The following is a 118,159-nucleotide window of genomic DNA, read 5'->3' on the forward strand; positions in this document are numbered from 1 at the left end:
CCCTACTTCCAGGCAGTGCCTGATCCTATGATGTTGCTGCTCAATGAAGAATAATGGGGTTTGTTTTACTTCGCTTGGATCTACAAGGGACGTGTTTAACTTTATTAGAATGATATTAGATATATCATTCTAAAACGTTACAGGGCAGACTTGTAGTTTAAAAGCGTTTCTTACCTTGTTTTGTCCTGACGTAATTTCCCTACTGCTGGTTCCTGGTTGCTCTGCAGCGCCCTCTGGTGTCTCATTTTAATAATGCATTATGAATGTTGAAAGCGGAACACAATGTGTCCATCTACATTGTGAAAACCATTTCTTAACCCTTCCTGAACATTATAAACCATGAGTGTAGATCCACCCTTCTTCTTTCTCAGGTGTGGCCATCCACTGTACCTGAGCTTGCTCTTTTTGTTCTTGTGTTTTCCCTTTAGGTTCCAAAATACTTCTCAGGGTGGAAAAAAAGAAAAAATACTGCCCAGGTTCCACTTTAGATTCTGGTGTAACAGCTGGGATGGCATCAGCCACATTCAGCCTTTCTGAATAGGGAATATCCTCAGTGACTGGAAACAGGGCCTAGTGTTGAAACGAGGATAGATAACTGTTCACCACCCACCCTCTTTTGCCTCCGTTTCAACTGGCTTTAAAGCTACTGTTCACTGCTAGCTTAATCTTTTGCAAAGAGCTTTATGGCCTCTCTGGATATTCTGGAACTCTGCTTAACTGCATGGAGAGGTCATATGTAGATTTAATCATCATTACTTTTGGAGAACTTGGATGGTTTTAACAAAAACATGTTTACTTCCTTTTGGTTTCACCTATCTTACTTATCCGAGAGCTTACAAGGAAGGTTACTCTGAACAAACTCATCAGAAGGTTCAAAAATGGTTATAGATTGACAGCCCAACCTTTCTGATAGTGCTGCAAAAAGTATAAAGCGTTTTAGATTTCTGAATCTCTATAATTCATAATATAACAGATTTCTGTATCACAATTCTATAAGATGTCTGTAGATCTATTTGCTGGAAGAAGCACTTCCAGTGATTATATGAAAGGGCAAGTTCTAGAATTTGTCCCTGTTTTCCAGTAAATTGACTGCGGGGAAAAGGTTATGCGGAAACGCTGCATGAAGTCGTGCCAGTAAGTGCTGGTGTGTAAAGTACAATTTTGCAATCCACAGAGATAAAATAAAGCATACTTATCTATGGGATTTTTCTACAGATTTCCCCACCACCACCACCATTCCAAGCGGAACAGAAATCCTCCCCTTTCTTGGCTAGCCTTCATCTCTCTTCAAATCAGCTGAGCTGTTTCACTTGATCAAGGAAACATATGAGGATCTGGTAAGTAATGCTGCTTCAGATTAATGCTGGATGAAAACTTTGCTTGTTAAACTCCTCCCGTTCCACAAAATAGTTTAATCCATCTGCTGTTTCCCCATTCTCAGAATAAGCCTGAATGTAATCCTAACCCCATTTACCTGGGAGTGAGCAAGTTTGAACTCAATAGGACTTAACTTGGAATAGAAAGAGCTAGGAGTGTGCTGTTAGTTGATTTAGCCTTCCACTTTAAATTGCTCTAAATTTGGGGGGACTGAATTAGAGGCATGCTTTTTATCAAACTGTTTTAGTTCGGATGTTTGCCTGTGACAGGGAATGCTAACCAAAATTTTAAATGTCTTCCTTACAATATGCAACAGGCTTTATTTTGTTGGCGATGAAGAGTTGGTAATACGGGCATTTATTTAAATTTATATGATTAAGCAATGGATTGGTTCAAAGGCAGACAATTAATCAGATCAACTTCCCTTATTGACACATCTGTTTTAGTATGACAGCTGAAATACTATTTATAGTAGTGGGGGTAGGAGAGATGGGGGGAAATCACATCTGGCAACCAAAGTGCCCCTTTGTTCAGATAGTACATAGGTAAAGGTAAAGGGACCCCTGACCATTAGGTCCAGTCGTGACCGACTCTGGGGTTGCGGCGCTCATCTCGCATTATTGGCCAAGGGAGACGGCGTACAGCTTCCAGGTCATGTGGCCAGCATGACTAAGCCGCTTCTGGCGAACCAGAGCAGCACATGGAAACACCGTTTACCTTCCCGCTGTAGCGGTCCCTATTTATCTACTTGCACTTTGACGTGAAGCCCGGGGCACAAATTTTCACAGTCCTCTAGCGGCTACGGTGGCTCATTTACCAGAAGTAATGTATTTAGCGTCAGTTCTGAAAGTGTATACTCAGTTCTAGACAAACTAAGCCTCCAATCGCAAAAATATAAACCAGAGCATGCCTATACCTATGCTGAAATACAGCTCCACTCGTGCATTGTTAAATGTTCTGCAACAAAGTGGATGAAGATTTGCATTCAGATGCACATGCAGCTGAAACAATGCAGTTGGACAGATGGGATCTGCATTCAGATGTACACACCTGAGGCTGTGTACATACCTCCATTTACTCTACATCCAATGCATTCCCACTACTGGGAACTACATGTGTACTACTGGGTACATGTGTACTACTGGGTACACTTGGTATGCCCATGGTATGCCCACTACTTGGTACACATGGTGTTAGCCACAGTCTAAATCTATCTTGTATCTAGTTTCTTATTAAATATTGCATTTTGATGCATTTCTCCGCAAACCAATGAGAATAACCAATGACCTAGCTGCGCTTTAAGCCAGTAATGTGTACACAGCCTGAGTTGCTCCCACAATCCAGCAGGTAATCCGCACATGGAAGCCTGTACATTTAAACTAATATTCAAACCGGTTTTCAAGGGATTCTGGGAACTATAGCTCTGTGCAGAAGCTAGAATTCTCCAACAGCATTTGCAGTTGTCTCACACAGCTATAACACCAAGATCATTTGGGTAAAGTAACAATTGTTCAGAATTCAAATTGATTGACCAATGTCCTTCCAATGGCACAAAACACACTGACAGGCGGGCTGATGGCTTTCTGAGAGTCTCATCTTAAGAGGCCAAAGCAGAATCCTCTCTCGCTGGCAAAGGAAGAACAGCAGAGTGGCCATAGGCAACTTCTAAAAGATCTCAAAATAATTTCCTCTTAACTGGTTATCTGTCTAAGGTATGTATCTTCAAATTTTCATCACCTTGATGCTGGGGACATCGCCGGCATTGACCACTGCTTCTGAAACAAACACTTGCACAGTAATGGCATGTGGCAACCCAGGAATACCCGGTTTACCAGGAAGAGATGGAAAAGATGGTGCCAAAGGAGAGAAGGGAGACCAAGGTATCTCCATATAGTTATATGGCAATCTTTGGCACCTTATGATAGCTTATCTATATCTCAGCTGGGTTTCTCATGTATGTGTGTGACTTGGCAGGGTGGTTACACGTTGCTATGTATTTAACCCTTCTCTCCCTCTCCCCCCATTCCTCTATTTGCACTACATTGTCGTCATACTGTTTTCCAAGGTCCCAAAAGGCATGGGGACAGGGTACGTACTGTCTGCAAGGTTCTGAAAAGCAAACCCTGGATGATTTTGCTTTGAGTGGTGGCTAGGTGCTTCATAGCACTTTTCCAGGCTCTTTTCTTTGAGCATTGGAGGTGGAAGAGAGAAGTGACGGAATAGCTTCCCTTGTCCCTGTTGGTGGCAAGGGAAAAATAGGTCTAAAAAAGGGAGAATTCCGAGATCCCAGTTTGGGGCTGATACTCTTTGTTGAGTGAACCCTAGCAGATATTTTAAATCACAACATATGCAGGAAAGTAAAACATGTAAATATAGGCTGTTAGACCTTTGAAATATGCCCTCTTCCCTTAGCATAGAAAAGACCACATGCTTGGTAAGTTAAAAGTGGCTTACCTGCAAACTCTCCAAAGGTCCGGTTCATGTGCTTTTCCATACATGAATCGGAACACACAGGCAATAAAACTTGGATTAGCTACACTAGTGAAAGTTCCTACATTATTAGTATAGGAACACAGGAAAGGCTTGTTAGAGCCATGCAGTCTGAGCTTAGAGCAACCAGTTCTAAACCTATTTACACACTGAGCTTCTCAGACAGTTTGAAGGCGGATTTGTAGTGCGGAGTTCCTCTTGGGAAGAGAGAGGATGATCTATGTGATGGGGGAGTTAGAGAGAGAGAGCATTGTCTGGGGAAGGGAGAGAGGCAGAAGGTATAATTGTATGTGAAGCTGTGTATATGTGAAATGTGCGAGAGAGACAGAGGAGGTAGGAGAGGGAGATATGCCTGGTCTGTATGTATGCGCTAAGTGCATGTATGCACTGTGTAGTGAAAGAGAGATTGTGGAGCAAAGCAAATCTACGCAGAATTGGTGGGGAGTCAGGGTAAATATATAGGAACCAGGAGGAGAATAAACAATCACGATGATTTGCAGTGGCATCAACACAGAATCACAATTATCAGCTGAGTACAAGGTGAGCTCTAGGAACATCTTGTCACTTGAAGGCTGCCATCAGGAGTGTGAATGTGTATTATTTAAAGCACCCTTTTTTCCTTGTTGGCTGTTTGTTATGGGGAAATAGTATCCAAAAGCTGTTTCTTTTTCTCAAACACAAGGCGTCCAAGTGAGGGGCCAACAGGGTTTTCCTGGGAAGGCAGGGCCTCCTGGATTGCCTGGAATTGCAGGGCCCCCGGGCCAGAAAGGACAAAATGGAGAAACGGCAGGTAAGAAATCAAATCTCTGGTGCTTATTTTTGCTTTCAGGAAGACATGAATGGGCACTTCAAGAGCAACATAACCTTTTCTTTGTGAATGCCAGTGAATGGTTTGCATGATAATTATTCTTCTGTGAAAGCTTAGCTTAAAAAATCATAGGGCCAAAATGCATCCTGGGGTCCCCAAGCCATTGCATCTGGGAATACATCAGTGGGTTCATGTAGAAGCACCATTTATGTCAACCAGTGTCACAATGGGGTTAGGGCATTCAGAGCCATCCTGTTCCCCATTATTCAAGTGGCACCTTTTAAAGATGCCATCATCATTTAAACAGGGGCAGCTTGTGGAGAGGGAAATTTATACAATGATGTCTTCTTATCATCACTGCATGAACCCACAGAGAGCAACATGCTCTATGTGGGTCTGCTACAGCAGACCCACATAGAGCAACCACATTGAGCCTGCTGGATGTATAAACTGAACCACAGAAATCTGAAAGTACTCCATGGATAATCTACTGTAAATCAGGATTAATTAATGATAATGTTATTATTTATACCCCGCCCCAGCCAGCGTCCAGCACATATGGAAACATAATAAAACATCAAACATTAAAAACTTGCCGATACAGGGCTGCCTTCAGATGTCTTCTAAAAGTTGTAAAGTTATTTATCTCCTTGATATCTGCTGGGAAGGCGTCCCACAGGTAGGGCACCACTGCCAAGAAGGCCCTCTGCCTGGTTCCCTGTAACTTCGCTTCTTGCACTGAGGGAACCAGCAGAAGAACCTTGGAGGAGGACCTCAGCGTCTGGGCAGAACGATGGGGGTGGAGACGCTCCTTCAGGTATACTGGGCCAAGGCCGTTTAGGGCTTTAAAGCTCAGCACCAACACTTTGAATTCTGCTTGGAAATACACCATAAACCAGTGTAGATCCTTTAGGACCACAACAGGAGCCCAAGAGAAATGATTCCAAGAAAGTCACAGACCTCCCTACGCAGCTTAATCTGCTGCTGAACTGGTCCTATAATTGGATTAAACATTAGTAAAAAAAAATACAAAAATCTCCTTTCCTGTAGTTCAGCCTTCACCTACCTGGCACCTTCCAGATGTTTTGGACTACAATTCCTATCAGCCACAACCAGCACTGATAGTTGTAGTCCAAAACACCAGGAGAAGACCAGTTTGGCAAGGGCAGCTACAGTTCATGCCTGATGCTTCTTGCTTCTGCCCACAGTGAACAAGCTGTCCCTATCTCCCTTCTTCACTACATTTTGTATCTCTCTTTTAGGCGGAAGGGCTACATTACCTGTGTCTGTGAATGTGAGCATTCATGCCCCAAGAAATGGGCTGAAGGCACATAATGCAGGAACATTGGCTGAAGCTAAGTAGGACTGGATCTAGTCAGTCTTTGACCAGGGCACCTGGGACCCCCAATGCCTTCAGCTATATTATGGAAGAAAGGCAGGATGTAAATGTCATATAAAAATAATTGATACACAGGTGACAAAGGACAGCAGGTAGTACAGAGTCAGGAATTGGCAATGGTCTGGTTGGCAACTTTCCAATATAAATTATCTGTGCTTAACCATATGAACCATATCTTCATTTTCTCACCTTAGACATTACTTCCACTCAGCAACAAGTAACTGCTTTGGAAAAGCAAGTGCAGACTCTTCAAGCTGACCTTAGCAAGTACAAAAAGAGTAAGATGGAATATGCATTTTCAATGCATGTTTTTATATTTATGTTTAAATGGTTGCTTGTGTTGTGTGTGTGTGTGTGTGTGTGTGTGTGTGTGTGTGTGTGTGTATGAGTGTGAGTGCAAAAACAACAAGCTAATAGTGAGGTACGCAGGGACTCTTTGGGAGAAGCCATAACTGTTTAAATGGTGTAATACAATTTTCAATGTATAGTGCTGATGGGCCTAACTAAGATTTGCCCATATAAAGGAGTCAGTCTGTGTTGTCAATAGCTCATATGTTGCAAACTTTCTACTATCCTCTCATCTGTTTTTGTTACTTGGAGCCAGGTTATGCCCTCCACACAAAAAGTGAGGTGATCATGACATCCCATGCAGATTCTACAACCAACAAAATTGATCCATTATTAATCAGCTTGTTCAACATTTTGTATGTGTGAAAAAACAAATTTTGTGCTGAGTGGGTGCTAATCTGTTTTGCTTTTGAGGTGGGACAATGGGACTCAAAGCACTGATTATTGTGGGTGGGGTGTGAAGGAAAATGAGAGATTCTCAGCGTGTTGGATATTGATGAACATAAAGAGCAGCCTCCTACAGCCTGGAACCTTCCAGATGTTGTTGGACTACAACTCCCATCATCCTTAGCAACTGGCCCTGCTACCTGGGGCGATGGGAGTTGTGGCTGTAGTCCAAAACATCTGGAGGGCAGCAAGTTGGGGGAGGTTTATAAAAGGCATGGCTTCTCCATAATTAATTGCCTTTAAATCCCATTTATTTCATTGGGAGAGGGAAGCATATAGTCAATTGTCTACCATTCAAATTGATAGTAGTCTAAAGTGCTTGACTCTGGATGGATCGTGCTCATGTGGGTAAGTGTGGAACAGCTACTATTCAGGCTGCCAGCAATTATTTCTCATGTGCTTCTCACTGTGTTGTGCTTTTCTTTCTGTGTCTAGTTGTGATGTTGCAGCAGGTGAAAGTCGGAGAGAAATTTTTTGTTTCAATTGGAGAAGCAACTTTCTCCAATGGAAAAAGACTGTGTGAAAATGGAGGGGCAGCCCTTGCCAGCCCGAAGAACACAGCAGAAAATGCAGCCTTGGCAGAAATAGTAAAGAGGAATTCGAAGGCTGTTTTTCTCGATATCAACGATATCCAGACTGAAGGGAGATTCGTGTATCTGAATGGAGCACCCCTACGTTACACAAATTGGAAACAAGGAGAGCCCAATAACTATGGTAATAAAGAGGACTGTGTTGCAGTACTTGACGATGGACTGTGGAACGATTTGGATTGTGAACGGAAAACACTGATTGTTTGTGAACTGTAACTTCTCCCCCCAAAAGATGCCTAACCCTGTGGGTGCCTGTGCTCACAGTTATTAACATAATAGCACAACAAATCTGCAGTTTTTAAGTTTGGGGCGGAGAGAGAGGTGGTTTCTAAGATAGTTAAAAGTAGCATGACAGAAGGATTATTTTCTGCTGCTCTGCACACACAGCTTTTGTGCCACAATAATCTTTGGCCAAAAGGCTTTTTCAGCTTCTTGAAATGTTACAAAAAGCTGCAAAACATATTTAGCAGAATGATAGAGAGGGCAACAATGCTTCTATTGCACCACTTTCAGCCTGAGGGAGGGGGCTCCTGTCAGTCTGCCAACCTCAATGACGGATGTGCCATTTTAGGCTAGAGTGCCATATGCAAAACCACCACCCACGAACCTTATTAGTCTAATTTGCAGAATATTCAAATATGTTATTAATTGTGGAAAACCATTTAACTTCATCAACATGCCTCATCTATGCCTAGAGATGTGCACCTGGAAAGGCTGGAGACCTGCCCTTCTGTTGTCGTTTTCACAAATTTAAAGCTGTATTTTCATGAATCTCTTTCATGTGCTAGATTCTGTTCTGGTGTAATTGCAGCCATGTGATGAATAAATAGAACTGTTTATATGTTTTAGGAGTAGCAAGAGTATACTTGTATACTACAGTGTCTAGACTCTAGTCTAGAGTGCCACATGCAGTGTGTGAAATGTATATTAATTGATTTCTAAGTACAGGTACACTGAGAATATATGCTGCAGAGGACTATGATTGGTTCTGGATTCTTGAGTTAGGTATTAAAAGAGATGAGCCAGTGTGGTGCAGTGGTTACAGTGTTGGACTAGGGCCTGGGAGACCAGGGTTCAATTCCCCACTTGGGCATGAAGCTCACTGGGTGACCCTGAGCCAGTTACTGCCTTCTCAGCCCTAGCCTACATCACAAGGTTGTTGTGGGGATTAAATGAGGGAGGGGAGGTCTGTGTATGTCAACACAACACTAAAATCAATAGAACAAAGCAACCCAAAATCAGAACCAAGAGTAAATGAAATGATACTCGCTATCACCTGCATTAATCATACTGAGAACTAGAACAAATCTCATAGGGCAAAACACAACCACCATAAAAGCAGAGACTGATGTATTTCAAGTGATGGTTTTTTAAGGCTCAGATCACAAGGAAATTAGCATACCTAGCTGGCAAGCCTCCCTAGGCAACAACCCCCTCATTACCTTTTGGCCATCTCCTGTGGTTCAGACAGAAAGGTCACATAGAGGTGGGCCTCCATAGATGGTCTAGGGGCTTACCGTAGGTATATATGAAAGAGGTCTCAAGCTATGTACTGTAGGTCTTTATAGGTCAATTTGATTTTAGCAAAACCAAGTCTGAAACTAGTGGGTCCTAGAATAGAAAATCCCTACAGGCATTCTCTACAGAATTCCTTTAAGACTGGCACATTTTCTCAATTGGGGGGAAGGATTATATCTCTCTAGCATGCATGATGCCCAGGTTTGGCACCAAAGTGGTTGGTTTTTCACAGGAATGGGGAACCCTAGACACATGCGGCATTTAGAGTTTATTACCAAAATACGAGTAGAGCATATTTGTAGAGCAATTTGTAGAGCAAATTTACGTTGTAAGCCTTTAGCAAATCCACTGCCTCACATCAAACTGAGGGGGGTGGAATACCTATAAACCAAAGAGGTCTTTCAGCCTGCAGCTCCTGGCTCCTCTCTTTCTGCTCCTGTCTGCGTCTCTCACTCTCTGTTTTTTTTTTAAACATACTTTTTATTAATTTTACAAACTGCAAAAAAGAAAACGGTACATACATAAACACCTTTTCCACCTCCTTCCCACCCACCCACATGGATCCTCCCCTGCCACAGAAGTATCCCATGTAGGTGAACAGTCAGAGATGGTCCATTTTATGCTTGGATTTCTGTCCTCCTCCCCCTCCCCTGACCCCAAAGCCACCCCCCTGCCACCAGGGAGCTCCAGCAAACCAGGGCAGTACGCAGGAGGACATCCATCCAACCATCTATTGTCATACCAAAAAAAGAAAAAAATTGAAATAGAAAAAAAGAGAAAAAAGAAAGAGAAAAAAAGAGAGAAAAAGAACAGTACAAAACAGAAAAAAAATTTCTTACATTCATAATTGTAAAACCATATTTTGTGGGCTTCCCCTCCCCCCCCCTTCCCCGGTTTTCATCCCTTTTTTATCATCTTTAACAGTTTCTTACTTTATAAAAATACACCTTTATATCTTATACAACTTATAAATCAATTATTATCATTTTCACCTAATGTTCAAATCACTGAAAAATCAAACTCCCATTTTATCTTCCCGTGCCTAATTTTTACTCCCTCTATAAGCCTCCATATTTTCACAGACCGCTGGAACTCAGGGGAACACTTTTTTGTTGACATAGTTCAATCCTGCCAAGGTCAAAACTTGTCACGTGGGGTGGAATATGATCACAGTTTATTTTCTCGACTCCATTTTAACAAGCTGGCTGCATTCTTCAAGTCTTATTGACAATAAAGTTCGAACTCACATTTCACAAACATTTAAACCAAAAAAGAATTTCCACAAAGTTCAGAAATACAGTGAAATAAAAATTGACTTATAAATCCTGATCAACTCACTGGGTTGTCTGGGCTGCCGGCTCCCGAGGAAAAGAAAGGTTTTTCTTAGTCTTTACCTCTTGCTGCAGGGCACTCACAACCACAGTCTCTCTCCCCTTTCACCCTGCATTTAGGGGAGATTCTCTTTGATGCCTTTGAGGGATCCTTTTAAGTTAAGATCTTCTGTTTACGGCTTCGGGTTTCTGTTTACTGTCTCTTATGTTACCGTGGGGGGGGTGGCTTCCTCTTTCCCCCCTCTCTCCCAAATCCAAATTGCCTTAATTTAAATTCCAAACAATCCAAATTACTCACAGTCTATTCATTTGCTAATTATTCTTGGAAGAATTGGCCGCCTCCACTTCCCAGACTCGCAGCTTCGCGCTCTCAGAGCAGCAGTGTCAGCCTGTCCGCCGCGGTTCACCTCCTTGCTCTCGGGGGCTTAAACAAAGCCGATCCGGGGAGGAGAGAGCCCGCTTTTGGCGCCGCCAGGCAAAATCCGTCCCCAAAAAGCTCGATTTGGGGCTTTTAAGGAGGTTTTGCTTCGCTGGAGCAATTCCCTCCACCTCTGAAGCGCCGAGGTCCGCTCCGCTGATCGGACCCCCGTCTGAGCAAAGATGGCGCGGTCAACCGGAAGCCGCGTCTCTCACTCTCTGCTTCCAAAACATTCCTATAGTTCTCTTCATAAGCAAATCTAATTTGGTCCCTGGAGGAGCAGATGAGTCTTTCCCCAACTCCGTTCTGGAATTGTCCAGAATGGGAATTGCCTAGATCGAATGTAAATGAGTTTCACAATTTGGACAGCCTTGCAACAATTAGTTTCCATAAAGAGATGTTCACTGCACATCTAAACAATTCACCTGACGAAAGGTATAGCCTGCATAACTCTCACTACTTGTCCAGCATTCATAATAATATGAAGAAGGAACTTGTACAGAACTTAAAAGAACAGATTAACTCAAGAGCTGTTAACAAGGAGAAAATTCAAAGAAGGGTAATTTGTAGCCTATCACCGTTTGACTTAAATGTGTAAATGTGTGAACTCAAACCCTATTCATTTTGGTGGATTGCTCTAGAAACATTGGAAGTCCTATCTTCAGTTTATTTCAATACTTATAATCATAGCTATCCACAATCCCTGTAGGCCAATCCTCATCAGCCTGTTTGATTACTACATTAGCATGAGAAGATATTTCTGCTCAGATTAAGCCAATTTCTTCTTAACACTCAATGCCCCTTGAACATACTCCCAGCCCTGTGTGAAAGCCTTTAGATGTGGGCAGCTCCTGCATGCCTGGGAGGATATTTAAATGGCACAACCAAATGGTCCAGGGCTGGTTGATTTCCAAAAAAATGTCACTGTGCTGGGAGCAGTGGTGTTGATTGCATAGGAAAAAACTCATGCGTTCAGGCACTGTCCACACGGCTGGGTTGTTTTCAGCATTCTCCCAGGCAGCCATCTACAAGGCTGTCTAAAGACAAGCTGTGCTAAATAAATACGTTTGAACAACATTATGCTGAACTACCATTTTTTTATTTTTAAAGGACACATTGCATGCATATGCAGACCATCTTTGTGTCTATGTCCATGTTCTTTCTGTGGGGATAGTCTGAACATTCTCTGATCCAGTACAGTAGAGTGTTTTGCAGGGCAGCCATAGCTATGTAAGCATAGTCCCTGAAAAGAAGAAGTCGTTCGATGGGGAAGCTGGGGAGGGAGGTTAATCCTGCACCCTGTGTCACTTCCAGAAGCACTGATTGGCTGAATTTCACCATTGTTAAAATAGATATACTGTACATGCTGGGCAGGGAAGGGTGAAGTTCACAGAGTCAAGTTCACACTCTTCATTTATGTCTCTATTTAGCAATCCTCTATTTAGCAAGGGATAGAAGCCTAATTTCCAGATGATCAGATGACCTGGGGAAGTTGTGATCAACTTCACAAGCCTCCCCCCGCCCATGACCCTGCTTTTGTTGTTCCTTGTTAAATCAGTTTTGTTTTTGTTTGTTTCCTTTTGCTTTTGGTTTTTGAATGGCAAGCTCCATTTATGTAAAGAATGTCGCAGTGATTTAACTTTATAATGCATTATATCATTTCATAGAGGTTGTTTCCCCAGTGAAGAGCTGTGTTTTACCCAAAGGGGAACATGTGAGTGTAATTTTGTCTTTGCTTGTGAATTTTGCAATCCAGCGCATAATTTTTTTATTAAAGTTTTCACAATACTGTACAATGAAATTATAGCTAAAACAAATGAAATAAAAAAGAAAGAACGAAGGAGAAATAACAAAAGAAAAGAGAGGAAGGCAAAGGAAGGAAGAAAAGAGAGGAGAAGGACAACAGAAACAATAAAACACACACACACACACACACACACACCCCTCTATTCTAATTATACCATAATCTTCGATCCACATACAAATAAGTGAATCTCCCCAGCTCCCGTATGGGAAGTTTTCCCCCTTTCCTCTGCCTCACACCCTGAGATAAACCCACTCTTGCCTGCCTCCCACACAGCCCCCCTCCCTTCTAAACATCACCTTTCTGAATTTTGCAATCCAGAAGGCGAGCGACATAATGAGCATGGACCATGTGCTGCAAAGGCGTCTGGTGAGGGGGGGTGCACATCACACTTCAGGTGCCTTACAGCAACTTCCTGTAAGTTGTCTGGTTGCTTTATAAAGAGAAATATAATCAAAAGTGGTGAAACTGCTAATTGCTCATTGTTGGCAAGCTGTTCTTTTCAGAAGGCGCCAAAGTATCTCGGAGAGGGGATAATAGAGGGCACCTGAGTCGCTTCATGATGTGCTACTTCTCGGAAAATGCTATCAGCATGACTCAGATGTGTACTGAACACTTTGCTGCCTGAACGAACGGCTCTTGTTCTTTTCTTTTCTTTAAATGCAACTTAAATGACACAAAGGCTGGATGTTGCTTGCTCTTCCAAGCTGTTAGGCTTTCGGGAAAGTCCCTGCTGGTCATTTAATTTCACATTTAATTATACATTTGTTGTATTAGCACTAATCTGAGCCTGTTCATATGGTGCTAATGGAACTCTTGCAGGAGTTCCGATTAGTTAGTTTTTCAAACGAGGTTGTGTGTGTGTGTGCGTGTGCGTGTGTGCGTGTAAGGAGCTTCAGTGTGTGTCTCAGATAAAGGTGAGCGAAGAGCCACAGGCAAGCTTGAAGAGCTGTCATTTCTTGAGTGATTATGAAAATTCAAAAAGCCATTTTTTCTCTATATTGCTAGTTACAACCAGGAAATGGGAAATTGCCATAATCCTCACAGTATGGTTTAAGGATTTGCCCAAATAATCCATCAAATCTGTATTATGCTCTTTGTTAAAGGGATCCAGGAAAAGGTGCTTCTGCTTAGACACCCAGGTGGGGCTAGAGCCATAGCGCTCCTCGAGTTGGCAATCCTGGAGAGGTGGCGCCTGTTTGATGTATGTCATAGGCCTCTTATGTGCTGACAGGCAGTTGCTTGCCTAAACACCAGTCAGCAAAACTCACTGCTTAAGAGATGAGATTTGATGTTTGGTAAGCACCATAGTACCCTAACTCTATATGCGTTGGGAAGATTTGTTCTTCCAGGCTTATGGCCATCTAAAACTTACAAAGTGCACAACAAAAACCACCACTGACTTACAGCAAATGTATCAGTCCTGAGAAGCATATGGGACATAGAGACAGGACATGGGGCGGAGGAAGGAGGGTGGTGGGAGCGGGCCGTCCCAGGTGTCACCACTGAGGGGAACTGGCTTGGGCGCCCGCAGGCTCTGCGCTGCCACAAACGGTCCGCCCACAGCCTCCCCCTCAACTATAGGGTGGTTGAGTAGGAGGAGGAGGCAGGCAGACTCCTCAGAGGCCCCATGTAGCATCCTGCCCCGGCTGGCCCCACCCCTGGGCACAGGGCACGCACACTGCCCCAGGTGCCCGATCGGCTTGCTCCACCACTGGACGGAACAAGGAGGACCTGCAACATAATGTTGCAGGGTGGAGTGCTCCTTTTCGCTGTCCATGTGTTTGAGTCATTCAGCCCATGCCCTCTTTCACAATACAGGCATCTCTCCTCTTACACTCATTTGACTCACACACGACTGTGTACTCATGGTGCCAAGAAATAATTAAATCAATATGGAGTGCAAAAAGGGGCAAAGAGTGCAAAAAAGACCCAAAAAGAGCAGGAAAACTGCACAAATGGCACAGAAACCCAAATGGCTAGCAATCCCAGGAGCCTTTGCAACTGCAATCCCATGAGTCTTTGCATCATCCCCTTGTCGTTTCCACACTGTCCTCCAGCGATGAGGAAGACTGAGAGCCACCATTGCCGCCATTCATACCAATCTGGTAAGTGGTGCTGGTTTGTTGTTGTTTTTTTAAGGTTTTTTTTTTTCAAGGGTTTCCAGAGGTTTAGAGGGTGTTTACAGACTTTTTAGATGCTCTTCTTCACTATACACTATTTCACATATACACATGGTACCTGGGAATGTAACCCCCACATAAGTGAGGAGGCGCCTGTACAACATCCATCCTCTCCAAAGTCTTCCATTTCCCCAATAGCAATCAGTTGGCATGCTCAGTTCTCTCATTGGGCTGTTTTGAGAGTTGCTCCCCCACAGCCCTTTACGGGTTTCCCCCCTAAATATTTTCTGCACTTCAATGACCATTGAGTACTCTCAGCCTGCTGATATCTCCCTCAGGCAGCGTGTATGGTGCCCTCTGGGTACATAAGGACCACCCTCTGAACTTGGCAAATAGAGGGGACGACTCTGTCTAAAGCACCCACATTATCAAAGTTCCTTCAAAATTCTCATCCAGGAAAAAAAAACAAGCCTAAAAAGAAAGCTGGTTAGCACCAATGGACTAATATCCTTCTTCTGTGAAAGATTTTCTTTCAATTAGCAGGTTATATTAAACCCTGGAAGGCAGAATTATGAATTACGCAGACTGCAAGAATATATCCATCATTGGGACCTGCAGGCGTAAGAAGAAGGCAACTAATAATAGCCAAGGAGATGGATTATTCAAAAGTCAAGGAGATGGATTATTCAAAAATGACCTGATAATGGAAGAAAAGGCACAGGGATGAAACTGAGCATCATTGTTCAATGGAAAAGGATATCTTATTTAACATATTGATATCATATGTATCTTTTAGATTTTTTTGTTACATGAACAGATGGAGCAGAAGGATATTTATTTTAACATGGATATCTCATCTACAGAGTATTCCCTACTCACCTCATGGAGTGGGTCAGCTGTGCTGCAGAAAACAAAAGGCCGACAGAGCTTGCCCTCAACCCTTGCTGAAGTAAACAACAGTACATCTGAAAAATGCTCAAACTTCACCTTGGGTAGTTCTCCAGTGGGTAGGCTATGCTGTCCCTTCTCTCAGAAAGATGCTAGCCTTTTGCCTGGCTCAAACTGGGCTTTGGCGCTGCTTTCTCCTTCTCCGTTCCTCTCCCGCAGCCGCCGACAGGAAGCAGACATCCCAGGGTTCGGAGAAGCGCTTCTCCGAACCCTGGGACCCGTCCTTGCTGTCGGCGGCAGGGGGACAGGAACGGAGGAGGAGAAAGCGGCGCTTTCTCCTCCTTCCTTCCTCTCCCCCAGCCGCCGACAGGAAGGACGCGCGCACTCTCCCCCCCCCCGCCTCCTCCAACCGCCGCTCCTCACGGCCAGGGAGGGTTGTGAGGAGGCCTTCGCCGGCTTCCACCCCGGCGGGAGCGGCGGTTGGAGGAGGCAGAGTGGGGGGAGAGTGCGCGCGCGCAGTCTCTGCTGTCCAATCCCTGTATCCCTGGGGCACATGCGCAGTGACCCAGGGACACACGGGACATCTGGACGCAGGGACAACATGGACATTATTATATAGGATGGGAAAACCAGTTGGAGGGAAGCCACATGCTAGGCGGAGCAAAAGTATTTGATATGTATTTGAAAGGTTGTTATATTTCGTGTTTTTGAAAAAAGAAAAACAATAAAAGTGTGTGTGTGTGTGTGTGTGTGTGTGTGTGTGTGTGTTTTCCCGGTTTTGGGAAGGAGACAAGAGGACTCTAGGAGCCTGTCAGAGCTCTCATGCCTCCTTCCTGTAGCCGGGCAAGCCAAGCACTTACAGGGCTTTGAGAAAGTGCCCTCCTCGGCTGCACGCCAAATGTGGCTGTATCGCTCACACTGCCCTACATCTGCTTCTGCGACAGCTGGTGAGAATGCCCAGCACGTTCAGAGGTTCACATTCCAGGGATTCAGAGGCAAATGGAGATATCATAGTATCACAGGGCCCAGCCAGTTAGCGCTATCCATGAAACAGCATTGCAGAAGAGGAACGGGTAGCTTGAACTGAACTGCAGTGTGGCTGCTTCCAGAGCAGCTCCATCTCTCCAGAAAGCTCATTCTGCTTTCACTGTTTGTTGAGAGAAATAAGAATGGGATGTAGCTGCATCTCAAGATCTTTCCCATGTTGCATGTAAAGCAGGTTTTTATTTGTTTCTAACAGTTTGGCTCGTTTATGGTCTTGGACCACTTGAGTACTTCTAACAAGGACACCTGAGTTTAATCTACTGCTCTCTTTCCTTTTATAAATGTGTTCCCATTTTGCAACTCACAAAGCACTTATTTGATCAGCAGTTTTAGAAAAACACGGCAGGGGAGGATTCTGAGATATAAATGCATTTTCTGCGTTCCATTCAACCTTCTCTGCTAGGAGAACGTGAGCTTCAACAGCTGAAGGTGAGCAGGCAGTGTTCTCTTTCTGCTTGAATGACGGTATCAAGAGCAGTACGCAGTGAACAGTGTGTCCTTTTTGTTCACAGTCACATTGAGAGTATTGTTTCCCAGAAAACTGATGGCACACTTGAACTTTATGTCTTCTCCCTGTGTGAGACATTTTTAAATGTTAATTGCTCTTTGTGGTACATGGTTACACTAATTACCACAGGGAAAGACATGTAGATACAGAAGTCATAGAATCATAGAGTTGGAAGAGACCACAAGGGCCATCCAGTCCAACCCCCTGCCAAGCAGGTAACACCAGCAAAGCATTCCTGACAGATGGCTGTCAAGCCTCCGCTTAAAGACCTCCAAAATAGGAGACTCCACCACACTCCTTGGCAGCAAATTCCACTGTCGAACAGCTCTTACTGTCAGGAAGTTCTTCCTAATGTTTAGGTGGAATCTTCTTTCTTGTAGCTTGAATCCATTGCTCCGTGTCCGCTTCTCTGGAGCAGCAGAAAACAACCTGTTACTCTCTTCTATATGACATCCTTTTATATATTTGAACATGGCTATCATATCACCCCCTAACCTTCTCTTCTCCAGGCTAAACATACCCAGCTCCCTAAGCTGTTCCTCATAAGGCATTGTTTCCAGGCCTTTGGCCATTTTGGTTGCCCTCCTCTGGACACGTCCCAGCTTGTCAGTATCCTTCTTGAACTGTGGTGCCCAGAACTGGACACAGTACTCCAGGTGAGGTCTGACCAGAGCGGAATACAGTGGTACTATTACTTCCCTTGATCTAGATCTTAGACTCCTAATCATGCAGCCCAGAATTGCATTGGCTTTTTTAGCTGCTGCATCACACTGGTGACTCATGTCAAGTTTGTGGTCTACCAAGACTCCTAGATCCTTTTCATGTGTACGGCTCTCAAGCCAGGTGTCTCCCATCCTGTATTTGTGCCTTTCAATTTTCTTTTGCCCAAGTGTAGTACTTTACATTTCTCCCTTTGGCCCAGTTGTCTAACTGGGTAATTTCGTTGTTCCCGCAAGGGGACAATGACAATAAAGATATCTTATCTAACCTGTTAAGGTCATTTTGAAGTGTGATCCTGTCCTCTGGGGTATTAGCCACCCCTCCCAATTTGGTGTCATCTGCAAACCTGCTCAGGATGCCCTCAAGCCCACCATCCAAGTCATTGATAAAGATGTTGAATAAGACTGGGCCCAAGACAGAACCCTGTGGCACCCCACTAGTCACTACTCTCCAGGATGAAGAGGAGCCATTGAGGAGCACCCTTTGGGTTCAGTCAGTCAGCCAGTTACAAATCCACTGAAGTCAGTACAAAACTGATTCCTTTGGATTCCCATAACCATCATGTTAACCCACTTGTCCTGAGGACCACAAATGGCCCGATTTATTTCTGACTGGAGCATTATGGGAGCTGCTAAAGTATATCAGAAGATCCCTACCGAATCAGACCAAAGGCCACCTTGAGATTGCTTACACGAAATCTTTCAAATAAATAACTAGTAGGCAAGAGGATGTCAGAATTAAAGAGTATTGCTTTGGGGCAATTCAGATTTTGCCCAAGGTGGTGCAAGATTTCTCCAAAGTCACCCAAAGTGAATTAGGCGACCACCAAAGCCTAATTCCCAAGGTAGTCAGTAAATGCCAACAGACAGGCAGTCTCCAGATATCTGTTAAAATTGGTTGCATTTTACTACCAAGCTTTCCATACAAGGTAAATGGCATGTGGGGAGAGGGGCAATTCTGGCCACCTCATTGCTCACCCCAACTCCAGGTCATTTATGAACAGTCAAAAAGCATTAATCCCAGTAAAGAACGTTGAATGAGCTAGGCCGTTGTGACATCTGTCCATTTATTTTCAACCATTTCTCAGCAATAAGGGGACCCTTTATTTTATCCCATAGCTACCACATTTACTTGATAGCTTTTGGTGAAGAACCACGTTAAAAGCTTTCTGAAAATTGAAATGCATCATGACATTTGGATCATTGCTATCTGTACGCTTGCTGACAATCTCAACCTTTAGCAAAGCAAGTGGAACCTTTGCAGAAGCCATGCTGATTTCTTATCAGCAGCGGGACTTGTCCTTCTATATGACTGATAATTTTATCTCTAATACAGTGGTGCCTCGCTAGACGAAATTAATTCATTCCACGGGTCAATTCGTGTAACGAATTTTTCATCTAGCGAGTCCCAGTTTCCCATAGGAATGCATTGAAACTTAATCAATGTGTTCCTATAGGCTCTGGGGAACTGGCAGCGGCATGCAACGGGGCTTCGGAGAAGGCCTCCGAAGCCCCGTCTGATGCCAGCTGTGTGCAAGGCGGCGGGGGGAGAAGCTCTCTTCTCCCAGCCACCGCCTTGCCTGCCTCCCCCGACACTGAACGCAACTTCGGAGGTCTGGGGTGCGGGGCGAGAGGCACTGACAGCTGATCTTCCTTTGCCGCTTTCTATGGCCGCGCTTCGTAAGATGAAGCAGCGGTCATAGAAAATTTTGTCGTCTTACGAATGCCTCGTGCAACGCAAAACTCTTTCGTCTAGCGAGTTTTTCGTTGTGCGAGGCATTCGTAAAGCGAGGCACCACTGTAATATTTTCCAGCAATTTACCCGGAACTGATATTAAGCTAACTGTCCTGATATTTCCTGGCTCTCCCCTCCCTCACTTTTAAATCAGTACATTGGCCACTTTCAAGTCCTCAGGTACAAAGGCCAACATGAGGGATATGTTCCATATTTTTGTTAGATGATTGGAAATTTCGCATTAGAGTTCCATAAGATGTTTTGGTGGACTCCACCTAGACCCAGTGAATTGTTATTTTCTAATTTGTCAATAAAACTTAGGTTTTCTTCTTTTGTCTCTTTTAAGCCACTTTTATCCTTTGAACAAGGAGCTGGTTCTTTGGAATCTCTTCTATATGTTTGACAAACCCTTATGTTAAGGTTACCTCCCCTGTAGAACGTCAAGTCAGGACAAGGTCCTTCACTCCATGTCCCTGCAGTGTGTTGCAGGAAACCAGTTCCAAAGGATGAAAAGCATGATGTGTTAACTGTAAAGGGACTGAGTTTCATGTAAGTTCTTCAATCTTTTGAATGGCATTCCCTCTCCCTCTATGTGTAAATCTTTATATCTTTTTATTGAGATTTCAGTTGTTTGGAATCATTCTCTTTATTCCTGCAGATTTTCCTCCACGTTTAGCTAAACAAATCTTTAGGTGTTTCCCACTCCTGTTTTCAAGGGAAATGTCATCACTGGGTCCTTCATAATATCTGAAGTATTTGCCAAGCAAATGGAGTGCATTAATAAAACAAGGACTCCTTCAAACCCACCCTTACCAAACTTCCATCTACGTCCACAAGTGTATATCAAATTTCTATTTGAGTATGAAGCCAACTAGGCAGCTGCACTGTATAAATTGCATGGTTTGGAACTTTCTTTCCTATCCAGGTGGAACGCAAGGGTAGGTTGACTTCAGTTAGCATTTAGCGATCAAGATTACTGGCTGAAACATCATCATCATCATCATCATCATCATCATCATGGAAATATTTCATCGCAACATCTTGTATCGTCATTTTTTCCTTTTGTAATATTGACCTTCGTCTGTCTTTGTTCGAGATGAGCAGTATGGGGGGGGGCGACTTTGAATGACCGAAACAAAAATTATTTAACATTTGATGTTTCACAGTTTAGAACTAATGGCCTTCACTCATTTTTAATGAATAATATGACTGAGCTCATTCTGAGAGAAATGCTGTGCTATTTTAAATGTATGCTCTTTTTTTTTTACAGCCGGTCAGAAATGAAAGTCGTGTCCCAGTTCCTTCATGCGGCAGTAGTAGTCGCTGTCTTTACTCTTCCATGTCTTGGACAGGCAGGAGACAAATGTGCAGGAGTTCCAGGCATCCCGGGGACTCCGGGGTCAAGTGGGGTGCCTGGGAGAGATGGGCGTGATGGGATGAAAGGCGATCCAGGACCACCAGGTATCAACTTGTTATTATAATAATACAAAGCCAAGTATTAAAAATTGCTGGTATTGCACCTTACAGACACCTGATTGTAGACCAATTCATATCAGTGTTCAAATAACAGAGTGTCAAAAAAGGCCCAGCTCCTTTACCTTTTGTGATATCCCCCTTAATTACAGTTTTCAGAGAGCTATGGGGAGGGAACATGATTTGGGTAAAATTGGGGTGGGGATCAGGGACCATTTTCCACATAAAGTGGGCCTAAAAAGATTGATGAGGGCATTCTCAGGATCCTGCCATAGAGAACAGATGGCTGTGAATTACAAGAAAACTAAAGTCATAGTATTTTCAAGAAACTGTGGTCCCACTCGTCTCTAGTAATGTTCAGATTAGGTCTGCATAACTTGTGACCCACCAAAATGAATTGAAAAATGTGACTCACCAGAGATTTGTAGGACACAACTACAACATCTCTGACCGACGGCTGTCCAGCACTCTCTGCTCAAATACTGTACATTCAGTGAAGGAGACCCACCACCTCCCAAGGCAGATTGTTGCACTGCCGTTTGGAAGTGTCTCCTAGTATTTCATTTCTCCTAATGTTTTAGGACAGAGAATAAGCCTACCCCATCTTCTGTGTGGTAGCCCTTCCAATATTTGAAGACTGTCTTCATGTCTCTCCTTATGCTTGGTCATAAACAAAATTGAATTGTGTAATTCAATGTATCGAGCAAATAAAAAATGTTAACTGTGTGAATTATCAGGCAATGCATTCAAGAAAGGAGACTTCTTAGTTTGGTTCCACTTTTGTACTGGAACAATGATTTCCTGAATCTTTCAAAAAAATACTTTAGGAAAGAAAGAATAACTAAATTGTTCCCTTTTTATGTGATCAACATATTCACTGAGCAACTAAGAGGTATTCATTGATTTGTGTGCACACACTAAAAAGGTTAGCTGATGTGTCATCATATTTTATTGCCCATGAAATAAGGTTTTTATATCTTCAGGGACAAGAGATACTATAGTAAGATTTTGGTTTCTGAGTCATCATTCCAAGGAGATTGGACTAGAGTATTGAGTTACGCAGACTGTAATGCAATCTGCTTCCTTGAAGGGCACCTGCAGCCTTGAAATTATTCTTTATTCTCCACTTCTTCTATAGTGTACCATTAAGGAATGCCTTGTATATCTTTCTTCTTGTGTTTCCTACTAGGTCCAATGGGCCCTCCTAATGGTCTGCCAGGTGCTACTGGAAGAGATGGACTTCCTGGTCCACCAGGGCCAAGAGGTGAACAAGGAGAAAAGGGAGAGAGAGGACCAGAAGGTAAAAAGGAATTGCATAACCTTTGTTATAATAAAAAGAGAGCCAGGAAAACTGCTGTGACAAGTTTCCCTGTACACTTAAGTGATACAATTATTATTTTTAGGGATCAGGAAGAAATTTTTATCTATTTCACATTACAACATGTGAACTGAAACACAGTCATCTTTTGACATTCACTCTTCCCCGAATTTTGTGATATAAGTCAAGTCAATTTTGTGATATGTCAATTTTGTGATATAAGCCAAGTAATGTACTGTGTACAAAATGCATATACTAGGGTAATGTATGTATAAAGATGCCTATATTCATGAATATGCTTGCAAATATGCATTATATTAGAAATTGCTTCACAAAGATGTGTATATTACGCAATCCATATCCATACAAAATATGTATCTTAGGAGAAATTTGCACCAAAATCCTGGTGAATTTTCATGAGGATTTTTTTTAAAAAAAAAAGATAAATAAATTACAAACTGATGTAAAAAAAAAATGCAGAACTGAAATTGAGTTTGGAAAAATCAGAAACTGAGAGGAACCAAAATGGAAACCATCCCTAATTGCCTCAAAGCTAATGTTGAATCGACTCAGATAAATGAATATCCCAAGCATAATAAAACACAATTCATGCTACAGTGGTACCTCTACTTACGAATTTAATGCGTTCCGAACACACATTTGTAAGTCGAAAAAAATTGTAAGTCAAATCCCATAGGAATGCATTGGGAGAAAAAATTCGTAAGTTGAAGCAACCCTATCTAAAAATTCGTAAGTAGAAAAAATCCTATCTAAACCGCATCCAAGATGGCAGACAGAGCTCCATTTGTAAGTAGAAAAAAAGTAGAGTTATTTGTAAGTAGAGGTACCACTGTATTATAAAGGTAAAGGACTAAGCTTTTTCATTCCTGTATGGTCTTGGACAAGAAGTGATCTGTGCCTAGGACAGCCACAAGATCAAATAAACAAACACAGTGCAGACAAGGGCTTTCAATCTGTAAAGTGAAATATCTAGCTCACTACAGAGACAGAGACAGATTAATTTGTCAATTACACTTGGGTACAATGTCTGTTGAGGTTAAGCAAATGCCTTATGGGTATACCCAGAACAAACTTAGTTGGTCTATAAGGTGCTACTGGACAACTTTTTAATTTTTAATTTTTATTTTTTTGACTGCGTCAGACCAACACAGCTACCTACCTGACTTTTGATTGAGTTAGCTCCACCCTCATGTTTATATTATGAATAGGCAGCTAATTTTGGACTTTAAAAAAATTAGTAGTGCATAGGACTATAAAAGGGACCCACTGAGCCTAGGGCTTGCTGATCAGAAGGTCGGCGGTTCGAATCCCTGTGACGGGGTGAGCTCCCGTGGCTTTGTTCCAGCTCCTGCCAACCTAGCAGTTTGAAAGCACGTCAAAATGCAAGTAGATAAATAGGAACCGCTACAGCGGGAAGGTAAATGGCGTTTCCATGCGCTGCTCTGGTTTGCCAGAAGCGGCTTTGTCATGCTGGCCACATGACCTGGAAGCTATACGCCGGCTCCCTCGGCCAATAATGCGAGATGAGCGCGCAACCCCAGAGTCGGTCACGACTGGACCTAATGGTCAGGGGTCCCTTTACCTTTACCTAGGACTATAAAAAGTAACCTGCTAATTTCATCACAATTAGATTAGGCTTGTTTGGAATCAATGAGTTTGAAAGTGGGTTAGAATTCATGCAGGATACCTGCTACAGATGTTACACTCCCATTTGTGTTCAACTCATTGGCTCACCTAACACTGTACAAAAGAAAATGCATTAACAGTTTTATAGGTTTTTATTCTGTAGCTTAAAACTAGATGGCGAAAGGGAGATTTCTGTCTTTGATATGCTAGCAATAAATCTTACTCCAGAAGGGATTTTTCAGTGGTCGTTGATAAATTCAAGATCAACAAATGTGTAAATGGGCTGAATTATTCCCTACTGAAAATGAAACACATCTCCACGTTGGGGTGATCAGAAGTCATAATGGAATCTGTTATGTATGAATCTAATTTTTTTCTTTTCTTTTTGTAGTATGTATCAATCTTGGATTGTTTTTGTTGATTGTTGTTGGTTGTTTGTTGTTTTGCAAAATTAATAAAGCATTTTTAAAAAAGAAAGTAAGAAAATGAAACACATGTCCTCCAGAAATGATTTACAGAAAGGACACTGGATTTGCTATAGCAAATGAAGCACAGCTCAACTCAGTTGTTTTTTTTTCTTATTATTTTAATTGACAGGCCATCCTGCTTCTCTTGATCCAGAGGTACAGGAAGTCCTCAGAAGTCTGAATCAAAAAATCTTAAGGCTTGAAGGAGGTAATCTCTTCGTTTTTACCCTTCCTAATACTGCTGAAATCCAACATAACGAATAACACGTGAAATACTAACTTATCTTCTTTTGTGTAACTTCAAGCAATAGCTTCAAGAGAGTTAAAAGTGGTTTGAGAGAAGTTCACTCCCCTGTTGTGTTCACTTGAAGCTACAAAATCTAGCGTTGGCTTGCATGCATCAGTTCTCCCTTTTTTAAAGGGAAATTCAATTATGCTGAATAGGCTTCCTCACGAGAAAAGGGAAAACTTGGCAGCTATGATTTTTGTTGCAATATAGTACAAAATTGATAACCATGATTTTTCTTCTGTGTTGCAGTGCTTCTTCTCAAAGGAATGATAAACAAAGCAGGACATAAAATATTTGCCACCAATGCACAGGTAGTGGATTTTGAAACCATACTTCAAACATGCCAGAATTCTGGGGGTTCTGTTGCAACACCCATGAATAAAAAGGAGAATGATGTTATTTTGGAGATTGTGAAAGAGAAAAACCAATATGCCTACCTGGGAATTAAGGAGAGACCTATTCCGGCCGAATTTGAATATTTAGATGGAATGGCTGTCAATTATACAAACTGGCGTCGATATGAACCAAATGGCAAGGGAGCTGAAAACTGTGTTGAGATGCAAACGGATGGCTCCTGGAATGACAAAAAATGCAACCAGTATCGTCTCACTGTCTGTGAATTCTAGTCAGATTCCTCCATCTACATTACAAGCCTAAACCAACAAAGACTGCCTTGGCTTCTGGGAATTGTGGTTCTGCAGATAAAAATCAGATCCCCCCCCCCAACATCTGCCACAAAGAATCAAGAAAATTAGGATTTCCATGCTTAGGAACATTTACAAATAATTTTTAAAAAAGATTTATCTGTTAGATCTAAAGCAAAGCACAATCATTGATGTTCAAATGCATATTCAAATATATTGAAAATGAGTGTGAAGTTATGTGTTGTCTTTCGTGAGTTTTGCATGGATTTGGGGCTTTCAAGGCACAGGTGTAGCTGACCATCAGTCACAAAGAAATAGATCTCAGCATAAATTCCTAGTATTTCATAAAACATCTAATTGGTATTTAGTAAATATAAGACGTGGTATATTTATCCCAACTTGACAAGTGAATAATGGAACATGAACCACAATTTTCCTCATGTGCGATTCTGATGTTTCTCAGTTAGCTGAGCCCCAACAAACCAATATCCTAGTGGTGCAGGGATAAAACTGCTATCCCATTTGCAAAGCTAAGCAGGGTCTGGTATGGTTTCAAATTGAATGGGGAACCACTTGTTGAGCTTCCTGCATTGCAGGGGTTGGACTAGATGATGCTCGGTGTCCTTTCCAACTCTACAATTTTCTGATTCTACTATGAGAGTGATGACAGGGATTCCTGATTCCAGTCACAATAGCCCTCAGTCAGGAAATAGTACCTTACACCATTGTGAGGAAGGACAAGGGCAGCAGTCATGTGACTCCCCACCCCCAATATTCTGAAATGGTGCAGTCCAGGAAAAGCTTGTTTTCCTGTAATTCTGCTATTTGGATTAATGATGCCCTGAGCCTATTGGGTCCAAACACACTTCTCTAGTGCTTGTGATAACAGCAGATGTGTGACCCAATATGGTATTTCATTATGTTTACAATGGCCAGTTAATGGACAGCTTAGCCTGAAGGAAGGGTGTACTTTGAGGACTTGCCTGTCAATCATTAATAAAGTGTATTGAAGTAGCAAGGATGAGACTACTATTCTACACTGCACAACCTTTAAAGAGCCTGCAAATGTTGATGGGCTCACTCCTTCAGAATGTTGAATGTTGCATCCTGATATATCAAATATTGCTGTGCTTTTGATTATTATTATTATTATTATTATTATTATTATTATTATTATTAGTCTCCCTTTTGTTCTATTTACACTATTTAAACTCAACATATCTGAAGAAGTGTGCATGCACACGAAAGCTCGTACCAATGACAAACTTAGTTGGTCTCTAAGGTGCTACTGGAAGAAGAAAAAAAATAAGTTTATAAAAATAAAAAACAGACCGAAGCAAGAACACCCCCCAAAAGCTGATGTGAATTCTTGCCTGGCAAATTCAAAGTAGCAGCTTATGCTACCAGGATATTTCTTGCATAGCCAGCAATCTGAGTTCAGTATTTCTTCAGGGACACTTGTTTTAGTATCAGCCTAAAAGAGCAATAGCTTTTGATTTCCCATAACCTTGGGAAGATACAGTATGCTGCTTTCTTTTTTACTTTCTTTTTAAGGAGCCTTTTATAGGCCAGAAAGTTTCCATTGCATCTTTAGGAGAAAGAGAAGGACAGGAGGAAGGAAGACAAAACTGACAGGAAAATTTGGATTAAAAAAATGAAGTGTTCTGACAGGAAATAGTTTGCCCTTCTATACATCTGTCTCAGCCATTATAAATAGCCATGCTGAAGATATATTATTGATGTACCTGCAGTGCTATTTTTCTAGAATAAGAGGTGCCAGAACTCAGCATGAACGCCTCCCTTGTTCTCTTAGAATGGCAATGGTGCCCACCTGAGAGGTGCCGGAAGAGAGTTCCAGAGTGTTCCGGAGAATTCCAGCTGAGAAAAAGCCCTGTGTACCTGGAACTCTGTTGCAGCAGCTATGGAAATGTGGTGACCACAACACTCTAGGTGGTGTGTAAACAGGCCTTTTGGCTGTTCAGGAACAACAGAGACATATGTGGACAGCCAGAGGTTTTAAAGGGCATCACAATTTCTGCATGCATGACTCCCATGACCCTGCTCAGTAAACATATGAATAGTGAACATATGGCGGAGGAGAGAGAGCACGCCTGCTGTTTCCACCCACGAAACTGAGCCAAACTACTGGCCCTCCTCCAAAGTCTGTGCATTAGAAAAAGCTAATTAAATATTACATGTATAATCAGTAAACAGTATTTGCCGAGAGGAATAATTTCCAATGGAATGTTTGAGAAACAGGATGTTCGCTGCATTGAAGAGTGCTTGGGAACTTGTCCAAGTACTGTTGCTTTTAATGAGAGGAATTCTATTATGAGACATTATTTGTAAAAGGCTTAATTCCACACTGCAGAGAGAGCAGAGCTTTGTTTACAAGGCGCCTCAATACAGAGAGCTCTGTACTTGGAGAGCTTATTCGTGAGGGCTTTCTGCCTAGCCGCATATGACTCAATTGAGCAATCTAAAATTGTTTCTGAAACCAGATCCCAACAGATACGGGCTGAGAAGTGGAGGCTGCAATCCTATACACGGTTTACCTGGGAGTAGGGATGGGGTTCATTGATTTCCTCAGTCTGCGTTTGCAGTTTTTGTCGTGGTTGCTTGGTCCATGACAACACAATTGCTCATCCAGTGTTGGCTTATTCCGCAGCCGGATTGCTGACTTTGAACTCTGTTCTAATGTTGATCTTTACCATTTTGGCCGAAAAATTGCTAGTAAAAATCATCTGCCCCCAGGGCACACAAAGATGGCTCTTGTCCTTTGAGCCACTTCATAGCAGAGTCCTGTCTTTGTCTCACAGTGGGATCCTGTCTTTGGACACAACTCAGTGAAACTTACCCCTGCGTAAACATGCAAAGATTGTGCTTTGACTCTTTGATCCTTTGAGGCAGTTGCTGTTTTGCTTTCTCTGGGGGTTCCCAGTGTTTCTTAAAGCAATAGTAGGTTCTTATAACCTGGAGTTTCTCCACACTTTGGAATCTGCCCCCCCCCCACCCTTTCTAAATCTAAATGAATGTTTCTGGTACTCCTCCACTCAGCACCACTCTTCCGCAAACATGCACAAAATTAAAATGCTTGGGTCATAAAATACTATATCAAGCAGTATTTCAGAAGAGAGGCACAGCCCCTTGTATCCCACTGTTCTTTATATGGTGGGAGCCTGTGGTGGCACTGTCTATAAGCAGCAGCTCACTTCAGTATTTAAAATACTATATAGGTACATTGTCTCAACAAAGCAATTTAAAAGACGCTAGAGATTGTCTCGGACCCAGGTGGCGCTGTGGGTTAAACCACAGAGTCTAGGGCTTGTTGATCAGAAGGTCGGCGGTTCGAATCCCTGCACTGGGGTGAGCTCCCGTTGCTCGGTCCCAGCTCCTGCCCACCTAGCAGTTGGAAAGCACATCAAAGTGCAAGTAGATAAATAGGGACCGCTCTGGCGGGAAGGTAAACAGCGTTTCCGTGCGCTGCTCTGGTTCGCCAGAAGCAGCTTTGTCATGCTGGCCACATGACCCGGAAGCTGTCTGCGGACAAACGCTGGCTCCCTCGGCCTATAGAGCGAGGTGAGCGCCACAACCCCAGAGTCGGACACGACTGGACCTTTACCTAGAGATTGTCTCAGTCGTTTAAAACCACTAAAATCTATAGGATCAACATCTACCAATTCAAAGCAGGTAAACTCAAAGCTTGCTTTAAATGCAAAGTTCTTACCAAGATGACAGAAGACAGGGTCCATTGGGCATCCATTGGAAGAAAATCCCATAGTTTCTGTACGTAGCCACAGAGCTGGCTCTTTCTCTCATGCATCCGGTCTTACCCCAGCCGAAGTCAGGAAACAGGGAAGAACCTTCCTCTCAGATAATGGAAACATACGATAAAGGGTCTTTATATAAATGTTTCTGTAATCTTACCCCTATACACACTCACACACACACACACACACACACACACACACACACCTTTTTGTTTTTGACCTGGAAGATTGGCATAAATCAGGCATTCTCACAAATCTCCCAGGTCAGGTTTTTTTGTTGTTATGGCTTGTGTGTGTGTCTAGGGGCGGGGTCTGTGCCATGTCTGAACTAAAACCCTGTTGGACATTGTATAATACCCCTTAATTCCAGAGAAGAACATAGCGGTGGTAGGTTATTGGTTGACATTGTCCCAAAGTCAAGGTGAAAAACAGAGCGTTTGACCTAGAGGAGCTGGTATGTCTCCCTGTGTTGAATGTTCTAGGTCAGGTGTGTCAGATTACTAAAAATCTTTTCATGGGTGTAGATTCTACACCATGTGGGGAAATAATATATACAAAGGTTGTGTGTTTTATAGAGATCAACAGAGAACAGCTTGGAAAATGGCACTGGATATATCATTATTTATTAATTAGATTAAGTTGTATAGAAACCCTATATTTTGCAAACAGTCCTCAGCAGAAATATTTTTCAAAGGTTCATTGTCCTGCCCATTATGTTAGATCTTATTTCAAAAAGTTAGGGAATCAATATGGGCTGTTGACCATTCCGTCTTTTATGTAGTGAAGCAACTATGCAAATAAAATGGAGGGGGATAAATCCAGTTAAGCCAACCGCTATCTAACATGAACATATATATCAAATAACACATACTATAAATGGACCCATTTAGCGCTTCTGTAGTATTCGGTGTTGGAAGAAGAAGGTAAGTCAAACTGCTCTGTGTTAGGCTAAAATCCCATATAAGCCCCATTTAACCATGAAATTTCTTATATATATGGATTGTGTTGTTAGTGCAGCATTAACATTTCTCAGGTTGCATGCTTACTTTGGAGTAAGGTCATTGGACTCAGTTAAATTTACCTCTGGGTAAAGATGAATAAAATTAGGGTGCTCATTTAGATTTTCCCTCTTCTTTCAATTCATTCCAGTCATATTTTATTGAGAATATCTATTTGTTTTTTGAAAGCATTTATATATAATGTTTTAAAAATCTCTAAGAGCATCGTAACAACAATCAGTAGAGAAATCCTATATAAAGAAGACAGATGCAGGCGAGAAGGGCATCAAGTCATCTTTAAGAAAAATGCCATAATAAATGGATCCTTACGGGCACTTACTTCTGAGTTGTGCCGCCATGTTCTCACGAGGAAGTTAGTTTATCAATGTAAACTTTACAAGGATGAGCGGAACCAAGAGCATATAACAAGTGCATGCTCCATTGGGGGCAGTTGCTAGGCTTGCTTTTTACGAACTCCATGTCACCTACGTAGCAGCCAATAACACTCAACAGAATGAGTCGGGGATGGAGGGTGGGAGCAAGCAAAGCAGGGCCGGCTTCTCAAGACCCTGAAGTAATACAATACAAAGTTGTCACTAGCATCATCATTGTTTAGCTTCCCTGGCCTTTGATAATAGATAGATGATAGATGATAGATAGATGATAGATTAGATAGATAGATAGATAGATAGATAGATAGATAGATAGATAGATAGATAAGATAGATGAAAGATAGATATGGCTCCATGTTAATCTTTGGATTGTAATTCTTCCTCATTGATTTTTATATTGTCATTTTATATTGCTGTAACTAGGGATGGAGGGGATACAAATCAGTTTAAAGGCAAAACTACCCAATTCACACTTCCCAAAAATAAAATGGTGAACAAGGAAATTACAGAATAAAATTATTGTGATGCACCTACATCTGATCTCTCTCTCTCTCTCTCTCTCTCTCTCTCCCCCCCCCCCTCGGCTCTTCATTTATCTGATTGAAAAGGATGCCTTCATCCCAGTTGGTTCATATCCTCGTGGCAGCAGCTGCTCTGCTTTTACCCGGTGATGCTCAGCAAACATGTCCACAACTTATAGGTAAGCTTGGAAATAATCAAGGGCCTGGGAGAGGTGAGCAGGAGGATGTGAAGTGTCTGAGTTTCACAACTGAATTTAACAGGAATATGTTCAAGAGAAAATGATTTCCACGTTCTTAAAATCCAAATACAGTCATACCTCGGTTTGAGTATGCTTCGGTTTGAGTACTTTCAGTTTAAGTACTCCGCGGACCGTATGGAACGGATTAATCCACTTTCCATTACTTTCAATGGGAAAGTTCGCTTCAGGTTAAGTACGCTTCAGGTTAAGTACAGACTTCCGGAACCAATTGTGTACTTAAACCAAGGTACCACTGTAAATGCTTTCCATGGAGTAAGACTGGAAGGCCATATCAAAAGACACATGAATCTGGACCATGTGGAAAGCTCATGGTCTGTACCATTTGGACCTGTGCTTTTCTGCACTCCTGGCTTTTTTTGGATTCCCTCCCTGCTCCCCTGGTAACAGCTTCTCTAGATTGCTTCTGTATCCTATTCTTGTTGTTAGTGTTTGCCTACAGGACAACCTGATCCACATCAGTTTTGGATGTGGGGCCAAACCAAATACTACAGACAAGTAACTTATCCTTTCCCAGCATTTCTCCAAAATGTACAAACTTTCTTTTTAACTAAAAGGCAATTGTAGGGGCGTCACTCTGGGACCCAGGTGGCACTGTGGGTTAAACCACAGAGCCTAGGGCTTGCCGATCAGAAGGTCGGCAGTTCGAATCCCTGTGACGGGGTGAGCTCCCGTTGCTCGGTCCCAGCTCCTGCCCACCTAGCAGTTCGAAAGCACGTCAAAGTGCAAGTAGATAAATAGGGACCACTCCGGCGGGAAGGTAAATGGTGTTTCCGTGTGCTGCTCTGGTTCATCAGAAGCAGCTTTGTCATGCTGGCCACATGACCCGGAAGCTGTCTGCGGACAAACGCCGGCTCCCTCAGCCTATAGACCAAGATGAGCGCTGCAACCCCAGAGTCGGACACAACTGGACCTGATGGTCAGGGGCCCCTTTACCTTTACCTTTTTAGGGGCGTCACTAGCCTTCGGGCTGCCCGGGGCAGCAAACCCAAAGGCACCCCACCGGGGGCAGGGCGTCCGTCGCACGCATGCGTCGCGCGTCATGATGCACGCTGTAGCGGGTTGCCACCGCGGCCGCTCCATCACCCGGATCCCGATCCTAGAGTGGCGGCACTGCGGTGGCAAACCGCTCCTTAGCACTTTTGCTCCTCGCTGCTCTGCCTGAGCAGGAGGAAGCAAAAGCACTATGGAGCGGTTTGCCCCCGCTGCTGCTGCTCTAGCATCATGATTTGGGAACTGGAGCGGCGGCAGTGGAAAACCGCTCCATAGTGCTTTTGCTTCTTCCTGCTCAGGCGGAGCGGCAAGGGGCGGGCCAGAGAGCCCCTCCCTGGCCCGCCCCTTGCCGCTCCGCCTGAGCAGAAAGAACCAAAGGGCTCCGGCTGATGCAGCCACTCTGTTGAGTGGCATGTGAATCAACCAACGGAGCCTTGCCTCACCCCTGGGAGGGGCGGGGGCGTGGCCCAGAGCAACACCCCCTCCAGGGCAGTGCCCGGGGCGGACCGCCCCCCCCCTGCCCCCCACTTGCTCTGCCCCTGGGCAATTGACATTATACAGAGGGATAAGATTCTAGTGTGATACTGCAGACCCCCTTTAAGGTGTTGTGCTTGTAATGCAAATGTTTGAAACCCCTCAAAAGAGAATTCTTTCTTTGTTGCATTTTGGTCAGTTCTAATTTACCTAGTCCTAAAGATAAATGTGAAATAAATGCAGATGGTCTTTAAAGTGTGTGCCAGGTTTTCATCCTTCTATTTTTCACTTCAACAGGTCCTCCAGGTCCTCCTGGACACCCTGGTCTGCAAGGGTTAAAGGGCAGACAAGGCGAGAAGGGAGATCATGGGATACCAGGTGATTATGAGTATCATCTTTAAAATAGCATTTTAGTTCAGGTGTTTGCCTTCAGGTAGATTTTACATGTGTGGAGGTTGAACAAGGAACTGTGTGCCTCTTGGCCCTGTCTCTGGCATCATATGTCCTGCCAGCTCTTTCCACAACATATGCACATTTAGTGCAACGTCTAAAAAGATCAAACTACAAACTGTACGCACCTGGTCTCTCGTATGACTGGAAATCCTAGTCACACAAGTTTATGAATGACGTGGCAGTTTATGTGTGTAGGCTCCCCTTTTCAGAGGTCACACTAAATGCTTGGATGTTGGAGTGGAAGTGACAAGCTGTATGGAATCAGGGTGGAGCCAACAGACATAGTCCTACTCTCCCTAGCATGTGCTTCTTCCAGTCCTGGGATTAGGCTTGGAGATATTTGGAGCTGCCACCTTGCTGAAGCTAAGCGGGCCAAGGTCTGCTCACTGCTTGGATGGGTGACCACTTGGCAACCTCATGGATGCCACAATGGTTTCAGTGATGGTGGAATAAAGGCAGGATATAACTGAAAGAAAATAAAAAAATAAATTTGCTATGTGCTTGGAGGCAAAAGTCTGATTCGGACCTTTGTGCTTGTCTAAGGTTGAGATTAGATGTTGGAAAATTTCACAGTAATTGAAGTCAGGTTTCATGCAAGTGCTAGCAATATTTTATGGTACTAGATTTTTTAAAAAATAAATAAATCATGAATTTAACGAAAATGTTTTTGAAACCTGGCTATTGTGCTAATGGTGCTCTGTTTGGTGTTTGGAGTTACTATCCGAGCTGATGTGATGAAATGCATTGAACTCTGTTTTATTGAGGTTTGATGGTAGCCATTAATATTCATTGTTATTCTGTCTCTCTGCAAATATTATATGATCGGGGCGAGAGGATAAGGTAGTAAAGCTTAATAGAACTAGTCTGTGCTTTTTTTTCTAGAAAAACCATGACGTTGTTACAATAAGTGCCACACTTAACAATAACAAAAAGAGGTATCAGAACTGCATACCTTTGAGTACCCTCTGGAGAGAAAAAAGCACTGGCACTAGTACATAGGGGAATATTTTTTAAAAAGAAATAATGGTTCTCTGGTCATCTCCCAGAAGTAGCTGAGGTAATCCCATCAATGAAATGGTTTGCTAATCTGCAAAATCATAATTGCTTAGACCAGGAGTCAGCAAACTTTTTTTAGCAGGTGGCCGGTCCACTGTCCCTCAGACCTTGTGGGGGGCCGGACTATATTTTGGAAAAAAATATAAATGAACAAATTCCTATGCCCCACAAATAACCCAGAGATGCATTTTAAATAAAAGATCACATTCTACGCTGGTTCCCAGACCGTCCGCGGGCTGGATTTAGAAGGTGATTGGGCTGGATCAGGCCCCTCAGCCTTAGTTTGCCTACCCATGGCTTAGACATTTATGCCCTGAGGAACAAAAGTATCATGACCAGACTGAGGAGCCTGGAGGAGAGATGGCAGTGGATGGAAGCAAAAGTAATTCTCCAGCTCTGTTCATTAGTTCTGTGCAAATGTATATTCTCAGCATCAAATTCCCACTGGACTCGATAATATATAGCTATGCCACCAGAGGGAAGCATAAGCTTTAAAACTACCCTCTTGCAAAAGTCATTCTGCAAAAATCGTTCCACAAGAATATTCAGGGTTCAAAGCTGACGGTAATTGAACAAAATGAATTTTTCTGCCCGAATCAGGTCAACACTCCAGACACAACACTTCTTTGGTTTTAGAATCTCAGTCCATCAGCCAGTTGCTATCCCCTCCAGGCTTCCCCTTTGATCAGTGAAATGATAGAGGAAAAAGAAGAGTTTTCAAACGATCTACCTCTTTTTCCAGATTGATTTGTCTTCTCAGGAACTCCTGAGGATTTGCAGAGAACGAGTTATTTATATTATCATCAATATCATCAATGATGATGGTGCAGTGTTGAGTGCTCCTCAGTCGCTAAAGAATGAGACTTTAAATCTCAGGGCCGTGGGTTTGAGCCCCACGTTGGACAAAAGATTCCTGCATTGCAGGGTTGGACTAGATGACCCTCGTGGTCCCTTCCAACTCTACAATTCTATGTTCAGTATGCAATGTCAGCCATGCCTTATTTCAGGATATTCCCTCCCACCCCACACACCCCAGTTCCACGAGGCATTCTGTGCCCACTGAGCATGCTCAGTCCACATCAGGCTATGGGGCTGGGTTACCTCTTAGGCATCCCCCCATAAAAGATATTTTTTCTACATCTGCAAACTTTGGGATACCCCAAAATAAACTGATGATTCCCTCTTGGTTCTCTGTAACCGTGTTTTGGCTGCCATAGCTGCCCTAACCCAGCCCTTGAATACAAAATTAGTATATATTGTGGGAGGCACGCAAAGAGTTAAGAAACTCCATAGTGTACCTGTAGCAGCAAAAATGGACGCCTTCATTTGCCCCACCAACAATAAAACATATCTCTCCCCTATCAGTCTCTACAGCCACAGCAGGCGCTGTAACTCTCCAATTGTTAGACTTTGCCCCTGAAGATACACTCTTCCATTGTCTCCCGAGACAGACGGGTGCCAACAACAACAAAGATTGTGCTTACATAATGGTTCTGGAGAACATCCTAGGACAGAAATCTTACATAGAGTGTGCAAGGCATGCAGCGGACATCTAAGATCTCCATGTTGCCCCACATTAACTGAATGAGTGCAGCAGTCCATACTAGAACCCTCTTCAATACCCATCACATTTATGTTGGGCAACCTGTCTTTTAAAGAAGCTCCTCTGTCATCATTGTTGTTAAAAAGATCTGATAAAGATACTAGGTGTGCAGTCTGAAAACTCCTGGGTTTTATTAGCAAGTGCAAACTAGGCATGTTTACTCAGAGCTGTAAATGCCAGTATATTCATTAGGGCTTACTCCTAGGTAAGCATGCATAGGAATGCAGCCTGGATAGATAGTCAGACAAAACCAGCATTTTCTTTCCGATGTATAAGAAACATTTCTCAACAGTTCATAATCTGGATAACAAATATATCACAAGTCCATTTACTGCAGCAAAAAGTGTTTATTTCAGATGAAAAACAAAACCAATATGCTTGGTGCACTCCTCTTTTTTTAATGATTTAACACCACTTTTATATAATCCATTCCTATTCAAGACGGCTGTTAAGAAAAACTGTTCTCTCGTCTTGTGAATTTCAAAGTGCCATGGAAACAAACGGATAAAACAAAATAAATTAATAATTGTCACTTTTGTTCACAGGTCTGTCTGCATCAGAGGATCCTAAACTGCAAGGTGACCTTAAGGAAATCAAATACAGAATCACCATCATAGAAAGAGGTACATTTTTATATATATATAATTGCTTCCTTCCATAAGGTGAGGGGGAACAGGGCTTAGTGAGCTGGGAGTCTGTGGCAGAGGGGAGTCCAGAATGAGAGGCAGAAACTGAAGCAGGAGAATGGGAGGAGGAAGGCCAAGAGGCAGAGATGAGTCAGGCTGGTGAACAGTCATGGGCATCGTCCCCTCTTGCTGCAACCAACTCCTCTCTCCCTGGTCTCCCAGAACCAGAAGAGGCGTGAAGCAGGAGGAGCAAAGACAAGCATGCAGATGCAGTCTCTGATTGCTGAGGGGAGGGGGTGGACTCTTGAGAGGAAGACGGCTTTGGGGAGGTGGGAATCTTTAGTCTTAGTAACTGATACATGGGGCAAGACCTACTGAGAATGAGTTCCTGTGCTCGTTAAACCAGACTCTCTGCCAAGCCTGTGCAGACCTGTTCTTGGTAATAAAGAATTAACTTCAACATGCACAGTGTGATTTACTGCTGGCTCACTTCTGTCGTCTAATAGGACTAACCGGGTCTTCCATTTTGTTTTTCAGCCTTGGCTTTGAGTGGAAAGATTGTAACAGTTGGCAGTAAAGTGTTTGCCAGCACTGAAAAAACGGCTGATTTTAACAATTCAGTAAGAATCTGCAAAGCAGCCCATGGCACCATTGCTTCTCCGACAAACAAGAAGGAAAATGATGCTATTATGAGCTTTGTTAAATCCTTTAACACATATGCTTACCTGGGCATTACTGAGGGGCATGTTCCTGGGGAATTTCAGTACCTGAATGGGAAGCCCCTGAATTATACGAACTGGTATGAAAATGAGCCCACAGGGAAAGGGGCAGAAAAATGTGTTGAAATGTACACTGATGGCACCTGGAATGATAAACGGTGCGATGTGTACCGCCTCACTGTCTGCGAGTTTTAAACTGAGCTGTCATAGATCTGAATAAAGGGTGTTGGGTGTGGGGCTTTTTAAGATTCTATGTAATTGTGGGCTATAGCAACTAATCAGATATGTAACTTGATAAGTCTGTGATTTTTTTTTTCTGCGTTCAAGAAGGGAAATCAATAAAAGCACAATGCATTGCTTTCCTTTATGTTTTCTGAGTGCAAAGGGTGAGCTAAACCAACTGGGTCAATGTCAGCCTTGTTTAGATGCAGAATTGGAATGTCTGGGACAGGACTGAAAACGTGATAATAAATAGGATGGTCAGTTAAGAATTAGAATTTGTTGCTAATGTTGTTACGGGGGAGGGATCTGACTAGGACGTAAGTGTGTGCCCATGGGGTATGGAGGGGAGATATGAGCTGATCTGAGCAGATGCTAATGCTGTGGTGAGGTTCCTTTTTTGGTCAATTTGCAAACCTACTTCAAAATGAACATTATAAAAATGGTGACAATGCTTTGCAGGGTAGAAGCCCGCTTCTATAGTAATACATCCGCTGACTGGTTCATGAAGTTCATGCCTGCTAAAAGCACAGGTGCAGGCCTGACTATATATATACAGTGGTGCCTCGCTAGACAAATTTAATTCGTTCCATGGGTCTTTTCTTATATCGAAAAATTCGCCTAGCAAATCCCATAGGAATGCATTGAATTTTTTTAAAAAAACGAATTCATCTAGCGAGGCAACCTCCGCTAGAAAAAACTTTTCGTTAAGCGGAAATTTCGTTAAGCAGGGCATTCGTTAAGCGAGGCACCACTGTATTTTGTTCAGCTGGCAAACCTACTTCAAAACAAACATTTTTTTAAAAGTGAAACAGCTTTGCAGAGTTGAAGGGCACTTCAAAGGTAATACATCAGAGCTACAGGTGAGTCAAGGTGAGGGGAAATTGGAAAACATTATCTTAATATCATTTGTTTCTCTACAAGCCAAATAGCATGTGCTTTCCACCTGTTCAGCCTGTGCCAGGGCAAAGCATTTCTGTTATGGGTGATTTAATACTGCTTTTATTTCGTGGCACATAAATCATCCTCCCCCTTCTATTTTGTTGATGCCTGAATTGTTTATTCAGCCTGGGATTTACAACTGTTTGTTCAAGGTAGTTGCTATGTTATTGAATAGCACGCTTCCCCGACTGGACACGCTGGCACCTGTGTTGGTATTTGCACAGATATTCAGATTATTAATTTTGGCAATGCTGTGCATATATCCCCCCTTTTCTTGCCTCTACAAAATTGTTTTACATTCTATGTAACAAATAACGGGCACCAAGGACACTGATTCCTGCAGAGGCCAAGAGGACAACCAGACTCTTACAGACCTTCCAGGGCTGGATCTACACTGACCTGTTTAACATTATTAGAACAATATTAGATATGTCATTCTAAAATGTCACAGGGCATACTCATTAATTAAAACTTGTTTACCTTAGACTTTTTTCCATCAAAATGCTGTTTCCCTGCTGCTGGTTGCTCTGCTGCACCCTCTGGTGTAACATTTTAATAACACATTATGAATGTTAAAAGTAGGATGTCATGTGTCCATATATGTTATCAAAACCCTTCTTTAACCCTTCCTTAATATTAAAAAGCCATGAGTGTAGTTCTGCCCCAAGTGTCCCTATTTTCCAAGGGTCAGTCCCGTGTTTACAGAAGCCACCCCAGTTTCTGATTCAATCCCAGAATGTCTCGCTTTTCCATAGGACGTCCCCTATTTTCATCAGAGAAATGTTGGAGGGTATGGAGTTATGCAACCTCTGAACCAAGGAAATAAGTAACTATACAACCTTTAGAGGACATCTGAAAGCAGCCCTGTATTGTTGTATTGTGGTTTTATATATGATGGAAGCCACCCAGGGGGCAACCACTACATTGCACTAAATTAGGACATGTGGTAGGGTGTTTTGCTTCATAGACATAATCAATACCATAACCATCCTGTAAGGGCGACAGATGGGAGGATAATTTAGGCAGGTTGACTATTAATGATGCTATTTAAAAACATCTATTATTGTTTATTATAATACGGCAGGGGTTGGTGCAGTGCATCTCTGTAACAGAACTAGAATCTTAAATACATAGGCACCTCCTCTGAGTCAGACCATAACAACCCTACAAAGGAGGTTTTCCTTTCTTCCCTGCCTCATTCTGGGAATTCCACCTGAAGCAGGCTTATCAGGAAGTTAAGTTAACTATGTGGAAAACTACTTTCACACAGCCATCTCTAAATATAAAAGCATCCCATCAAATCCTAGGATTACCAAAGAACCCATTAAGTATGACAGCAGCAGGGTGGGGAGTGCTTTTGTGTGGGCTCCTCCAACGACACAGCGTTACTGGGGGTGAAGCCAAACTGCTGGGGAATCACAGCACCTGCTGTGGCTGCAGAGACTGGTAACTCACAACTGCTGCCTCCTGCATTGTTTTTGCTGCGTTAGCTGCACTGAAGTGACTTCCCTGGGGCACAAGCCTGGGCTGCCCAGACGAGAAGACCCCCTTCTTGGTCTCGCTGATGTGGTCCAAAGGAAAGCAGAGCAATACGTTTTGCACCAGCTTGGCAGCAGGAGTTGCCAGAAGGAGGCATGCAAAGCACCATCCAACCGTCTTAGGGACTCCAGTCCGAATTTGTATAGGGTTTGCTCTTTAGCCTTTTCTTCTCCTGAAGATGTTCCGCAAAGCAGCGAATAGATTGAATTTCTACATCAGCCAAATTAATATGCAGATTAACTGAACAACTAGTGCTTGCTCTCGTACCCTTAGGAGCAGTATGGTGTACAGAAATCAGCAGGCAACACTTTCTCCCAACACAATAATAAACATGATCACCACATTTCAAGATGCAGTTAAAGACTGGACTTTGGCAAGCTTAAATACTGTAGACTGATCCGTCCCAGAGGGAGGAGGGGAGTAAGTTGGGATTTTGTTTTTGTTATCTCCCTCCTTTGGTAATATTGGAAATCAATAAAACAGTAATCAGTTGAAAAGTTGGCAACGCTAAAGATGCATGCAATTTTCAGTTAGAAATCTGAAACCGAATCACAGGCAAATCCAGAGTCCAGTAAATTCAGCAGTTGTCTTTACAGCTCCTGAAAAGTAATTGTTTTGGGCGCACAGCACGACATCAATCATAGCAGCATCCCTGCCACCTCCAATGTAAATGGCTTTAACGAGAATGTACCAATGACTCATTTGCCCTTCTCGTAAAACCTCCAAGGGGTGCAAAGCCACCTTGTCCAGTTTGTATTTTGCCCAAGCTGTGGGAAGCAACCAGAGCAGGACCAGATGGAAAGCTGCATGGAAATTTCCCTAAAGGGACAGTGTTGCTTTAAGAGCAAGCAGGTGGGAGGTGATACAGGCACTCTACTCCAAATAGTTGTCTATTTCTACAGTAATACCAGCTATTGCCTGATCCCTGGTGTCCTAGAGATTGCTAGTCTCCCTTGCTTTTTTGACAGCTTCATTAAACAGTTGGAAGCTTTTGCGGGAAGAAAATGTGCTTTACTTCAGTTTGGCAACCCTGAATAAAAAAACCTACAACAAAGAGCAACTTGAGTCGAGATCAACCGCACGTGGAGGCAAAAATATTTTATAAAAGCAGGTAAGACCAGAAAGACCAGACTTCTAAATTATACTGTGTGTGTGTTGTGTGTGCTAAGCTGTCTCTCTCGACTACAACAAATACAGCCTAGTGTGGTACTACTGTGATGGAAGCCTTGCTTTTCCTAAAAGGTTAGGTTTAAAATAAATGTTTGGTGACCTATTCTGATAGAATCCTCCCCACGTTTGCCTGAAAATATTATTCCCCTGTGAAAACAGGGGCTGATATTTCTGGGGCTTTTTCTTGAAGAAGAGAATCATCTGAAATTTGGAGGAGGGAATTGTTGCCTAACCTTAGTGGGCTTCTGACCAAAATATGCCTAGTGGGAAGCTGTGGAAAGACCCTCGTGAAAAGACCCTGCTTCTTTTGGCCACACTTCCCAGAATGCCTTGGGAGAGATGCAACATGATGCGGTGTTGCTCTTAAGGCAATTTCAGAGATGCTTCTCCCCCCCCCCCCAAAAAAAAAATACTCTTCAGGAGAGCTTGGTTTTTAATTCTACACAACAAATGGCCCCAAAGAAAAATGATCAGGACACCTCGAGGTAGGATTCCAATGTTTTTAACAGTGGTGCAGAAGATGCAATCTTCTGGGTAGGTTCAACTTTGCATGCAAAGCAGACCAGCAATGTTCTGTCTGCACAGCTATTAAAAGAACCGGATCTGTCTTCTCCTTTGCATTTGGTCATCCTAATGGGGCATGAACAATTCACGGTTATAAATAGTATCATTAATAGTCAACCTGCCAAAATTATCCTCCCATCTGTCATTCTTGCAGGATGGTTATGGTATCGATTATGTCTATGAAGCAACACACACACACACACACACACACACACACACACACACAGTGCATTTCCTAATGCAGCATCATAAAATGATGAATTTAGCGCAATGGAGTGGCTAACAGAGTGAGAAATGAACCAGGAAGATGATCATCTCTGGTGTGCATTTTGCTTTCCCATCCACGCAACAGAATTTCCTCAGGAGACCTAGCGTTTTCTCAGCCTTTGTCTGCAAGAATGTGTGTACCTACCTCATAGGGCTGTTCTAAGGATAGGGTGAAGTGCTTTGTTGCAGAGGAATAGTGAGTGTGATGTGGTTTTGAATACTTGAAATTCGCCATTGCTTAAAATGCTCTGTAGCACCCCTACGCTCCACACGCTACCCTAAATCTGCTTCTGCCCCCCCTTCACTAAAATAATTGTCCGACACCTGCTTCCTGAAATTTGGTAGGTCGCAACCAATGAGAGAACCTTTCTGTGTTGGCCTTTCCCCACCAGAATGCCCTCCTCTGAGATGCTTCTCAGGCATCTACATTGATGTAGATATTTGACTGACAGCACTATATTTCAGTCTGTGGATTCCTTTACCAACACTCTTCCTTACTTCCTGTCACAGTGGTTTGGGGAGGGATGTAGAAAGACTGTGACTTTGGAGCAAAATGAGTGGTGTCTGTTTGTTTTTAAATATTGAATCCTGTTTTATTTATTTATTTGGTCTATGGTGTCTTAACCCTTGCACCTACCCTCCTTCCTGAAAGCGTAGGGACACCTCAGTGTTGTTGGTCATGTTGTCTACAAAACCACAGGGAAGGTCCTCAAACCTTTTTATTAAAATAAAAAAAAGCCTTTAACTGTGTGTAGCCAAGGACCCCCTGAGCCTATTTGCACTGAAACGCAACATTTTTAACCTCTCAGAAGAGGCTCCTTTGACAGCAAACATCACCCACTTATGCAAAAAAATAAAAATAAAAGTCTATAGGCAGGGCTTTTTTTCAGCTGGAATTTGTTGGAATTCAGTTCCAGCACTTCTCAGGTAAGTGGCATTGCCATTGTAAGAGAGCAAGGGAGGTGTTCGCGGCGAGTTCCAGCACCTCTTTTTCTAGAAAATCGGCACAGGTTATGGGCATCTATATATAGTTCCATTGTAGTCAATTTCAGACTTTGGAAAACAAGGCAATTAATCTTGCGCCATGGATATGAGGTGAAATGTGAAGTCGACCTGAGTAGCTAAGCTGAGGCAATGTCCTATCTGAGACAACGAGGTAGATTCTCAGGCTGATATTTTTCCGTGCACAGCTATAATAATTGTTAGTGAATATGTTAAACCCATGAGTATTCTTGAGTACTCAATCTGTATTTCTGCTTCTTTGTACCATTTTTATCTTATCACATTCGCAAAGGAAATATAGACGAGGCATTGTTTCTCCTTGCCGAGATGAATAGCTGTTAAAACGAAAAGAGGAAAAGAAAGCGTCGCACACAAAATGATTTCTAATTGAAATAGATAACAGTGTTCTGCAAGGCCCCCTCAAAAGAGCAATGAACGAAGACATTCTGGAAATCAGCCTGCCATATTGATGACAACGGGCACAATGATTCTGGGCAGAAGCCAGTGCTTCTGCACTTCAGTCCTATCTGCCTAGGTGGAAGTTGCTCTCATTTCAGTGGGGTTCACTCCCAAGGAAGGGTCTAGCTCAGGGAAAGCAAATGGTGTAGCTGGACACCAGCTCCCATCATCCCCAGTCAGAATGTTCAATGACTGGGGGAATGATGGAAGTTGTAGTCCAACAACGTCTGACTGGAGGGCACCATCTTACGGTAGCTACATCTGGTCTAACTTAAGTGCTGCAGGGAATTGTTCAACAGAAATGTGTGGGGCCAAGCTTTACATGGTTTGTGCAATCTGTCCGGAATGTACCCTTCCCTGTTGCCACGAAATTAATAAAAGGGGCTACTTAAATCAGCAAAACAACTGACTTAACTCCACCGCCCCACATCTGGTACAATGGCATACCCTCCAACATTCCTCAGATGAAAGTTGGAACATTCTATTCTACATCAGTATCACTGCTGAGGGGAGCTTTTAATTTTAATTTTCTGATTTATTCATTTTTTGCATGTTAATATCTTCATTAAAGTTTTTCATGACACAAACCACCACCACCTGAAGCCCAGCTAGCTCCTGCCCCCACTCTCGGCCCCGATAACCTCCTTGCCTCCCCACACCCCTCAAATTCCAGCCCCCCTCGAGGCTTGCCTGCACCCCACCCTTCCCCATCACCCCACACCCCCCAGGGCCTGCCCCTGCCCAGGGTCTCCTCCAGCCACCACCTTCTCTTCAGGCCTGATCTGGCTCTCTTCCTCCTTCTTTTTATTTGGCCAGCTGTATGGGTGGCTGTGGGGCCTGCCAGGCTGGAGAGTTGTAGCCTCCCACGTTGGGGATGGTGACGGCATCCTCATTGCCTCATGCTCCCTTCCTCCTCCTCTTCCCGCTGCTGCTACTGCTGCTATTCCACAGGCCATCCTGGCTCCCTCTCTCAGATCCAGCAAAGGTCTCTCCCCACCTTGCCTTCTCTGACTTCCAGGAACGGTGGCAAAGGAGGTGATAGTGGTGGAGGGGGAGGCCTCAGTCAGCAATCCTCCTTTCCTACTGCCTCCCCCAATGCAAAGCCATTTCTGGTTAGCATACCTCAACAAAGATGGGAATTTGTGACTCCGCATGACATAGGGAGAAGCCGTGGTGGCTTAATGGTTTTCGTGACGGTCCCGGCATTTTCAGGGCAGTTGGAGATTATGCAATGGCCATGAACCAAATCAGCCCACTACTCCAACAACTGTTTTTCGTGAAATACAAAGAGATTGGGAGATCCATTCAGGGCTCTTGCTCGCTGTCATAGTCTTTGGCCCTTAGCTGACAAGCCACTTCGGAAATCGGGGAAATTCTGAGCAAAGAAGTAGCAGACAGAAGGGAGATGCTTAGTTCTTTCTCTCCCCCCATCACTTGTCACCTAAAAATATTTCCATTGGAGTCTGGAATCCTTCAAGAGTAAAGCAATTGTGCTCCAGCAAAAAAAAAAACAACAGAAAACAGAAAACTTAAACAAGGAACTGAAACTCTTTGTTTGCCCTGAAAGTAAGAAAGAACTGTGTTGTGTTTTACAGACGGTTGACTCTTAAGCTCAGCTTTTCAGCTATCATTAAACACTACATATTTAGTTTGCTAATAAGGATGTCCAAGAGAGTGATCCTACAAATCCTGTTTTTTTTCTAAAACAGATTCTGTAAGTCACACATATTTATGATTATAATATAATATGATCATGAAAATCATCTGCTCATCAAACACATTTTACAAGAGGATCCATGAGAGCCTTCTGCCTTGTGCCCAGCTCAAGGCTATCATAGCCAATAGCAAAATGAACCTAGTGACCTTTTAGACAATTCCAAAAATAGTCCTTTGAAGTTTAACAATGGATTATGAAACAAGTTGCATAAATATGATTGGGCAAAAGCGTATGTTTCTAGAATATTACAGCCTCTTTTAGAAAACCATATATTTTTTTCATTGCCAGAAAGTGAAGGGCAAAAGCCTCAATTTTCTCAGAGTCCACAAAATGTTGCATGGTGTCTGCTCCCTTTGCAACCAAATTTCATCTGCGCCCAACATTTCTACAGCAATCTGATTCTCTGAATGGTACTTCCAAGCACCAGAAGGAGGTTTTAGATATATCTGTATCTAATCTATATCTATATCTGTATCCCTAAAGGGGAGGAAACCCAAAACAGCTCAGTGAGGCCTAAGCATGGGGGAGAGAATGCTGATTGACTTTTAGGGAGTATGAAATAGAATGGCATATTTTGGAAAAGAGCATGGCTTGCCGGAACACAGAAAAGAAGCACCACCTTGCAACATTGTGTGGCAGTTCCCGCGTGTGTGTGTGTGTGTGTGTGTGTGTGTGTGTGTGTGTGTTCTCTGAAGGCGGCTTTGTTTATAGAATCACAGAACTGTATAATTGCAGATCTGGAAGGGATCCCGAGAGTCATCTAGCCCAGCCCCCTGCAATGCAGGAATCTCAACTAAAGCATTCAAGACAGATGGCCATCCAACCTCTGCTTACAAACCTCCCAGGAAGGAGAGCCCACCACCTTCTGAGGGAGTCTGTTCCACTGTCAAACAGCTCTGTCAGAAAGTTCTTCCTGATTTAGTCGGAATCTCCTTTCTTGTAACTTGGGTCCATTGGTTTGAGTTCTAGCCTCCAGGGCACGAGAAAACAAGCTTGCTCCATCTTCCACGTGACAGCTCTTAAGATATTTGAAGATTGCTAGCATTTCTCCCCTCAGTCTCCTCTTTCCAGGCTAAACACACCCAACTCCCTCAACAGTTCTTCATAGGGCTTGGTTTGCATAGGGCTTGGTTGCCCTCCTCTGCACACGTTCCAGCTTGTCAATATCCTTCTTAAATTTTGGTGCCCAGAACTGGACACAGTACTCCAGGTGTGGTCTGACCGAGGCAGAGTAGAGCGGTACTATGACTTCTCTTGATCAGAACAGGATACTTCTTTGATGCAGCCTAGAATAGCATTACTATATTTTGCTGCTGCATCACACTGTTGAGTTTGTGGTCCACTAAGACCCCTAGATCTTTTTCATGTGTACTACTGACAAGGCAGGTGTCCCCGTCTTATATTTGTACAGCTGCTTCTTCCTATCTAAGTGCAGAACCTGACATTTCCTTGTCCACAGTTACACCAGCACATAACCCGTTCTAATTGGCTGTGTACTGTTGTGGCATCATCTCAATCATGACACGCTCACCAGTTGACTGCCATCATTCATGTGACTACACTCTTAAAGATTAAGGCCCCGGGAAGAAAAATGCTGCCACCATGGTAGCAGGGCGTACAAATTAGGCCAGCAGTCTCAACCACTGAGCTACACAATTAAAATATTTCATGTGATTTAAAAGTTATATAATGATGGTGTGGTGCAGAAAAAGAAGACCCACATTGACTAGCAGCATTCCAAAGCCATAGAATTATGCCTGCATACTTAGCAATGTATCATTTGCATGTATGTCCCAAGTGCAAATTGATCTCCAGGAAGGACTTTTTCCCTTCTCTTGCACAATTTGCCAGTGGGGATACTCAGCAGGTAAAACAATAAGGAAAGCGAGATTTCCAAGGACAATGTGCACAAAGATCTTCAAGTGGAAAGCAAACAGGATCTGTTTTTTATGGACCACAGAAACATGATGGTATCAGAATTCTCAACACAAAAGTCATTAATGAGAAGGAATGGATCATTCTAAGTATTTACACATTGAGCAAGATTCATTGTTTGTCCATTTTGAAAACAATTCTTTTGCTTCTTGTTTTCTGGCTGAAAGCTCTGAGAGTGCATCTAAGTTGCCCTGCTCCCCAAATCCTGTCAATGTTTCTTAGGTAACCAAGAAAGTTGCACTTTTTTTAAAAAAAAAAAAGCTCACACAGCAACCTTTCCTGACAAGAGACTGTTTTCTTAATGTTCTGGTGTTCTCTTTCCTTCACATATCGCCCCAACTTTTTGTGTTGAGCCGCCATTTTAGTTGACAGAAGAATGAACTTGTTTTCTTCCACTATATAGTTCTCTCTGGCTTTGGTTGTCATGCCTCAGTGTTTTAAAAAATCTCCATCCAAGGACACTTCCTCGTGCTTATTCCAGGGTAGGGAGTCCTTAAAGCACTAGTTGCCATTTTTAATTGATGGGGTTGAGAGTTAAGGGCATTCTTGTGTGTGTAGCTATTTTGGTTTGCATGTAATCCAATGTAACAGAGAATGAGGGGAAATATTTAAAATTGCCTTTCCCTTCAAGAGAACATGGTAATCTTAATTTTAACTACCCTGTATGATGACCTCTGTTGGGAGAGAAACAGGGAAATGCATCCCTGTTTATTTTCCTCAACCTCTTGGCAGCTATTGATACCACTGACCATAGAATCCTTCTGGAGAGGCTGTCCAAGTTAGGGGTGGGTGGTACCGCTTTGTGATGGTTCTGATCCTACTGGGATGGACCTTTCCAGCGAGTAATGCTTGGGGAGTGCTTATAAGCCCCATGGAGCCTTCAACGTAGGATTCATCGGGGTTTAGTTTTATCCCCCATGCTGTTCAACATCTACATGAAACCACTGAGCGGGGTCATCTGGAAGTTTGGAGTGCGTTGTCAGCAATCTGCTGATGGCACACAGCTCTGCTTCTACTTTACATCTGCAGGTGTGCAGGGGGTGAGCTGGATTGTTGTCTTGCCTCAGTAATGGACTGGATGAGAGCCAAGAAACTGAAGCTCAATCGAGGTAAAATTAAGGCACCCTTAGTGAGTGGTTCCCTAGACCAGATGGATGGGGTTACACTCCATTTGAAGGAGCGGATATGCAGTTTGGGGAAACTTTGGTTCCTTTGCTGTCGCTGGAGGCAGTATACGAATTAGGAGGAGGAGGAGGAGGAGGAGGAGGAGGAGGAGGAGGAGGAGGAGGAGGAGAAGAAGAAGAAGAAGAAGAAGAAGAAGAAGAAGAAGAAGAAGAAGAAGAAGAAGAAGAAGAAGAAGAAGAAGAAGAACAACAACAACAACAACAACAACAACAACAACAACTCTTCGAGCAACACCAAAACTGAGGCCTTGGCAATGCATGTTTTATCTGAATATAATCAACTGGTTCATTGGTTACAACATGAAAAAATCATTATCCACACACACAAAAAAACATGGGAGAGATACAGCTTTCAACAGAGTCCTCTTCTTTCTTCCTTTCTCCTGGCTAGCAGACCATTAGGCAGGAGTGAGAAACCTCACACGCAGAGACCAAAGGCCTCTCAGTCTGATCCAGGGCCAGCCTGTCACATTTTGCTGCTTGAAGTGAAACACAAAGTGCCGCCCCCACCTCCACGGCACCCATGGAGAAGCGGCTCAGGCATCAGCACCCATTTCTGGAAGATCTTGTGGGGTGGGCAGGGAGCCCACAAGGGTGCCGACTGGGCTGCTTCACCCTGCCTCATGGGTGGGCTGGTCCTGGTCTGACCCATGTGACTCTCCCCAAGCTAGACTGCTTCCCTAGCCACACACCTCCCCAGGTGACAGCCCTCACCGGCCTTGCTTAAACAACACCCTCCTTGAATAATTTTGCCTGGCTGGAATGTTGCCATCGGATTCTGATCATGCCTTTCGCTTGACTCGACGGAGGATAAGAGGAGGGTGTGTGATTGTGTGAGAAAGGCAAAATGTACATACTTTCTGCTCCACCCACATTTGGTTGCGGCCCTCGGGTTGCACAAGGCTCCTCATCCCTGTCTTCAGGCAAGCACAGGTCACAGAAACTACTTACTATTCACAACGTGAGGCTGGTGCATAGATAGTGATCCACTGCTCCCCAGATCTGAAAATTCCTCCTGTTCTGGGCTGGCTAGGAAGGGCTTCCTTTATAGATCAACAGGCAACCTTTTGAAAACGCTCAATTCAGACATTCCTTTTTTCACGTCATTTTTTGAGGTATTAGCCGGTATTGCTGCTGGAGCTGTCTTGAAAACTCATGTGAGGTGTGTGGTGGTTGTTTTTTTCCCCCTCTCCCTTAGGTACGTGTTTGAGCCAAGACGGCCGGGTAGAAAGCCATGGTAGATACCATCTTGGCACCGTGGACAATTGCCTTGGTCATCTTTGCCACGGTGTTCGTGATGAGCTTTCTGATGTTCCTCCCTCCGGCTGTTGTGCTGATCTGCAGGAAGAAGACCTTGTCGCAGATCTCTTTGGAGGGAGCTGTTTAGCCGGCCTCGTTGAAGATGACTGCATGAGCACGGGGACTTGACAATGCTTGAGAAGCTCCATCGTAAATGTGGAGCAGGCTTTGCCTCCTCTGATATATGCAAAACGACGGATGCCGATATTCAGGACCCTGGATATAAAACATCTGAGACTTTCAATGCCCAATTAACTATCCTCTCTGCTTTGTTCCATTTTCTCTTTGGGAACATCAGTGGATGAAAAGATACCGAGGGAAAGAAAAGGCATATGGTCCCTGTTAACTCTGCACATATAACACCTTTATTGCTCATGGCACTTTGCTTGCAAACAGTATTGAAAAAGAGAATTGTTACATTTAACTTATTAATGGCGGTGAGGCACTATACTGAAATCAGATATTCATAGTTCTTGTATTCATGACGTAAAAATGTGCATTTGGAACATGAGTCAATGTTTGACAGTTTAATGAAGCCAATGGCCAATCTTATTTTCTTAATTATTTATTCAATATTTGCCAGTTTCTAGTTTTGTCATGTTTTCTAACTTTGAATGTCAGTCTTCTGTGATACCCTTACAAAATGCGGCATGGATTTCCACTTCCTGGAAAATGAAACCAGGTGTGATCCCGCAGTTAATCTCCATTCTTTTTTTCTTTTTTTAAAATGTATTTTTATTAAAGATTTTCTTGGTTAATGTGCAATGTCTCTCTCTCTCTTTTTCCCCCCAAGCAACATTTTTTTTACAGCTCCATTCTGACACCACATAGGATTCAAAGAGACACAGGACATCGTGTTGGGAGAGGCAGAAATTCATTTCCCAACTTGCGACTTCTAGCCCTCTTTCACATCGCCACCTACTGGTCCTTGCGCTTATGCAGCTAACATCACGCTGTTAACTTCAATTTGGAAAACAGGTGAATGGAAAGCACCGGCTTTGCAGATTGGGTTAGCTGGCTTTAGCTTATATCTTGAGAATGTACATTGATATTGATTTTGCAGGGGTTGCTTTCACAAGAAGGCTCTAGTCAGCTGCCTGTCACCTCTTGCTACTGCAGAGTGTTAGCTCACATTTGACAGGAAATTACTGTACATATAAAAATGGAGAGAGAAAATGTGTATTGAGGGAAATTGAATTTAAAAAATGTGCCTGGGGAAAATGCATTCTGAAACGCTGACTAATTTTTGTGAGGACTTTTTTTAAAATGCAAACTATGAAAGATTGTGAACAGAACTTAAATAGGTAAACTGAGAAATGAAAAGCGACAGGGCACCAAACAACTGAGTGGCAGGTTCTGTGGCTGTATTGGCTCAGCCGCCACTATTTCAGTGCTGAGAAAGAAACATAACGGCACAATTGATTTTATCAGCCTCTGCTTGATGTAAGTTAACGGAAGCGTAAAGCACACAGCCGGTCTTTCACCCGACGTGTGGTCTGGCAAACACAGTGTATTTAACTAGGGATACGCTCCAGAAAGGAAAGACTGGTGATGCAAACAAATAGGGTATAGAATTGGTTTTTTAACAAAAGGTTTGGCCACATTGCTGCTGGCGCAATGTGTCGGTTTGACAGTCGAACATCCCACCCAAAATGCCTTCATTTACTCTGGGAGCTGCAAGGCTGGGAAGGGCAGATCTCAGCTGCAAAACTTGATTGACAGTTGCAACACCTTATCCAGTGCTCGTATCCTGCCTTACTCGGCAGGTTTGTGTTCCCCCGCTTCACATGGGCATCTGGTCAAGCCCCGTGAGAATCTGATGCTGGACTAAATGGGCCTCTGGTTTCATCCAGCAGGTCTCTCCTTATGTTCATTTTGACATAGCATGAGTTCCATGCCGCAATGGCATGGGGTGACTGGTGGGAAAAGGAGAGGTCCTCCTCAACAGAGAAGAAAATTGAAAGGGAAATGAAGCAGCCTGCATGAATCTAAGGAAGATTAGTGAACAGAAACAGGGCTGGTGGATAACTTTTGTATTTGGAGAAGGCAAAACAGGGGCAAATAAGGATTGATTTTTGGAAAGAGAAATCCTTTGGAAGGGTACAGATAGAAAATGCGGGTTGAAAATATAGATTTCTAATGGATGTGATTGTTACAGTGCAGTAACAAATATTAGGGGGAATGGGGTGGTCTGGGTTTGGGGCCTCAAGCCCCACCTATCCTTTGTATTTACCTTTGGACAAGTCACTGGTCTCTCAGAGACATTTGGTTTCCAATTGTGCTCAACCAAGTGCATCTGCAAAGCTTAAAAGTAGGGCATGAGATTAACAGATTCCTTGTTTGTCCCCATCAACCAGCATTCAAAGATATACTGCCTTTGACCATAGGTGTTCTATTTAGCTCTCATAGCTGAAAGCAGGGACTTCTATGAATGGAGTATGAGCAGAGCAGGTAGAAGGAGGGGGGGGACAAAAAAAATATACAGTATGTAGAGGAGTTTGTTAAGAGGACTTTTAGTTTTCTTCCCCCTTTATGAAAGGCACAAGCTCCCTCTGCAGTTTGCAAAGGAAAGTGAATACACTTTCTTAGAACAAGGTGATAATTTCTTAAACCAGGCAGTGATATTAGCAAGATTCTGCCTAAACGTTTGCAGTGTTTATCGGTTTTTGGAGTTGCTGAACTTTGGCAGAATCAAGAGTTCTGGAAAGCGGCTACAGTGGTACCTCTATTTACGAATAACTCTACTTGCGAATGTTTCTACTTACGAACGGAGCTCCATCCGCCATCTTGGATGCAGTTTAGATAGGATTTTTCCTACTTACGAATTTTTAGATAGGGTTGCTTCAACTTACGATTTTTTTCTCCCAATGCATTCCTATGGGATTTGACTTACAATTCTTTTTGACTTATGAATGTGTGTTCGGAACGCATTAAATTCGTAAGTAGAGGTACCACTGTTTTTGATATTTCCTCTCGAGTTCTTTCTCTTACCACCACCACCCCTTGATCCCCTTGCCTTCAGCACATTGCATAAAACACACAAGAGGCATAAGTACAAACACTTCTGCAAATTCAACATTTGTTTTGCTTTCCCCTGAGGACAATCCTCGTGGGTATAGGGAAGATCAGCAAAGAGATATGCAGAAATGAAAGAAAAACGAGTCTTAAATGTGTTGGCCTGCATGCAAGCACTAGCCTTCTAGAATGAATCTTGAGGCCCGTGTCCACACTGCAGGTTTGCAACGCAATACAAGGCATATCTGCTAAGAAGCAAACCCCGCTGAAAACAATGGTGTATACTGGGAGCAGGGTCGTAGTCCCATGAATGTTTACTCAAAAGTCCCGCCGTGTTAGGGGAGGTTGCTCCCAGGTATGTGGGCTGAGGATAGCAGTCTTAAGACTGTCTTAGGGAACCAGGAAATTGGCTTGTGGATGGGAAGAAAGGACTAGGGATCTGCAATGGAGTATTCCCAGTACTGAGCTAAGTGAACCAAACACCTGACTTTAATATATAAGGGCGGCTTCCTAGGTTTAACTAAATTACAGTGGTACCTCAGGTTGAGAACTTAATTCGTTCTAGAGGTCCGTTCTTAACCTGAAACTGCTCTTAACCTGAGGTACCACTTTAGCTAATGGGGCCTCCCGCTGCCGCCGCGCGATTTCTGTTCTCATCCTGAAGCAAAGTTCTTAACCCGAGGTACTATTTCTGGGTTAGCAGATTCTGCAACCTGAAGCGTCTGTAACCCGAGGTACCACTGTACAGTTCTTCATGGAGACATGCAACGATGGCTAAAGGAGCACAGAACCAAGGTGTGGAGAGTTGGTTGGCCCTGCAGGTACAAAACTGCTTTTGTTTATATAATTGGCATGGCTGCTCCCTCAACTCCCACCTCCAAGAAGCCTTGCTGAGGGTGCCGACAGTTTTGCTTAAGAGATTGCTTGCTCCTTTGTGGTCTGAAGTAGATTTCCCCCAGGAGAAGAGGTCACAATGAAACCAATTTCAAGCTGTAGCCTAAAGGTGGGCTTTCCTCTTTCTCTGTTGACAAGAGGGTTGCCCTGTAGGGCCTGAATAATAAGCTTTCCAAAATCTTGTTGCCAGATCTGAAAACTAAAGCTTTTCCTTCTTCATCTAGGAATAGCGATTTCTGCCAGTTAAGGTGTGTGGAAAATAGTGAGGCGCATGGTGATAAATTTACCTCAGCTGGAAAACATCTATCTTTTCTTTAAAAGCAATGTTCTACTTAAGGCTCATTCTTCTATTGCTGACAGACTAAAGAATCCCGCTTTTGCTAAACCTGCTGCCTTGTTGTCATATTAAGCTGCTGGCATTTCTTAACATTGCCAATAATGAAGAGGAAACAATCCACCATTGAACTGGGTTGTTCTGCAGAACGTGATGCATCTAATATGGGTTACAATGCCATCTAGTGGGTGTCTCAGCCGCCGACTTCACACTGGGGTTGCAGTTTCTCCTCAGAACTTCTCAAAACACTTTGAAAAAGTCAGGATTAAGTCCGTCTGCCTGTTTCGCATCCAAACTATGACGATCCAGTGCCTGTTATTGCGCTCAAATGTTCTTCAAGCCTACGGCGGCAAGGGGCAGAATGCTTTAATGCCTTTCGCTTTGACATACAAATTGTTGCGACTATCGCTTGGGAAAGTGTATATATGGGGTGGGGGGAGAACAACTCAAATCGGATGCAAAGAGAGAGGCCTGTACAAAGGCACTGATAGGATATCAAGTTTTTCCAGTGTTGAAGAAACAGCATTTCTAGCAAACTGTGCACATGAGGATGCTGAGATCAGGTTAAGTGCCAGCCATTCATTATTATTAAATTACAGTTATAATTAATTTTATATAGCACCATCAGTGTACATGATGCTTTTACACAGTAAAATACAGAGATTAAGATCCTGAACTGCTGATGCGTGAGAAGTGCCAGATCCCATTCCAGAGAGGGCTGCTGTTCCATCAAGAATCCAGACAGAAGGCTCTTCTGGTACAATTGGGTAACACTGAGATGCAGGGGGGAAACTGAACTTTCTGAACCCCCTTCTTTCAATGGCACCATGAAAGGCAAAAGCTATGGGCATCCAGCCTGGATGATTGGTTCGTATCAATGCTAAATTCAGGCCTTCCACTTGCCCACCCACCTCACTCGTTACGTAGCTTTCTAAAACACAAAGCGCTCTTGCTTATCTGTTGCACTTCCTCCACTGAGCTCCCACACCATCTTCCATTCAGTGCTAGACATTTTCCTGCCTGAAGAGGATCCCGAATCTATTCCCCTATGGGCCACACTGCCTGGCCAATGACTTTTGCCTTCATTTACACCTCTCCACACAGTGAAGGATGACACTTCCCCATCGCACCAAGGGGCCGGCACGGTTTCCCTTCCTTCTCGAGAAAGAACAAGGTTGGGCGGCAACTCATGATTTCCTTCTATCGGCCCACGACAGAAAGTGTTCTCTCATACTGCATTACGGTGTGGCACGCTGGTTTGACAGCCATGGACAGAGAGGCCCTACGGAGGGTGGTGAAGACATGAAGACAGCACAGGATATCGTGGGCTGTCCCCTAGGTCTGCTAGACCAAGCGAGGAACATTCTCAGGGATGACTCACATCCTGGCCAGCACCTTTTTAATCTCCTGCCCTCGGGCAGGAGATATAGAAACATGATAAGCCGCACCAACAGGTTAAATAATAGTTTCTACCCATGGGCCATGAGGCTGCTGAATGGAAGACAGCAACATTGCAGCTGACGTTAGGGGTTGGTGGTAGTACGACAGCACCCAGAGTGACAAGGACTAAGAGATTGTGGGGGGGAGGGGGGCTTGTTTAATCTCACTGTAAACAAGTGGTACAGTGACAAAGTATTTCTATTTCTATTTTTGGTCTAGGGTACGGTCCACTCTCTTGCTGCTAAAGGCTTGCTTTCATCCTCATAACATCCTTCTAGCAGTTGGAGGGTTTTTGAAAAAGGCTTGCTGGCCTAGTATTCCTTATCTTGCTCAGCTATCTCCCATCTGGACCTCCTTCCCGCTTGGCTCATGCATCCCATCTTAGCCGAATGTTCCTCCCCTGACCTGCTAAAGCATTCCCTGAAATCACAGCAGCTCAGCCAATGGGGTGAGGCGTGGGGCTTGTAAGCAATAGTCTAACATTTTGTATATAAAACAGCCCTGCCTAGAATGGGCTGCGGCAACTTTACCAATATGTAAGCTCATAGATAAACAGCATTGGCCATGTACCCATCTAAAATGTTTTGCCACGGTGCTGTTATAAAAGAGAAAAGAGTTTCCTTTTTAAAAAAGAAGAAGAAGAAAGAGAATAGCAGGCAGGTGAAAGAAAAGCTGACAGAACCCTTTGGGGTAATATGTGTTGAATGTAGGCCCCAAAATCCTCTTCCATACCAAGAGTCCAGGGAATATTTGCAGTACCAAATATTTGCAGAAAGGAAATTAGACCCCATAATTTCTAATTGTCCAGTTGTAGTAAGGTAGCTTATGGAAATCAGAGGGAATCTTTTCTTCCCATTTGAACAGAAGAACGGAGAGAAGTCGGGGTGAAGGCTGGTATTCCATCGTTTTGATTGTGGGTCCAAGGCCTATGTTGCGCCTTTTCTAAGTGGAACGAAACAAAAATAGCAGCAATAGGAAACATCTTTTGTATGTGCGTGTGGTGAGATGTCGAGAGTACAAACAGCGTCGATTTCCATGAAAACAACTTTTCTCTATTTTCCAGGATGGTCAGTGGAAGCACCTTTCATAACAGAGTCCTCTCCCCTTAAGCTCAGGGGATGGGACCGTGATTGTTAAAAGGCCAGTTTCTTAGGTACTTCCCAAGAGAATTCGCTTCTCCCAAAGTGGCCGTAACAGGCGGTCCTCTGATAGATGGGCTTCTTCAAATCCAGATCCCTGGTTTATTCAAAGAGAGAAAGAAGAAGTCATTAAGTACAGCTGGATAATGAGCACGCTAATTTTCCCCGCATGGAACGGAGGCTGCCCAAAATACCACAGACACATAATAGCAGCTGCAAAGAACAGCTGTTTTAAAAGCCCAGGATGCCTACTCAGTGAGCTACTGGCCACATATTTGTTGGGCAGAGCAGCTGCCATGGATATGGTGTGAATGTGTGTGTGCCTGTTCACACACACACACACAGAGAGAGAGAGAGAGAGAGATCCCCCTTTCTCTCTGGTTACATTAGCATCTGTTTATTTTGTGTGATGTATCCTAGAAACACCTACCATCATTCACTTCATGGCCCATTCTGGCTTTGTTGAAGGAACCGGGCCTCTGTAAAGAGGAGCCGTGGCTGACAGACGCGGGCCAGCAGCAAATCACACAAAGTAAGTGGTGTTAAGTCTAGAAAAACCAGGATCCGCACAGGAGTGTCCAGGCCTAATGAGCACAGCAACTCATCTCTGGTAAGCCTCGCCCCTGTGAAGCAGCTGCTGAGACTGAAGGTCCCTGCCTTCCCACACCTGCCTAAATTCTTTTCCCAAGCAATCTGAGACTGCGCTGGCATGCCTGCCTTTGCTCCTCCCTCTTCACACCCCTCCTGGTACTGGGAGAGAGCTTGTCACAGCAGGAGGGGGAGACATCCATGCCTCTTTGCCAGCTGGACTCAGCGCAGCCCCTTGGCCTCTCTTCCTGCTTCTGCTTTTGGACTTCTCTCTGCCACAGACTCTCCCAGCTCACTAAGCCCTGATACCTCTTCAGCTTCTGACACCTCCTCCTCCCAGTCTTCTCCCTCTGACCACCCATCACCAATCCCTGGACTCTAAAGCCTTCTTCCCTTGAGGGCTCCACAGATTGTGTCTCCCATCACTCTGCTACATCCAGCCGGTCTATGGCAGTAGCTGAGTGGTAGACAACATACCTCATGTTCAATCCCCTGCATCTCCATGTAGGGATGAGAAGGACTCCTGCCCAAAACACCTGAAAGCCCTGCCAGTCTGTGATGACAATACTGTACTGGGATTCTCTAACATCTGAAACCAGGTCTCCTTTTCCCTAGCTGGAAGAACTGAACAGCCCACAGCAGACCTTTCAGAGAAGGAAGAACCTAGAGCAGTGCTTCCCAAACTTGGGTCTCCAGCTGTTTTTGGACTGCAACTCCCATCATCCCTAGCTAGTAGCAGGACGAGTGGTCAGGGGGTGATGGGAATTATAGTCCCAAAGCAGCTGGAGACCCAAGCTTGGAAAACACAGAGCTAGAGCCTTCCCAGGCAGCAAACCTAAGGCCCCTTTTGCATAATACATTTAAAGCAGGTATCATACCACTTTAAACAGTCGCGGCTTCCCCAAGGAATCTTGGGAACTGTAGTTTGTTAAGGGTTCTCTGAGTTGTAAGGAGACCCCTGTTCTCCTCCCAGAACTACAGTTCGTCCTGTGAACTGCCCTGAGATCTTGTGATGATGGCCATATACAAATAAAATAAAAAATTCTCAGTGTGGTTTGACAGTCCAGGGAACTCTGGGAATTGCAGCGCTGGAAGTAACAACTCTCAGCATCCTTAGTGAACTACAGTTACCAAGGTGCTTTGCAGAAGCCATGACTGCTTAAAATGTTATGATACTGCCTTGGACTGCATAACTCATGTGTTGTCTTGCTGCTGTTCTTTGGGTGTGCAACTCTGAGCCCATTAAGAGCAGGAGCTGAACTCTCATAAATAAGGAGAACTAGATCTCCACTGTAATGTTGCACCATCCTGGAACAGGATTTAGTTGGAAGCAACCAGAGAGGAGAAAGCTGATACACTTGAGAAAGTGCATTTGCTATTTTGCCTTCTCAGTGTTTGAAATTCAGTAGTCTAATACAGTGGTACCTCGACTTATGAACGACTCGACAACCGAATTTTTCGACTTACAAATGGGGCAAATGGCCGCACGCTTACGAATTTCTCAACATCCGAATGGAAACCGTGGCGGTTGTAGATAAGAGGTTTTTTTCGACTTATGAATTTTTAGATGGGGTTGCTTCGACTTGCGAATTTTCCCGTTTCCAATGCATTCCTATGGGAAATCACGTTTCCAAAGGCGCTTTTCGACTTACGAATTTTTTACCTATGAAGGTGCCTTCGGAACGGATTAAATTCGTAAGTCGAGGCACCATTGTACTTCTGGTTGCTTTGTATCTTCAGTATGGCGGGGGCGCTGCAGTAATTTTTTTCCCTTTGACAGAGAAAGCCCCTTGTAAAAGTGCTTACTTCACAATAGCGCCTGGCCGGAGGTCAAAATTCTGGTGTACGATGTTTAGCAGCTCCTGTTCGGGCTTTGTGGAGGTACCATACGTGAACAGCGAGATGGAGAGTGGCTCAGCCACGCCAATGGCATAGGCAACCTATGGATGAGAAGAAACAACAATTAGATCTCTCTGTGTGTATGTGGCAATTGATAACTGAAGCAATGGGCGAAGACTTGCTTGGAGAAATCCATTCTTGCGAAGGCACAGTGACATGTGGTGGTGACAGGCTTATGCATATAAAACATAAAACTGCATCAGTTGTGTGCTGAACTTCCTTATGGAATTGTTTCAAAGACTGCTAAGATAACTGTTACATTCTCTATGCTTAAAAGAATATAGGTAAGAAAAGGAATTCAGGTAAGTAGAGGGCCAGAGGGGCTACCGACCTGCCTGTGTATACAGCCGCTTCTTATATACTGAAGCTATCAGATACAATGGCCTCAATGATATCCTTAATATAGCAGTTCCCCACAGGAAGCCATGTCTCTCAAGCAGGAAGTAGGTGTTGCAGGGCTATAACTACCCCCAGAAAAAAAGCAGCCCCACACTTTGCTTCCGCTCTCTGCCTGGTAACGTTTAGCCGTGATACAGTGCAGTTTGTACTTCAGACCCTGCAGCAGGAGGAATGGGAGAGGAGGAGGAGGAGGAGGAGGAGGAGGAGGAGGAGGAGGAGGAGGAGGAGGAGGAGGAGGAGGAGGAGGAGGAGGAGGAGGAAACATGGGCTTGATGGCTTCAGCAGCAGGCGGCCACAAATCTGCCACGCCGCTTCATTTCTGTTGACGGCTGCTAGGTGAGCAAAGGGCGGAAGAGGACAAAACCAGGACTTACCTGGACCAGGACACGGCGGCAAAGCCCGGCTTTCACCAAGGATTTGGCAACCCACCGGGCTGCATATGCTGCTGACCGATCCACTTTTGTGTAGTCTTTGCCCGAAAAAGCCCCACCCCCATGGGCTCCCCATCCGCCGTAAGTATCCACAATGATCTTCCGTCCAGTAACTCCAGCGTCCCCCTGCAATATTGCAATGGCAAGCGTCACTTCTAAATCTTAATGAGATGGTAAGGTGGCAAATGCTACAAAATGGATAACAACAACAACCTATCAAGAGGCCTCAGAAGAAGATGCCCCAGAAAACTGCCACATATTTCCTCTCTTTAGCCCTGTGTTTCTCAAACTCAGGTCCCCAGCTGTTGTTGGACAACAATTCCCATCATCCCTGACCACTGGTCCTGCTAGCTAGGGATGATGGGAGCTGTAGTTCAACAACAGCAGGGGAATCCAAGTTTAAGAAGCACTTCATCTTAGGACTTAAGATCCTGCCTTTATGGTGAACTATGTGTAGCCCTAAGTAAATATACGTGAAAATAAATGATATAAAATCATTGCAAGTTTACACTGTATAAAGGTAAAGGTAAAGGGACCCCTGACCATTAGGTCCAGTCGTGACCGACTCTGGGGTTGTGTGCTCATCTCGTATTATTGGCCGAGGGAGCCGGCGTATAGCTTCCAGGTCATGTGGCCAGCATGACAGAGCCACTTCTGGTGAACCAAAGCAGCACACGGAAACGCTGTTTACCTTCCGGCTTGGAGTGGTACCTATTTATCTACTTGCACTTTGATGTGCTTTCAAACTGCTAGGTTGGCAGGAGCTGGGACCAAGCAACGGGAGCTCACCCCGTCATAGGGATTCGAACCGCCGACCTTCTGATCAGCAAGCCCTAGGCTCAGTGGTTTAACCCACAGCGCCACCTGGGTCCCCTTACACTGTATAAAAGGTAAAGGGGCCCCTGACCATCAGGTCCAGTCGTGTCCATCAGGTCCAGATGTGTCCTGTATATGTATCCTTAAAAGCACCCTCAGAATTCTCTGCAACGCACAAGGGTCCCATGGCAAACATGCAAGGTTTTCTCAGCGGCTAAGACAATGGGAAACGGTACCCTGAAATTAGAAAGCTTGAAAACCACTGTGACTGAGGGAAATTTTTGTTTCTTTTCTTTTGGGTATGCCTGCAGGTTTGATTTGGGGGTGAAGTACCAGTCATAACATAAATATGTGTTTCAAGAGAGCCTAAGAGGAGCAATAATAGATTTCCTCACGTCCACCCTGACAACACTTTATGAGGGAATACATACTTACCTGTGGTCCTCCAATAACAAACCGGCCACTGGGCTGAAGATGGTAGACTGTATTGTCATCTAAGTATCTGGGTGGAACCACAGCTTTGATGACGTGCTCCTGGAGGGCCTTGCGCATGGCATCCAGAGAGATGGTCTCGTCGTGCTGCACTGAGATGACAATGGTGTGGACACGCACTGGGACGACGACACCATCTTTCTGGACGTACTGAACTGTGATCTGGGAGTGAAGGAAGCAATTGTGAACTGTAGGGTGGTGGCGGGAGAAAAAGCACACCCCAAAACTCGCAAACCAACCCCAAAACGACAACTGCGCCCCCATTTGGGGCTCGGCCCGACTTTGAATGGCTTCCCTACCAAAAGAAATGGACAACTCTGCTTGCAGCAAGGGGTCTCTGCCCATTGGGGAGCAACATCCTCTTCCCACGGCAGCCCCCCCCCCAAGGCCCAGCCCATACCATTCAAGAGGGTCCCCAAGTCCTCCAGAGAGGCTTTTAGAGAAGTCTGCTGGGTAAAGGAGGGAACTTCATTCCATTTACAGATCTTGTGTTTGTCCAACCCATGGTTCTCACAGAACAGCAAGAATCACTTCCAAAAACGTAACATGCATAGGCCTCCCGACGCCAAAGAATGGTCAAATGGACAGGCCCTAGTTATGAGCAGAAGAGAAATAATCTGGGCTAAACCCACGAAAGTACCTGGGTTTTGGAGTCCGGCCTAAGCCAAGGGAGGACCCCGTTGCGCCTCAGCTCGGCCATTTTGGCATTCAGTTTGTGAGCAAGCATGATGGTCAGGGGCATACATTCTTCTGTCTCGTCGGTGGCATAGCCAAACATCAGGCCCTGCAGTGGGAAAGGGGCCATTGTTTTCCATCAGCAAAAAGAAGACGACAACAGCAACAAGGACTACTTTTCATGTATTAGCATCTTTAGAATTCGCTTCACAAGATTCTTTCTCCTTTTTCATTCTAGAATCAGCTTCCTCTTTCCTCCTTGATACAGTTCCTCCCTTTAGTGTTTCGTTTTTATAAATGCTATTTTGTATTCCCTCGAGTGCTAGGGAGCCCTGAGGAAGTGTTTTACATGTTCTCTTTCCTTGTGAGGAGAGAGAGAGTGAATACTGGAGACTTACAGTGGTCCTAATCACAAACTACTAATTTTTACGTACATACAGGCTGAAAAGATAGGACACACACACACAGCATTCCCAAGCAACATTCCCGAGAAGCTCCTTCGGCCAACAAGAAACCTCCTTTTCAGAAAACACCGTCCACTCCAGGGATATGATGCTTCAACCAAACACTCAAAAGCATGTGCTTAATGAGTGCACAATCTTAGGGCTGAACCAGACATTGCTCACCGCAGAGGATCAGAGCCAGAGTTGCTACAAAGCAGCATGGAAAGGTGCTGTTTGCATGGGAAATTAGTGTGTGGTTTGGGAGCTGCAAACCTTCCCAGCCCCTTGCTTTCCCCATTCAACTGACTCCCCTCAGCTGCTTTTCCCACTAGTTGAGCTTCCAGTTGTATGCTTGCTGTGTTGCAAGGAAAAGCAACTGGGGGGAGGAAGGCTTGCAGGCCAAAAGCAGTGGGTGGGGAGAGGGTTAAGCAACCCCCCTCCTTTCTAGTTTCCCCACCACAGATCACGTCTTTTCCTCCCTTGCCCCATGTTTTGCAGGTGTTCAGCAACAACCCAGGTTCCCAGCACCAGATTTGCAACCAAGCGTCCAGTTCAGCCATCAGATGCAAATGCAGTGAAGAGGACAGATTGCTTCTTCACTCTGGTCTTGCTCTGGATTTCTCACATCTATCCAAACCACTGCTGCCAAAATCATTTGTTTTCTTATTGTTCAAACCGTGCAACACCCCTCTCCTCAGATCCTTTGCACTGGCTTAGCATCCCATACTTTTTAAAGCTCTAAGACCTTGTTCCATCCTGTCCTTTTGCTCGAATCCCCCTTACATTCGTGCTTGGGTGAGGCCACTTGTGACATGTATATTGATGATGATCATATGCCATGAAATATCAAAATGCCACGGTCGGGAACAAATTACAGAGGAGAGCCACTCTCAGGAGGCTACCCCCCAACCCACACCTAGCCAGTTTTACTTTCACAATATTCCTGTGAAGTCAGGTTTGGCTGAGAGATAGTGGCTGGCACAAGGTCACCCTGTGAGGTGTTTGTTTTTATTGTTGTTATTTACTGAAATTTATGTACCGCCCTTCGTCTGAAGATCACAGGGCAGTTTACAGTATAAAAACACAAAATAGGTGACAAATTAGTACAGTGGTAGCTCAGTTTTCAAACGAAATCCGGTTCCAAAATGTTTGAAAACTGGGGCGTAGCTTCTCCTTGGTTGCAAGAGCTTCTTGCACTCAGCAGAAGCCACGTTGCACGTTTGGGTTCCGAAAAATATTCGAAAACAGAAGCATTTACTTCCGGGTTTTCGGCATTCAAGAACCGAAACATACAACAACGGAGGCGATCGGGAACCAAGGTTCCACTGTAATTAGAAATTATTAGTTATAATTAGTAATTAACCAGTATTAGCCAAGGTTTGTTGCTCGGGGTGTGGCTAAGTGAGGACCTGACCTCCATCTTCCCAGCTCTAGCTCAATACTTTCATCACCAGTTCTGTGCTCCTAATTCTTGCATCAGAGTTGAGAGGTGGTAGCATTAAGTGGCCTTGGGTCCTGTACATGCTGATGCCTGCAATAATTGCTTTCATAATCCTGGTGACTGAATCCTGAAATGCAAGGTGCAAATCAACCCCCAGGTGCTTACTGGCACTTTTCACCAAGATGAATACTTCTGGTGAATATAAAGATGGAATATTTTTTTAATGTTCTCGCAATGATTACCTGGTCCCCAGCACCAACTTCTTCCTCCGACCTGTGCAGATGCACACCCTGGGCAATATCGGGCGACTGTTGCTCCAATGCAACAAGAACGTTACAAGTCTTGTAGTCAAAGCCTGCGGAGGAGAATTGGAAGCCGTGAATTGCTTTTCTTTTCCGTCCTTCGAAGCCATGTGCCACAAGACCGCTAGGAACGTTTTTACTAGATTGCAAACATATTTCCCCAGCAGGGCTGACAGGTTCTAGTTCTAAGGAGGGTGTGACCTTCCAGGAAGGGAAGAATTCTCAAAAGGAGCAGTGATTAAAATGGTGGTATTTCATTCCATATTTTTTTTAAAAAAAATTATTGGTTTTACAAATAAAAGTACAAATAAACAAAGAATAAGAGAAAATATCTCCAAATCTCAGGACTTCCCCCCATCCCCTTCATGGGGTCTCGTTTTAAATATCTACTACTGCATTTTCATCCATAATCCAATTTTTATATCGAACCATATTATCCATGGTAATTTTTACACTACAAGTGGAATCAAAACCCTGCTTTTGTCTCCATCTGCTTACAGTGGTCTCCTAAGTAACTTATACATTTCCCCCATTCTTTTGTAAAGTTTTTATCCTCTTGGTTTCTGAATTTTCCAGTCAGTTTTGCCATCTCGGCATAGTCCATCAGCTAGGTTTGCCAAACGCAGAGAGGTTGTTTAATAGGTTCGCTAATTGGGGGATGTCCCATGCCTTGAGATCTCTAAGACTGAGCTGGATCAAAAACATCAGAGTCATTTTGTGTAGTACTGCAGACGGCATATACTGGGGACTAGGATCTGAGGAGAGAGGTGAGGGAAGACAGCAGAGAGAGTTCTGGTCCTCTCACTGGCACAGCCAATTTGCTGTAAAAGATTTAGGCCCCCAAGGTCCACTTTACTTCTGGGTCGGGCAGAAATGCCCCTATCACATCTCATTTAGCTCTTGCAGAGTACATTGAGGCCAAATTTCTGCTACAAATTTCATGGGACCTCCACGATCGATCTCCTGACTTTAAACAAAAAGCAAAACAACCATACCCCGAAATTCAGCCTCGGGGAACCGCCAACTCATTAAGAGCAATAGAAGTTGCAGCGGTAGCGCATAACACCGACCAATGTAGGATGCTGTCTTATACCAAGTCACACCATTGGTCCTGTCTAGATCAGTACTGTCTGCACTGATTGGCAGCAACATCGCAGGGTGGCTTCTTCTCCCCATCCTATCTGCTCAAAACTAAACATCAGCCTTCTTTGGGCATCAGTTTTTTAAAACAACAACAACAACTTGGGAATCAATCACAAATCCCCTGGATAAGAGATAATTTGATTCTTAAGGAGCAAGTTCTACTACATGAGAGCATCCATGCAGATTGCAGAAACCTCCTCGTATATTAAAACGTTGGATATTTTTATCATTAAAGTGACCTGCAGTGCTGTTAAAAACTCTGAAGCTTGCTTTCCCTTCATTAGTGGGACCAAAGAGGGCAGCATTTCAAAAATGATACCAACGGGTGCAGCAAGGATATTTTACGAAGTACAAAAGGGTAGCCCCCTCCCCAATTTGTTCTGAAACTCCAGCCGGGGAACAAACGGTCAAGTCTCCCTTTTCCTTACTGGAAAAAGAGCTGCTTTCTCATCAACCGTCCCTTTCCAAGGTATAATTTTTCCTCTTAGAATAAATCTTCTTTTATTAAGCACAGGGCTACTAAGGTTTAATGTGTGTCCATGCGTTCTTTTCCAGGAATGAGAATCTGACCGTCTTCATTCCTGGCATGTAGAACGGCAGCAGAGCCGTCCATGAGTAAGCAACCCACCATGCCAGATGAGCTGACAGGTCTGGGTTCTTCAGTCAAGAAAAGATCTGGCTGCAACACGTCCCCTTTGGACACTTGAAACTAAGCTGTGTCCCCAGACACACTACTGCACCCCTTGGTGGGGCAGAGAGATGCACCAGCCAGGTGCTTGGGGAATGGAGCCTTTCCAAGGCAGCTGATTGGCTGCATCTGCGGGGAATGCTCACAAGTAGATCTTCTGCCTGTAAGGGATACTGCTGCCAATTTGTACATTGCAGCCAACATCCCAGGAAAGCAAGCTCTTCATTAATCACAGAATTGAAGAGTTATAAGGGACCATGAGGGTCATTTAGTCCAACCCCTGCAATGCAGGGAATCTTTTGTCCAATGTAGGATTCAAACCCACGACCCTGAGATTAAGAGTCTCATCCTCTACCAACTGAGCTATCCCAGCCAGTGTGGTTCAGTGGTTAGTTGTTGGACTGATATCTGGGAGACCGGGGTTCACATTCCCACTTGACTCCAAATCTTGCTGGGTGACCTTGGGCCAGTCACTGCCTCTCGGCCTAATCTACTCCACAAGGTTGCTGTGGGGATTAAAGGAGGAGAGGGAGAACCTTGTATGCCACCTTGAGCTCCTTGGAGAAAAAGGTGGGAAATAACTGCAATAAATAAATGAATGCCTTACTCGTGAGTATTTCATCCTTCCCACTTCAATTTCAGCGGGGGTCTGATTTACTTCCTTAAGAAGCTACTCTCTTGCCCGTGACCAAAACCTGAAGCAAAGCACCAAACTGACTCTACCATATAAAACAGAGGTGCTTGTGGTTTAAATGAATTACTATAATAATGTCTGGGTGTGAACCCTACCAAGTAATGACTAGTTCAAACATACCCCCATGCTCAAAACAAACCAACATAGAGGTCTACATTTTTTGGCTTAAGGAAGTCTACTTTCCTGTAGGTGTCTGTGTATTCTGGACTTTGCTGCTCTATTGGTGTCCCGTTCATTTCAGATTTACATTGTTTCGTCTTTGCTTTGTTTGCATGCATTAATTGACTGCAATGCATTCTGATACACTGGGAACGAGCCATGGGCAAAATGACATGCAATGTTAAATGTGTGGTTGGCACCAAAAATGCCAACTGTGCATTTATTTCAACCCCCCCCCCAAAAAAAAATAATTAACTTTTAAGTGTCCACACTTCACATATGGAACTCACTCCCAAGTGAACTATGGCAATCCTCCACATCCGCTATATTTAGGCAACAGGTAAAAATTGAGAATAATATTACCAGCTGCCACCAGCTAGCCGACCTCCTGATGAATTGCACCGCATGAGTTGATGTAAAAATATAACCTTGGCCTCAGTAAAAAAAGTCTTAAAGCCTGTTTAAGGCCTGGCAACTTTGTGGGCTCAAGAAGTCAAGTATGTCATGAATAGCAGGAATGCTACAAAGTGGCCCAGTGCAAAGGACATCCACGACGCCAACCCCGAGATAACCTTTAACCTCCCAGTAAATAGCTTTTCCTGTTCCTTATTAAAGGAGCTGGGAACTTGTCTCCTGGTGGCAGCTAAGCAATCCACAGCACCAATTGCATCAGGCTTCTTCCTTGTCCAGGGTAAGCAGGCAAGCAGAGAAGGACTAGTTCTACAGCTTTTTGGCCAAGCAGAGTGACCCGGCATCATTCCATTGTTTTATCACCAACCTTTAGCTGAATCATCATAGCCTATGTTCATAATTGTGTCTCGGACGATCTGCTGGTAATCCACCACCGCTCTGGATGTGATCTCCCCGCAGAGCAGCACCATTCCTGTTTTGCACACACTCTCTACGGGGGAAGGAAAAACAAGTGGGAAACTCCGTTAGGTTGGCTCGAGTATTCATCTACAGTAAGCATGTTATTTGCTCTTGGGTACCTATGACTATCTAGCGTGTATACAGTTGTACCACGGTTCTCGAACGTCTTGCGACTCGAACGTTTTGGCACCCAAACACTGCAAACCTGTTCCAGTTTGCAAATGGTTTTTTGAAGCCGAACATCCGACACGGCCCCCGCAGCTTCTGATTGGCTGCAGGAAGGTCCCACAGCTAATCGGAAACCACGCCTTGGTTTTCGAATGTTTTAAGAAGTCAAATGGACTTCTGGAACGGATTCCGTTTGAGAACCAAGGTACGACTGTATACACACTGAGAATAACTCGCTTCCCATTTTGTGCCTGCTCATCATACTGCAGTGACCTGCCCCTCTCATGAGATTGTTCCAGGGACCGAAGGCAGATAGGAATACAGTGGTACCTCAGTTTTTGAGCATCTCGGAAGCCAAACATTTCAGTTTTTGAACGCCGAAAACACGGAAGTAAATGCTTCCATTTTCGAACGCGCCTTGGAAGTTGAAAAGCTTCCACTGTGTGTTTTTCAATTTTTCAATTTTCTCCAATGACTTTGCCAACCGCCCTTTGCACCTCGGTTGTCGAACGTTTTGGAAGTTGAACGGTCTTCCGCAGGCATAGGCAAACTCGGCCCTCCAGATGTTTTGGGACTACAACTCCCATCATCCCTGACCACTTGTCCTGTTAGCTAGGGATGATGGGTGTTGTAGTCCCAAAACATCTGGAGGGCCGTTTGCCTATGCCTGATCTTCTGGAATGGATTGCGTTTGACAACTGAGGTACCACTGTACAATTCAATCAATGGTAATTAGACAACTGTCACCCAGCAAAAAACAAAGCAACAGATATGCTCCTCAAACTTTCTATCTACCCAAGGGGGGCTCCCTTGCTTTCTTTAAGCTTTGCAAAGCCTCTCAAGTGAGAACCTCGTCATTCATCATTCAGCCTTTATTGGCATAATTTAAACAACAACAAAAAACCAAAGTGAGAACTTAAAGTCTTAGGGGTAGAAATGAAAGCAAAATTGGGTGTGAGGAACCTCATTCTCTGGTCCCACCCCAAAATGATTTCTTTGTAGAGATCTACTTTTATACGCATGGTTGCCAGTTCCTGGGTTCCATCTTTGTCACGCTCTGGCGTGACCAAGGAATGGAATGCAGATTATGGATTTTGCAGGCTCCCCTTGAGTTCTGTTGGGACAAGAGGGAGACAGATACAATCTGGGAAACAGTTTGGAGGGGCTACACAAAACTCCCCCCCCCCTGCTTTTGACACTTCTGCTAGTGGTCCTTGCAATATATAGGTTCCCCACGCCACCTATCGCAATTACGTTTGGCTGGTAAGCGCAGAACAGCCATCATTTCAGACACAGTCTCTTACCACAAGCAACCTTGGCGTTTGGATCTTGCCTCAGGTGGGCATCGAGCACGGCATCGCTGATCTGATCGCATATCTTATCTGAAAGAGATCAGTTGGGCAACTGAGAGAAGAAACCAGAAACATTCCTGCTTTCGACACATGGGCTTGACAAGCGGAAAGTTTTGTTTAGATACTCTGCAGTTTATAGCTCTGTCATATGCATGCTGCCTGCCCCCACCCAAGAAAAATTCAACCAATTGAATCCATTAAAAAGCCAAGTCGTGTGCTACAATTTGCCCAGCAAAAGCTACTTACTAATCATATGTCTGTTATACAGAGATGCTGAACGACCCAATTCTCATTTTGCGTCTTTTCATAATATTGTGACGAGCTACCCTGGCCATGAGATTCTCCCAGCTCTAAGGCTTTGAAGGAGCAAAGGCAAATTGGAGTAAAATTCAATTCCACCGGTGACCAGACCAGTGTGGCCGAGACAAAAATGAAACAAGATACAGAGGGAATATGCCTGCAAAGATCAGATACTGCTAAGGCCACAGCTGCCGGCAGAGCAAGTCTCAAATGAATTCCACCACCACCATCCCAGACTGAGATCCTTTAGTCCTCCCAATTCACAGTGGGAAGCCACCTGAAGTATGCAGAGGAAGAGTAAAGTGAGCCGGGATGGGGAACCTCTGGCCTTCCAGGTGTTGCTGGACTCAAACTCCCTGACCGTTGGGTCATGTTCCTTGGGGCTGGTGGCAGTTGGAGTCCAAGAACATCTGGAGGGCCAGATTCCCCATTCTTGGTGCAGGGCTCACTTACCCTGAAGGACCTGTTTGTGAGGTTGCACCAAGACGTCTCGGGAACCTCAGCCCAGCAAAGCAGAAGGAAATGTGGCTTGAGGAAGCCGGCCCCTTGCCTCTCAGAAACAGAGGGGCCAACCAGTCTTCTGCTCCATTTCCCCGGACCCTAAGTGGGAAGACATCCACTGTGGTGGTGGACAGCCAAGCTTGGCGAGTGGAGCATTTGTCTTGCAGTTGGGCTACGTGCAGCTTTTAAGGCTTAAACTGGAGGGCACCAGTTTAAGGCCTATCGACTCTGGGAAGGGCCCATAGATCAGTGGTGGAGCGCATACGAACGGTCCCATGCTCAATCTCCAGGGAGGTCTAGGAAGGACCTCTGCCTGACTCTCTGGAGAGCCTCTGCCAGTGGTCTGGCTTGGTCTAAAGCAAGTCCCTCACACATATACGACTTTTAAATTTCTTAAAACAACTGCTAGTCACAAAGGCTCAAGAAGTGCCCCATGTTTCCCAGTAATGCTATATAATGAATTGAAATGGATGTTTAAACTAACATTTGTAAAAAAAAAAAAAAACCCAGAAGCTTTTTTGGGGGGGATTATAGGGATAGAACTACCTAAACTCATCCTCCCTGTATGCTGCAGGGCAAGGGGAGGCTTTAAAAAGCAAATAAAACCTGCAAAAATTGAAGATTTAAGTGTGAAATACCCTTCTGCAAGCTGGGAGCCAGCTCCGGGAGGCTTGGATTAGTTTCGATTGTAACGACATACAGTGGTGCCTCGCTAGACGAATTTAATTCGTTCCACGGGTCTTTTCTTATAACGAAAAATTCGTCTAGCGAATCCCATAGGAATGCATTGAAATTTTTTTGAATTTTTTTTCGCCCATAGGAACGCATTAATTGAATTTCAATGCATTCCTATGGGAAACCGCGATTCGCTAGACGAATTTTTCATAAAACGAATTCATCTAGCGAGGCAACCTCCACTCGAAAAATCCTTTCGTTAAGCGGAAATTTCGTTAAGCAGGGCATTCGTTAAGCGAGGCACCACTGTACAGTAAAGGGAAAGAAAGGAAGCTTGTTACTGTTGCAAATTGTTGAACGCTAGTGTTAGAATTATCAAGATAAAAGGACTGGGAGCTTTTTCTCTTCAGGAATTGGACTTAACAGAGTAGAATAGAGCCAGTCCAGATAAAAACGAATTTGGGATGTAAGAACTAGCACCATCTTGGATCCTGCAGCTCATGTCTTATCTTGTGAAATTTGAGATTTAACATGGAAGAAGACACGCCATCTGGTTGGGAATACAATGGCATGCAGTATGTTCTGGAACAACTATACGAGACACTGGATGAACTACGGGAGGCCAGAAAGGAAAGAGTTGAATTTTTTGAACTCTTGAAAAAAACATCTGCCACAGGAAGAAGAAAAGGATTTTGAAGGACTTAATCAATCCAACAAAGTTGAAATTCAACAGGAAGCGAAGGATTTGAACCGTGTGCAGCCAGTGAGAGGGGCTGCACAGGAACTATGGGGGAAATTAGGGGCTCCTGACAAGAAGATCTGGAAGGATGCTCCCCCAGTGAGAGAGGGGAAGCAAAATCCAGGAAATAAACCAACCATCTGGGGAGATAAACAGGGGAAATATCTGTATGGGAAATTAAAGAAAGGATGGCGGTGGGTATGGATTAAAGAATCAGTCAGACAGCAGTACATGGTGAGGGAGGCGGGTGGGCTGAACTGGATCAAAGCTGGTGTGGGGTGAGAATATGGGTGAATGTATTAAGTGGATGGATTGAGACGGTCTGGAACTGGAAAGGTATTAATGGAACTTGTCCAGGCATCTGGGGACTTGGCAACCAGGGGAAGGAGGAATGAAAAAGCTTTTATTTGATGTTAAAAGGGATAGTGAAAATAGTAAAGGAAGGAATGGAGTACTTGTGGGGGGAAATTATAGGCTAAAGGGATTAAAAATATGAAGTTAGTTATGATATTAATGGTAAAAATAGAATGTTATTAAGAATGACATTGAAATATTCTTTTTATTTTTATTTTTTGTTTAAGTATGAATAGCTGTATTTGTGGGATTTAAATTAGACTCTGAGAGGGAGGGTCGGGGAAGTCGAAGTTATTGGCAGGGGGTTGGACTGGATGGCCCTCGTGGTCTCTTCCAACTCTATGATTCTATGATTCTATGATTAATAAGTCGTAAGTATAAGATTTGTTTTTTATATTTTTTTGTTTTTGCTTTTTTGCTTTTTTGTTTCTTTTTAATGCTTTTTCTTTTTCAATTTTTTCTCATTTGTATGGTATTTTCTTGTGAATGTTAACTGTGGTCCTTATATATATCAGAAAATCTTAATAAATATATTTTTTTTAAAAAAAGAACTACCTAAACTGTGTAGAAACTTATTCATGCATGCTACAGCGGCAAGAATATTACTTGCCTCAAAGTGGAAAGAAGCAAAAGTCCAAGTAAAGGAAGAATGGATACAAAAAGCTTATGGAATATGCAGAAATGGTGAAAGTTATGGGAATAATAAGAAATCAAGAAAACAAACTTTTTATAAAAGAATGGAAATGGTTTATGGAATATTTGCAGATAAATTGTAAACAGATAAGAACATTGGCAGGATTATTGTAATAACCTGCAGTTTTATAAGAGTATATCATTAAAGTAGATGAATAAATTAGCAATTCAGTTAATTTGGAAATGCAGAAGATATTAAAAATAAATTTAAGGAACCACGTAAAGATGGGGAAAGGAAGTCAAGGTTTGAATTGATATAATGATTGTAAAATTGGTGAAATGTACGAACCTGAAAAGCATAGATAAAATAAAAAAAAATTTAAAAGAGAAGTGCCTCCTCTTTCTGCCTTGTTGCCAACCTGGGACACCAGATATTCATCAACATATTGCAGATGGTGTTACATAAGAGGGTTGGCAAATATTAATTGACTAGCAACTTCTCAGAATCCTGACTTCATAGCTGGAAAGAGGGAACACTTACTGCATGATACCCTACCTAGCTTGGATCACAGTACCATTATGCTGCTTGCTACTGGACTGAGTAATTCCAAATATGACAATATCTTATTTAACTTGGGCTAACACAATGCTTCTTTAATATTTTTATTATTGTTGTTAATTTAATCTCTATACTGCCCTTCATCTGAGGATCACAGCGTGGTTTACAATATAAAAACACAAGAATACAGTGGTACCTCGGTTTACGAACTTAATCCGTTTCTGAAGTCCGTTCTTATACCAAATCCGTTCTTAAACTGAGGCGCGCTTTCCTTAATGAGGCCTCCCGCCGCCATTGCCCTTCCACTGTTCGGTTTCTGTTTGTAGACCAAGGTAAAGTTTGCAAACCGGGACACTACGTCTGGTTTTGCAGAGTTCGTAAAATGAATAGTTCGTAAACAGGGCTGTTCGTAAACCGAGGTACCACTGTACATACTATCGTACCAAAAACCATTCTCCTTGCACACACAGTTTAAAAGGTAAAGGGACCCCTGACTGTTAAGTCCAGTTGCGAACAACTCTGGGGTTGTGTGCTCATCTCGCTCTATAGGCCGAGGGAGCCGGCCTTTGTCTGCAGACAGTTTCCAGGTCATGTGGCCAGCCTGACTAAGCCACTTCTGGCAAAACCAGAGCAGCACATGGAAACGCCATTTACCTTCCCGCTGTAGCGGTACCTATTTATCTACTTGCACTTTGACGTGCTTTCGAACTGCTAGGTGGGCAGGAGCTGGGACCGAACAACGGGAGCTCACCCCGTCGCGGGGATTCGAACCACTGACCTTCTGATCAGCAAGCCCTAGGCTCAATGGTTTAGACCACAGCGCCACCCGCGATCCTTCCTTAAAAGGCCATAGATTGTTCAATTAGGCAAATGCCTAGGAAAAGAGGAACGTTTTTGCCTGGCACTGAAATTTATATAATGAAGGTGTCAGGTGAGCCTCTCAGGGGATCGCATTTCAGAAGTGAGGAGCCATTGCAGAAAAGGCCCGTTCTCATGTTGGTGCCCTCCAGACCTCTCATAGAGAAGGCACATGAAGAAGGGCCTCAGGAGATGATAGCAGGGTCCGGGTTGGACATGATCTACAACAGGCACATCCAACTCCTAAGAGATTGTGATCTACTCACAGTTTTTAAAAACTGGCAGTGATCTACCCATTGTCATTGGATGGACCAGAGTTGTTGAGCTTTTTTTAGGGAGCCAGAGTTGTTGGGGGTTTTTTTTGGGGGGGGGAAATAGAGATCGCTCAGGGTCCAAGGATCGACCAGCATCAACCAGGAACACCCCACGATCAACCAGTAGATTGCAATTGACCTGTTGGACATGCCTGATCTACAAAATCAACAGACCCACTAAGGAGACCGGAAATGAAGATGGCTAGAAGCAAGGGTGTAAACTTCCACTGGAGAAGAAGCTCTAGTCTTGCCAGGGGGGGAAACAGACAGAAGCGGAATTTGACATTTTGATAACAGCAAATCCATGTGGATCAGAAGGGGGGAAAAGCCAGATTGGATCATGTTGAAAAGAGACACTCTGTAGTGTGTGGGCAAGCAGGCTGGCAGGCCAGCTGGCAGAGGGGTAGGTACAAGGATTCTCTGCCCCGTCAGTGGCATCAAAGTCCTTGGTGGTGCAGCTAAAACTCTTTGCATGTGTTTCTCGGATCAGTTCTGTACACAAGGACAAAGGCTGCGATCTTAACCCTGCTTATCTGGGAGTAAACCCCAGTGAATTAAACAGGAGTTGTTTCTGAGCAGACGTGGTTTAGGACTGCACTTTACACAGCCTTTCAGTCATTTTGTGCCCAAGTCTGGTCATCATCAGTGCGGCGAGGAAGCTCAGCTATGGCAACAATATCCGTTCCATTCAGCGCATGAGGATAAACAAACACTGTTTATTGTTTTGGGATTATATACTGTGCTTATTATGATTGTGCTTATTTTGTAGTTTTATTGCTGAAGTTTTTACTTTGTATTATTATCAATTGTTGAGGGACGTTAAATAATAATAATAATAAATAATAATAATAATAATGTGAAGTGTTCAAAGCAAGCACTGCTTAAAAGCTTGCACCCTTAGATGTTTCCCCTTTCCTCCTTTCCCCTTTTTGTGCCAGTATCCTGACTGTCCTCACCCCAGAATAGTGGGGGACCACCCTATTTTCACCATAGCTGCCAAGTTATCCCTTTTTTAAAGGGATTTTCCCTTATGCTGAATAGGCTTCCTCGCGAGAAAAGAGAAAACTTGGCAGCTATGATTTTCACCTAAAAGCCCTACAAGTAGATTAGGGAGAAAGTGACTTATGTAGCAGAGGCTTGTGGCAAAGCGCTTGTGATCCAGGAGAACTGTGATTAGACCTTCAGCCCTCTTCCCCCCTTTTTAAAAAAATATGTACCGGTCCTTCTTGAATTCAGCAGTGGATGGCTGACTAGGATAGGGGATATGGGGAGAGGAGTAAATTCCTTCCCCAGTTAAAAATCACTCCCCTTACAAGATGCTAGACTATATCCACAACCTCCTTCAATTCACCAGCAGCTGCTTTTAATGTGAATTTTGAAAAGCCCAATTTGGCTCTGAACTCTGCTTTCCTCGGCCCGAGTTCAACTAGGGTAGTCATCTTACAATCTGGCCCTGTCAACTTTGCCTTTAGCAGCAACGAGATCTGCATCAGTTAAAAAGGTGGTCGTGTTCCATTTCATGCCATGAAGAAGTCCATGTGCGGGTTTGCCTGCCTAACCTCTGTTAAAGACACAGGAACAAACCAAGTTGGCTTTGCTGCTGTTGTTCCTGGTCAGTTGGCAACCTTCCATCACACTGGCCCATTTAATCTAGAAGCGAACTGAGTGATAATTGCATCAGGCTTTATATGGGTGGATGTGAACACTCGGCCTTTCAACTTCTAAACGGGTCCCAAAGCCGTGTACCACTTCCTCGCAGGATTAATGATTAACCAGTGTACGGTAGACAGGGATTCTGGAATGGCTGCTGAGTGGGGTGGGGGAAGAGGAGGAGGAGTTAGAGACCAACCTCTGATTGGCTGGGAGGGCAAGCCACCCCATCTCCAGGGATGGCCAAAAGAAACAAAACAAAACACAAAAAACCCAGCTGATATAACCAAGGCTAATTGATAATAGACTGGGAGGGGTTCAATTTCAGGACCCTGCAGTGCCGTACTAGCTGTATCTTGGGAACAGAGTTTAAGTGTGGAGAGAGAAGGTGAGCAGCAGCATGGAGAGGGGAAACCAAGTTGAGGTTGAGAGAACTTTTAGTTTCTCTGCTATTCTGTAAATCTTAGGAACTGTGCCTTTTCAAAAGATCCATCTTTAATACTGGACCCCCTTGACTCTCCCCCCTTAAAAGCAATTCTGAGATCCCCGACAGTAGACAGAATCATTGTGTGGAACTGTTCCATCCTTAAATCATGAGAAAGGGTCTTGTTCTTTGTTCTTCTCCTTACCCCACTCCTTCAGGACATGGGGCGCCACCTTCTCGGTGGTGGCCCCAGAGAATGGAAGTCCATCCCTATAGAAACCCACCTGGCATCTCTCTCCCTTTCTTACCGTGGGGGAGGTAATCAAAGACATTCTTATTCTAAGTGTGTGTTTGCAGCAACTGTTTTCCGATTCTGCCGCTGCATTTCACGCTGATCAGTTTGGGGTTCATAACATTTGTCATGGCAACTACTCTACAGTTTTGGTTAAATGAACTGAAATGCATGGCATCGTATTTTTGTTCTAGATTAGGAAAAGAAACTTGGAATATTTCGGATGAAATTCAAACAGAAGTTAAACTCTGGAAGGAGGGGCGGTGTGTTTACATTGAAACAGTGACAGCGCCCGATTTTATTTTTTTATGTGAGAACCTGATACTGTCAGAGCCAGGTGAGATGACACAGAGCCGAGTGAGATGTCCTAGCTGCCATGTTTGTCCAAACTTGCTGTGTGCTTTTCTCTGATGTTGCGTCACTGGGACACATGCGCTACACTGCTACAAAAAGACCCTTCCAAGGTTGACACTGCACTTCTCGGAAATCTGTTGCAATAACTAAAACCCAAACCTGGGTGATTATTGACCTCACTTGACAGCTGTGAAACTTTGTGCAACGAAGCTGTAGCCTGGTCCCAAATGTGGGTGAAACACACTTACTTGCCTGGGGAATGTGATATGTAAAGACTAGGCCACAATTTAGCAAGTAATTAATCAAGAAGATTTAACAGCACATTCCAAAGCATGTCTTCTCAGAAGTCCCAGAGTTCAGTTGGACATAATCCCAGACATGCATTTAAGAACTGCAGTCTTAATTGTGGCTCCTCTATGCTGGGTTGCAGTTTGTTTCATCCAGTTTGGTTTTTTCACTATATAATATTGTTCCCCGATTGCACAGACAACCTAAATGTATTCCCCCACCCCCAACAAAGGCATGTCTTCACTTCTAAGTACTATTTGCTTGCAGAATGGGTCAGTTTATATATCTGGAAGAGGCAAGTGGTAGACATTTTTCAGTCTTACCCAGGAGAAACTGGACTATCCAGTGGGATGCCTGTCTTTGGTTTGCATCATCAACCTGGTCGCTCACCATCAACCCTCCCCTCCCTTAAGGAAGGCGGAAAACCACTAGAAGAAAAGTATACAATTTGCACATTCCTTCTGTTGACTGTCATTTGCTCATTTCTCGTCAAGGAAACTATTGTAGGTTTTGCACTACTCTACTTGACTCACGGGACGCGGGTGGCACTGTGGGTTAAACCACAGAGCCTAAGGCTTGCTGATCAGAAGGTCGGCGGTTCGAATCCCCGCGACAGGGTGAGCTCCCGTTGCTCGGTCCCAGCTCCTGCCAACCTAGCAGTTCGAAATCACGTCAAAGTGCAAGTAGATAAATAGGTAGCAGTTCGAAAGCACGTCAAAATGCAAGTAGATAAATAGGAACCGCTACAGCGGGAAGGTAAATGGCGTTTCCGTGTGCTACTCTGGCTTGCCAGAAGCAGCTTTGTCATGCTGGCCACATGACCTGGAAGCTGTACGCCGGCTCCCTTGGCCAATAACGCGAGATGAGCGCCACAACCCCAGTGTCGGTCACGACTGGACCTTATGGTCAGGGGCCCCTTTACCTTTACTTGACTCACACACACACCACAGATCAGTGACCGGAGGCCCCAGGGTCAAATCCTGCCCTCTGAGGTGTACAAGCTGGCCCAGATACAGGAGACATGTGTGGCAGGTCAAAGGAGGGTAATCATGGACCTTGCAAAACTGTGCCTATCCAGCCACATAGACTGTACAGGGGAATTACAGTAGTGTATGTGGGGAACACCAGACAGATAACAAACTATACTGTGTTATTTTATTTGATTATATTGATGGAACTGTGGTTTGCTTCTTTTTATGCTTCGTTATTGTTGTGAGTCACACTGAGCTCAGCTTTGTTGTTGGGAAAAGCAGCATACAAATATCAAATAAACTTGTAGCTCTTGCATATCCCAAACCAGTGTTACCCAGCTGCTGTTGGGCTACAATTCCCATCATCCCCAACCACTGGTCCTTCTATCTAGGGATATTGGGAGTTGTAGTAGAGCAACAGCTGGAGACCCAAGTTTAGGAAACCCTGTCCTAAACCTACTCTTGCAGCCAAATTATACCTTCTTTGGCTTTCTGGAGCATCAATGTTCTCCCTAGAGCATTACAGTGGTACCTCGGGTTACAAACACTTCGGGTTACAGACTCCGCTAACCCAGAAATAGTACCTCTTCAGGATGAGAACAGAAATCGTGCTCCGGCGGCGCAGTGGCAGCAGGAGGCCCCACTAGCTAAAGTGGTACCTCAGGTTAAGAACAGTTTCAGGTTAAAAACGGACCTCCGGAACGAATTAAGTTCTTAACCAGAGGTACCACTGCACACATCACTCGGAATCTGAAATGGGGGTGTGACCAGAAGGCCAAATAATCCCATTGATCTCCAGTTATCAGAATATTTACTGACAAGCCTCCAAGAATCTAGACAAAGCTTTTTCTTTAAAAAAAAACCCAACTCAGGCTAAGCTGTAAACTTTAAATAATCCTGTTTATTTCAGTGGGAGAGAACTGGGCATATGTTTAACTTCCCTAGTTAAACATGCTTTAATTTGAGAGTTCAAGGGTTGGGGGCGTACCATTAAGCAGAGAAAGACAGCTTGGGGATTCTAGAGAGGGAACTGGATCTCAAAACAGACCGGTGCTCTGGGCAAAAGGGAACAAAAACCTGGCCTTTTCAAACAGAAGAATCAAGGTTGGTTCATACATTTCATAGTTATCACTTATTGACATATGTGTGAACGGACCTTCAGAAATCTAAGACCACTGATACCACAGAAAGCTTTGCCAAGTTTTCTAGTCAGTATGGCCAGCAGTCAGGGGTGATGGGGAACTATAGTCTACCAAGAACTGAAGGGCTACAGGTTCCCCTCCCTTAATGCAAAAGTTCAAATGTCATTCTTAGTGTCTATAAATATAATGTAAGAAACAGGATCAGCCAACGTCTTGGCAAACGGATGGAAGCCTAAGGTGCCGGCAGCCCCATTAACTGGACAAAAAAATGGCTCCTCGGTGTTGTGGAGTGCCAGAATTCTCCCGCAGTCGCCAGAGGTTGTTAAGTGCCAGATAAGAAGTTGGCACAAGATATCCGGTTAATGCATCGAGAGGGGGAGCAAACTCTGGTGCGACCTCTCCCCCATGCAACTGAATGCTAATAACTAAACGAGTCCTTCTGTTTTGATTTAATTCCGCTGACAGTTACATAATCAGAAGGAAAGGCCTGAATCACGCTGAAAGATCTGCGGTGCCAAAAACACATCTGAGCACCTCAAAAAGCTCTAATACATGTGGTGGACGTGTGACAAAGTCAAAAGCTTTTGGGAACAAGTCTACAATGAGCTTAAAAAATTATTTAAATACACATTCCCAAAAAGACCGGAGGCCTTTTTGCTAGGGCTGATGGGAAACGAAATTCGGAAAATAGATCAAAGACTGTTCATGTACGCCACAGCGGCAGCGAGAATCCTTCTAGCCCAGAGATGGAAAACGACTGAAATGCCCACAATCGAGGACTGGCGAGTGAAAATGCTGGAATATTTAGAATTGGCGAACCTGACATGCAGAATACGGGACCAGGAGGACACGAAATTCAGTGAAGAATGGAACAAATTTCGGGAGTATGTCAAGGAGAACTATAAAAGTTTAAAGACTCTGGCGGGTATATGTTAGAACCTACAACGTTGATGTTTTCAAGTTATTCTTTTTGGTTAACCATATAAGATGTTAAAGTGGGGTTATGCCTTTCTAAAATGCGCAAACTAAAGAGAACTATACCTACTACCAAAGGGAGGAGGGAAGTCTGAACTTGTAAGAATCTGATTAAGATACAATGTGGAGATATTAAGCTGTTGTAAAGAATTTAATGGAAAAAATCAATAAAAATTTATTGAAAAAACAACAACAAAAAGCTCTAATACGCATGCATGCATGCACATACACACACACCCCGGCCTTGTCCGAAAGATCATTTGTCTGTTTGCATCTGCTGCAAGCACATCCCAAGCCTCAGATAAAACAAACTTCAGCTGAAATGTTGGCACAGATAACAACCCCACTGCCTGTTTGTTCCCTTTTCTAAAAAAAAAAAAAGTTTCAATTAGCCTTGCTTTTTACAAAAATTAAGAAAGAGGTGTGATGAACCTTAGTGTATAGGGAGGAGGAGGCCGGATAATATGTCCTAGCTTCATGCCCAGCTGCTATGGGGAATGATTTACAGTTTAATGATATAGCAAGCATGTGGGAGAATTCCACAAGGTCCGCTGAAATATCGGATTAATGCAGCCCCCAGCTAAAGAGACCAAAGGCGGCCAGTGTTCTTGTTGTGCCCAGTTCTACCGGTGTAGGAACATACAGATCTATTTATTTTTAATAGCTGCACAGAAGTTTTAACTGGGAGGTGGAATCACTTTGGCTTACGAGCTCTTCTGCATAACTCCAAAATATGTACACACGAACCAAGAGGAATAGGCCTAATAAAATACACCGTCTTAACAATTTTTTAAAAGTGTGTGCACACTCAACTCTTGTTGTCTGGGAGCATCACTGCGACAGACGCAGACGTTCAGTATTTTAAATCCCATTGATTTCAAACTGGCTGCAATCCTATGTACCTATGTCCCTTTACTTGGAAGTAGGCTTGGCAGAACTCACCAGGATTTGTATCCTAGCAAACTGTAACTTTGGCTGGATCGTGTCCATCAGTGCCAGATCTGGAGCTATCCAAGCTGGGGCATGGGCATTCCTGACGGGACTATTCTGAAAGGTGCACATGGTCAAATCGCAAAACAGAAAGAACTGCAGTGGCTAGCAGTGGTTTTCGAAGCTATGCCCCCCGGGGAATGAATCAGGGTCTGCAATGGCATCCCCGGAGAGGCTGCTTTTAGCTCTCACATGAATCAATACCGTAGCAGAGGAAAAGAAGCCCAAAACTTCGACTGCGTGCACGCCATACATTTAAAGCACGTTGAAAGCACTTCCTCCGCCCCACAGAACCATGGGAACAGTAGTTAGTTAAGGGTGCTAAGAACTGTAGCTCGGAGAGGAGTAAACTACAATTCCCAGATTTGGGGGGGTGAGGGGGACATACTTTAAATGTGCTTTATAGACACACGCACGCGGTATGCCCCCCTGCTAAAAAAAATTAATACTACAGGATCTCCTTGCAACCTTTCAAAACGAGCTGCAATCCCCTGCGGCAAGTCCTTACCTGGGTGTCCTTCCCCTACCGATTCCGATGTAAACATGAACGTCCCTTCGTCTTCATTCAGTGTGTGGTCGCACAGGCTATCCAGCGTCTGCGTCCCATTCATCATTTTTGCTCTCTTTTCTCCCCCCTTCCTGTTAACGCTTTCCTCTGCGTAGGGAAGAAGAAACCTCCTCGGAAAAGAGCAGCGCAAGAGATCTGACGTTGGCAACCTCTCCCTTGTAAAAAGGCAGCAAGGCTGCGCTTTATTTAAACCGGCGGCTTCGGATTACACCTCCCCGTGCGTAAAGCGCAGGCTCCCCGAGTGCGCGCCGGAGACGCACACGCGACGGAAACGGCGGGTCTCCCTCTGGCTGGAGCTGTCAATCCGCCCGCCTCCAATATATGGAAAAGCGAAAGTGCCTCGGCGATCATGTGAGGAGATCGGGAGAGCCCATTTCCTCGCAGGAGAGAGGGGGAAAGCACGCTCCCCCCCCAAAAAAAAGGGCGCGCGCGCGCAGGGAAGATCTCTCGCGCGGATCAGGAGGATGCCTTTGTCTGCGCCCCCCTGCGGATCTCAGCTGCTGCTGAAAGGGTTGCGCTCTCTCTCTCTCGTTTTCTTTCGCGGGGAGGAATCCAGGGGAAAGTTTCCCGAAGTTTGCGCGCTTCGCGGTTGCGTAACAGAAATGGCAACGGTCGGGGAAGCTGGCTTGGCTCTTTGCAGGAAGCGAAGGGAGATGGATTGCTCTGGGATGATGCAATATTCGGAGCGGTTGTGCCCAGTTATGTAACTTTCCTTTCTCCCTCTGACGATTCCCCTTCTTTCTCCTGAAACTATAATCTTCCGTCTCAGGGGCATTTTTACCCCAGTGGAGGGGATGGGAAAGGGGTTTTTTGTGTGTTTTTTAAGACACCCTGAAATTTTGGGCAACTTCGGACTATAGTCGAAACAAAATTTAAAAAATTCCTTCCAGTAGCACCTTAGAGACCAACTAAGTTTGTCATTGGTATGAGCTTTCATGTGAAGAAGTGTGCATGCACACGAAACATGTGAAGAAGTGTGCATGCACACAACTAAGTGCATGCACACTAACAATGTGTGCATGCACACTAACAATGACTAAGTTTGTCATTGGTATGAGCTTTCATGTGAAGAAGTGTGCATGCACACAAAACGTGAAGAAGTGTGCATGCACACGAAAGCTCATACTAATTACAAACTTAGTTGGTCTCTAAGGTGCTACGGGAATGAATTTTTTTTATTTTGTTTCGACTACAGCAGACCAACACAGCTACCTACCTGTAATTCGGAGTATAGTGCCACTATGGTGGGGTGTTAGGGCCCCAAACCCAGGCTGCAGCTGGCACTGGACTGCGAAACTGGCATCAGGTCGTGTAATACGCATGGATGAAAAAGAACCAAAACATTGCTCTGGAGCTGGTTCAAAAGGACTGTCCTGTTCTCACTGTGTTGAGCCACATAACTTAGGAGCAGGATATGAGCACAACAGCAATTTCTCAGTCATCTCATTTTCTCCAGCATCTAATATCCAGAGTCACAAGGAGGTCAACTTGAATAAAAAGGGGGGGCAGATAAGCCCCACTCCACAAAATTGATCACAAGATACGGCAACCACGCACCATTTGAATGGCAATACCCTTCAACTTGTGGGGTGAGGCAGCCCCCTCAAAAAAATTTGGGGGGGGGGCGAAGGGACTTCAGCCCCCAGGAGTTGGCTGCTATGCAGAAGCATATTGCTTCTGATACTGGAGGTGACATAGCTGCCACTGATAGCTTTATCCTCCATGAATTTGTCTAATCCTTTATCAAGTTGGTGGCCATCAACAAATTCCATAGTTTAACTATGCGCTTGTGAATAAGTACTTCCTTTTGTCTGTCACAAACCTTTCGTCATTCGTTGGGTGGCTTTGTGCTTTTGAATTAAAGCGAAAATACTTTCCACTATAGAAAAGTCACCTGCTATGCTTGTTCTCTGAATTTCAGTGGCGTAACCATGTTAGTGTGTTGCAACAAGGATAACGAGTGTTGCGGCACCTTGGAAGCTAACAAACATTATGGCATGGCACAATTCGCGGCCCTAGCCAGGAGAAAATGTTGGGGTGAAAACGGGCCACATAAAAAAATAAATGCCCTTCGTCATATATCTCACACATGAATATGTTTTCAGACATTTTAGTACCTGGAGATATATGATGGAATTTGACTTGGGGTAGGAAAATGTCCCCCAACTGTATGTGAGTTAAGAGATTTGTTTTGTTTTTCAGTTTAGGAAGGCCACTGTTCTGCACCGAATACAATTTCTGAACATTTCCCCAAGCCAGCTCTATACAGGGTGCATCTCTGTACTCCAATGTGGAGGTGACTGAAAGTGGCCAAAATCTATGTCTGAGATGAGGATGTAGTTGATAAACCAGCTGTGTGGCTGAAATGCTTATGCTCCTGGGCACTTTCCCATGACCTGCTTATTGAGTATTCCTTCTGACACGTCTGTGGGGAGGTTAGGTGAAGTTGCATCAAAGCAAGCTTTCAAGTTCATTTCCCCATTACTCTCCTTATCCCTAAAAGCCTAGTCTTTGGGGGAAGCAGGCTTGTTACGCAGGTCCTGATCAACTATAATTGTGTGATGTACATTTGCTAGTCTGTGATTGAATTCCACTCAAAAATAGCAACCATCTGGAAGCACCTGCTACCCTTCTCCCCCCAGGTTGTTCCTTCACATCTTCATGACCGGAGCAGCACTGAGAGAAACCACAGAGTGAAAAATGCTCCTCTCCTACTGCCAGTGAATGCGACTCAGCCCTTAGGCCTGCACTGAAAGGAACGCACATGAATGCAGCCAGAATTAATTAAATGTGTGCATAATTGCCATTCTACTTTTTCAGGTTCTCCAGGTTTCCCCTCTGTCTTTGATAATTAAAGCAGATCTCACAGTTTCTGTGCCTTCTGCACTGTTCCCCCAAAAAGTGCGTAGATGTGAACTGACACTAGCAATTTTTGTGTGTGTGTGATACCGGTAAGTATCTGGGAAATGTTACCATTCTTCTAAAAAGGGCCTGGACCGTCTCTAAGAAAATTTGCGGGTCAAGCCTTGGACTGCTCTGGAATGCAGTCAGACCAAACCTGTCAGGGAATCGTTGGGGGGGTAACAAGATTGGGGGGCCTAACTAAGGGACTATCTACATAAATTCACAAAATTCAGATTTTCAGTATTCTGTTTGTCATCTAGAAGTCTATTCTTGAACGCCTTGTATTCTGATTGTACCCTGAAAACCTGTCTGAATAATCCAGCATTTCTGGATCTACTCTCCACGTTTCCAAAATTCGCAGTCACCACATGCTGGTTGATTGGGTGGAGATGTGTACAGGGTACTCTGTTTTGCTGTTGATCCACCTGGGTAGTTTGGATAGGTCCCTCTAAATGCCACTTGTTGGAAATGGTGGCTATCAAATGAGAGCCCTCTGAAGATGGGTAAGACCATGCTTGCTTAATGTAAGGTTACCAGATTTTTTTTCCAGTGAATCCGGGGACACTTTTCAACTTCAGTCGGAATGAATGGATTTTGTCAGGGACTGATTTGTAAATCTGGGGACTGTTCCCGGGAAACGGGGACGCCTGGTAATTTTAGCTTAATGAGTATTGATGACTGGTGGCTGCCATTTATTTCACATATTCCATCTGCTTTGGTCTGGATAGGTTAAGGACAGCTTGGTTGTCCCAAAAGAGCTTGAAGACTTCACAGCTGGCAAAAAGCAGCTACCCCGGGAGGGTTTGGTTAATGCATGCTCATCCTGTTTAATGATTAGCACTGTGCCTGGCTGCTAGTCTATTCCTCTATGCTCAACTTGTAAACAGACCTGTATTACAAAAGCACCAGGTGTCCATTGAATGGCCATGCAAAAAGCTGACCCTGCAACTTCTGTTGAAACATTACCAAGTAAGATAGCATGGAGGATGCTGTTCTGACTACAGGCACTTATCTAAGGTCACCCTCCAGATTGTCAGAATTCTGGAGGAGGGATTCAGGTACCTATGCGAAATTTAGCTTTGCATTAAGGCCCTCTGTCGCAGCAAATCCACCTTTTTTAAAATGACTTTTTGCAGTTAGGAAAGTGACAGAAAAGTAGGGGGTTGAACAAATTATTAATGGGAAAACGTCACACAAGTGAATCAGGATGAATGCACATTAACATATATCCTCCCCATCAACAAATTGGAACAAATGTGCAGTAAAAAACAAAGTCTAACCTCCTGTGTCAGCCTTTTGCAAGCAAATCAGGATGAATGCTTGATAAGCATTGGAGGAACCCTAAGCCCACAAAGGACCTCCAGAGATACCATGTATCCAACTGTGCTCTTTCGGATGTATAAGAGAGCAGCTTATGATGCTATCATACAGCTCTGCATATCCATATGGGCCATTAACAGCAGCAGAATTGCAGTAACACACCTGAGAAGCATCTTAGTGTGACTTTCTCCTAATATACAGTACACATCTTGGTATGCAATTCTTCCTGACAGAACATGACTACAACCCTTTGCCCACCACCCAAATAGATTTATTTTGGAACTACTTCAAAGCAGTCAACTTGTTCCAACTTCCTTTTGAAGCGATTCCACCACCTGGCAACAAAGACAGAAATTTAAAACATTAGAAGAAGGAGAAATCCTTTTGTTAAACAGATCGAAACTGTTTACGGGAGTTGAGGGACTTTAGACATTTACTTTGCTCAAATGACCTGTGCAACTTGTTCCGGACAAGATGAGCTTTAAAGGGGCTGGTGTGGAAATGAAGTAAAAACAAGGAAGGGCCCTACATCTGGCAGATGTTGCTACCCTCTATTATTGACCATGTCGCTTGCTGACAGGGAGTCCTTGGAATTGAATGTAGGGGTATTGAACTCACAGGGACTGTGCAAACATCATTAAAGCAAAACAATGCTCTCTGATCCCAGCACATGCCTGGAAGCCAGAGGTGCTTGGCCCCCAGAGCCAAAGGACACACACCTTCCAGACCATCCAAGTGTCCCTATTTTCCTAGGACAGTCCCAGATGTACAGAAGCCACCCCAGTTTCTGACTTGATCCTGGAATTTCCAGCTTTTCCTTAGGACGTCCCTATTTTCATCAGAGAGGTGTTGGAGGGTACAGAGTTATGTAACCCTTAAGCCTTCAGAAGACATCTGAAGGCAGCCTTATTTAGGGAGGTTTTAATTTTTTTAATTATTTTAAAATATATATTAGAAGTGGGTGGGGCAACCCAATCAGATGGGTGGAGCATTATTATTATTATTGAATAGGGTGTCCCTATTTTCATCAGAGCAGTGTTGGAGGGTATGGAGTTATGTAACCCTTAAGCCTTTAGAAGACATCTGAAGGCAGCCCTGTATAGGGAGGTTTTTTAATGTTTAATTATGTTTTAATATATATTAGAAGTGGCTGGTGTAACCCAGTCAGATGGGTGGGGCATCATCGTTGTTGTTGTTGTTGTTGAATAGGGTTGAATGTTGGAGGGTATTCCCTTCCCAGTCCACATTCCCTGTCCTCAGGCCACAACCCTCAAAGGCCCTGATCTGTGCTCTCCTCAGGTGTGTTTGCCTGGCTCTTACCTGCCTGGATGGAGGATACAGAAATGTGTTCAAGGTGTGGTTGTGTGTGGAAACCTCCTATGTGCTCAGTAATGTTGCTCCACTCACTTTTGCTCCTGGCCCCACCTGCCATAGATATACAGCACACACACACACACACACACACACACACACACACACACACACACACCAGGTTGTCTGTGAGGGAATTTGGTAATTTGCTGCCTACCATCCAGGCTGCCGGGTGTTTCACTCTGTTCCTACTAACACCTGAACAGCCTTGCCTTCCTCTGAAATACTTTTGAGTGTGCACATACTTCTGTTTTTCTGCTGCCGCCTAGGCCAGAGAGTATTTACCCTTGTTCATGCTGATAATGGGATTGTGGATTCATTGCTCTGACATTTTGATACTGATGTTTTATTATGAAACTGATTTGAATTATTTCTTCTGTAGATAAGATTGCATTGGTTCCCCCCCCCAAAAAAACATGCTTTCTTGCAAGCCTTTTGGAAAGCCATATCCCGAATGCCTCTCCCTCACTGTATCTTTTATTTTGATCCTCGTTCAGTTACCTTGAAAACCAGGTGACACATAATGTAAATCAACATAGGCGGAATGGGTGTTCCAGCTCTGCTGCTCACTGAACTGGGTGAAAGTGCCGAGGATATGGGCAGATACTGAAAAGTGAGGGACCGTAAACAGAACAAAATGAACACCTTTTGTCCATTTGTATGATGCAACTTAAAAAGAAAAAGTTGAGGGCATGAAGATCAGCAGCAGTGACAGGGGTAAAATGGAAGACTTTGAAGAAGTGACATAATGGTATTGGCCCTGCTGTATTGGGAACCACCAGAGCTCATTGGTGGGGGCTCTGCTTTGAATGCAGAAGGTCCTGGGTTCAGTTCTCAAGCTGTCACAGCATGCTGGTCAGTAATCATACTATTCAAAGTTGGAGTTAACATTTTATTAACAAAAACACAATCTCCACAGACTTGGTTGAATGTCTGGCCTACTGAGCAGAGCAGCTCATCCCCAGTGGTCTTACTCCACGAAAATCAGTTGCTGAGACTGATAGTCGCTGCCTCCTCACAGCAATCTAAGTCCCCTTCTCATCAGGGCGTTTGCCAAGCAACCAGAGACGGCATCTGTACATCGTCAATATCTCCTTCACCACTTTTGTGCCTCTTCTGGTTCTGGGAGACCAGGGAGGGCTGGAGCTTGTCGCAGCAAGAGAAAGAGACACCCATGATCTTCCCCAACCTGACTCATCTCTGCCTCTTGGCCTCCCTCCTCCCACCCACCTGCTTCAGCTTCTGCCTCTGATTCTGGACTTTCCTCTGTCACAACTCTCCCCACTCACTAAGCCCTGTTACATCTTCAGCTTCTGACACCTCCTCCTCCTCCAAGTCTTTTCTCTCTTCTCCCTCTAATCGTTGTCCCACCAGCACTCCCCAGGCTCTGAGCCTTCTTCTGTTAGTGGTTCCCCAGCTGGTTCCTCCCACCATTCCTCTGTGTCCAACCAGTCCATGACATCAGCATCTGCAGGAAGAGTTTTATTTTTATTAAGTCTATCTCTAGTAAAAGGTAAAGGTAAAGGGACCCCTGACAATTAGGTCCAGTCGTGACTGACTCTGGGGTTGTGGCGCTCATCTCACGTTATTGGCCGAGGGAGCCGGCATACAGCTTCCGGGTCATGTGGCCAGCATGACAAAGCAGCTTCTGCGAACCAGAGCAGCACACAGAAACGCTGTTTACCTTCCCGCCAGAGCGGTCCCTATTTATCTACTTGCACTTTGATGTGCTTTCGAACTGCTAGGTGGGCAGGAGCTGGGACCGAGCAACAGGAGCTCACCCCATTGCAGGGATTTGAACCGCCGACCTTCTGATCAGCAAGCCCCAGACTCTGTGGTTTAACCCACAGCGCCACCTGGGTCCCTGGGGATGTGCATATTGGGCTTTATAAACCTACATGTAAGTTAGACGTTCTGTCCGACCCATGGAGGTGAGGTGAACCTAGGGTTTGAGGCAGGCATGCCCTGAAGCAAAACAGGCAGACAGATTCAGCTGTCTCTTAGTGCCATGATTATACCCAATTTGCACACATGTGCATAGAGCTACAGTACAACCACTACGAAGCAAATGACCTGAGAATATCCAAATGCAGTTGACTAACCAAATATTGCATCAACACAGATTTTAGAGAGCAGAATCATACTATGTTTATTTGTATGTCATATTTCCATTATATTGTGCCCCAAATAGCTCACATATTCATAATCATCATATCAGTAAGTGTAACAAAAATCTATTCATAAAACATTGTGCGGAGCAATACAAGCTAACCTAATCAAACAGCTGTAGATGTAGAAGAAGTACTTCCTAGTTTATCTGCGCAAGGAAACGATGAACCAAATGCGTTTTTCAGGATCGGTGCGATTTTGAATGGAACTTCCTAGTACTGTATGTCAATATAGACAAATCTGGATAACGTAGACGAAAAAAAGATCTTGTTTGCTACATCTGCACAATGGCTCCAATGGTGTACTTTTCATAGTGTTTGATGGAGAGTCTGGAGTTATCAACTTTTGACTTCAAAAAATTCGGGCCTGGGGCAGAACAGGCAAAGCCAGGACAGAACGTGATGGGGCAGAGCCTGTGCACGGCGGAGCCTGGCAAGTTGGGGTGGAGGCAGGACAGGTTCTGGTGCATTGTACAATCATAGAATTGTAGCGTTGGAAGGGACCACGAGGGTCATCCCGTCCAACCCCCTACAATGCAGGAATATTTTAACCCAATGTAGGGATCGAACCAATGACCCCGCAACTAAGAGTCTCATGCTCTACTGACTGAGTGGAACCCAGCATAATTAGGCAATCCATGGACCAGAGTTCCAGTTTACTCATTTTCCAGGCTTCTCCTGTTCCAGTTAGCTGGCCCAGAACCCTTAATGGCTGGCCCAGAAAAGTATGGACTTGTTGGCAACCCTACACACGTATACCCAGGGACTAATGCTTCACTGAGGCTCCAAGGTTTGTTTCCTCCCAGTCTTCCCCTATGGACCTTGCCTTTTGAAACGCTTCACAGAAGCTGTGGGCAACATCCTGTACAAATGCAGTGACCCGTCGCTTCTTGTAAGTCGTGACGCAAATTTCCATGTGAGCATTGGCAGTTTACAAGGTGGCACTTAACAACTATTTTGGAGTACTTGTTAAAGGAAACCTGCTACCTGCTGTCAGAAAAATGAAGAAATGTATTATTGAGCTTCCTGAGATGCGGCACTTGCCCAAGGCCGTATGATGTATCGGTGACGTGAATACGGCAGGGACTTGAATGTGGGTTTCCTGTGCTGGGCAACCAACACTTGACAACTGGCTCATCATGATCTAAGAGTTCATCACACAACTTCAGGGAACAGGCTGGTTCACACACTGTGTCTGTAGGTTGTCCATGCACCCATGTATGCTAGAGGTTTCTATGCGCTTGCCCACTGCTGGTAAAACTTTTACTGCAAGCCACACTGGTCATATGATCCATCCACCTTGTTTTGACAGTGGACAAATAGCTGGGGTGTGTGTGTGCGTCTCACAGGCATTTAAGCACATAAACTTCAATTCACATTCAATATTTTGTAGCAGGGTAAAGTTCATTGACTCACATGCCTTACTAACACACACACACACATACACACACACACACACACACACACACACACATAGTAGTTGTTGTTTGGTCGTGTCCGACTCTTCGTGACCCCATGGACCATATATATATTAGACATTGGATTTGTGCATGACCTGGGAAGCTGTTTGTATACTCCCATGATAATCTTATCCTATTGTGGGAAAAGGTTTTTTACTTTCTTCTCAGATAAAATGCACTTCTTCAGTCCTTCACTAGGCAATGTGTCTGTGGTTAAATGAAAGAGGCTTGATTGATAATAGGATCTGCGGGGGAAGAAACTGCAGGATGAAAGTGAGAAGAATCAAGTAGCAAACGCAGACCCAGATCACAGAAATAAATCACATTCTGTGACACCAAACAACTCCAGTTCCCTGCAGCTGTGTCTCAGATGAGTTTCTGGGTGTGTGGCAAGAAACCGGCCAATCGTTCCTCCGCATTTTCACCCCACCTCCCAAACCGGCTCTTAAACACTGGCTATTGGCTGCATTGCAGCACACCTCTTGGTTCATTATTATCTCAAACAATGTTGTTTTTGCTATTTGTACATGGATCAGAAGGAGAGACAGAGGCAAAAGGGGGGGGGGGAGTGGACGGATTTATTCATTTAGCCGATAACTGTAAACTTGTGAAGAAACCAGCACTGGTGACTGGTTATGAGCACAGCATGCTTTGCAGAGTGTTCATTTGTAACAGCAAACATGGAAGTTAAATGGAAATAATACAGTTAAATTTAACAGCATTTGGAAGTGACTTCTGATGCAGTTTGTGAAACTTGCTTTGTTACGCCCCTTATTTTGGAATATTTGAATATTGAAACATTTGATATATTGGACACCTCCCCTTGCCAGGCCAAATATTTCATAGGGCCCACAAAATGTCATGGTGGGGAAGGGATGGGTGGAAAGGGGCTTCTTTTTCCTGCACCCCCATATCTCCCACATTTCTTGCAAAGGGGCAAAGCAATAGGATGTATCCTAACTCTTGCTCTTCCTCCCTCTCCCCTGTCTTTTAAGAGATACAGGTGGTATGTTTTGGGGAAGGAACATCTTCTGCAATCTGTGTAGAAGTGGAGGTTGGCACAGCCTGAGCTTTACTAGATCTCTAGCCCCAACAAAGTCAATCACAGGGGCTTGCATGAGGTTTAGTGGGTGAAAGCCCTGATAGGATACACTCTTTCCCTGAGCCCAGCTCAGCCGTAGCCTCCTATGATCACTTTGGGAATGACTGTGAGCTGGACCTCCGCTTTGCTGACTCCACAGTTTGCGGCTTCACTCAGCCACACACAGATGGGTTGCGCTGACAGATATAAATACATTTGCCCAACTGCACTAGAGATAAAAGGGACGTGGGTGGCGCTGTGGGTTAAACCACAGAGCCTAGGGCTTGCCGATCAGAAGGTCGGCAGTTTGAATCCCCGCGACGGGTTGAGCTCCCGTTGCTCGGTCCCAGCTCCTGCCAACCTAGCAGTTCGAAAGCACGTCAAAGTGCAAGTAGATAAATAGATAAATAGGGAAAGAAAGTCACAACTGCATTGGCTAAGGTTTGCTCGATACACATAAGCTTCTACAATGCAGGCACTTAATAAAGAACAAGTTTATGTGTGTAACTTCCATTTAGTGTGTGGACACACACACACAGAGAGAGAGAGAATTCCAGCTTTGAGAGGAGCACGTCTAGTTACATTGCTTAATTCAGTTTGACCTTATTTTGGGCCTCATATCTGTTTTCAGTAGTAGGATGGCAACAGCTGTGAGGAGCATATTACTATCAATGCATTCTTTTCAGTGTCTGCATAAGGGGTCTCAGGTTTAGCTAAATAAACCTGCAAGAAGCATTTGAGGGGGAAGGAGAGGGAGATGGAGAAATCCACATATCTGGACATATTTTTCAAACAGCAACACCACTTCACCCAAATATAATCATATAATCCTAAAATAAAAACAAAAACCATACTCCACCTAATTTGTTACTAATATAAAAGGGGCAACTCTTCTGTTTTTGGTGTCTTCTGTGTACGTGTGTCTTGTTTTATTTCAGAATTTCACAGCAAAGGAAGCCAACTGGAGTCCCATTAGGGAATGCAAATTCCCTATGTGCATACCTGAAATGTTGGGGTCTAAATGGCTCAAAATATGATAAAAACATGGCTTTATGCTGATGCCTGTGTTAAGAGATGAATTTCAGAGTACCTCTAGTAAATGTTTGTTGTTATTGATTCCACCCACAAACCTGTCTTGTTCCACCCATGAGTGACCATATGGAATTCAGGCATTCCCAAACTCGGCCCTCCAGATGTTTTGGGACTACAACTCCCATCACCCCTAGCTAACAGGACCAGTGGTCAGGGATGATGGGAAATGTAGTCCCAAACCATTTGGAGGGCCGAGTTTGGGGATGCCTGATGTAGATTCTGTCAATGCCAGTCATGACTCCTGACCCGTTAGAATCCGCTCTGCTTCTGCCCTCTCTGGTCTTCCCCAGAGAGGCAGTGTTTTGAAGAATATGACATGGCAACCTTGGGTACAACCTCATTGCCAATACAACAGAGGGGGACCACCCCAACTTGAACCAGGTCTTGCTGTTGGGCTCTTAGCTCTGTTTAATCCCAACTACCGATTGGGTTATATTGTACATGAAGGCACCGCCTCATCCAGTAAGTAAATAGGGACTACCTTCTACAACTTGCTTTTATTTTATATTTTGGTGGTGGGAGTTTGCTCTTTAGCTGCGTTAATTCATTGTATCAGTAGCCCTAAAACAGATACCAGCCATCCACCACAACTGTAGCACCCCTTGAAGTTTCTGGAATAAACAGCTGCAGGTGAGAAAGATATCTCTCAAACAGGCGACTCTTCTTCTTCGTCTCCCTCAGCTACTGTAGTCAGTGCATGCTAGAAGTCAAGAAAATAGGAAGAGAAAGAGAGAAAGTTATCACTTATTGGAACTCTTAAGGGAGGGTTTCTTAGAATTTATCAGATGACACCCAGGGTCCCTCCCAAGCCTGCGATTCTGCGATTCCATTATTCTAACATCAGAAATGGGTTCAACTGGGAGAAAGCTGCCTAGAGAGATCATTGCAGGGAGGTAAGCATCAGATAGGGGGAGATCTCTCTGTACTCTTTATTCAACCACTCCCTTTATTATTAAAACTGGATAACACCCCTTCCTTTTTTGTTGTGTTTGTGGCAGATTTTCTGCCATCATATCTAGTTTGGCCCTATAATAACCCCGGGCACCAGAGAGTACTGTATTCTCTCATTACTGGATTCTTGCATTTTGCCACTTCAGGAGGGATGGGACTGAGGTTATCCCCTCCCTCCACTCACCCAAACCATGTGCAAGTATCGGTCCTCCGGAGGCAAAATGCTTGAAAATCCCTGCCCCAGAAGAGGAGCAGAGGTGAACAGCACCACTCTCCTTGCTTTCTGTCCACACTCTAGTATTCCAGAAACCCTGACGTGAGTGTCACACCAGTAGCTCGCGCTCTCAATGGAATCATGCACTGGAAATGAGAACTTCCTTCCAGAGGCTATGGAGATGATGGTCACTACTTAAGTAGCTGTAAAGGGGGATTAGGAAAATACATGGAGGATAATAAGACTGAAACCAACAATGCCATGGGATCTCTATATTCAGAGGCAAAATGCCAATGAAAACCAGTCTTAGAGGAATCTGGTCGTACTTACATCAGATTGTTCAAGTTCATCTATCTCGTCAACTCTGCTCAGATGAGGAGCCCCATATTTGTCGGTCAGCTCAGCCAAGGTTTTCGACGGTGTCTCTTTCTCAGCAGCTGCCTTTGCCTACAATTCAAATTCCATTTTCAATACCATGGCGAATCCAAGCGATTTTAAGAGGTATTCAGCTGAACAAAGCCGTAAATATGTAAGCACACGAAAATCAAGGTGCAAGCCATTCCCCAGCTCCTTTCTCAGACCATTGAGCTGAATGGGCAGTATCTCCTGGGCACAAAAATTTCATTGAAATGACTGGTACCTGTGTGAGATGCTCAGCAGCACTTGAGACCCACTGAATTTCTCCCTCTATTCTCTGAGCAATGTAACTAGGACAATGGGCCACCACAGTCATCAGAGGCCCATTCTGACTGATTACATGGTTGCTTGTTTTTCAACGTAAAGATGTCTTCTTCGGGAATAATTTAAATAAATTGGCAATATGTAACTTTCCCTTGCTCCACTACCCAGCAGCTATTGGCCCTTATTGTTATTGCACATGTCCTGTTTTAAAGGATGGGAAAACAACTATGGCTTGGCCTTATGTGCAAACTTATCCTTGACCATGGTTTGCTTGGCTCTCCTAACCTAGATGCTCACCAAACTTCAAAAGCACGAGGCAAGAACACCTGGGGGGTGGGGTGACCCAGATCACAGGAGAAACAAGCCATTGTTTGTTGGATTGTCTGCGGGGCAACTTGTGACTAATGAGCAGTGCGTAAAACAAACCATGGCTTAGTGTTATGCACAAACCAGGTCAGCGTGATGTAGCTGTGAGACACGTACCCAGATTTGAGACACGTATTAAGCACTTATTAAGCACACTGGGGGTGACTTTAGGCTAATCATGCACTAACTTTCCTCCATCAGCCTAGCCTACATCTCATGGGCTTGTTCTGAGGATAGAAATGGGATAAATGAGTAAAAGACGCTCTCCGTGGTGGAAGAATGGGAAACAATTTTTTAAAACTGTCGAAGAAATAGCAGTTGAACACAGTTGATTTTTAAAAAGTGAGACCCCAAGTGTGCCATTCCCCTGCTGAAAGCTGCTGGAACATAATTTGGGAGATAGCTATTTGATGAGTGTTGGCATGCAAAATAGAAATGATCATCAATGGCATTTTATCCTACCTCCAACTCTGCTTGTTGTTTCTGCTCCAATAGAAGCTGTTCTTCTCTTTCTCTCTCTAATCTCTCTTGTTCTTCCCGTTCTCGTTCCATTTGTGCCTGCAGCCATATCATGCAAAAGTGCAAGTTGGTGAAAAGGAATTTCTCCCTTGGTGTGCTAGTCTTTTTCTTTCTTTCTTATTGATTTGCAGGGAGTTTTTGCACGCCGGGTGGGGAGGTGGCGGCATTAAAAAAAATGAGACCCACCGGCCGACTTAGCATTGTGTGCAAACTGAGCCAACTTCTCTGGTGTTCGGTTTAGATTGGTCAATGAAAGTAGAAATCATATAACTTTGCATTTCCTTGCTTTATGGTCACATAAAAATTTATAAGTCTTATGCCTTAGCTCCATGTTTAATCAAGGGTCCCCACCACCACCAGCTATGTATGAATAAATAGTTTATATCATTTAAAGAGGACTAGTTGGCTTTGCTTTATGAATTGTAGGTTGGGATTAGAGATCAGCCAAAGGGAAACTACCCACACATGGTGCACACAAAGGCTGCAATCCTATACACAGGTACCTGGGAGTAAAGCCTACCAAACTCAGCCAGATTTACTTCTCAGCAGACTTGTACAGGTGTATTGAATGAAATTGCATTAGCTAGCGCAAAAGCACATTTCTGCCCAAACATTACAAACCCTGCCAGTGCCTTTTGATTCATCTCTGAGATATGAGCTCTCAAAAATGATCAATGTATAACTTCAGAACATTCAAAAGAATCCCTTGTTGCAGGCACAATGCTCTTCTGTTCATGCAATGGAAGGCTCTTGTTACCCCCTGGTCCTCAGGAATGTGTGGATGCTACTCACAAAGGGGGGGGGGTGTCAGATCTTTATGATAACGCCCCCTTCTGGAAGCACTCACACACAGCTTGGACTTTTTGACTTTTTCTCTGTTTGGTTGCTCTGCCCTACCTGCCTCTCTTCTTCTAGCTTCTGCTGAAACAAAAGTTCTTCTTCCTTCATTCTTTCGATCATTAGCAGTTCTCTTTTGGCCTCCGCACGCTCTCGCTCCAGCTCTTCCCTTTCCAGTTTCCTCTGGCAATGATTTTTTTTAAGGCATCAGAAGAGAAAACAGAAAAGGAGATACGGAGTTTCACATCTCTGAGTAGCAAAAGGTTCAGGCGACAGAAAATGAGAGGCTCAGATCTATTGCTAGGCAAAAGTATCTGGGACTTTACAGTAATATCTTGTCTGTTTACAAATATGCAAGCAGAGCAAGCAAGAGTGCAGTCCCTAGCTTAATAATAATAATAATAATAATAATAATAATAATAATAAATTTAAATTGAAAAATTGAAAAATTTGCTTGTTTAGGACTCTCTCTAGCTGCAGAAAGGGGCATAGCACCTTTAATTTACTAATAACAGGAATGCCAGGACAGAGAATGGGAACGAAGTAATTTTAGCTCCTGACCTGAAAGTACCAGTATGTGTTATCTCATTCATGGCTCTAAGATTATCAACTGGCCATTCAGCAAGCATCAAATGATGCAAAGCCGATACTTTTGTTTTCACTTAACACACACAAGACTGTTCCCCTAATATAATAACTAGCATTAGCATTTAATATTTGAAGAGCCTGACAATATTAAGTGTAGAAGCAGAGGACTCACATGGAGTGCGTCATCCATATTTTTCCGATATTTATGAATCCACCATGCCAAGTACAGGATTGGGTCTGCTGGCCGACGTTCTGCCACCTCGGCAAGGCCCTCTGCCAAGCATCTGCCTAAGCATTTTTTGAGATATGCAGTCTCCATTTTCAGTTCTCCAGGTATCTGTGATGGTGATTAGTCCTTTTGGATCTAAAAATGGTGGCAAGCAGTGTGGGAGGAGGAGGAAAACATTTTGAATAACAGATGTACATTGCAGTAATTTAACAAACAGAAATATAAGCTGCTTTAACAACCTTTACCAGTTTAAAAAGTTGCCGAGATATTTAAAGAAACCAATAAATTAATAGCTAGCTTTGACCTGGGTGGAAATCTATGATTAAAGGCTTGCTCTGTGGAACTTAAAGGCTGCAATTCCTAAGAGTTTATTTCAGGTTAGTGCTATCCACCCCTGAAATCTTTCTGCATAAGCCCACGAAAATGGACAGGAGCCACAACAGAACAGAAGCCAGATTTTGGGGTGGTTCAGGCCCATAGTACCGGTACGTAATCCAACCACATTGATGCGTAAACTGACCTTCCTTCGGTTGGATTAGCTCAATGCAGATTCCAGAGCCTATTCAAACTAAGTAGGTACTACGGTAAACTGCCATTTGATATCTACTTAAGAACATGGAAAGAGTACTTACTAAAAGACAACCCACACTCATATGAAGAGAACTTTGTTCCTGATGCAAGGGTGACCAAACCCTTACTGGTATTTTATTCACTCTTGTCTAGAAGAATAAGCTCTGTGTGTATCCAATGAAAGAAACAGTTAAGTCTGGATGCTGCTGTTTGGTATCCTAGCAACGGACCAGTGTTCTAGCCCCATGCTGCTATCTCCCTGAAGATTCTGTACCTCCTTCATTCTTGGATAGAAAGGATTTCTTTGTGTTTTTTATTGTTATCAATTGGAAAAAGGAATATATGAGGTTGACATGTTTACATTGCATTACTTTATATTTGGATACCTGTATTAATGTGGGTAATTTATAAGCTCGCACATTACTGTATTCAGAAAAGGAACCCTTTTAAAAATAAACCTCCACCTTTCAAAGGTAGGTTAAAAAACCCTTTTATTCCTTTCCTTTCCACTAAGGTCAACACATCGGTATTCCACTTGTAACAAGAAACGACAGGTACTTGTTTTGACCCACATTATACAAGCATCTATCAAGAAATTAATGCTAATTTCAGCCTCCAGTATATATAGCTAAGCAGTTCCCTTAGCCAATTAGCAGCTGCAACAAAAAGGTAGGAATCATACCCACTAGTTGTTAAGCTGGGTGCCAGACCCCTCTAATCCCTGGATCCAGCAAGTGTTAGAATTTAATCAAGGCTTCTAATTCATGGAATAGCCAAGCTAGCCTCCTAGTGAGGGTGATAGTCTGGGTGAGAAGCCATTAAGGGGGATTAAGGGGTTTGGTGTGACACCAGGTGGGTGGGGGTCCTTCCCTCAACTGATAAAGCTAGGGTTTAGAGTAGAAAGTTTCAGAGCAGTGATAGGACCTAGAATTAAAGTGGCAAGGCAGAGAAAGTGTCAGAGAGCAATGTTTGATGTCTGTTTGAATCCATGGCTGCAGTTATGGGAGAAACAAGTCCCTTTGGGGGTGATGATGCTGTGATCGTAGGCTCAGTGTGAATAACCCAGGGGGTCCCCAAACTAAGGCCCGGGGGCCGGATGCGGCCCAATTGCCTTCTAAATCCGGCCCACGGACGGTCCGGGAATCAGCATGTTTTTACATGAATAGAATGTGTCATTTTATTTAAAATGCATCTCTGCATTATTTATGGGGCCTGCCTGGTGTTTTTACATGAGTAGAATGTGTCCTTTTATTTAAAATGCATCTCTGGGTTATTTGTAGGGCATAGGAATGTGTTCCTATTTTTTCCAAAATATAGTCCGGCCCCCCACAAGGTCTGAGGGACAGTGGACCGGCCCCCTGCTGAAAATGTTTGCTGATCCCTGATAGATCATAAAGACACCACAGTTTCCGCTGTGCCTCATTCCAAAAGGAAACATGAACCCTGGGGGAACACCTGGATTCTTGCACCGCTCGGAGATTGGAGTGACATGCAACAACACCAAAGAAGGAAGGGGACACATACAGAACAGAAGTGATACAACTTCTGTTGGGCACACCAAGTGTTCACAAATTCAGATGTTCAGAAATAGCTGGCGGACTTCCATAACAATCTGTGGGGAGTGTTCCACCACCACCATCACATTTCAGTCTCATGCAAGCTTGTGCAAGCTTTTGTGCTGCACTCTTCATTAGAAATCCTAGAATAGTGATTACTCTCAAGTGGAGCTGGGCCAAATGCTTTTAATCCCTATTTTGCATTAAATGTCCCTAGCCTCAAACGTTACAGCCCAATCCTGTGCATGGTTACTGAGCGATAAACACTACTTTATCCAATGCTGCTTACAAGTGTGTGAACACAAGACTGATGCCTTAACTTGCAAGTTTAACATACCATGGGAGTAAGCCCCAATTGGATACAGTGGGGCTCAGTTCAGGGTAATTGCACATTGGATTTAGTCAGTGCATTTTTTTTCTAAAAAAATGTTTAGGGGTACTCTCATTTTCCTACTCATATTGAAATACATTACTGCCCCTCAATGAGGCCAAACTTAGATTCACAAAATGTTTAGGGGTATGCATACCCCTGCGTCCCCCCCAGAAAAGAGCACTGGATTTAGCTGTTAGTTACTTTTCAATCCAAGTTCTCAATGTGTAACTCAGCTGGTTAGAGTGTGGTGCTGATAACACGGAGGTTGCAGGTTCGATCCTTGTATGGGGCAGCGGCATATTCCTGAATTGCAGGGGGTTGGACTAGATGATCCTTAGGGTCCCTTCCAACTTTACGATTCTATGATTCTAATACATAAAAGCGATAGACTGAAATAGTACACAGACAATGCCTTCTGCCTTACAACCCAGGCATCTGGGAATGGGTAAGATGTATTGCGCAATTGAATTTCTGCTGCAGGTGCCGGTTTTATTTGTAACTGAAGTCTGTATTTTGCTTTAAGATTTTGGCTGGGTTTTGGGATTGTTTTTTAAGGCCAAATTTTGCTTTACATGGTGTACATTTCCATCCTGGGACATTTGAATGAAGAGTGTGTCGTAAATACTTTTAATAAGCAAAAATGTTGTTTAAAAATGAAACATTTCAAAAATTGTGCTGTGCAGCTGGATTCAAGCTGGAACTCTTCTTGTACAGCAGCGCCTTCCAGTCTTGGAGAACCGGGCTCTGCTACCTCCTCCTATGTCCATCTCATGTACAACCAGCTAGTGTGCTTTTCTGTTTCCACGGCAATAATGCACAAAACAACGAGAGCAACAAGGGATTCTCTCTCTCTCCTTTCCTATCTCTCTGCTGCAGGCAGGGACTGGGAGACGGAACGGCACCCTGAAGACGACAGCTGCAGGTCTTCTCTTCTTTTTAACCCCCTTTCCTATCTCTTGTGATACCGGGAGACGGAAACAGTAGGCGTGCGGCGATTAAGCCAATGAGACGGTAGTAGCTGCATGCGCGCGCACGCGCAACCAAGACGTTTGTGCACGTACTGCGCCGCCTCGTGGGCGGGGCTGTGCCGAGTAAGGCGTCCTGGTTGCTAGGCGACAGTGAGCCCGAATCCTCGCGATCGGGCCCCATAAGGCAGAGTGCAGTCCGGCGAGACTTAAGCGGATGCGCAGGGGGCGCTTGGCTGGCTAGTGGTACGGTGCAGATTTATTTATTTACTTTGGAGGGGTAGTAGCATTAATGTCATTTATAAAGTTACCTAAAAATTTTTTTGGGAAAAATTCTGTACCTGGGACACATTTCTTTTCTTTTATTCTGAATTAATTTTTAAGTACTTTTGATATAAAGGGTTTATTTAGTTGGCTGGGTTGCAAAAGGCTTCCTTGCAAAGTTTTAAAACTTTTGCTCACTTTGGTCCTGTAAAAGGCAAGGCCGTTTCTTGCTGAGTCTTTGAAAAAGGAATGATCGGGGTTTTAATAGAATCAGACTCAATCATGGAGTTGGAAGGGGCCCCGAGGGTCATCTAATCAAGCCCCCTGCAATGCAGGAATCTTTTGCCCAAGGTGGGGCTTGAACCCACAGCCCTGAGATTAAGAGTCACATGCTCCACCAAATGAGTGTAGCCACAGCTCCTGTGAAGGGCTGTCAGGATCGCCAAGATGATGTGATAATTGTGCTATACAAATATTAAGTAACTGGTCTTTTCTCTTTTTCCTGCTCCATTTGCATATATTTATCTCCCACTGGATTTGTGGGAGGCCCCTTCTGGCATCCCTCCTGTGCATGCAGAGGTGCATCGGCAGGGCAGCTGCTTGTGCCTAATGGTGCATGTAAATGATCCAACTGGTTCAGCTCCAGTTACTATCTATACCCATATATATTACAAATTTAATAAATAATAATAATGTTTTCATTCGCTGCAGAAAGCAAAGTAAGCTTTGAAAATACAGCTGAGATGTATGAAAGTGCAGGGAGGACGTTGGCAAAGGCAGAAGGTAAAGAGACCTGATTAGAGTGCAGGATCTTGGAAATTATGTCTGGAACATTGATTTTATTAACTTGGAAGGAAGGAATGTGATCTGGCAAGAGAGTTCACCCAATGTACCATATCCATGCAGAGCTTGGCACAAGATGGGGATGGATGTCAAATACCTCAAGGAATGCATAGGAAGATGTTTGGCTGAGGGACTTGCAGAAGCAGCAGACCGTCGGCCTGTGGACCCAATAGATTTCCTGGCACACTTTATTTACAACTACAAGAACAGATTAAATGAAGAAGAAAAGGTAATGCATCTCTTCTTAATTTAAAAGCATTAAGGAGACAGGGTTTCCATTAATCCTTTGTGTATTTCCCCAATACTTTGTGCTTTTTCTAGAGGAGGATAGAGAGGGCCGAGCTGGAGCGTGAGCATGAAGAAGTCCTTGCAGAAGCAAAGAGGATAGAAAAGCTGAAAGCAGAAGAGCTCCTGGTTGCCAAGAAATTTGAAAAACAGCAGCAGGTCTGAAACCCTTTCCCAAGCAATATTAAGTTTACCATATGAATAGGTGAGGTGATCTGTAATGACAGCAGAGGGCCAAAAATAAGCCACTAATACCACTGTAGTGAATGGCTATTGGGTTTTAAATGATGAGTGGCTGAGACACCATCAATCATTTGTTCTAGTTAGCTAAATCACATTTTTATTTTATAAAGATCATTAAAGAGCAGCAATCCAAGAAGACAATTGCAAAGTTATCTGAGAAGGATGAAGCACCAATTCTGCAGAGTATCGAAGAAACTGACAAAAATCATATAGATGAAGTGAGTAACAACATGTATGTGGGTTTATTGTCTCAGAATTCCCTTTTAATAATGAAATTGGGTGGTTGAGTATTTCAGTTTGAGAGTAAAATGAGGCCACCAAAAAATAAGGTAGTTTCTACATACGCAGGTATGCAGAAGTAGGGTATAAAAGTGTGTAAACAAAAAAGCTTTCTTTTTAAATAAAATAACTGCTCTATGACCTTCCACGAACTGTGACCTTCCAAAAATGTTTTGGGCACCGAGATAAGAAAACAGAGTAACTAATTTTTGGAGGATGAATTTCTGGATTCTCAATGAACACTTAAGACAGGAGCTCCTTTGTCTTTCCTATCTCTATCGCTTGGAGTCAGCTGTGTGTGGCTGGCCAGTTATAGCTCTAATGAAATCCTCAATTTCTCCATTATTTTTTATGGAAATTTCTCACTTCCACCTGGGAAGCTCGGGTCAAAGGGAAGAAGTTGAGCAGATTGTATGAGTCTAAAAACTAAGTCTGTGGTCAATGCATGGAATCAGATGAATAAAATAAATTGGAAGAGAAAGGGAATCAATTGGTCTGTCAAGATCCTAATAGCTTATAATATTAATGAAGAATAACATTAGTTTTGGATGAGGAGAGATGTAGGTCTTGAGATTAAAGTCTCCTCCCCAGACTATACTCCACTTGCCTCCCTATATAGCAACAAAATGGTTTGGTTTAGGACTGGTGGAGAGATCTGATCCTGAGCCCTTTAGTATAGCAGAAGAGGGATGACTTTTTGTGGTGTGGTGTTTCCTCTGCAAGTTTCAAATAGAGTTGCACAGCTTTTGTTCAGGGCTTCAGCTAGTCTGGAATGAGACAGCTCCTGTTAGGAGCTGGGGAAACATTGCAACGATTTTTTCTGGGTCTTCGCTTCGTGAATATTGCTTGTGCTCTCCACGTTTATATATGTTTCTCACTGCTGCTTGAAATTCTTTTTTTTTCCATTATATTTTTTATTGAACGTTTTATCAACACATATCAAAGAAAAAATACACAATACAAAATACAAGAATACAAATACAAAAAAAAAACATCAAAATACAAAAATACAACATAAAAAATATATCATCTCCAATCCATTTTAATATTCGTTGTCTTCTGGCTTCCCCAATTCCCTACTATCTGATTTTCATTTTTATGAACTTCTGTAGCTGTTTCTAAATCATCTTTCTTACCCATCATATAATCCCTTTAACACTTCAAAATTTCATCTTCATATCATCTACCAAAATTTCTCCCTTTCAATCTCCTATTATCTCCCTATTGCCTTAACTTCTTTATTTTCCTGGATATTCAAAGTCTAATTATCAAATACATTCCCTATATATATTTTAAATTTCTTCCAATCTTTTAAAACTTTGTCATTTGTTTGGTCCCGGAGTCTTCCTGTCAATTCTGCCAATTCCATATAGTCCATCATTTTCATTTGCCATTCCTGCATCGAAGGCAATTCTTCTTTTTTCCAGTATTTTGCTATTAGGATCCTAGCAGCTGTGGTGGCATACATAAACAAATTAACATCGTCCTTAGGAATTTCTTCCCCGATTATTCCAAGCAAAAAGGCTTCCGGTTTTTTCAAAAATGTGTTTTTAAACATCTTTTTCAATTCATTATAAATCATTTCCCAGAAGCCTTTCATCTTAGGGCATGTCCACCACATGTGATAGAATGAGCCAACATCCTGCTTACATTTCCAACATTTGTTGTCACTTTTGTGGTACATTTTAGCTAACTTGACCGGCGTCAAATACCATCTATACATCATTTTCATCAAATTTTCCTTCAACACAGTACAAGCCGTAAATTTCATACCCTTCTTCCACAATTTTTCCCACTCCGACATCATCACATTATGACCCAAATCCTTGGCCCATTCAATCATAACTGATTTTGTTTGCTCATCTTTCAAATGCCATTCTAGCAACAAATTATACATTCTGGACAAATTCTTATGGTCTGTCTCTAATAATTCCGTTTCTAATTTCGATTTTTCTGGTTGGAATCCTATTTTTTTATCTAACTTGAATGCTTCATTTGTCTGCACATACTGAAACCAGTCACTCAGCCTATCTTGCAATTGTTCATATGGCCTTAACTTACTGCTGCTTGAAATTCTTCTTTCTCCCCAATGTTGTAGTCATTCGACATGCAATGGGATTAATTTTATTAGAGACATTCAAACATGCAGTCTTACTAATTGCAGTCTGAAGAGGTACAGTTCAGCGGGGAAATAACCAAAGCTCTCATCTAGTGAACTTCAGTTTTTGCAGATAGGCTGCTACATTTTGGGTTAGGTCCGACACTGCGGGTTGGAAGGGCAAGGTTGAAAGGCCACTTCCTGTAAAGTGGGAGTAGCTACCTCTCACTCTCCAACTTAACTTAAAAATGGAAACATCTGCAACATACGCAGAAATGCAACAACACTGTTGGATCACCCTGAAACAGGGAAAAAAGGGCGGAAAGGAAAGTGTGAAATCAATCATCAGCAGGAGAACAACTAATATAAGGAGAGAGGAAGCGAACATTTGAGTCAGTGAGTAGGTGGAAGGAATGCCTGTATTCATGAGAACAGAAGGTTCACCAGATAAGAACTTTGTTTTTTTACTTTATTTATAAGGGAGTATTCTTTATTGGATTGTAAAAAAGTACTGCCTCCCTGGGAGGGCATTCTTCCTTGCCCCAAAAGTCCAGCATAAGGACTCAGTGAAGGGCTCAGCATAAGGACTCAGTGAAGATCCTTATGGCCAAAGACTACCTTGGCTGAGGTTGAGTTATCATGAACGTTTTATTATTTATTAAATATTTTCTTACAAAATAATAAATTGTATTTTTAATATTTTCTTGGAAGCTGCCCAGAGTGGCTGGGGAAACCCAGCCAGATGGGCGGGGTATAAATGATAAATTATTATTATTGATTTCCAGAATAAGGGAGAACTTGTACTGCTTTTAATAAAATCTCCTTTAAGTTTGTGAATTATCTGAGCCATTGGTACATTACATTGCCAGCATTTATATTTTTACACACACACACACATACATATATATATACAGTGGTACCTCAACTTACGAAGGCGATCCGTTCCGCGGTGTTCTTCGTAAGTCGAAGCGTCCATTTTGCGCATGCGCAAAGTGCGATTTTGCGCTCTGCGCATGCACAGACCGCAAGCGCGGCGAAAATACTTCCGGGTTTGCCGACTTCATAAGTCGAAACCTTCAGAAGTCGAGGTACCACTGTATGTATATATATATGTGTGTGTGTGTGTGTGTGTGTGTGTGTATATATATATATATATATATATATATATATATATATATATATATATATATATGAATAAACACCTCTAGATACCATAACTGATTTCAAAGGGAGAATTTTCATGGTGGTGTATGTCCCTGTGCTCATATATATGATGTTGATTTGTATTAACAGAAGAGAACAGAACAGAAGGATGCGAGGATTCCAGAAGAACATGAAACTACTGCTGAGTCAAAGAAAGAAACCTTAGAAGACAAATTGGAACAAGGTTACATCAGTGCTGTAAAGGCTGAATTAGGTGAGACACCTGGTGAGCAGAATACCAGCACAACTCTCCAGGAGGCCTTGACAGAGATAACCATGGATGAAGATTTTAATCGGATTCCGCAGGAGACGATGGACGACAGAGGTGAAAGCCAGTTGGAACATGATGAAGTAAATCAGAATGAACATGATACACAAACAGAAGATGACACGGAAGATGAAGAAGACACTCCAGATGAGGAATCCAAATCCAGTCAAGATCTGAATTTGGAGTAACAGTGCAATCCTAACCATGTTTACTCAGAATTAAGTCCCACTGAGTTCAGCAGGACTTTCTCACAAGATGTTGTGAATAGGACTGTGACCAAAAATGAAAGCAGCAGCTTCTGAGTTGCTTTAGATTCTTCCCTTTCTCTAACTTGGAGTCTTCTGGGGTGGATGATCAAGGTGTTTCTACTATAGTTGTTGATTTCAGTAGAACTAAACCGCAAGAGTTCTTTTAACTTTGACATTTTCATATTAGGGAAAAGGTCACGCAAATAAAGGTCTAGATTTGTCAATTTTCATGACACTTTTTCAAGACTTTGTTACTGTTGAGATGTGCATGATAGACTTAGCTACTGTGCTTCTTAAAAACTCATATGGCGGCTGTCACATATCTTTGTGTCTCCACTAACTACCAGATGGTGTCGCCATAGCTTTGGAAACCAGGATATGAATCATTGTGGTCTTTTATCTCATTCACTGTTAAATTAGAAAGTTGAAGCTAGAAAGGAATGCAGCATTTACAGAGGTAATTAAAATACATGAGACAAGATCAGTGATAAACTAAAACTAGATTAAACACACACATATTCTATATACAGTGGATGCTTGTCTAAACAAAACGTTTTTAGTAGGTGCCCAAAAGGGTACAGTGAAGGTGCCTGCCTGGTGTCAATAGGCAGTGAGTTCCATAGCATAGGTGCTGCTATATTAGAAGATGGATTTCTTACCAGTGCAGAACAGGTACTATGTGGCACCACCTGTAGCAGTGCCAGTTCCGCAGATGGAAGCGGTTAAATGAGCATGCGACAATCTCGCAGGTAAACTGAGCGCAAGTTGTTAAGGGCTTTGCATGCTAACAGCAACACATTGAATGGGGCCTGATAGCAATTCGGCAACCGTTGTGCCTAACAGACACCCCACACACAAATACAGTACCACCCCGTTTTGCTCCTTTTGCATGCATACAGTCACATGGCGCTCTCACTTCCTACACTGCAAAACGACCATCTACCCTTGAGGATTCCGTTGAAATTCCTGCATTGCAGCAGGGTTGGACTATATGACCCGGGGGGGGTCCTTTCCCAATCAACAAAGGAAATACAAGTTACAGGTAGGTAGCCGTGTTGGTTTGATGTAGTTGAAACAAAAAATAAAAAAATTCCTTCCAGTAGCACCTTAGAGACTAACTAAGTTTGTCATAGGTATGAGCTTTCGTGTGCATGCACACTTCTTTAGATACAAAGGAAATACAGTAGCTCAATTCTGCAGATGACCTTTGGGGTCCCTTCCAACTCTACAATTCTGTCACAACTGGGTGGCCACCTGCCATGTATGCTTCAGTTGAGATTCTTGCATTGCAGGGGGTTCGACTGGATGACCAGCGGGGGGTCCCTTCCAACTCTAAAATTCTATGATCCCGTGAGAAAGATGCCAGGAAGCGAGTGCCTCTAGCCCCCATGCTATCTCTATAGTGGCAGGAGTCCATCGGCGATCCTGGCAAAGGATGAAGGGCACACAGAGAGAGAGAGAGAGATGGCGGAGGGAAACGCCTGCGCATGCGCGAGAAGCCCCTTGCCCCCGCATGCGCAGGAAAAGGAGGAGCGAGCGGGCTGTTTTGCGGCGGCGTCATGGCGCGCTCGGCTGAAGAGCTGGTGGGGCAGGTGGTGCTGCCGGGGGACGCCCTGTTCCTACCGGGCCACGCCGAGGCGGACAGCGAGAGGCTGTGCCTGGCCACCGGAGGCCCTCAGAAAGGGCGGCTGGTTTGCGGGCCCGGGTTGAGGCGCGGTGGGGACGGGCTGCTTGTCGCCAAGTGCGGGCTGTTGCGCTACCGCGGCGGCAGCAGCGGCGGAAGTGGTTCCGGGGGAACATATTGGGTGGACTCTCAGCAGAGGCGGGTAAGATGGGGCGGGGCGACGAAAGTGACGGACTGGGAAACAGGGCATGCGTGGCAGGGTGGCGGTTGGCGGGCGCCCGGTCGGGGATTCCGTGCCGTTATTTCACAGGGATGATTAAGTAGGGAGGGGGTCTTCTTCTGGTCACGTTTTCATTTATTCCGTAGAATTGTTCTCTTTTTTTAAAGCAACAACAGAGCGGGTTACAAAAAAGGGGGGTATTTGTATACCGGTAGTGCTGGAATTTTTAGGTTTTAAAAAATTAAATTAAAAACTGCCTCATCTAGTCGCACTGCAAACAGGATTCCAGACAGTAATTGATGTTTTGAACCGCCCTGAGATCTACGGTGAAGGGCGGTATACCAAATAAATATATTCCCAATGATTATTAAGGGAGGGGCCGGGGGGGCGGGAGGACTGGTTTCATAATAACCGCGTTATTTATTTGTTTCATAAGAATCGTAAAACCGCAATAACAAAGCAGTTTACAAATAAAAGGTGCTGTTGTTGTGTACAGCGCTGCTTGTTTAATTTTTTTATTTTTTATTTATTTTAAAAATGTTAACCTCCTCCAGTAACACCTCAAGGAGAAGATCTGTATAAACCAGTATATACCCCCCAACTTGGAGCATAACTTCTTTGAACCCCTTTTCAGCTAGAACAGATATTAAGCACTTTCTGGAAGCGGTTTTCTGTAAGAACCCACTTTGGCTGCATTGTCCTTGATTCATGTCAGAGAAGCCCAAGAGAGTGGGCTCTTTGTTTTTTTATTCTGTTTTTTGCTGTTTGTTTGTTTTAATCGTTACGTTAATTACTATGTATAATAAATGTGATTTTAGCGATTAACTTTACTGTACCAGGATGCAGAGTGAAATTGGGTGAAGTGTGGTTTGAACCTTTAAAGAATACCCTGTACTTTATCCCTGTACACCATATGACAACACTGTAAGGTCTTATGCCCAAATTTTGTATGTGTGTATATGGGCAGAATGGTTTGGATCGCATGCTCCGCCAAGGCAAACCATAGTTTAGCACAAACATACGGGCTCCTGCAGAGAACAGTGTGTCCACTTTGCCCATTCCTGGTCATTCTGCTACGCTAAGTGGATTGTGATGATGGATTGTGTTTGAGGAGCATACTGTACTATGTGATACCAGCATTCTTGTTTGTTTTGAAGGATAAAACAATCTGCATATTTAAAAATACTTTCCTCCCTTGCTCCCAAATTCTTTTAATGACTAGTATGTTCCAGTCAAGGGAGACCATGTGATTGGCATAGTGACCACCAAAGCTGGGGACATATTCAAAGTGGATGTTGGGGGAAGTGAGCAAGCATCTCTATCCTACTTGGCATTTGAAGGTGCAACCAAAAGAAACAGGCCAAATGTGCAGGTGAGGAGTCTGAACATGACTGTGACAGCATTGATTCTCTAAAGCTACATTCTGTACACAATTTCGTGAGAGCCTTGTTGAATTCAGTGTGATTTACTGCAACAGACAGGATTATGTTGTTAAGCTTGTGCTAATGGTAATATTGAGTCAATACCTCTCCTTTAGTCACAATGTTTTATCAGTACCGTATATCTCTGTGTGAACATGTTGAAGGAGATCACGTACACCATGAGCAAAGAGTTTGCATGTTGCTCCTTCTCCACCTGTCCATTTATGACAAGAACTTCTGATCTTTGGAATATGCATGTGGTAACAAATTACTCAATGTCATGCTTTGATAGCCAAGAATAATAGGAACAGGCTTTGCTGTTTGGGTTCCTTTTAAAATTGGTGTCGGACAGTTAAGAGTCTGATGTTGCATCTTCCTTTTACTGCTGGACTATTGACACTTTAGCTCGGAGATCTTTTGTTGTTCAAAAATATTTTATGTCAGTTGACTGACGTGCCAACACTACATTTCACAGATTTTTGTTGCCCTGTTTAATAAGAACTGTAAGCAACTACATTCCTGGCAAAATGATTTCTTAATAAAACTCTTCATTTGTACCGTTTCTCATATTTTAAGACATACCCATAAAATAAGCCATAGCAGGATTTTTAAGCATTCAAGGAATATAAGCCATACCCCGAAAATAAGACATAGTGATAGGCGCAGCAGCAATGCTGGCTGCGGCAGGAGGAGGAGGAGGAAAAAAATAAGACATCCCTTGAAAATAAGCCATAGTGTGTTTTTTTGAGGAAAAAATAAATATAAGACATGTCTTATAATATGAGAAACACGGTAATGTAACATACCCTCTCACATTTCAGATGAATATAGAAACATTATTGTGTGACGAAGCTAATTGTATATAAATGTATTAAAGTTGAACTCAATAACTTTCATAAGAGTTACACATTCAGAACCATTTCATCTATGTATGTATTTTTTCCCCTTAGGTGGGAGACCTTATTTATGGACAGTTCATTGTTGCCAATAAAGATATGGAACCTGAGATGGTCTGTATTGACAGCAGTGGCCGAGCAAATGGAATGGGAATCATTGGACAAGATGGTTTCTTATTCAAGGTGTCATTAGGCCTAATAAGAAAGTAAGCGTGTCAGATTTCTAACCAAGTGTTTTGAGCTTGGAAGTTCTAGCTTAGATTACAAAAGCAAATGACATGTTTGGCAGTGCAACTGTTATATGTGAACTAGGATTAATATCACTTTGGCATTTTAATTGCATGCCAAAATTGACGCAACTAAAAAAAATGATGTAGTAACTGAAGACTACTAATCAATACAAACAGACTTCTATCAGGATATCTGACACAAACTCTTCCAGGACTTTAGATGTGAGAGGTTATATTTTTCTTGAAGATTCTTTGCATATACAAAACTAAATTGTTTGGGAAGAAAGGCAAGCAAGAACTTTTCTCCCTGGCATGTTTTTGTTGCACAAATATGTTAATTTATCAGTCAGTCATGTAGTTTCTCACTCTGCCCCTAGCCCTCTTGACCAGCAATCTAAAGAGTGACAGTCCCATGAAAATGTTTTATACCACCTCATCTTAGTGGGATGTAACCTGATAATGGGCAGCTCCCAAGTCCCAAAATGAGTGGGCCTGTGAAATTGCAGGTTACTTTTTCAGCAAAATCATTTTTTTAAAAAAAGCATCCGACACCTGCTCTGATTTGGGTAGGTCCTAAAGAAAAAAATGTAGCTTTGTAAGAATTGAGGTATTAATTGTTAGAAATATGAGGTTTACCAGAGCCATATATTGACTTTTCTTCATTTTATTTTGACTGCAGACTCTTAGCTCCGGAGTGTGAAATAATCCAAGATTTGGGACAACTTTATCCATTTGAACTGGTGTTAGGAATGAATGGGAGAATTTGGGTGAAAGCCAAAACAATTCAACAGACTTTAATTGTGGCAAATGTCTTAGAAGCCTGTGAACACATGACTGCAGAACAGAGGAAACAAGCCGTTTCCAAGTTGTTAGAAAACTGATGGGAAGGGATTTTATATGGATATTCCTATGTGGAATTGATGACCCAGAAATACATTTTAAAATATTTTTTATATTTAAGGCAATAAATGTTAAAGTTCAAATACTTTTATTTTTTTATTCTGCATCTTTTGCTCTTGAGTTTGTTTTCTGACACTTTATGTCTGCTTGTTGTTACCAGTGTCAGGCTGTGACTTGTACACTTTTTGTAAAAGTATGCATACTTCAGACTTTTATAACTAAGTCAGTGGTATTTGCAAAACAAAGGGAACCTCCCTTTGGTCTGTTATTTTTAATTCTCATTGTATTTTTAGTGATTTGCAGCTTGATTACATGTGTGTTTATTCAGAATTAAGTTGTGAATTCAGTGGGGTTTACACCCATGTGAGTGGGCAGAGACTTGCAATTACTTTTTGCCAGCTGTACTTGATGAAGCTGTGAAAAATAAAGAAAAAGGTTTGTATAAATGAAAGAATTGGCTTATGTCTTGAGTGCTTGTCTCCAGAAAGAGCTGATTTTGTTGCACTTACCATGAGAAATGTGTTTGTTTGTTTTTTAAAAAAAATTATATACAGTACTGATTCCAGGAAAAGCCTTCAAAGTGTTTACAAAAAAAGATAAAAAACAACAAGAATTTTAAACATATAGAAAGTTAAAACCACAATAGAATAGGCTAAAACAAATTAAAACTCATTAAAACTTTCTAAACATTTGGGTAGACTTCTCTAAATAAGAATGTATTTAGCATGCACGGAAAAGAATACAGTGAAATTGCCTGCCAGCTATCAGATGTTGAAGTTGGCTTCCATAATTGTTTCTTATAGTGTTGTAAGTGTTAGGATCTCTTGCTCTTGAGTAGGACCCTGGCAGAGACACATGCCCGACTGGCATGTTCCCTCCCTCTGGGTCGATCATTCGGGAGCTTCAAAAGCATTCATCAGCACACTTAGGGATCCGCAGAGTTTGCACAATTGCGTAACAGAACTCAGTAGCACAGCATTTGGCTAATCTATATTACAGTGGTACCTCTACTTACGAATGTTTCTACTTACGAATGGAGCTCCGTCCGCCATCTTGGATGCGGTTTAGATAGGATTTTTTCTACTTACGAATTTTTAGATAGGGTTGCTTCGACTTACGAATTTTTTCTCCCAATGCATTCCTATGGGATTCGACTTACAATTTTTTTCGACTTACAAATGTGCGTTCGGAACGCATTAAATTCGTAAGTAGAGATACCACTGTATTTACATATAAACACTCACAGAGCACTGCAACATGACTCCCTCTCTCTCTAGTATCACGACAGCAAAGAGAATGAACAAAGGACAACAGTCCCACTTCATGGCACACAGTAACACAAACTTCCTGTCTTCGTCACACCCGACTCTGGAATGAAAACACACTGTCATGTGATAGACAACAAACCCATGAATGCAAGCACGGGGAATGAATCTTCAACAGTAAGAACTATTCAACTTCCTCTTGAAACAAAAAATACATTACTACCTTCATAAGTGCACAATCTTGCTGATGCCTTTCTTGCTGGATTGTCCTGCATCAGAAGGCTGGGACTGCACATTTTAATGTTCCCCTGTAATTTTTCAAATTTCAGTTCACATAGGAAAAGCACTGTGCTTTTTCCTTTAGAGGAATTTGAGTCTCACTTAAAATACTTCATTGGAAGAGAGGGATTCTCAAATGTTTGTGATGGCTCTCCCCACCCCCACCCCATTTCTTCCAAGCTGTCTCCACCCCTTTACAGCTCTATATTCAGCTTTTCTGTGCTGCACTGGGTTGTAATTGATATATGGTCAGGGCTTTTTTCCCCCAGCTGTAACTCGCAGGAACTCAGTTCCTGCACCTCTTTTTCTAGAAGAACAGCACTGGATATGGTGCTATGCGAAGAACTAGATTTACTCTGAAAGACCTTATTTCCCCATATGAAGCAACCAGGACCCTGCAGTCATCTGAGGCCCTTCGTCACGTGCCTCCTCAGCAAGTGGTCCGGAAGGTGGCAGCATGATGACAGGCCTTTTTTGTGGTGGCTCTCCATTTGTGGAATGCTTTCCCTTGGGAGGCTTGCCTGGTGTCTTTATTGCATATCTTTAGGCACCAGGAAAAAACACCACTCTCCCATTAGTCCTTTGGCTGATTAAACTATGACCTTTTAAATGTGTTGAGGGTTGTTACGGTCTTTTTATTTATGTACTTTGTGGTTTTATGTTTTGAATTGCCTTGTGATCTTTGAAGGACGGTGTATAAATTAAAGGAATAATAAAATGCCTTTGCAGCTCCTTACCCGCTTGCCCCAGTAAAATTAGGTAGTCATTTACTAGATAGGGGGGGGGGGGTTTCCAAACTCAGATTTACTGCTGTGCAATGGGTGTAACAGTCCTGAATTTGAACTTGGGTATCCATGCATGTTGCTGCTACTTATACCTTCTCTCTCTCTCTTTCAAGCCATACTTTATTGAAATTCATAACAAAAACAAGATTAAATAAACAAAAAAACAAAACAAAAAAGACAATCGTGTGTAAGTAATCTTACATAAATTTACAAATATAAATTAATCCAATCTTATACAGTCTCTTTCCCTCTACATTCTTACAAAAGTATGATTGACTTCCCATCATCTCATTTCTAATATCGAATGTACTTACACTTATTACCTTAATCTTTCTATATTTTCTAATACTTTCTTACAACATATCGCACCAGTTTTCCTTATTTCTTTGTTGTTACTTTACACAGGGGTCATTCAAATGCTGCCATAGATGTCATAACGCTATTGTGTTTTTGCTGGTTACAAATATCCAGAACTGATCTGAAGGGGAGGCTGTTTTCCTTGCCTTACTCCTTGCTTAACAGTTTTGAAGCTGATCTTTAATATAACCAATAATAAATCTAAGGTATCTAAATACTATAATCTATAATTTAACCACCTAAATCTATACAGTACTGTATTATCAACTGACACCACCAGAATTTAAAGAATCTGTGACAGGGAAGTGGGGAAGAGCCTGACCATTAAATACCTGGGCCAGCAATAAACACACTTTTAAAATGCTGAGTATGATTCTGGCATCCAGTTTAGGCTCTACCCATGTACTGCCTGAAATGCTTTAGAGACCTGTAAAACTAGTTTGACAGGCCCCTAATTTGACAGGGGCTTCAAGTAAATCTATAGATAGGTAAATATTACAGTACAGTGTGAACTTGGATAGGAATGTCCTCTCCATCTGCTACTATTTTGATGGCTAGCTTTCAGATTCCTCAGCCTGTTGTGGACCAGTTGCTTGGAGTTTTGTGGCCATCCATGTGTTGAGTTGATGCTTGACCATCCTGGCTCCTAAAAGCAGCCAGAGGAAGCTTGGCTAGAGGAGGTGGTGGTTGTGAACACCTCCCTTGATGATGCTGTTCTACAGTTTTGTTCAGCGAGAAGCAGGGATTAGACTTGCTGACTTGATTGTACCCTTGTGCCTGTTTTAATTTGCCATTGTTAGGGGGGCATGAGAAAGCCATAGCAGCTCAACCCCAGACATTCTTACATATTAGCCTTCTTCAGGCATTACTCACACAAAGAGGGCAAGTGCAGCGAAAAGGGTCGTGTGGGGTCATGCACTTCGCTCAGTTCTTACGTGCAGCTTTTATATTGTCATGCAAGAGGCATCACGAGGCTGCCCTTGGAGACTTGTTTGGAAGCTGCAATTGGTACAGGATGTAAAAGACAGGGTGCTGATGGGCACTATTGACTGGGTGCATTTACACTAGTCCTTAAACCTGCACTGGTTGCCAGTATGCTTCTGAGCCGAATTCAACAGGTCCTGGGACTACATGGTGAAAGGTGTGCTGTAAATGTCTAAATAAACAACAAATTACTTTTGAAGCGAGGAGCCTGCTCTATTCATGGAGGCTCCTGGCACGATTGGGCAGTTACAAAAAGGCACAGCAAGAACAAAGAATTACAATTTTATGCTCTAAAAAGCCAGTGTTGTGTAGTGATTGGAGCACTGTACTAGGAGCTGGGAAACCAAGGTTCGAATCCCTGCTTAACCATGAAACTCTCCAGGTTTTGGGCCAGTCACCGCCTGTCGGCCCAAACTACCTCACAGGGTTGTGGAGATTAAACGAGGAGGGGGAGAACTGTGTACGCTGCCGTGAGCTCCTTGGAGGAAAATGTGGTATGTAAACACAATAAATAAATAAATACTCCTTGCTTTTTCCTGTTCCGAAAGAATAAAAGTTGACACCTGCATTAACGAAGATTTATGGCAATGTTATTACTCACACAAAGCAAGTTTGCTGTATGGCACATCGTGATTACTGCTGTAAAGAAAAATAATTCATTTCTCTCTGTTTTTAATTGGTACCTCCGGAGGGCGCAAGGGGTCAGTGCGCAGCCTTTGTGTTGTGGAGAAATTCCTGCTGTGGGTGGAGAAGTACAGTAATTAGAGAAATCTTATCTCGTTAAAAATAAGAACTATGGACACTTAATCTTGGAAACTGTCTACAAATGAAAAACACCTTCTTATGAAGCCTTGCACTTAAAAGGTTATCCTCTGGCCGTTGACCAGAAATGGAGAATGCACAAGTTTCAGGTTGGGGAATCAAATGGAGCCATTCTGAATCTGTTTGGAAATTGTGCACCTCTTGAATATGGCATCAGGGAGAGATGTAGCTGTGCATCCCTGTTTGTGAACTACCTAAGAGCATCTTTTAAAAAAATTATTTGGTTTTCAAATTAAAATTTTACAGACCTTTATCAAACAAATCAAGATTCCAATGATTCTCCTGGACTTCCACCCCCCTTAATAAATAATTTCCTCTCGCATCTTTTATGATGATCAAAATCTTTTACATCTCCATTGTTTCCAGAATTCACCCTTATACTACAAGTTATATTCCAATCCTAATGATTTGAAGTGTTTACAGTGGTCTAAGATATCATAGAATCATAGAGTTGGAAGAGACACAAGGGCCATCCAGTCCAACCCCCTGCCAAGCAGGAAACACCATCAAAGCATTCCTGACATATGGCCGTCAAGCCTCTCTTAAAGAAGGAGACTCCACCACACTTCTTGGTAGCAAATTCCACTGCCGAACAGCTCTTACTGTCAGGAAGTTCTTCCTAATGTTTAGGTGGAATCTTCTTTCTTGTAGTTTGAATCCATTGCTCCGTGTCTGCTTCTCTAGAGCAGCAGAAAACAACCTTTCTCCCTCCTCTATATGATATCCTTTTATATATTTGTACATGGCTATCATATCACCCCTTAACCTCTTCTCCAGGCTAAACATACCCAGCTTCCTAAGCCGTTCCTCATAAGGCATCATTTCCAGGCCTTTGACCATTTTGGTTGCCCTCCTCTGGACACATTCCAGCTTGTCAGTATCCTTGAACTGTGGTGCCCAGAACTGGACACAGTACTCCAGGTGAGGTCTGACCAGAGCAGAATACAGTGGTACTATTACTTCCCTTGATCTAGATGCTATACTCCTATTGATGCAGCCCAGAATTGCATTGGCTTTTTTAGCTGCGTCACACTGTTGACTCATGTTGTGGTCTACCAAGAGTCCTAGATCCTTTTCACATGTACTGCTCTCAAGCCAGGTGTCACCCATCCTGTATTTGTGCCTTTCATTTTTTTTTTGCCCAAGTGTAGTACTTTACATTTCTCCCTGTTAAAGGTCATCTTGTTTGCTTTGGCCCAGTTGTGTAAACCACAGAGCCTATGGATTGCTGATCAGAAGGTTGGAGGTTTGAATCCCTGCGACGGGGTGAGCTCCCGTTGCTCGGTCCCAGCTCCTGCCAATCTAGCAGTTCGAAAGCACATCAAAGTGCAAGTAGATAAATAGGTACCACTCTAGCGGGAAGGTAAACGGCGTTTCCGTGTGCTGCTCTGGTTTCGCTAGAAGCGGCTTAGTCATGCTGGCCACATGACCCGGAAGCTGAGTGCCGGCTCCCTCGGCCAGTAAAGTGAGATGAGCACTGCAACCCCAGAGTCGTCTGTAACTGGACCTAACGGTCAGGGGTCCCTTTACCTTTAAGATATGTTATACATTTTCCCCATTCCTTATTAAAATTTTGGTCTTCTGATTTCTAATTCTTCCAGTCATTTTAGCCATTTCAGCACAGTCCATCAGCTTCATCCACCATTCTTCTCTGGTAGGAACTTTATCTTCTTTCCATCTCTGGGCCAATAACATCCGTGCAGCCGTGGTCCCATACATAAATAGTCTTTTCTGCTCCCAAGGTACCTAAAAGCATCTTCTGGTCGGTCACTTTCAGGAATCTGATGCTGAGCCAGCTGGATCCTTGATCTGACCCAGCAGGGCTCTCCTGGTTCTTGTGCTCTTGCTGCATGTGCATGGTCCTACGTACAGTGCGGAGGCAGTTGC

At 43.6% G+C, this 118,159-nt stretch overlaps 7 protein-coding genes and 2 long non-coding RNA genes across 12 annotated transcripts; 7 read left to right on the forward strand and 2 right to left on the reverse strand.

The window, feature by feature from the left end:
• The first annotated feature begins 1,306 nt into the window (after positions 1-1,306).
• Positions 1,307-8,307, forward strand: LOC118096509 (mannose-binding protein). Of its 2 annotated transcripts, XM_035138433.3 has the most exons (5): positions 1,307-1,337; positions 3,090-3,257; positions 4,550-4,657; positions 6,269-6,352; positions 7,305-8,307. In XM_035138433.3, exons 2-5 carry the CDS (start codon positions 3,092-3,094, stop codon positions 7,673-7,675), a joined length of 729 nt encoding a protein of 242 aa, XP_034994324.2. In that variant the 5' UTR covers positions 1,307-1,337; positions 3,090-3,091; the 3' UTR covers positions 7,676-8,307. The 2 variants fall into 2 exon arrangements, with proteins under 2 accessions (XP_034994324.2, XP_060130980.2); XM_060274997.2 differs by lacking the exon at positions 6,269-6,352.
• Positions 8,308-20,783: 12,476 nt separating this feature from the next.
• LOC118096574 (pulmonary surfactant-associated protein A-like) lies at positions 20,784-25,618 on the forward strand. The gene is made up of 4 exons (XM_035138532.2): positions 20,784-21,008; positions 22,210-22,320; positions 24,583-24,660; positions 24,991-25,618. Exons 1-4 carry the CDS (start codon positions 20,798-20,800, stop codon positions 25,365-25,367), a joined length of 777 nt encoding a protein of 258 aa, XP_034994423.2. The 5' UTR covers positions 20,784-20,797; the 3' UTR covers positions 25,368-25,618.
• Positions 25,619-29,980: 4,362 nt separating this feature from the next.
• LOC118096554 (pulmonary surfactant-associated protein A-like) lies at positions 29,981-37,606 on the forward strand. Its single transcript, XM_060274996.2, has 5 exons — positions 29,981-30,078; positions 31,154-31,245; positions 33,088-33,168; positions 36,448-36,525; positions 37,066-37,606. Exons 1-5 carry the CDS (start codon positions 30,032-30,034, stop codon positions 37,440-37,442), a joined length of 675 nt encoding a protein of 224 aa, XP_060130979.2. The 5' UTR covers positions 29,981-30,031; the 3' UTR covers positions 37,443-37,606.
• A 3,059-nt stretch (positions 37,607-40,665) lies between these two features.
• LOC148685596 (uncharacterized) lies at positions 40,666-50,299 on the forward strand. The gene is made up of 2 exons (XR_015950154.1): positions 40,666-41,058; positions 49,444-50,299. It is a non-coding gene; the product is annotated as an uncharacterized LOC148685596 (long non-coding RNA).
• Positions 50,300-54,272: 3,973 nt separating this feature from the next.
• MAT1A (methionine adenosyltransferase 1A) lies at positions 54,273-81,805 on the reverse strand. Its single transcript, XM_060274995.2, has 9 exons — positions 81,454-81,805; positions 68,879-68,956; positions 67,315-67,437; positions 63,793-63,905; positions 61,632-61,775; positions 60,935-61,153; positions 59,627-59,809; positions 58,761-58,894; positions 54,273-56,463 (listed from the first exon to the last, which is right to left on the reverse strand). Exons 1-9 carry the CDS (start codon positions 81,557-81,559, stop codon positions 56,361-56,363), a joined length of 1,203 nt encoding a protein of 400 aa, XP_060130978.1. The 5' UTR covers positions 81,560-81,805; the 3' UTR covers positions 54,273-56,360.
• Positions 81,806-82,080: 275 nt separating this feature from the next.
• On the forward strand, positions 82,081-84,324 carry LOC148685597 (uncharacterized). Its single transcript, XR_015950155.1, has 2 exons — positions 82,081-82,211; positions 84,156-84,324. It is a non-coding gene; the product is annotated as an uncharacterized LOC148685597 (long non-coding RNA).
• A 9,063-nt stretch (positions 84,325-93,387) lies between these two features.
• On the reverse strand, positions 93,388-98,062 carry DYDC1 (DPY30 domain containing 1). Its single transcript, XM_035138507.3, has 5 exons — positions 97,238-98,062; positions 96,538-96,660; positions 95,584-95,679; positions 94,405-94,521; positions 93,388-93,609 (listed from the first exon to the last, which is right to left on the reverse strand). Exons 1-5 carry the CDS (start codon positions 97,382-97,384, stop codon positions 93,556-93,558), a joined length of 537 nt encoding a protein of 178 aa, XP_034994398.2. The 5' UTR covers positions 97,385-98,062; the 3' UTR covers positions 93,388-93,555.
• A 2,865-nt stretch (positions 98,063-100,927) lies between these two features.
• On the forward strand, positions 100,928-106,722 carry LOC118096453 (uncharacterized). 3 transcript variants are annotated; one of them, XM_088670143.1, is made up of 6 exons: positions 100,928-101,004; positions 101,734-101,805; positions 101,931-102,094; positions 102,187-102,309; positions 102,504-102,611; positions 106,064-106,722. In XM_088670143.1, exons 2-6 carry the CDS (start codon positions 101,766-101,768, stop codon positions 106,427-106,429), a joined length of 801 nt encoding a protein of 266 aa, XP_088526269.1. In that variant the 5' UTR covers positions 100,928-101,004; positions 101,734-101,765; the 3' UTR covers positions 106,430-106,722. The 3 variants fall into 3 exon arrangements, with proteins under 3 accessions (XP_088526269.1, XP_088526271.1, XP_088526270.1); XM_088670145.1 differs by lacking the exon at positions 102,504-102,611; XM_088670144.1 differs by lacking the exon at positions 101,734-101,805 and having other exon boundaries at positions 101,929-102,094.
• Positions 106,723-108,002: 1,280 nt separating this feature from the next.
• On the forward strand, positions 108,003-112,234 carry EXOSC3 (exosome component 3). Its single transcript, XM_035138651.3, has 4 exons — positions 108,003-108,315; positions 109,556-109,705; positions 110,705-110,856; positions 111,560-112,234. The coding sequence occupies exons 1-4, from the start codon at positions 108,049-108,051 to the stop codon at positions 111,759-111,761; spliced, it is 771 nt and encodes a 256-aa protein (XP_034994542.1). The 5' UTR covers positions 108,003-108,048; the 3' UTR covers positions 111,762-112,234.
• The last annotated feature ends 5,925 nt before the right edge of the window (positions 112,235-118,159 follow it).

Source organism: Zootoca vivipara, chromosome 5 (assembly GCF_965207765.1).
Source record: "Zootoca vivipara chromosome 5, rZooViv2.hap1.1, whole genome shotgun sequence".
Classification (NCBI taxonomy): domain Eukaryota; kingdom Metazoa; phylum Chordata; class Lepidosauria; order Squamata; family Lacertidae; genus Zootoca; species Zootoca vivipara.

Excerpts from the sequence above, each read along its gene's own strand:
- DYDC1 (XM_035138507.3), bottom strand. The coding sequence starts at position 97,384 with ATGGAGACTGCATATCTCAAAAAATGCTTAGGCAGATGCTTGGCAGAG. Across the intron at positions 94,522-95,583 it reads AACAACAAGCAGAGTTGGAG|GCAAAGGCAGCTGCTGAGAA; the intron begins GTAGGATAAAAT and ends TTTGAATTGTAG. Across the intron at positions 93,610-94,404 it reads ATGAACTTGAACAATCTGAT|CATGCACTGACTACAGTAGC; the intron begins GTAAGTACGACC and ends CTTGACTTCTAG.
- LOC118096509 (XM_035138433.3), top strand. The coding sequence starts at position 3,092 with ATGTATCTTCAAATTTTCATCACCTTGATGCTGGGGACATCGCCGGCA. Across the intron at positions 3,258-4,549 it reads AGGAGAGAAGGGAGACCAAG|GCGTCCAAGTGAGGGGCCAA; the intron begins GTATCTCCATAT and ends CTCAAACACAAG. Across the intron at positions 4,658-6,268 it reads ACAAAATGGAGAAACGGCAG|ACATTACTTCCACTCAGCAA; the intron begins GTAAGAAATCAA and ends TTCTCACCTTAG.
- LOC118096453 (XM_088670143.1), top strand. The coding sequence starts at position 101,766 with ATGTATGAAAGTGCAGGGAGGACGTTGGCAAAGGCAGAAG. Across the intron at positions 101,806-101,930 it reads GACGTTGGCAAAGGCAGAAG|CTTGGCACAAGATGGGGATG; the intron begins GTAAAGAGACCT and ends ATCCATGCAGAG. Across the intron at positions 102,310-102,503 it reads AATTTGAAAAACAGCAGCAG|ATCATTAAAGAGCAGCAATC; the intron begins GTCTGAAACCCT and ends TATTTTATAAAG.
- EXOSC3 (XM_035138651.3), top strand. The coding sequence starts at position 108,049 with ATGGCGCGCTCGGCTGAAGAGCTGGTGGGGCAGGTGGTGCTGCCGGGG. Across the intron at positions 108,316-109,555 it reads TGGACTCTCAGCAGAGGCGG|TATGTTCCAGTCAAGGGAGA; the intron begins GTAAGATGGGGC and ends TTTAATGACTAG. Across the intron at positions 110,857-111,559 it reads TCATTAGGCCTAATAAGAAA|ACTCTTAGCTCCGGAGTGTG; the intron begins GTAAGCGTGTCA and ends TTTTGACTGCAG.
- LOC118096554 (XM_060274996.2), top strand. The coding sequence starts at position 30,032 with ATGGACCCATTTAGCGCTTCTGTAGTATTCGGTGTTGGAAGAAGAAG. Across the intron at positions 30,079-31,153 it reads TTCGGTGTTGGAAGAAGAAG|GATGCCTTCATCCCAGTTGG; the intron begins GTAAGTCAAACT and ends CTGATTGAAAAG. Across the intron at positions 36,526-37,065 it reads AATCACCATCATAGAAAGAG|CCTTGGCTTTGAGTGGAAAG; the intron begins GTACATTTTTAT and ends TTTGTTTTTCAG.
- MAT1A (XM_060274995.2), bottom strand. The coding sequence starts at position 81,559 with ATGATGAATGGGACGCAGACGCTGGATAGCCTGTGCGACCACACACTG. Across the intron at positions 63,906-67,314 it reads CTATGATGATTCAGCTAAAG|GCTTTGACTACAAGACTTGT; the intron begins GTTGGTGATAAA and ends TCTCCTCCGCAG. Across the intron at positions 58,895-59,626 it reads GCCGCCGTGTCCTGGTCCAG|GTTGCCTATGCCATTGGCGT; the intron begins GTAAGTCCTGGT and ends TCTCATCCATAG.
- LOC118096574 (XM_035138532.2), top strand. The coding sequence starts at position 20,798 with ATGCTCTTTTTTTTTTACAGCCGGTCAGAAATGAAAGTCGTGTCCCAG. Across the intron at positions 21,009-22,209 it reads AGGCGATCCAGGACCACCAG|GTCCAATGGGCCCTCCTAAT; the intron begins GTATCAACTTGT and ends GTTTCCTACTAG. Across the intron at positions 24,661-24,990 it reads AATCTTAAGGCTTGAAGGAG|TGCTTCTTCTCAAAGGAATG; the intron begins GTAATCTCTTCG and ends TCTGTGTTGCAG.